The following is a 144,179-nucleotide window of genomic DNA, read 5'->3' on the forward strand; positions in this document are numbered from 1 at the left end:
AAATTTTTGGGCAGCATGCCCTCTGTATTTACCTATTTTTCCAGCCACTTATGGCTTCATTATATTCCTCAATCAACCCCAAAGTCATACGCAATATAAATTCATCACAACAGCCGTTCAATAGACTCAAAGTCATTCAAGTACAAAATTTAGCTAGGAAAATGACCGGAAATGAAAGTTAAGCCCTAAAACCCAAAAATAGTTTTGACATCATTTAGCGTATTGGACACAACTGGCCCTACGAGTATCAGATGGATGTATTCTATACACCGTTTTGAAGCTAACAGAAAGAGCTACAATATTGAAGAAGGCCACTCAGTCCAGTTTGTAGTGAAACTAAGTCAAAATTGCAATGTACCAAACCAGAACCGCATAAACAGGTTAGCAAACCGCATTCTGGTTAAACAACCATAATTCAGGCTACCAAAGTCCAATTCAAGTGATTCTAAAGCCATCTGAAAGCTAAGATACCAGGCTATATTTCTTAAGAAGACATCGACAACCAAATCAGTAGTATTCCCAATCAAATTAACCAATTACCAAAGCTGATTACCAAGTTCGGACAGAAACAGGGCAGCAGGGGTATTTCAGTCTTTTCATAGGCTACGTTGCTCCGATTGGCCTGAAATTTTGTAGGAATCTATAAAATATCATTCCCTACAACTTTCATGTTTTAACACAAGGCTAATTCGGCCTCTAACTATGAGTAACAGTACCGGACAGAATGGGTTGGATTGAAACCCTAATTTCCAGAATTTCCTTTCAATGCGGAAATTTTTCGCAATTAGCCACAACTTACACCCTCTAGCTCCATTTAAGATCATTTCCAGCCATCATACCAAGCCACACCATAATAATCATATGAAAACATAAAAATCATGATTAAATAGAAAAATTCAACAATTGCAACCAAAATCATGAACTAGCCCACAATTTCACCTCTTAAACTACCACAAGCCATCAATTAAACATCATTAGGTAGAAAAGAGAGGTTTCTTAGTTACTCACCTTAACAACCCAAGAACAAGAGCAACTTAGCACCTTAATCCTCCAAACAACTTCACTAATCACCTCACAACCACTCACTTAAGGGTTTTTATGGAGTAAATGCAAGATTAAACGGTTGGTTTGTTGGATTGAGCAAGTTTGGAGCAAGAGATTGGAGAGCTTTTCCTTTATTTTTTGGAGCAAGAGGTTCGGCCAAGGAAGCTTTAAAATGAGGATGATTTTTGGAAATTTTTACTTAAATTGGTAAAGCAAGAAAGTTGGTCAAAATTGACTAAGTTAAGAATTAACCTCCAAGTGACACTTGTCACTCCATTTAATACATCTCTATCCTTTTGTCTCTCCAATAATAATCCATCTAGATAACTTCTAATTATCTCTTAACACCTGCTAAAATAAACCCGGTATCCAACACTTAACTTAATTGGCCGAATTTTACCGAACTTTCCGCACTAGCGGGGTCCCACGTCCGGTATACACTCTTAATTTCTCAAAAACTAACCGATACTAGAACAATCATTTTAAAACTATATTTACTCATAAAATTTATTTTTAAAATTTTCGAATAAAGAAAATGTGGAAAAACGTGCAATTAAAAGAAATTAAAACCTAGAAATTAAGAAAATTACGGGTCCTCACACCACTTCCTTACCACCACATACCCTTGATATTTTTGCAAAATATCCCCCCTCATCCTTAGCCTTATAACCGAAACATGTGGCCCAAAATGCAAGGAAAAGAATGAGAAATTTGGATGGCTTTGGTGGTGCCAAGTGTCGGCCACCTATGGCCTTAACCAAACCTTCTTGTCTTGTCTTCTTATATCCCATTTCAGCTCATTTTTCTCCATTTTTTTTCTATTTTGGCTGAGCTTAAGAGAGAGAGAGAGAGAGAGCAAGAGAAACACCTTCAATCCATCTTGAGTTTGAACCATTTGAGTGAAAACAAGAAAAACTAAACCGATTAATCACTAGTTTGGAGCTTGGAAAGCTTAAGGAACCAAAGATTTCAAGGAGAGGTGAAGGATCATCCTTGCAAGCTTGTGTCTTGAGGTATAATGGCTGATCAACCATTCTTTCTCCATTAATCATGATTAAGTTGGGTATTAATGTTGGTATTGTGTTTGTGATGCTTGTTTCAAGTGATTTTGATGATTAGAGGAATGACTTTTGAGTTACGGTTTCTTGTGGGTTGGTGTTGTATGATGCATATATGTGGTATATGATCTTGTAAAGGTAGTAGTAGTGGTAGTTTCAAGGTGAAAATATGAATTATAGCTTGAAATAACAAAAATTCCAGATTTCTGGAAATCTTAGCTTCAGTTCTGTCCGGTTCTATTTTATCATGTTAGAGGCCGAACTAGGCTTAGAACAAAACATGAAAGTTGTAGAGAATAACATTTTATGGTTTCCTACAAAATTTCAACTCAATCAGAGTAACGTAGCCTGTGAAAAGAAGAAAATACCCTGACTGCCCTAGGAGTAAAGTTAGTGGACAGTTTCGACAGTACACCAAGTTGGTTGCATTTGTTCACCTGGATATGTACTGAACTATCTTTTGACCAAAACATGAAAGTTTTAGTACTTTGTCTTACCTTTTCAACGCCTCCAAGAACGCCTTAAACGGACTTTGGTAGCTTGAGATATGGCCATTTAAAGGTAGTGCAGTTAACTGGTCTATTAGTTGGAATTTGGTTCTGTGAATTGGGAATTTGACTGGGTTACACTGGAATTTGGACTAAGTGATGTTCATGAAAATTGTATCCCTTTGTCTTAGTTTCTAAACAGTATAAGTTGTACCTCAATCCGATAAGCGTAGCCTCGGTTGTGTCCGTTACGTAAAAACACGTCAAATCTGTCTTTTGTTAAACCTCATTTCCGCACTTGTTGTTAACCTGATTTTGTACTTGTATTACCTTGAGCCTATTGGATGGCTAATGAAATGAAATTATGTTGTGTGTAACTTTAGGTTTGATTGAGGAAAAGAATGAAGTCATAAATGGCTGGAAAATAGGTAAATACAAAGGGTGTGTGCCCAAATTTACGCTCGAGAACTAGGTAGATATGCTTGCAACTTGAGTAAGGTTTGAGAGTGAATACCACTTGAACCATCTAGGATATATGCACCTTCTTTTATCGAGGTATATAAGATAGAACTTGGCCGACCTTGTACCCTTGGAAAAATGAAATTTATGACTAATAGATATACTTTTCTCCATTTCGTCGACCTAAATGGTATTTCAGAGTATAATTGTTTCCAAGTTTCAAAGTCTTAAGAGCGAGCATGAATTTCTTAGAATTTGATAAGTATCTTGAATATTACTTAAACGAGTTGCATTTACTTGATTTTCTTGAAGCGAAACCCCTATGTTTCGAACTCTAGAAAGTTTTACATTCGTAAATGATATTTTATCGCAGATTTGGACTCCAAACAAGGAGTTGGACCTGAACGTGTTTTTTTGAGAGGCACTAGACTTTTGGTGAGTGCTTCCAAATATCTGGTTGAACTGGACACTTGTTTTAATACTTGATCCATGAAAATACATGATACGAGATTTGTTGATCGGGTAAGGGTGTACTTTATCGCACTTGCCCTAATATGATATCTACTTGTTTATTGTTGCAATTAACTTGATATACTTGTACTTGATTTGTAAGTGTGGAGCGGCAGCATGTACCACACTCTATCCGAGTGGGAGGTGCCTCTCATTCCCGTCTCCATACTTTTATTTTAATTCAATCGATTGGAGTGTTACCTCGTCGACTTTTTGGGGGCCCCAAACCCCATTGGCTAGTTAATCGAGTCGAGCCGGCAAGGGCTTGGTCGATTGGGTAACGAACCATGGGTCTTTCGTTTTGTCGAGTGGAGTGATATCACCTCGACTAATCGGTATACTCGAGTATTACCACCCGTGTTTATTGAGGATTTTGGGCCCAGTAGGGGGTGTGAATGGTGGACGGAGAGTAGTGTAAGTGGTGCTCTACTGGATTGGTTACTTACTTGAAGGTTGACGGAGTATCAACTATTACTTGATCAAGCTCTGGTGATGCAGAGGGGAATTTGGCTCCTGAGAGCCATCCGTATCCTTATACTTTGGAGTGATTATTGTTTCTTTTGAAAAACTTTTACACTCGCTCACTTTGAGATTTGCTACTTGAAGTATTATCGCTCACTTTTATGAACTATTCATGCTCATTACTTTGCTACGTGATACTTGCACTTTTAAATAAGGGTTAACTTGCTATTTGGAACCTCACTGGGCTTTTAGCTCATTCCACGCCATTTGTTTTTCTTACAGGGGGTACAAGCGAGGCGTGAGACGTGTACAGACTAGCGTAGTCTAGTTGTTTTGAATTTTGTAATTGTACTCGCGCTAGTCGCTCGATTAGGGTTGAATGTACTGAGAACTTAAATCTTTTGATGTATTTGGGATTGTATGGATGATTGAAATAGAAATGAATGTATTCGTATGTTCCAATCTTGGGAACCGCTATTTCGTTTATTATCAAGGTTGCACCTTATTTTCATTGATGCAAGTGAGTGAGTCCTGGCGAGAGCTGGGCAGGAGGTCCGCTAAACCCTAGGGTACGCCCAGGGGGAGGTGGGGCCATCACAACCATCCGGGTAAGGCTAACGTAGTAGCTGATGCCTTAAGCAGGAAGGCTCGAATATCTGGGTTAATAGTTAAGGAGTGGGAAATGTTAGAAGCTATTGGTGAATGGAACCCTAAAATGGAAGGTAAGAAGATCACCTCTGGAAATATCCGGGTGACATTCGCCTTATTGGATAGAATCAAGGAGGCCCAAACTACGGATCCGATGGTTCAGAAGTGGGTGGAAAAAGTGAAGAAAGGAGAAATTCTGATTTTACTCTAAGTCCTGAGGGAATTTTGAGATTTAGAAATCGCATTGTAGTGCCTGAGGATGAGAATTTGAGGAGAGAGATTCTGGATGAAGCCCATCGATCGAAATACACCATCCATTCGGGTAGTACTAAAATGTATCAGGATTTACGACGGTTATACTGGTGGGATAGAATGAAGAGAGGGATTGATCAATATGTACAAACCTGTCTAGTCTGCCAGCAGGTTAAGGCCGAACACCAAAAACCTTTTGGATTACTACAACCTCTTGAGATACCTGAATGGAAATGGGAGAACATTACCATGGACTTCGTTTCCGGATTGCCTAGAACCCAAAAAGGGCATGATGCCGTTTGGGTGATCGTCAATCGGTTAACCAAATCGGCTCACTTCGTACCTGTGAATATGAAGTATTCCATGGATAAGTTGGCTCGGGTGTATATGGAGGAGATTGTGAGATTACATGGGGTCCCTGTAAGTATAGTTTCCGACCGAGACCCTCGTTTTGTGTCAAGGTTTTGGCAAAAGTTTCAGGAGACCTTGGGAACTAAACTGAACCTAAGTACCACTTATCACCCTCAAACGGATGGGCAGTCGGAGCGAACGATTCAGATACTTGAAGATATGTTAAGAACGTGTGTTTTAGACTTCGGAGGTAGTTGGGGCCAACATATGACATTAGTGGAATTCACCTACAACAACAGCTACCATTCATCGATTCAAATGGCACCGTATGAGGCTCTTTATGGACGAAAGTGTCGATCTCTGTTATACTGGGATGAGGTAGGAGAAAAGAAGGTCTTGGACCCAACAGTTATCCCATGGATGGAGGATGCCCAAGAAAAGGTCAAGTTAATTCGTCAGAGACTCCAAACTGCTCAGAGTCACCAAAAGAGCTACGCGGACAACCGAAGAAAAGATTTGGAGTTTGAAGTTGGAGATCGTGTTTTCCTTAAAATTACACCCCTGCTAAGTGTTACGATGGGTAGAGGAAAGAAACTTCAACCAAGATTTGTAGGACCTTACACGATACTCCAACGAGTTGAGAAAGTTGCATACCGGCTTGAGTTACCGCCGAGCTTGTCCCGGATACACAATGTCTTCTACGTGTCAATGCTCAAGAAATACTACCCTGACGCAACTCATATTGTACAACCAGAGGAGATTGAGATAGATGAAACCCTTACCTACGAGGAGAGACCTGTACGTGTGCTAGATCGAAAGGTGAAGGAGTTGAGGAGTAAACAAATTCCTTTGGTGAAAATCCTGTGGAAGAACCACGGAGTCGAAGAGGCGACCTGGGAGATGGAAGACGATATGAAAACGAGATACCCTGAGCTATTTAATAATTCAGGTAAGAAATTTCGAGGACGAAATTCTTTTAAGGAGGAGAGAGTGTGAGAGCCCGAAATTTTCTTATTTTCTAGGCATTTATTTTAGTCTTTTGCGTATAATTTCCATATTTTCTTTCTTATATGAAAATTCTGGGAATTTTTATGAGGACGTATGATTTTTACATTTTTTTTCCCATATAGGTTATTTTCTGTGTTAATGGTGGTGTACAGTGGATGTGGGACCCACTAGTGCGATAAGTGCGATAAATGTGATTACTGTGGAGGATTTTGGATATATGGTATTATGAACTAATTCGAGGTTAGCCAGTTTAATTAGGTATTGCAAGACAAGGAAGTGATAAGCACCAAAGGTGCTAAGTGTCATGCCATGAATGGAAGTTGGACTTTTGACCATTTTCTTTACCTTTCCTAATAATCAATTTTGACTCAAATAACCCCTCATTTCCTTCCCCTTTGGCCGTGCACCTTGAAGACAAAGAAGAGAGAAACCTTCTTCAATTTTCTTTCCTTTCTTACTTGAATCTTGGAATCCAACCATTAATCTCCTAAATTTCTCCACACAAGTGAGTTGTTAAGTGAAGTTAAGGCCTTTGGTGGAGCTATTTGTGAAGAAGAACTACTAGTTATCTTGTTCTTGGAGTTGCTAAGGTGAGTTGATAAAATATTGTCCCTTTCATGGTTATAATGACCAATTAAGAGATTCTAGTGGTGAAGCATGTCATTTTATGGATAAAATCATGAATTATGGTTGAGTTGTCCAAATTTTCTATTTATTGAGGATTTTTCTGTTTTATATTGTATACCATAGCTAGCCATGGATTGCTGGTTATATATGAAGTAAATTGGAGCCTCTATATGCTTATTGTGGGTTATTGTGAAAATTTCCAGATTTTAGGGGGATTTTCGATTTTAGGGTTTCCAAATGACCCTGTTCTGCCTGGTTCTGTTCAGCTAGGTTAGAGACCGAATTATCCTTAGGTTAAAACATAAAAGTTGTAGGAAATGAAGTTTTATAGTCGCCTGCAAAATTTGAACCCAATCGGAGCAACGTAGCCTGTAAAAATACCGAAATACCCCTGCTACCCTGTTTCTGTCCGAACCTGATAATCAGCTTCTGTAATTGGCTAGTTTGACCGGGAATACTACTGATTTGGTGTCGATGTCTTCGTAAGAATTGGAGTCGTATGTGCTGAGATATGATTGAATGAATCAGGACTGCTCGTTGAATTTCACAGTAAGCTGTGAATTGGAAAATCTGGGGTTGTTTTGGTAAATTTGACCTAGATACATTGCAAACTGGACTGAGTGGCCTTCTTCAACATTGTAGCCCTTTCTCTTAGCTTTGAAACAGTGTAACTTGCACCCCAAACTGATAAGTGTAGCTCCAGTTGTGACCGTTCCGCTAAGTGACGTCAAAACTGTCTTTTGTTTTTCAACTTAAACTTCATTTCCGCACATGTCCCTTGCTTGGTTATGCACTTATACATTCTTTTGGCCCTTATTTTTGGTAGTGTGTGGATTTGCTTTGACTCGTATTCGAGTCTTAATTGGGATATTCTTGTTGTGTAGGTCGTGCCCGTGATCCGACGCCTACGCATGAAGCTAACTTGTGAATTTGCTTACTTACCTTGGTGAGTGTACCATTATATGATCTAATGCTTAAATGTTTGTGTATACTTGTTATGTGAACTTGAATGGCTTGAATGAGACGAGAGTGTACTTTATCGCTCTCGATCTCTTATTTGTATTACTGTTACTGTCAAATGTGAAATTGTCTACATGTGTGATTTGACATGGCTGAGGTCTTTGCCTGACAACTTAACTGTGCTATCTGAGCTCATACCCCATTGATCTTTAATCGAATCGAGCCAACAAGGGCTTGGGCGAATCGATAAGGGACCTTGGGTTCACTGCAGTCGAGTGGAGTGTTAACTCCTTGACCTTATGGTATACTCGAGTATTACCCTTTCTGTTACTATGAGGTGTTCGGGCCCGGTAAGGGGGTGATCGGTGGAAGAGATACGGAGTAAAGTGGGGATCTACGGGATGTTCTTCTCTTCAAAGGTTGACGGAGTGTCAACGGGTTGGAGATCAAGTGTGACAAGTGGAAAGTGGCTCTTGAGAGCCAATTGTATCCTTTTATGGACTTGTTTTGTTTATGAACTTTGGGATCATTATGTGATAAAATGTGTTTACTGGTGTGTATTGTTGGTACCTCACGAGCTTAAGCTCACCCTCGTTGCTTTGTTTTCCTTACAGGGATATGAATAACTGTTGGGGGACTATATTGTTTTGAAGCACGAGTTGAGCTAGTTTTCATATAGTTTGAATATATTCTTTTGTAAAGCTCCTCGATGGTTGGAAAAACCCTAAATGTACTATGATCTAAATATCTTCCTTTTGATTTGTAAATTACAAACGTATATGTATAACACTGTTAAACCCTGTTCATGTATCCTATTTGGTTTGGGAATGTTTCTCTGAGGTGTATGGTGACATCTACATTTGATTGGATTCTGGTTGAATAGTGACGTGGCGGTCACTATTAATTTGCGATTTCAATTTTCGTTTCCCATTTTGCGGGTTTTAAATCGCTTGGGCGCGCTAATATTTTCCGAAACATTTTAGATTATATACGACCGTCTTAGTAGTCCTGGCGAGAGTTGGGCAGGCAGTCCGCTAACCCCTTTGGTACGTCCTAGGGGAAGGTGAGACTGTCACACCAACAATGCTCCAAAAGTCAACTAGGAATAGTGACGCACGCGCGCGTTTCGTGCTTGTTTCCTCTCGGATTTGTTTCACTTGTGCACTAAATCTTTAATGCACTTCCATTGATACTATTTTTATTCACTCTTAATAGAATAAAAATAAAGGTCTAAATTCCCTAAATTAATCGCGCGCGCGAAAACGCGTACTTCCGATTTGTGCGCGATAGAGTGAAATTTCTAAGAAATTCTTATAACGATAGTATTACTAACTAATACTTGAGTACTTAAACATAAAAATACCTATTTCGAGAGTAATGTATGAGTCTTCAATCTCCAAGCTCACTGTACCATCAAATCGATTATTGCCTCGAAACGCGTGTTCACTATTCTCACTAGACGAGCTTCCAAAAATTAAATTTTGTAACAAGTCATTTTAAAAATATATGCAAGTCATAGTTCCATATAATTGGGCCTAAAAAGGTTGGAATAAAATATTCAGAGCAAATAGGCAATTAAATATTTAAATAAGCTAGTAATAGGAATTTAAAATAAGTAAATTTGCGAGTCCTCACACGAGTCTAGTATTAATTTCTCAAGTTTCCAATTTGTCGTGCGGTACGACTTTCGAGAAATTATCGACGTACGCATAATAAAAACTTTATTTAACTTAATCACATCTAATCTCTCAATTAACTCTTCTTAGTCCACTATTGCTCATCCTTAATTCTCCAAGGTAATTACACTCTCGAATCGAAGTTTATCTCGAAAAATGTATACTCATTATTCCTTACTAAACGAGCTTTCGAAAAATAAATTTTTTCTAACGAAACGTTTTAAAATACAAGGAAGACATTGTTCCATACAAATGGATTTAAAATGGTTGAAATAAATTATTACGGGTAAATGGATGAATAAATAATTAATTAAGCCGGTAAAATAACATTAAAATAAGTAAAATTTCGGGTCCTCACAAAGTTGCATGAATTTTTGACATTTATAATTCAAGTTATGATTTTTCTAAAGGAATGACATAAGTTAGGGTTTTTTTTGGTGTGTTTTTGGTGCATTTTGGTAGTGTGATTAATTGTGGAGGTGTGTGTACAAAATTTGGTGGTTAAGAGTGAGTTTTAGATAAGAAAAAGTGTGTGATTAGAAGTGATAATAATAAGTTAGTGAAACTGTGACAGCCCCACCTTCCCCTAAGGCGAACTAGAGGGTTCGGCGGGCCGCCTGCCCAGCTCTCGCCGGGACTCAGTCGTTCACTACATTCCTCAAATAGATTACAAGATAAATCTCAAATATTACATCAAATTCTCCAATAATTACATATCAAGAGCGAAGCGTCCACGCTTCCGCTGCGCCACTCTGATCCATGATCCCAATTCTTATACCAGAGGAATTCCACAACAATAAAATCACAACAAGCCTTCCTTCACCACGAGCCCTGTGGAGGAGAATAAAACATTTTTGGGGTGAGCTAGAAGCTCAGCGAGTAACCAGTAAAATCCGAAATCAAATATATTTCACAATGTTGCATTTCGATCATTTCGATGATGTCATGATTCAGAGATCAAATATCCGTTTATTGCTCTCGTGAGCCAGTGAAGTCATAGCACTTGAACACCCAACGCTCAAATAGAACATTTAACATTCACATTAACATTAACATTAAGAGGGAGCCCCTTTTTGAGCTCCGGAGCCATTTGCTCCAAGTAAACAGAGGTGGAGACGTTGGTGTCCAGCACAAGACTCCCCAAGAACTCATTGAAGCCAAAATCATATCATGAATTCACATGCAAGCACGCATGAAATGCAGTCGAGTAAATAATGCAAGAAACATTTCATAAGAAGCTTTAACAATAGTTTGGGGCCACTCACCTCCACGGCTCAGAAATCATCCAGCATATAACATTGCCTTGCTCAAATCCAAGTCTTAGATCACAAACTCAATGCAAACAAATCCCTTCAAAGTTCGGACAGCACTTCCCCTGAATTTGCTAACTTTTCCAGCCATCATGGCTTCATTATTTCCTCATTTCATCCCAAAGGTACACACACAACAACAAGTTCATCCAATAGCCATTCAGCAAGCTCCAAGTAGTACTAGTACAAGTCAAGCTAGGGAAAAGTCCGGAAATGAAAGTTAAGCTCAAAACCAGAAAAACAGTTTTGACGTCATTTTGCGGTAATGGTACCAAAGGCGCTACGATTGTCGGATGAAGGTGAAAGACCCACCGTTTCGAAGCTAAAATACAGGGATACAATATTACAGAAGGTCACTCAACCCAGTTTCGAGTGTAACCAGGTCAAAAATGCAAGATACCATACCAGAATGACAAAAACAGATTCACAGAACACATTCTAGCGGAAACATCATAAATCAGGCTACCTAAGTCCAAATCCAGAAATTCCAAAACCATCTGAAAGCTAAGAAACAGGGATACATTGCATCAGAAGGCCTCAACAACCAATTTGTGACGCCCCGAAAAAAAAATGAGTTTGAGAACCCGGAAATTTTCTAATTTTCTAGGGTTTATTTTTTAAACGCCCGCCTTTTCTACATTTTCTTGATTAGAAAAATTCCCCAGATAAAGTTTATGAGCAAAAATCATTTTCAAATGATTTTTCTAGTATCGGTTAGTTTTTGAGAAATTAAAAGCTTATTTTGGACGTGGGACCCGCAAGTGCGGTAAATGCATTATATTTTTTACAACTTGTTGGAATTTTGTATTAAGTGATATTATTTAACAAAGTGTTAAGATATTTGTATTGGAGAGACAAAAAGATAAGTTTTGAACCAAAAGGGTGACAAGTGTCATCTTCCTATTCAACCTTGACTTTGACCATTATTTCTTACCTTTACTAATACTCAATTTTGACCCAAAAAGCACCCAAATTTCTGCAAGCTTGGCCGACCCTCTCTAGCTAAGAAGAAAGAAAAACTCTCCAAGATTCTTGCTTCCATCTTGCTTGAGTGTAATCATCCAACCATTTGATCTTGTTTCTACTCCATAAAATCTCTCCATTTGGTACTAGAAAGTGATTTGGTGAAGTGTTTAAGGAAGCTAAGGTGTCCAACAACTCTCCCTCTCTTGTTTACTAGGTGAGTGGTGATTGAACTTCCTCCTACACTTAATGAAGCTTAAGTTGTGCTTAGGGGTAGCTAAAGTGCTGAATTTGTGGTTTATTTCTTGGTTTGAGATGAATTGGTGAAGTTTTTAATTTATTGATGATTTTGCTGGTTTAATTTGATCATGATGTTGTGGTTATCTATGATGGTTGGTAATGAAGGGTAATGACTCTAGTAGGTGTACATGATTGGTAATTGCAAGCAATTTTGGGTTTGGAAGGAATTTGAGAAAGTTAGGGTTTTCTATCCCCAATTCTGGCCGGTTTTATATCTCATGGTTATAGGCCGAATTGTCCTTTGGTTAAAACATAAAAGTTGTAGGTATTGATGTGTTTGATGTGCCTGTAAAATTTCAGGTCATTTAGAGTAGTGTAGAGTGAGAAATGTCGTTTTTACTGTTGCTGTTCTGGGTTCATCAGGATGGCCGAACTGCGCCTGTAATGGGTTGTTTTGACTGGAATTGTTTTGGATTTGGGTGTTGAGGTCTTCTGATGAAATGTAGCTTGATGTCCTATCTACCATATTCCTTTGGAATTTCTGCATTTGGACCTGTTTAGATTGAGTTGTACTGATTACAGCATAGTGTAATTTGTAAACCTGCAATTACGGTTCTGGTTTGTTATTTGGCATATTTGACTTAGTTGTGCTGGGATTTGGACTGAGTGACCTTCTACATTGTTGTATCCCTGGTTCTTAGCTTCGAAACGGTGGGTCTTGGACCTCCATCCGATACTCGTAGTACCTTTGGTGCCATTACCGCAAAAGGACGTCAAAACTATTTTTCTGGTTTTGAGCTTAACTTTCATTTCCGGACTTTTCCCTAGTTTGACTTGTACTAGTACTACTTGGAACTTGCTGAATGGCTATTGGATGAACTTGTTGTTGTGTGTATACCTTTGGGTTGGAATGAGAAAAATAATGAAGCCATGATGGCTGGAAAAGTTAGCAAATTTAGGGGAAGTGCTGTCCGAACTTTGAAGGGATTTGTTTGCATTGAGTTTGTGATCTAAGACTCGGATTTGAGCAAGGCAATGATATATGATGGATGGTTTCTGAGCCATGGAGGTGAGTGACCCGAAACTATTTCCAAAGTACTTGTGAAATGTTTCTTACATTATTTACTTTTGAACTGTTTCCAAAGCTACTTTTGAATTGTTTTCTTGCATATCATGCGTGCTTATATGAAAGTCTTCCTTGTTTGATATATTTTCTTGACTTCATGACTTGTATTATTGATTGATAACGTGTTACGTGCTTTGAATGATTTCCAAAACGAGCTTTCTAGGCGAGTGTGTATTTTATCGCACTCGACCTAAATCAATGTGAAACTTTCATGATAAATGATTAAATGCTACTTGCGCATGAATGTAAGCCTTTTGGGCTGAACTGGCCATTGCTTCTTGTTACCGGTCGTCTCGAGCCAGAAACGGACTCGGTCGGGCGATTAGGGACCTGGGTGAACGTTTGGTATACTCAAGTATTACCTTTGTAGGTTGGTGGAGGTTGGTGGAAAATGATGCAATTTCAAATGAAAAAAAAAGGAAATGACAGGAGAACGAACGTATCTTTTCATGAATGTTACTATCGCTTTCCATTGTACATGTTTCTTGAATTATTGATACTCCATATTTAATGTTTTGTAAATGTTGTAATTGTTTCTGGACTTATCATTTGATTTATGACATCATTGAAAAGAAATATTTTTAAACCGATTTGATTACTGATTTTCTGGTTACTCGCTGAGCTTCTAGCTCACCCCAAAAATGTTTTATTCCCCTCCACAGGGCTCAAAGCGAAGGAAGGCTTGTAGTACTTGTGCGCGTGATTGGATGGCCGTTATGTTGTACAGTTTGGATTTGGAATCATTTTATGTATAGTTGGGAATTGTTTCCGCTTCGCTTTTGACATGTAATTATTGGAGAATTTATTGTAATATTTGAGGTTTATTCTTGTAATGCATTTGAGGATTGTAGTGGTGAACGACTGAGTCCCGGCGAGAGCCGGGCAGGCGGCCCGCCGAACCCTCTGGTTCGCCTTAGGGGGAGGTGGGGTCGTCACACAATTCGAAAGAAATGCCAGCCAAAACAACCAATTACAGGCGCAATTCTTACATTCGGGTAAAACCAGAACAGCAAGGGTAATTTTGACTTTTCTCATTCTACACTACTCAGAGTTACCTAAAATTTTGCAGACACCTCTAAAATATCATTCCCTACAACTTTTATGTTTTAATCCAAGGCCAATTCGGCCTCTAACTAGGAGCTAAAAATTCGGGCAGAATGTTCCTTCACGAAACCTAATTTTCTGAAATTTCTTCCAAAACAGAAATTGATTGCAATTGTCCACTTTTCCCACCTTCTAGAATCATTATATACCATTTCCAATCATCATAGATAGCCACACAATCATGTTCATATTAAAACAGAAAAATCCCCAAAAATAATAAAACTTCATCAAGTCAACCACAATCAAGATATAATCCATCAAACCATCTCTTTAGCCATCACAAGTCACTAATTTAGCATAATCAAGAACAAAGAAAGGATTGCTAGACATGAACCTTGAAATATCAAGAAAGTTGATGGCTTAGTCCTTTGCCTTCGCTAATCACTCCACCACTACCTTCAATCTTCCTAAACAAGTGACTTTTGTGGAGGAATTTGAAAGTTTAACGGTTGATTCACAAGATTGAGCAAGAAATGGAGTTGGAGTTGAAGGCTTTCTTCTTGTATTTTTGCTCCAAGAGGTTCGGCCAAGACAAGCTTAAAATGGAGAGAAATTGGTCAATTTTTGAGGTTTAGTGAAGGTGATGCAAATTAGTCAAAGTCCAACTTTGAATAAGAAGGTGACACATGTCACCTTTTGGTTTAAAACTTATCTTTTTGTCTCTCCAATACAAATATCTTAACACTTTGTAAAATAATATCACTTAATACAAAATTCCAACAAGTTGTCAAAAATATAATGCATTTACCGCACTTGCGGGTCCCACGTTCAAAATACGCTTTTAATTTCTCAAAAACTCTAGAAAAATCATTTTCAAACTATCTTTGCTCATAAACTTTATCTGGGGAATTTTTCTAATACAGAAAATGTAGAAAAGTCAGGCGATTAAAAAAAATAAACCCTAGAAAATTAGAAAATTTTCGGGTTCTCACTCTCATTCTTTTCGGGGCGTCACAGAACCATAAGTAAAAACACAAGTACGTGTGAGTTAAGAAAAATAGGCTTGAACCGATGTGCACCGTTTGCTACTGAGTGAGTACACCTGTGAGAACCCGAAATTTTTCTTAATTTCTAGGCATTATTTTATTTCTTTGTACGTAATTTCTAGATTTTCTTTTAAATTTTCTAGATATTTTTATCAGTAAGTTTTTAAATCATTTTCCTAGTATAAGTTAGTTCATGTGATAATAATAGGGTATTTTGAATGTGGGACCCGTTAGTGCGTTAAGCGCGATAAAATTTTGATGACTAGGTAAAGTTTTGTACTGAGGGATATTATTTTACTAGGTGTTAGGAGGTAATTAGAGGTAAACTAGATAATTAAGCTTGGAGAGACAAGAGGATAGGTATAAAAATTAAAGGTGCCATGTGTCGCATTTTCATTCAAAGGTGGACTTTTGACCATGACCTTTTACCTTCTTAAAAGTAATTTTGACCCAAAAATCATCTTCATTTCCACTCCTTTGGCCGAGCTTCTTGAGAGGAAAGAAGAGAGAAAATCTTCAACTTTTCCTTTCCATTCCTTGCTAAATCTTGTGTTCCAACCATCCAAACCTCAAATTGCTCCATAAAAATCCCTTGCTAGGAGGAATCCAAGAAGGTGGTGCGGTGATTTTTGAAAGAGAAGCCCTAAGTTGCTAGTTTTCTTGAGTTTTGAGGTAAGTTGGATAAGAAAGTTCTCTCTTTGCTTTAATAATGGTTAATTAGTGGGTTGTAGTGGCTAAGTAAGTTATTTTGTGGAAGATTTTATGGTTTAAAGTAGAGTTTGATAAATTTTAGAATTTTTGGTGATTTTATATGATGATTATTGTTGAGACATGGAATGGTAGTTTGATATAGTGTAAAATGAAGCTCTTGTATGTTAGTTGTGGTTGTTTGCCGAAAATTTCCGCTTGTAGGGCAAATTTCGCTTTTAGGGTTTCAAAAAAATTAGGGTTTCCTATGGTTGGTTATTGAACTCTTGATTGATTGTGATTGAAGGGTATCGTGACCCTAAGAAAATGTATTCACTAACCTATAAGGTGTAGTTGCACTTGCGGTTGTTTTGGATGAAGTTTGGTGGTTGTTGGTAGGCTGGAAAAGTATGACATTTAGGGAAAATGCTGTCCAAAGTTTGAGGATATTGAGTTCCTTTGAATTTGAATCGAAATTGGGTAGAAATGAAATGTTTTGAGGTTGTTTCTGCTTTTAGCACCAAATGTTTCTTAAATTTCCCTTTCTAGTTATTTTTGGTCTTGCTTTAGTAGTTCCTTGAATAGGTATTCGACTCGTGTTCGGGTCTCAATTGTTATTTCTTACTTGTTTATAGGGCGTGCTGGTGATCCGAGGCATACGTCGGACGAAAACTTGTGAATTTGCTTATTTGATTCGGTGAGTGTACCATTATCTGGTTTAATGCTTAAATGATTGATATCCTTGAAAATGTGAACTTGGTTGGCTTGAATGAGACGAGAGTGTACTTCATCGCTCTCGTTCTCTTATCTGTATGACTTTTCTTGTTTAACTGTGAAACTGTATTTGTGTATGGCTGTGACACCCCAACTTTTAAGATGCTATTGTTTTACGGTTTCTTTAGTTAATTTTATTTTAAAACATTATTTTGTTTCAGGGAAAATACTAAAGTTATTTCTTTGGGTTTGATTTAAAACCTTATTTTGTTTTAAAAGACTAGAAACCCTAAAATTTTAATCAAAAACCCTAGTTTACTTGTGACTATGTTTAAATCCCTCATATTTGACTCAAAACCCTAATTTTATTCTATGGAATTGTAAAATTCAGCACATTTTTCTTAAAATTCCTTTTATTTGGAAATTATTCATTTATTATGGCCCTACTACTCAAGCACCCCATAATAAGTGCAAATGAACCTAGAAAGTAGGGTTTCACTTTTCGTTTTCAAGATTGGAGCAAATTAGGGTTTTCGCGATTTTTTTGCCGGATGATTTTTCGGTACGGAGCAAGGATCAAATTTGGTGATTAGAAGTGACTTTTAAGTGAGAAATAATATGTGATTAGGAGCAATGATACAAGGGTAGCAAATAGGAAGTAAAAACCCTAGTACATGTGTTTTTAAGAAAAACGGCGCGAACCGACGAGTACCGCGCACTACCGATTGAACGCACCACTTGACCACCACTTTCTTACCACATGGGCTCATTAATATTTGAGCCAGATACCCCCCTCATTTGCCAGCTAGCCTTGACCGAAAATGTGGACCAAATAGCAAGGAAAAGGAAAGAGAAAACTGAGAGGTGGTGGTGGCGACACTTGTCACCACCTAAGGGTTTCTTGACCAAGAGACTAGTCTTCCTACTTATCCCCAATTTTGTACCTTTCCTCTTCATATTTCTGTTCCTTCGCTGAGAGAGAGAGAGGAAAAAACACCAAGAGAATTTGCTCCATTTCTTCTTGATTTTGAGCTACAAAGTGAGAAAACAAAGAAAGTAAACCGATTAAAGTTATGTTTGAGTGTTAGTTTAGTGAAGTGTTGGTGAATTTTTGAAGGGGAAAGCTAGGGTTGCTCTTGGAAGGCACTAAGCAAGGTAAGGATGATGGTTTCCCCAAATTTTACTCTTAATCTTGTTCCAATTAGCTTAGCAACTCAAAATTGTGGTGTATAATGGTTGTTATCATGCCTTGGGTGTTGTTTTTCCTTGTGGGTACATGAGTTAGGGTTTGATAAATTGCTGCCCAAACTTGGTGTATGGTTAATATATGTGGTATCCTAGATTATTTAGGGGGTTTTGGTAGCAAGTGAAGCAAGAAATGAAGAGAGTATCATTGCAAAAAATTCCAGATTTCTGGAAAAATTTCACCCTGTTCTGTCCGGTTCTAGTTCGTATAGTTAGAGGCCGAATTAGGCTTTGAATAAAACATGAAAGTTGTATATAATGGTATTTTATAGTTTTCTACAAAATTTCAGCTCAATCGGAGCAATGTAGGACGTGAAAAGACCAAAATACCCTCGCTGCTCTAGGTTAAATTCCAGTGTTCCGCGTGGACAGTTCAGACTTTTTGGCTGTGTTTATTCACTATAATCCGTTCGGATTTAACCATTTTTCAAAACATGAAAGTTTTAGTACCCTGTCTTATCTTTTCAACGCCACAAATAACGCCTTAAACGGACCTTGGTAGACTGAGATATGGCCATTTGAATACAGCACGGTTGGTTAGCCAAATAGTTGGAACCAGGTTATATGAATTGGAAATTTGATTAGGTTACACTGAAAATTAGACTAAGTGCTCTTCAATAAAATTGTAGGCCTTCGTCTTAGCTTCGAAATGGTATAAGTTTCATTTCAATCCGATAAGTGTAGCCTCAGATGTGCCCGTTCCACAAAAACCCGTCAAAACTGTTTTTTATAAACGTTGTTTCCGCACTTGATATTAGCTTAATTGTTGTTCTCGTATTGTTTTGGAGCCTATGGAATGGCTATTGAAATGGAATTGTGTTATGGATAACTTTGGGTTGGATTGAGTAAAATATTGAAGCCATAAATGGCTGGAAAATGGGTAAACACAAGGGGCATGCCGCCGAATTTTCACGAGAAAGATAAACTAGTCTTCGGAGTCCTAGTTTTATATTTTGCAAATTTAACTTGGATACACTGTAAAATGGATTGAGTTATCTTCATGGAAGTTGTAACCTTTTGTCTAAGGTTCGAGACACTATCTAGTACATTTTGATCCGATAACCCTAGCTCCCGTTATGGACAAGATCGTGTAACCGTTTTGATTATTTTGACCGTTTTCAACTGTATTCGATCGTTTCAGTTATAAATTGCTGTTGTATGGCCGTTTCACTCATGTGTGTATATAATCCGCCCATACAGATCTTGAGGCTTTTGACGGTGACGGTCAAGCTCCGTGAATTGTATCATTTTTCGTACCAAGCTGTATCAAGTGAGTAATTGGGTGGTTATTGATGTGAAATTGTTAAAGTGCTTTGTACATGTTAAATGGGTACGTAGGCGAGGGTCTACTTTATCTCACTCGACCTAAGCCCATCCTTTGTTTTGATTTCCTATGTGAGAATACATGCTTTATGTTGAGTATCACCCTCTTGCTGTGTGCTGAGGAGGGGAATTACATGACTTGAGTATCACCCTTTTGTTGTGTGCTGATAGGGGTGATCTCGTGACTTGAATTAAATCCCATTTGCTGTGTGCTGTTTGGGGTAAGTATCTTGTTGTGCACTTGTTGAGAGATACCATCTATTGAGAGATCGGATATCTCAGGGCTTGGTTCCAGCCCGGTTCCAAGGGTTAGACGAACTATTCGAGCCAGCCGGGGCTTGGTCAAAGATAGTTCCATGCTAAACTTGGGATTTAGTTTCTTGTTATAGCTTTGACGAAAGCTAAGTTACTTTATTTAGCTCGAGCTGCTGTGTGCTGTTGACTGGCCAGCGGGGGTTGATAAGGTGAACGGGGAACGTTTAAGTGGAGTCTACGGACCATGAGTACTTGGTTGACGGAGTGTCAACAGGCATTCAAGTTCGGGGAATTGAACTGGCTTTGGAGCCACCCGTATCCTACACTTGTGATGTTACTTTTCTGTTATTGATGTGAAATATCCTGATTTACTTATTTAATTATGTGAGTTTTATTTTTCCCCCTGATTGCTAACTAAGCATATAGCTTACCCCATTCCATTTGTTTTCTGTGACGCCCCGAAAAAAATGAGTTTGAGAACCCGTATTTTTCTCATTTTCGAGGGTTTTATTTATTGAATGGCTTGTTTTCTGCGTTTTCTTTAGTAGGGAACTTTTCTAGATATTTTTAATGAGCAAATATAGTTTTCAAATGATTTTTCTAGTATCGGTTAGTTTTTGAGAAATTAAAAGCGTATTTTGGACGTGGGACCCGCTAGTGCGGTAAATGCATTATATTTTTAACCACTTGTTGGAATTTTGTATTTTCAAGATATTAAGTGATATTATTTTACAAAGTGTTAAGATATTTTTATTGGAGAGACAAAAGGATAGAGATGCATTAATTGAGGTGACAAGTGTCACCATTTCATTGGGTATGGCTTATGATAACTATTCATGGTTTTTGACTTTTGACCAAATTGGTTAAATATCTAAAAAATTAACCAAAAATCTCTTATTCTTGTCTTCCTCTTGGCCAACTTTCTTGAGCTTCAAAAGAGAGAAAAACTCTTCAAGTTTTGGCTTTCATCTTGCTTCAATCAAACCATCTAACCTTCTAAACTTGTTTCTATTCCAAAAAATTTCTCCCTTGGGTGCTAGTAAGTAGTTTAGTGAAGTTTGTTTGAAGACTTAAGGTGTCCAACATCTTCCTCTCTCTTGATTACTTGGTAAGTGGTATATGAACACCCTCCTATATTTAATGATGTTGAATTTATGCCTAATGGTGGCTTAAGTGAGGGATTATGTGTTTTATTTCTTGATTTGAAGTGAATTGGTTGAGTTTTTTATTTTATGAGGAATTTTCTGGTTTCATATGATCTTGATGGTGTGGCTGTTTTTGATGGTTGGTAATAAGGGGCTTTGACTCTAGTAGGTGTGAATTGTTGATAAATGCAATCAATTTTGAATTTGGAAGAATTTCTGGAAAATTAGGGTTCTTGGTTGAACATTCTGTCCGAAATTTTAGGTCATAGATAGAGGCCGAATTGGACTTTGCTAAAAACATGAAAGTTGTAGTTATTGATGAGTTTGAAGTGCCTGCAAAATTTCAGGGCATTTGGAGTAGTGTAGAGTGAGTTATGTCGTTTTTACTGTTGCTGTTTTTGGTGAACAGAATGTGCGAACTGCGATAGTAATTGTCTGTTTTGACTGGAATTGATTTGGATTTTGTTGTTGGTGTCTTCTGATGAAATTTAGCTTGATGTCTTAGCTTTCATATGCCTTTGGAATCAATGCATTTGGACCTGTATAGACTGAATTGGACTGATTACAGTTTTGTGGGATTTGGGAAACTGCAATTACGGTTCTGGGTTGGTTTTCTGCATTTTTGACCTATCTGTGCTAGGATTTGGACTGAGTGGCCTTCTACATTGTTGTAGCCCTGGTTCTTAGCTTCGAAATGGTGGTCTTACACCCTAATCCGATAATCGTAGTGCAATTTGTGCCATTACCGCAAAAGGACGTCAAAACTGTTTTCTGGTTTTGAGCAATTGTGGTTAATTGCTATGTGATTGGGTTTGATTGTAGGTTGGAAAATAAAGGAATTAAGGGAAAATGCTGTCCGATTTTTAATAGCGTTGGTTACCTTAAGTTTCATGTGAAAGGCTTGGACTTGAATGATGGAATTGGCTATATTGGACGAGGATTGTGAGCCGTGGAGGTGAGTGACCTTAAACTACTTGCAACGTTACTTTAAAATGTTTCTTGCATCGTTTCTTTGATTGCATATCCTGTGTGCCGGCATATAAGTTCTTGACATGTTTTGGCTCAAATGAGTACTTGGAATTCGTGTGCTAGACTCCGACGTTTCCTCCACCGTTTAATGTTCCTGTAGAGCACCAATGGGCTCAATGTTCAATGTTCAATGTTAATGTTCAATGTTAAATGATTGTTTGGAGCGTTGGACGTCTAAGTACCATGATTTCACTGGCTCGCGAGAGCAAAGAGCAATGAAAGTGCATTGATTACTGAATCATGACATTATTGAAATGAATGATTGTGAAACTGATTTGATAACTGATTTTCTTGGTTACTCACTGAGCTTATAGCTCACCCCAAAATGTTTTATTCCCCTCCACAGGGCTCAAGGCGAAGGAAGGGCTTGTAGTGTTTAATCCTGGATTATCTCATGTATGGATTGAACGTGGATTTCCTTTTGTGTAATCATTCATATTGGGATTGTATTGAACGTTTAGAATTGCTTGGATGTGTAATAAGCTAGTTTTGGACTTCCACCTGTATAATAGTTGTGATCAAGGATCAGAGTGGCGCTGCGGAAGCGTGGACGCTTCGCTTTTGATATGTAAAGTTTGGGAACCTTTGATGTATATTTGATATATATATCTTGAAATTCAATTGAGGTTTGTAGTGAACGACTGAGTCCCGGCGAGAGCCGGGCAGGCGGCCCGCCGAACCCTCTGGTTCGCCTTAGGGGGAGGTGGGGTCGTCACATTTTCCTTAGCAGGGGGCCGATGCGGGGGATCGCTCGGGAAGGTGTTTAGTGTTTCGATTTTAGATGAGTGAGCTTGTACTTGTTATAAGTTAACTGGCAAGATGTATATAGTTGTTGTGGTGGTTATAATTATCAACTTTTCTAGGGTTTACTTTCTGGTACTCGGGGTATGTATGATTTGATGTATATTTGAGATTTATATTGCAATTTGTTTGAGGTTTGTAGTGAGAGAGTGAGTCCCGGCGAGAGCTGGGCAGGCGACTCGCCGAACCCTGGGGTACGCCCTAGGGGGAGGTGGGGCCGTCACAATGGCTTAATGTCGTTTGGTACTATGACCAACGACTTACCTGTGATATTTGAGCTCATATCCCATTGGTTGTTATTCGAGTCAAGTCGGCAAGGGCCTGGGCGATTCGATAATCAACTATGGGTTTACTGTTAGTCGAGTGGAGTGTTATCCTCTCGACCCTGTGGTATATCGAGTATTGCCTCTCTGTTGCTGTGAGGTGTTCGGGCCTGGAAAGGGGAATGTTCGGTGGAAGGAATGTGGTGTAAAGTGGAATCTACGGTCTGGTTCTTTACTCCAAACGTTGACGGAGTGTCAACGGGTTTGAGATCAAATATGGCAAGTGGAAAGGGGCTCTTGAGAGCCGATCGTATCCATTTAAATTTTGGTTATTGTGATGAAATTTCTTATGTGTTCCTTGCCTAAGCATGATTATCCCGGTGTGTCTTGTTGGTACCTCACGAGCGTAAGCTCACCCTCGTTAATTTTGTTTTCTTTACAGGATCAACTTTTGGAAACCGTGATTTTGGAAGTGAGTTGAGCTAGTTGATATTCTTTTGTTCTTTTGTATAGCTCCTCGAAAGTTGGAACCCTAAATGTATCTCATTTCAATGACACTTTTGATTTGTAAACGTACCCACGTGTGTATATATAAAAGCGTTTCTTCATGTGGCATGGCATATATACTTGTGAATGTATGATCTCTAGTGGCACTAGAGAAAGTTATATGTTTTGGTAAGGTTTCGGACGTGTTCGGATTTTAAACAAAAGAAAGAAAAAAATTTTCTAGCGGGCACTGTTCACCAAATCTGGCCGAGAATCCGTCCAGTTTTTGGCCTGATATCTAGCCGGATATGCAGGGAAAATTTTTGAATTTTTTTAGTTTGCTACTGCCTCCAATCCGGCCAGGAATCCGGCCGGATTGTGACGTGGCAGTTACTGTTCACGTTCCGTTTCATTTTTGTTTTTTTGTTTTCACGGTTTTTGAGATGCTTGAGCATTGTAAAATCTTTTGGAATAATTTAACTTGTGCGTGTTCGGCTTAGTAGTCCTGACTAGAGCTGGGCGAGCAATTCGCTAACCCCTTTGGTATGCCTTAGGGGAATGTGGGGCTGTCACAGTTGGTATCAGAGTCTAGGTTTAGAAATAACCTGGGCGAACCATATTTTTTATCCTTAGAATCTTTGAAGTTGTGTTAGGGTGTGCTTAGGTGTTGTTATTTTGTCTAAGCTGTGAACTATGTGTATCTTTCTAGGTCATGGACGGATCTAGTGGGAGCAGAGGTGAGCCGTCACGGAGGCGGTTCCGCGTCATCGATTACCAAGAGAGGGCTGGAGGTCCGATCCGGCTTTGGTATACCGCTAGTAGGACTCGATGTTGTAGCCGTTGCCAGAACTATTCCTATGCCGGTCATGTGGTCGTAGCGGTGCTAGACGAAAGAAAGAGGCTTAGACGTGCCGTCGCTAGGGATCACACTGAGATGCTTAGACTGAAGGGCATCGTGAGGATGCAAGCCGATCGGATTGAGGAGCTCCAGGGGGACATAGCCATGGAGCAAGAGCAGACGAATGCTCTTAGGGAGCAGCTCCGAGTAGCCAACAACCGTCTTACAAATGTGGTTAGGGAAGTTAGGGATCGGTCTCGCGGCATCATTACCAAGTGTGAGACGCTAGTCCAGGGGGTGCTTGAGGCGAGTGTACAAGTGGAGGCTCCGGGTGTTGGGGCACCTGGAGAGGGGAACGCACCTAGTTCTAGCCACGGGGGAGAATCCGTGGGCTCAATTGGGAACTAGGTTAGAGCTTTTGAGTTGCGTTTTGATCCCATGAGGGGAATAGCTAGGGAAAGCTCTTAGTGAGCTATTTTTGGTATTTTGGGCCTAGCTTTGTATATTGTATATTTGGGTGACCCCGCTACTGTCATGGGATTACTTTTGTATGCTACTGTATGACTTGTTTGATACCTCTGTGTGTTATATGTATAAATGCTTCTGTTTGGTGCCTCTTTCTTGTTATTTGTTTACGTTTATATATTGCTTTAATATTATACTTGTGCTTCGACCCTAGATTGGATATTATCGAAGGAAGGTACTCGTAGTGGTTGGGGCAGTGGACGTGAAATTAGGCAACCTGCGACTGAAAGGGGTAGTCGTGAAACTATGCCCGAACCGAACCTTGAACCCAGAGTTGACCCCAATATTCAGGTAGCTGCGCTATTCAGCGGATGACCGATCTCTTAGCCCATGTCATGGAACAGCAGGGCCACAACTCTAATCTACTAGTTGGGATCCCCGAGAATCCTATAAAGAGTAAGGATCGAGCCCTCAAGAGGTTCCAAAAATTCTCTCCACCAAAGTTTCTAGGAGGGCCAGATCCTGATGTGGCCGAGAGCTGGTTGGAGAAGATGGTGGATATCTTTGCGGCCTTACATTACTCAGAGGAGAGACAGGTTACTTTCGCTGTCTTCCAACTAGAAGGGGCCGCCCGTTCTTGGTGGAATGTTACGAACCAAGTGGGAAAGAGAGCAGATGCCGAGAACGTGGGTGAACTTCATGAGGGAGTTCAACGTTAAATACTTTCCGCCCTTGGTCCAGGAAAAGAAGGAAGACGAGTTTATCCGACTTCACCAAGGAACCCAATCGGTGGTTGAGTACGAGAGCCAGTTTACCCGACTATCCAAATTTGCCCCTGAACTTATTATGACTGAACAAAGGAGGGTGTGACGCTTTACTCAGGGGCTCAATGTGGAAATTCTGAAAGACTTGGCCGTGGCCCAAATAAACACCTTCAGTGACATGGTGGAGAAAGCTTTACGAGCTGAGAATGCAAGGCTTCAAGTTAGGAACTTCCAGGTAAGGAAGCGGGGATTCTCTGGAAGTGGCTCTATCCAGGGGGATAAGAGTACCCCTCCCAAGTTTGGAAGGGGAGCCGGAGGAGGAAGGCTACCAGGAGCGGCGAGAGGGACTTCACCAAGAGATGGTCAAACTGGACGAGGCCAACAAAGGAGTGCCTCACAGGGGAGTTCCGCTACGGTTTCTCGTGGTCCGTGTGGATTCTGTGGGAAGCCAAACCACACAGAGGAAACTTGTTGGAGGAAGGAGAGGAAATGTGGGAGAACCCTTACTTTAAAACCAAAATTTTCCTTAACTACATGCTTTATTCTAAGATCTAGACCATTTATTATATGCCCTTACATTATATTCCTTATGTGTTATAACAATTTCCATACATTACATTTTATTCCTCTTATTTCAATTAAAACAATTTTCTTGAGATAATTATATTTTTCTACCACTTATATTTTACCAAGTGTCCTTATATTAGTGGTAGAGACTTTACATGTAGGACTAGAGGTGTTAAAGAATTATTGGTACATTTGGAAAGGTTAGTATATCATTAGTCAAAGATTAAGGGAGGATTGGACAAGTATGGGGACAAGTGTCAAAACCCTAGCCATGGATCTTGTTTGACCAAGAGTTAGTAGATAATTTAAACCATCTTGAAGCTTTCTTTCCCATAGCTTGGCCGAAATTCATGAAGCTAAGAGAGGAAGAGAGAAACTCCATTTTCCTTGCTTTCTAACCTTAGTGAATCAATAGCAAAAATCAAAAGAGTAAGATCTTGAGTGGGTTGAGAAACTTCCCTTCATTCCTAGTGGTTGATCCAAGTTGTGATATGGTCCCGATTATGTGAATAAGTGTAAAGGACTAAGTGCTCTTCTTGAGCGTAAGTTGTGAATTATGAAAGTGGTAAGCATAAAATCTTTACCATGCTACTTGAGGTAGATAGATGTGTACGTCGGGTAGGAATCTTGAACTTGGTTGATTTGCACTTGGGAGCATACGGCCTGAGTTGTGAATTCTCCTAATTTCGGATTCTTGTACCCGAGTACCAAAAGTGGAAAGCACTAGAATAAAGGTCTATATCTCTATTGAACTTGAGATAAATTTGGATGGTAAATGTCAAGGCGTGAAAGATTCTAGTATTGGACTTGAGATTGAACTGATCAAAGAGAGTGGATCAATAAGTGTCGTCATGGACTGGTTTCATTCATGTCTAGCTAGGGTTTCTATGGATGATGGCTAGTTTGTGGACGTTGTGAATGTTAAGGCTCTAGTATTGTAGCGTGTTTCATTTCTCTCGTACCTGTGTATCCTTATTTCGTGTTTCTATGATTTTGTTACGATTTGATTATGGTTACACATGCATTTCTTTTGAACTCATTTTAACTCTTGCTTGACTATTTATTTTCTATTTTCTACCCTTCTACAATACTGCATAGGAACTTGAATTGGATTATTATCGTGCCGAGATTGAGAGTTTTGGAATTAGGTATGGAGATTTTGAGAAAAAGGATTGAACAAGAATTCTCTATTTGTGGTTAATAATGAAGGAAGGCAATTCGATTAGAGAAGATAGCATATTGCCAGTGTACTATGTTTGATTTTAAGATCTAGTAGAAGTAGTAACCAAGTTTTGCAGTTATCACTTTCTCTTTCCATCAGATTCTTAAGTCTATATTACCCTGCACATTTTGATATCTTTGTTAAACTTCCTTAGCATATTAGTGTAGCCTTTACGTGGTAAGATTTTCTCTCTAGGTAAGTTGTGGTTGTACTATGAGTAAGAGAAAGTCACTTGAGAGTTGGAGGAAAATTCTATAGCATCAAGTTTTATGTGAGCAAACGTTAGAATTTCGAGGACGAAATTCTTTTAAGGGTGAGAGAGTGTGAGACCCCGAAAAATTCCTTGTCTTTATAACCCTTATGTGAACTCCCTTACCTTTGATTCGTGGTTGCTTTAATGGTTGAATTTGAGCCAAGGAAGTGAATTTTGTTAAGAAAGGGTTCATAATCTCAAGTTGTTAGAAAATCTAGAAATTTTTGCAGGAGGCTCTACGCAGCTTTGGAAAATTGGCTATAGCTTCGTATAGGAAAGTTGGAATTGAGTTTCGTTTGTTGCATTCAAAACTAGACTCATAGAGCTTCCTACGATACAAAATTTAGAGTTTGATTCAGCCTCTATAAATTCCAAAAAATTGGCAAAGTTGACTAAAAATTCTGCCCTGCACAAGTAAACATAGGAATGTTGTAGTAGCTTATGGCTCAATTTGGACTAACTTATGAGCATAATTTCTTTGAGGTGTCATCTAAAGATTATTAGAGTTTTAAATCTAGTTTTTAACAGGCCAAGTTGTATGAATGTTTGACATTTATAACTCAAGTTATGATTTTTCTAAAGGAATGGCATAAGTTAGGGTTTTTTTGTGCATACTAGGGTTTTTTTTTTGGTGTGTTTTTGGTGCATTTTGGTAGTGTGATTAATTGTGGAGGTATGTGTACAAAATTTGGTGGTTAAGAGCTAGTTTTAGATAAGAAAAAGTGTGTGATTAGAAGTGATAATAATAAACTAGTGAACCATAAGTAAAAACACAAGTACGTGTGAGTTAAGGAAAATAGGCATGAACCGACGTGCACCGTTTGCTATCGAGTGAGTGCACCACTTGACCACTACATTCTTACCCTAATTTTCTTGTTTTTATTTCACCTAATCCTCCCTAAATTACCCCTTAATCTAGCCATCTTTGTTGACAAAAGAAAAGGAAGAAAAGAAAAAAAAATGAGATTGCATCTTGTGGTGACACTTGTTGGAAATCTAAAGAACTTTGACTAAGTTAATTTCTTTTCTTCTTATCTTGTATTTTGGCCAATTTTGTTTCATTTCTTGTTAGCTTGGCCGAAATTTTAGATAGGGAAAAGAGAGGAGAGAAACCTTCCATGTCCACTGTGACGACTGGAAAATTTGCTTATATTTTTCTTAAAATTCTCTTTTATTTGGAATTTATTACCTTACAATAGCTTTACTACTCATTTACCCCCTTAAGAATTGCAATTCACCCTAGAATCAAGGGTTTTTCATTTAGGTTCATAGTTAGCGTAAATTCAAGTTTTTACGTATTTTAGTAATGTAATCAATAGGTATAGATTGTGTATAAATTTAGTGATTAAAGAGTGAGTTTTAGATGATATTAAGTGTGTGATTAGAAGTGATAATAATAAGTTAGTGAATTATAAGTTAAAACCCTAGTATACGCGAATTAAGGAAAAACGGTGTGAACCGGAGTGTACCGTTTGCTACCGAGTGAGTACACCACTTGAACACTACTTTATTACCTTAATCTCCTTGTTATTAATTGAACAAAATCAGACCTAAATATCTTCTTAATGCAGCCGAAATTTTGGACTAAAAACAAGAGAGAAAAGAAAAAAATTGACTTCCAATCAAAAGGTGACACTTGTCCAATTTTGACCCAAATGAATTCCTATCATCTTAACCTTTGTGAGAACCCGTAATTTGCATTTTCTTGGTTTTCGCATTTTTCACGGCTTGTTTTCTGCACTTTCTGTATCCGGAAAAGTTTCTAGATAAATGTTATGAGTAAATATAGTTTTTAGATGATTTTTCTAGTATTGGAGAATTTTTAGAAAATTAAGTATATAGAAAGGACGTGGGACCCACTAGTGCGGAAAGTTCGGACAAATTCGGCCAATAAGGTTAGATTCCGGATTCTGTGTAAAATTTATCGGGTGTTAAGAGATAAGTAGAATGTGTGAAGTGATTGATGTGAGAGGGAAAGAAAGATAAGAATGCATTAATGAGTGTGACAAGTGTCACAATATGATTGGTTGGACTTTATGGTTTACTATTCACATTTTTGACTTTTGACCAAAATTAGTTAATATCTCACAAAAATTGAAAAAACTTACCATTTCTTACCTTCTTGTGGCCGACTTTCTTGAGCTAAGAAGAAAGGAAATTCTTCAAGATTCTTGCTTCCATTTTGCTTGAATGTGATCATCCAACCATTTGATCTTGATTCCATTCCATAAAACCTTTCTATTTGGTGCTAGTAAGTAGTTTGGTGGAATTTGTTTGAAGAGCTAAGGTGTCCAACATCTCTCTATCTCTTAATGTCTTGGTAAGTGATGCTTGAACACCCTACTACACCTAATGATGTTTATGTTTGGCCTAGAAGTGGCTAAAGTGATGGATTATATGATTTATTTCTTTATTTGACTTGATTTGGTGAAGTTTTCAATTTTATGAGGAATTTTCTGGTTTCATATGATCTTGATGGTGTGGTTGTTTTTGATGGTTCGTAATAAGGGGCTTTGACTCTAGTAGGTGTGAATTGATGATAAATGCAATCAATTTTGGTTTTGGAATGAAATGTGAAAAGTTAGGGTTCATGAACCCCTAATCTGTCCGAAATTTTAGGTCATAGATAGAGGCCGAATTGGACTTTGCTCAAAACATGAAAGTTGTAAGTATTGATGAGTTTGAAGTGCCTGAAAAATGTCAGGGCATTTGGAGTAGTGTAGAGTGAGTTATGCCGTTTTTACTGTTGCTGTTTTTCGTGATCAGAATGTGCGAACTGCGATAGTAATTGTCTGTTTTGACTGGAATTGATGTGGATTTTGTTGATGGTGTCTTCTGATGAAATGTAGCTTGATGTCTTAGTTTTCATATGCCTTTGGAATCAATGAATTTGGACCTGTATAGACTGACTTGGACTGATTACAGTTTTGTGTGATTTGGGAACCTGCAATTACGGTTCTGGCTTGGTTTTCTGCATTTTTGACCTAGTTGTGCTAGGATTTGGACTGAGAGGCCTTCTTCATTGTTGTAGCCCTGTCTTTTAACTTCGAGATGGTGGGTCTTACACCCTCATCCGATAAGCGTAACGTATTTTGTGCCATTACCGCATACGGAGGCCAAAACTGTTTTTGTTGATTGATCAAATGAGTTATATTTTCTGAATTTCTGGTTTGCTATTATGCTTATATATATGTATATGAAACCCTATTGGGGTTGTGATTGGCATGGCTTTATGATTCGTTATCGAATCTCATTGTACTTGTTTGCATGTTTTAAGGCTTACTCTTATTCCGGTCATTTCCTAGCTAACTTTTGTACTTGTATTACTTGGAGCCTAGTGAACGGCTTTTGGGAAATGAGATGACTTTTGTGTGAGGTTTTGGGACTGATTTGAGGAAGTAATGAAGCCTTAATGGCTGGAAAAGTAAGAAATTTAGGGGAAATGCTGTCCGATTTCTAGGCCGTTTGGTTCTTTAAGTTGGATTTGCCTTTTGATGGAAATGAAGGGCTTTTGGGTTGCTGACCCTAGGTCTTCATGTTATCTTTTTGTTTCCAAGAAAATCATGTTCTTGCACCCTTGCATTAGTATTTATTTGGCAAGGCATACGACGTGTAGTCGAGCCTCACTTGTGCATTCCGTTTGCTCGATTTGGATATGAAACCTTCAATTGGTTTATTTTGATTATGTTAGGGTTTCTTGGCGATTAAGGCCAATCTGAAGTGAAAGTTGAGCCGGTGAGTGTACCACTGCCTGCTACCCCTTTATGTGAAATATCTGAATATTTGAATACTTGATTTATGACTATTGAAGCCAAGTACTGTTTTGATCAAATGGAGGCGAGGGTGTACTTTATCACACTCGTTCTCTGGTCTGTTCATATGCCAATTTTGAACGTGTATCTGAATCTGCTATCTGTATCTGTATCTGAATCTGTTATCTGTATCTGGATCTGTATCTGTTCTGACGTCGTTTGGAAGCTTGTGTCCAACGACCTTTCTGTGACTTATGAGCTCAAATCCTGTGGCTAAGTTATTCGAGTCGGGCCGGCAAGGGCTTGGACGATTAGATAACGAACCACGGTAGTCTGTTCGGGGATTTTGGGGTATTGAGACCCTTAATTCCGGTATACTCGAGTATTACCTTTTCTGTATCTGATACGGTGAGCGGGCCCGGTAAAGGGGTGTTTGGTGGACGGAATTCGGTGTAAAGAGGGGTCTACGGACACGTTGGTTCTATATACGTTGACGGAGAGTCAACTGGTTTGGATCAAGTACTGCGCTGGAAATTTGGCTCCTGAGAGCCACCTGTATCCTTCTGTTTTGAATCATTGGTTACTTTACTTTACATCTGACATGTGTATCTGATTTGTTAAAGGTGAAATGCCATGATTTTAATGCTATCTGTTCGGTACCTCATTGAGCGCAAGCTCACCCCTTTCTATTCCCTTTTGTTTTCCTTACAGGAAAATAAACACTTTTGGTCTGGATTTGACAAATGGCTGCCAAATTGAGCTAGTTAAACATATCCTTTGTATAGCTCATGTATTAAAACCCTAAGTGGACTTTTGAGGCGTTTTCTCTTTTGATTTGGCAAACCGTGTATATGTATGAACTTTTGAAAACTTATGTATGTCATTGTGGATTGTAATCGCTAAAGTTCAGATGTGAATGTTTGTTGGCTATTTCGGTTGGGTTCTGCCGGTCGGTCACTATTCATGGCCGACTCCGGATTTCATTTTTTTTATTTTGGGGTTATTTTACTATTTTGATTCGTTTACGCGCGTTTGTAAGTTCCGGATTGAAGTGGATAGCTCTAATCTGATCCGTAGTCCTGGCGAGAGCTGGGCAGGCAGTCCGCTAACCCCTTTGGTTCGCCTTAGGGGAAAGTGGGGCTGTTACAACCTTCTTGAAGCTTCATTTCAGCCTCCATTTCTGTACATTCCAGCCGTGAGTTTGAGAGAGAAAAGAGGGAAGAAACCATTTAATTTCCATCTTGATTTTTAGCTTAATTTGAGTGAAAATCCAAAATCTAAACCGATTAAACTCTCCCTTTAGTTCTTAAGAAGCTTTGTGTGGTGAAACTTTGGAAGGAAAGGTTGAGGTTTCTCTTGAAAGCATTATTAGCACGGTATGAAGGCTGTTTTTCCATTATCTTTCCCTTAATCTTGGTTAAGTTTGTATAGCAACTTAAATTCTTGACTAATGATAGCTATTTAAGTAGTTGTGATGATTATGGTGGATTTGTGAGTTAGGGTTTTGAATTGTTCAGTGGTATTTCTTCTTGTTTAGATCGAATATGATGTCTATAATCTTGTATAGGAAGTTGAAGTAGTGGTTTAAGCTAGAAATGTAAAGGTTAGACCTTGAATGCACTAAATTCCAGATTTAAGGAGTGAAACTGCCCTGTTCTGACCAGCTTTATTCGTGTATGTTAGAGGCCGAATTTGTGATACCTCAACTTTTAGGATCATCTTTTGTTTAGTCTCAAAGAGGATATTACGGTTTCTTTAGTTTATTTTTATTTGAAACCATTATTTTGTTTTAAAGAAGAAACTAAAGTTATTTCTTTGGGTTTGATTTAAAACCTTGTTTTATTTTAAAAGACTAGAATCTAATCAAAACCCTAGTTTCACTTCTGACTGACCGTTTTCTCAAATTTCTCATATTTTAACCGAAACCCTAAATTCAATTTATGGAATTGTAAAACCCCTCACGTTTTTCTTAAAAATGCCCTTTTATTTGGAAATTATTCATTTATTATGGCCCTACTACCCAATCACCCCACAATAAGTGTAAATGAATATAGAAGTAAGGGTTTTCGTTGTCCGTTTCCAAGTTAGAGCGAATTAGGGTTTTCACGTTTTTTCGTAGTGTGACTATTCGATACAGAGTGAGGATCAAATTTGGTAGGTAAGAGTGACTTTTGGATGAGGAAATATTATATGATTAGAAGTGATAATAATAAGTTAGTGATTCGAAGTTAAAAACCCTAGTATACGCGATTTAAGAAAATCGGCTCGAACCGACGGATATCGATCATTACCGATTGAACCCACCACTTCCTTACCACCACATACCCTTGATATTTTTGCAAAATATCTCCCCTCATCCTCAGCCATATAACCAAAATATGTGGCCAAAATGCAAGGAAAAGAAAACAAAATTTGGATGGATTTTGGTGGTGCCACTTGTCGGCTATCTATGGCTTCTTGCCTAACTCATTTTCCTCCATATTTATCATCAATAAACACACAAAATGTCCTCATTTTCTTCCTCCTAGCCGTGAATAAGAGAGAGAGAAAGAGCAAGAGAAAACAACTTCAATTTATCTTGATTTGCACTATTTGAGTGAAAACAAGAAAAACTAAACCGATTAATTACTAGTTTGGAAGCTTGGGAAGCTTAAGGAATCAAGAATTTCAAGGAGAGGTAAAGGATCATCCTAGCAAGGTCTTGTCTTGAGGTATAATGGCTTATCAACTATTCTTTCTCCATGAATCATGATTAAGTTGGGTATTAATGTTAGTATTGTGTGTGTGATACTTGTTTCAAGTGATTTTGATGATTAGATGGATGACTTTTGAGTTAGGGTTTCTTGTGAGTTATGTGACAACCCCACTTCCCTTAAGGGCGAACCCCACAAAACATAAAAGTTTTTGTACTATGTCTTAGCTTTCCAACGCCTCCAAGAACATCTTAATCGGACTTTGGTAGCTTGAGATATGGCCATTTTAAGGTAGTGCCGGTAACTGGTCTGTTAGTAGGCATTTGGTTCTGTGAATTGGAAATTTGACTGGGTTACACTAGAAATTGGACTAAGTGATCTTCATCAAAATTGTAGCCCTTTGTCTTAGCTTCAAAACAGTATAAGTTGTACCTCAATCCGATAAGCGTAGCCTCAGTTGTGTCCGTTACGCAAAAACACATCAAATCTGTCTTTTGCTAAACTTCATTTCCGCACATGTCGTTAGCTTGATTTTGTACCTGTATGACCTTGAGCCTATTGAACGGCTATTGAAATGAGATTTTTTTGTATGTAACTTTGGGTTTGTTTGAGGAAAATATTGAAGCCATAAATGGCTGGAAAATGGGTAAACACAAGGGGCATGCCGCCAAATTTTCACAAGAAAGATAAACTAGCCTTTGGAGTTCTAGTTCTGTATCTTGTAAATTTAACTTGGATGCACTGAAAAATGGGTCGAGGTATCTTCATGGAAGTTATAACCTTTTGTCTAAGGTTCGAGACACCATCTAGTACATTTTGATCCGATAACCACAGCTCCAGCTATGGGCAAAATCGTGTAACCCGTTTTGTACCATTTTCATTTTCACGGACGCGCACGTGCATTTCTCAACCGTTTTTGCCATTTTGAACCGTTTAGGTCTACTTTTGGTATTTTATTACCATTCCAGCCATTTCGGCCAGTTTCGACATTCTTTTGGCCTTAACGTCATTTTTGACCAATTTTGATTATTTTTTACCGTTTTCGACCGTATTCAATCGTTTAAGTTATAAACTGCTATTGTGTGGCCATTTCACTTATGTGTGTATATAATCTGTCAATACAGATTGTGAGGCTTTTGACGGTGACGGTCAAGCTCAGTGAATTGTATCATTTTTCGTGCCAAGCTTTACCAAGTGAGTAATTGGGTTGTTTATTGATGTGAAATTGTTAAAGTTCTTTGTATACGTTAAATGGGTACTTAGGCGAGGGTGTACTTTATCTCACTCGACCTAAGCCATCCTTTGTTTTGATTTCATATATGAGATTACATGTCTTATGTTGAGTATCACCCTCTTGCTGTGTGCTGATGGGGGTGGTTACATGATTTGAGTTGAGTATCACCCTTTTGCTGTGTGCTGATGGGGGTGATTACATGACTTGAATTAAACCCCATTTGTTGTGTGCTGTTTGGGGTAAGTACTTTGTTGCGTACTTTATTGAGAGATACCATCTATTGAGAGATCGGATATCTCAGGGCTTGGTTCCAGCCCGGTTCCAAGGGTTAGCCGAACTATTCGAGCTAGCTGGGGCTTGGTCGAACATAGTTCCATGCTAAACTTGGGATTTAGTTCCTTGTTAAAGTTTTGACGAAAGCTAAGTTATTTTGTTTCGCTCGAGCTGCTGTGTGCTGTTGACTGGCCAGCGGGGGTTGGTAAGGTGAACGGGAAAGTTTAAGTGGAGTCTACGGACCATGAGTACTTTGGTTGACGGAGTGTCAATAGGCGTTCAAGCTCGGGGAATTGAACTGGCTATGGAGCCACCCGTATCCTATCATTGTGATGTTACTTTTCTGTTGTTGATGTGAAATAACCTGATTACTTGTTATTTGGATGTGAGTTTACATTTATACCCCTGATTACTCACTAAGCATATAGCTTACCCTATTCCATTTGTTTTCCTTAGCAGGGGGCCGACGCGGGGATCGCTCGGGAAGGTGTTTAGTCTTTTGATTAAAGAATAGTTGAATTTGTACTTGTTATAAGTTGACTAGTAAGATGTATATAGTTGTCGTGGTGGTTGTAGTTATCAGCTTTTCTAGGGTTTACTTTCTGGTACCCGTGATATGTAATTCTTGGAGAATTGGATGTAATATTTGGAATTTATCTTGTATTTCATTTGAGGACTGTTGTGAGTGAGTGAGTCCTGGCGCGAGTTAGGCAGGCAACCCGCCGAACCCTTTGGTACGCCTTAGGGGGAGGTGGGGCCGTCACAGGTGGTATCAGAGCCTGCTTCGCGTGGTCTCTGCGCGGAGTGAGCTTAGGCCAATTGGTGAATAAGTATGAAGGACTAAGTGCTCGTTCGAGCATAAGATATGGATCATAAATGTTATAGGCCTCGAATCTTTCTCATGGTATCTGAGGACCAAAGATAGGTACGTCTGGTAGGAATTTCGAATGTAGATAGTTTACTCTTGGGACTGGCCAGCTCGAGATGTGAATTATCTTATTTTGGATTCTCGTGCCTGAGTACTCCAGAGTTGAGGCGCTGCTAAGTACTTGAGACTTGCATTTTAGGAACATGAACAGGCTTTGTCTGGCTAGAGTGAGTACAAGAGATCAACGGGCACCTTAGGAAGTGGAGTAAGAAACTGGACGGCGGGTAATTTTCACTGAGTGTGGGACGACAAGTCACGTTTTCTTTCATTTTGCCCTTGCATTGTCCCTACATGTCATTCACTTGTGGTATGTTAATGCCTACATATATAGTACTTACAGAACTTGACTTTGTCTAACTTGAAATATCCCTTGGTGTATATGGTACATTATATTATGTATATGTCTCCTTGTGTATTTGGTGTGTTATATCTTGTTGTTTTAGTCAATTTACTGTGTTACATACTAAATCACCTTTTAAAAAAAAAAAGAAAAAAATTTCGAGGATGAAATTCTTTGAAGGAGGGGAGATTGTCATACCCCAACTTTTAGGATCATCTTTTGTTTAGTCTCAAAGAGGATATTACGGTTTCTTTAGTTTATTTTTATTTGAAACCATTATTTTGTTTTAAAGAAGAAACTAAAGTTATTTCTTTGGGTTTGATTTAAAACCTTGTTTTATTTTAAAAGACTAGAAACCCTAAAAGTCTAATCAAAACCCTAGTTTCACTTGTGACTGACCGTTTTCTCAAATTTCTCATATTTTAATCGAAACCCTAAATTCAATTTATGGAATTGTAAAACCCCTCACGTTTTTCTTAAAAATGCCCTTTTATTTGGAAATTATCCATTTATTATGGCCCTACTACCCAATCACCCCACAATAAGTGTAAATGAATATAGAAATAAGGCTTTTCGTTGTCCGTTTCCAAGTTAGAGCGAATTAGGGTTTTCACGTTTTTTTGTAGTGTGACTATTCGATACGGAGTGAGGATCAAATTTGGTAGGTAAGAGTGACTTTTTGATGAGGAAATATTATATGACTAGAAGTGATAATAATAAGTTAGTGATTAGAAGTTAAAAACCCTAGTATACGCGATTTAAGAAAATCTCGAACCGACGGATATCGATCACTATCGATTGAACCCACCACTTAACCACCACTTCCTTACCACCACATACCCTTGATATTTTTGCAAAATATCCCCCCTCATCCTCATCCATATAACCCAAATATGTGGCCAAAATGCAAGGAAAAGAAAACAAAATTTGGATGGATTTTGGTGGTGCCACTTGTCGGCTATCTATGGCTTCTTGCCTAACTCATTTTCCTCCATATTTATCATCAATAAACACACAAAATGTCCTCATTTTATTCCTCCTAGCCGTGAATAAGAGAGAGAGAAAGAGCAAGAGAAAACAACTTCAATTTATCTTGATTTGCACCATTTGAGTGAAAACAAGAAAAACTAAACCGATTAATCACTAGTTTGGAAGCTTGGGAAGCTTAAGGAAACTAATGGGGTGAGCTAACGCCCAGTGAGGCCAAGAAAAGCATGCAAACACATAGTTCAAGTAACAATAACACTTGTACAAGAAATATAGATAGAAAGTTCAAGTAATTCACGATTAACAATAAAGCACACTCAATAAGGATATAGGAGCTCTCAGGAGCTAGATTCCACTTGCTTTACCGAGGCTCGATCCAATAACTCCACATGATGACACTCTGTCAACCGGACAGGTATCAAGTCCGTAGAACTCCACTTACTTCCCCCATCCTTCATTTCACCCTCTCAAATCCGTAACCAAACACTCACTGGGAGGGCAAACTACTTGAGTATGCCAAGCAAGATCTCAAAAGATTGAGCTTATGATTTTCTCATAGTTCACCCGGCTTCTCGACCAAGCCCATGCCGGCTCGAGTCACAAGGTTAGCCAATGAGTTTTAGGCGTCCCCAGATGTACAATTACACGTCACACAATTTGATTATCAATTCACTTCACACAATTCGATTGTCAACTCACTTCACACAATTCGATTGTCAACTCACTTCACACAATTCGATTATCAATTTAAGTAAAAGAGAACAAGTGCGATAAAGTACACACTCATCTCGACAATTCCAAAGCACGTAATGAGCAAGAAACAATTCAAGTATTCAGCAACAATTCATGCACTTGACATTCACCAATTCAAAAGTAAGTGAGCAAACATAGCCCTTCAGTTGTCCACACCGGGATTCCTTTCGAAACCCTCTTAAGCACCTGAAGAAACAATGGCCAACCATCACTCACATATACTCACGATCACTTAACATTCAAGGAAGAAAGTGCACTCGCTTAAAACTTAAGACAATGGCTTAAAAGGGCTTTAATCCCTCAAAAATCGAGATTCAAAAATGAGAATTTAAAGTCACAAGTTCGTGTCAAGTTAAAGGAGCTTTTCGCTAAATCATTGAAATAATGCTCAAAGAGAACTCAAAAGTCATTTTTAATTCAAGTCGTGGTAAGTAAATCTCAATTCCAAAAGAAAGTACAAATTTCACTTTTGGCATGAAAATCGAGAAAAAAGGTTGGTAGTTTTCATCTCCCAAAACTTGTAATCTCATGACCCAAAAGTTAGAATATAAAGGACGTTCACATTTTCAAACTAATGGAGATAAAATCATCCAAAACTCCACTCATTTCATAGAAATTGTCAAAGCTAAAGGTTTCAAGTTTTGGGTAGAAAACTAGAGAAATTCTCTAAGAATCACTCGAGTTAAAACGCTCCATTTTTAAAGTTCAAAGTCATGAAATCAAAGGCATAAGACTAGGAATTGAAGTTCATTTCTCAAGTATGAAAATGAGGCGCAATAACCAAGAAAGTTAACCACTAAGAAAATGCATCAAGAGAGGTTTATTCCTTCGGGAATCTAGTTTCAAAAATGAAGGTGTTAAAGTCACAAGAGAACTTGAATCATTCATGAAATTGAGTTTAAAACGAACCATCAATCCAAAAAGGAAGTTGGAAGTTCATTAAAGTGCACTTCTTAAGAAGTCAGAAATTTTCCATCTTTGCGTAATTGTACTAGAAAAATCGTATCCTGAGTTTCGAAAGTCCAAAAATGGAAAATTTTATATCATTGGAAACTAAATTCAAAGTACTAAAACTTCCATGAAGACACTTTTCCAATATTTTAACCAGAAACTATTCAAATTCAACTCAAAGTTGCGGCTTCACGAAGACAGGACAGAACCGGTCTTGGTTTTCCAGCAATGTTTGGAAATTCAGAAAAATTCACAGGAAGAGAATCAGCCTCTGAAATTTATAACACAACAAGAGTACTAAGTCAAGTTTAAAAAACAATAAGTAGAACTAAATTTGAAGTTTTGAGCAGCAAGATACAATAGTTTGAAAACAGCTGGTTTTCGCAACCTGTTCAGAAGATTTCCAGTCACCAAGCTTCTACACAGTTTTGAAATCAGGCCATATCTAAACCTATACAAGTCCAAATTGAGAATGGTTTATGGAATTAGAAAATAGATTCAAAATGCTACAATTCATTAGAAGACATCGTTATCAAAATCTTTTCACAAGTGAGACGAAATTGAGCCACAAGATACAGTTTCACAGTTGGTCTCGGACAGATGGGCAAAACAGGTCAGTCCACTTTGCCGATCTGCTACGGTTTACTCAAAACGAATTAGTAGGGGAATTTTATACCGTTAGAAAGCTCTTAATGTCTAGTTTTGAATGCCACAAATGGAACTCAATTTTGACTTTTGTACAAAGAGTTATGTTCAAACAAAGTACCCCTGTCCACTGTCCTGGTGACCGTTTTTCCAGATTTCTTCCTTTCACCAAAACTCAAGTTTTATGTAACCAATCGAAATGATTTTTGAAAGACAACTTCCACACACATATATCAATCAGTTTAGCAACCAAATAACCAACAAAATTTGAATTCAATGCAGGACAACAAGAACAGCAAATTCGGCTAGCTCCCTCTCACGGTTTTCCTCCAATTTCTCTCCACTATCAAACCAATATCAAGCTATAATTCACATAAACAACAACAATCAAGCAATATCCTCAAGTCAGCGTCCTCAAAGGCCACCTCAAGACCGCTAGCCTAGAATATAAAGCAAGATAAAAGCTTCCTCAAGTCCACTAGCCTAGAATCTTGATTAGGGTTTCAAACCCATGTAAACAAACCACCAATCTTGGTATAAATTGAAAGGTTAAAGAGGGACGAAGGGTCACCTTTCCAAGCACCTAACCCTAGTTGTAGGCAAGAGTTTTTACCAAAATTTCACCAAGAAACTCCACAAGCTTTCACCTTTCTTCTAGTTAGAGCCAAATTCCAAGAGGTTTGATGGTTGGATGAAGAACTTGAGCAAGATTAGAGCAAGAAGAATGAAGTTTTTCTTTCCCCTTTTGTCTTCCCTTGGCTAGCCGAAAATGAGAGAGAGTGTGAGGGAGGGTTTGTGTTGAATTTTGTGGAAGAAAAGTGTTGGAAAAGCTAACTTAAAGTTGTGCAAAGAAGTCAACTCTTAATAGTGCCTCAATAGGGCTTTGTACTACCACTTTCTCTCTTGTTTGTTACACTTATACACTACTCCTCCAAGGTAATTCCTCTAACACTGTAATTATTTATACTTACTAGTTTAGTATTAAATCCTCAAATCTCCAAGACCATTGTACTCTCGGACTAAACATTGTCTCGAAAAATGTGTATTCGCTATTCCTTAATAAACAAGCCGCAGAAAATTTAAATTTGCTAACGGGATGTTTTAAAAATATAAGTGACACTTTGTTCCATGTAAATGGATTTAAAATGATTGAAATAAATTATTCGGAGAAAACGGTTGAATAAATAATTAAATAAGCCAGTAAAATAAAATAAAAGTAAGTAAAATTTTGGGTCCTCACATCCTTCCCCGCTTAAAAGAATTTCGTTCTCGAAATTCATACCTTGATTCAGAAACAGTTCTGGACACTTCTTTTAGATCTCTTCTTCTACTTCCCAAGTTGCTTCCTCAATTCCATGTTTTCTCCAAAATCTACAATACAAGATCTCAACATGTCTTCTAGGGTTTCGGATTGTCTCTTTTTATTGCCTATCGGTCTACGGGTGGTATGTGGTACAAAAATTTAGCTTAGTCCCTAAGCTCTCTTGCATCTTTTGCCAAAATCGAGACACACCCTAGGGTCCCGATTCAATACTATACTCACCAATATCCCATGCAACCTTATAATCATCCAAAATTTCTTTTCCAGGATGGCAGTTAAGCATACAATCATAATTTTCCAAAATTTCCATCCATCTAAATTGCCTCAAATTCAACTCCTAACCCCTTTCCTCATTATTAGCCACAAACAAAGAATTCGTGCTCAAATCCAAGAACAAGGTGTAGAAATTGAATCACCGATAGGGGTTTAATTCCAACAACACACAGATATGTAATATCGCCAATCAAAACATCAAGCACCACATTCACTATCCCTACTGGTTATACCACATACATAGAAATCTTTCACTACACATAACTCAATAAGTACAGCTATTTCAAGTAAAACATCACTAATTGCTAACTTAACTACTACAGCAACTTTATCCTCAGGAAATTCATTTATCTTGGCCAGTTCCTCACTTGATGTCCAAGTTGGCCGCATCTGAAACATGCACTAGTTTTTGAACGACATACTCTTGTATGAATTTTATTACAGAATTCACACTTAGCGGCTACGCATTTCTTCTTGAAGGGTCCATTCTTTCTTTTCTCCTTCTCTTTATCCTTCATAGCGAGTTCATCTTCACTAATTGCTTTACGGCTCCTTTTAGCATCGTGAGAACTTCCTTCACCCCCTCTAACTTTATTACTAGGAAGGTTTGGAGGTGCTACTTGACTAGGTGGCTGCCCCAATTCAAACTTATCCCACACCTCGTCTGAGATCTCTTTGTATTTCCTTTCCAATTCCATGTTCTTGTGCAACAGCTCAATTTTCTCCGCATATTCCTATTTCTCTCATCCTTCCCAATAGTCAGCCAATTTCTTTAAGGTCAAATGATGTCCTATCCAGAAAATCAAAGGATCAAAATAAGTAACTAATCACACTTGAAAAGTATAGCCATATAACTCTTCCATCCTTCACATCTAATCCAAGAGCTAACTCTAATGGTACATAAAGATCGGTCATTTTTACTCTCCAATTCACAACGAATATTCATTCTTAGTCCTAAGAAAGATCCAAACTTAAGCTCTGCCTGATTTTAGATTCTCATGCGGCTTCAAAATGTATATACATATATATATATATAGATATTTGTGGAAAAGGGACAACAGGTAAGTGGATCTATATATGGTAATGGTCAAGTAGAAATTGAAAGTGTTTTTATTCAATTAAAACAAATAGATAATGAGTTCAAGTCACCTCATGAGTAACCAACGCAACACTTTAGGAGTTCAAACGTTCATAAAGATTGAAATGTTTCCACAAGACCAATCACAAGATACATGTAGAACAATTATCAAAAGTTCACAGGAGAGAACCTCATTAGGTACCCAACTAGGTCAATCTATTATAACATTGGTAGGTTTAATCTTCTCGTTCATTTCCGACTCCTATCCAGCACTAGAATCCCATTGAATTATATAAGACCATCGGTCAATCATTCCTTCTGTGATCCCTCATCTTTCTCAGGAGTGCAGGGTTGCCTAAACCCACGCCCACGACCCTTTCCTCGTCCTCGCCGAGTCATACTTAATACAAGTCTATAGGCGTAAGAAATAGAATAATTGGGCATAAAAAAATTCAATATATATACAAGTTGTAAAAACATTTAGAATTAAAACATGATTCTTTACATACACCAAAAGTCATAGTACAAGTCGGGAGTTCACAAAACACGCCAAATATGTCAAATACAAGTCATAAGCAACTAAGTGCCACAAAATATAGGAGTACATGCAGGCAAAACATAAAAGGTCTCACGGTGGGCACCACCCCTACTATCCTACACAGGATCAAAAGAAGGAAAATCGTAAGCCTAATTAAGGACAGAACTAGAAGAATCCACGATACCAAGCCACATCAATAGAATAATTATAAATTTCAAATGCCCTCCAAAAGCCTAAACTACTTTCTAACTTTTTAGCCTAAAACTTTCAATGAATACAAGTTTTCCTCATTAAATTCAAGGTGAAAGTTCCTATACAGGCTAAGGTACTAAGTCAAATCAAAAGAAATGCAAAAGATGTCTCATTTTCAAGCTCAAAATGGAGTCCAAAATTGTTCAAATGGTTCAACTTTTCTGCCGGAATTTCAGCAAGCAAAATAGTGGAGGAAACAAGGTTTCTAACCCTTAAACTCATCAGCTGGCCATTTAAAATTCATAATCTTGACTCACCTCCAACATAACTTGAAAATTAAAATCTTATAGTGTTTTGTAAGCAAAAATGGTGCCACAACATCAAGAAACTTTTGAAATCAAGGCTGCTTTAAATCCTCAACTCAAGAACAACTTAAAGAGATGGAATCGCCTTTAGAGTAGAGTCCACAAGATATTAGATCGTAGACGTATAAGGATTTAACTCCAACAAAATAAAACACTAGCATTCTACATCACTCTAATTAAACACAAACTCTTCAATATTACTCATTAAAACATCAAGCACCAAGGTCACATTGCAGTTAATACACAATCAAATCCCACAGTCCGGCATCCTAAACTTTTAGCCTAAGATACACTACAGAGATCTGAAACCTAAACTCTGATACCAACTATGACGCCTCCACTTCTCCCTAGGGCGAACCCAAGGGTATCGGCGGGACGCCTGCCTAGCTCTCGCCAGGACTCAATACAAGTCAAATTTAAATTTAAGGTAATCAACCAATAATAAAAGTCAATACAAAGAAAGTTCGCTTCCTTAAATAAACATTCAAGTCTTACATCACAAGTTACCAAAAAGGTACATCAAATTTCCTTAAAATTACAACCATCCAAAGTCGACTAATCGATTACATCCAAAATTCTACTCAAAAGGTAATCAAGTTGGCTTTCCCAAAAATCTTTCCATTCCAAGCTCCTGTCAAGGAAAACAAACTAATGGGCTGAGCTAACGCTCAGTGAGGCCAAGAAAAGCATGCAAACACATAGTTTAAGTAACAATAACACTTGTACAAGAAATATAGATAGAAAGTTCAAGTAATTCACAATTAACAATAAAGCACACTCAATAAGGATACAGGAGCTCTCAGGAGCTAGATTCCACTTGCTTTGCCGAGACTCGATCCAATACCTCTAAGTGATGACACTCCGTCAACCAGGTTGGTATCAAGTCCGTAGAATCCACTTACTTCCCTCATCCTTCATTTTACCCTCTCAGATCCGTAACCAAACACTCACTGGGAGAGAAATACTACTCGAGTATGCCAAGCAAGATCTCAAAAGATCGAGCTTATGATTTTCTCATGGTTCACTAGGCTTCTGGACCAAGCCCATGCCGCCTCGAGTCACAAGGTTAGCCAATGAGTTTTGGGCGTCCCCAGATGTACAATTACATTTCACACAATTCGATTATCAATTCACTTCACACAACTCGATTATCAATTTAAGTAAAAGAAAACGAGTGCGATAAAGTACACACTCGTCTCGACAATTCCAAAGCACGTAATGAGTAAGAAACAATTCAAATATTTAGCAACAATTCATGCACTTGACACTCACTAATTCAAAAGTAAGTGAGCAAACAAAGCCATTCAGTTGTCCACACCGGGATTCCTTTCGAAACCCTCTTGATCACCTGAAGAAATAATGACCAACCGTCACTCACATATACTCACGACCACTTAACATTCAAGGAAGAAAGTGCACTCGCTTAAAACTTAAGACAATGGCTTAAAAGAGCTTTAATCCCTCAAAAATCGAGATTTAAAAATGAGAATTTAAAGTCACAAGTTCGAGTCAAGTTAAAGGAGCTTTTCGGTAAATCATTGAAATAATGCTCAAAGAGAACTCAAAATTCATTTTTGATTCAAGTCGCTTTTCGCATTTTGCATCAAGAGAGGTTTATTGTGAGACTCCGTAATTTTCTCATTTTCTGGGTTTTATTCTATTTAATGGCATATTTTCTGCATTTTCTTTATTAGAAAAATTTCTAGATAATTTTTATGAGTAAATATTCTTTTTTAGATGATTTTCTAGTATCGGTTAGTTTTTGAGAAATTAAGAACGTATACCGGACGTGGGACCCGCTAGTGCGGAAAGTTCGGAAAAATTCGGCCAGTTAGGTTAAGTTTTGGATACCGGATTTATTTTACCAGGTGTTAAGAGATAATTGAAGGTTGTTATATGGATGAGAGTGGAGAGACAAAAGGATAGTCATGCATTAATTATAGTGACAAGTGTCACTTAGTGGTTAACCTTTGGACTTTGACCAATTTCTTACTTTACCAATTTAACCAAAAATAGACCAAAAACAACTTCATTTCTCTAGCTTGTTGACCGGTTCTTGTAAGGAGAAAAACCAAGAGAGAACCTTCAAATTTTCCTTCCATTTCTTGCTAAAATTTGGAGTTTCAACCTATAGAATCGCAAACCCTTCCATAAGAGTGTTATCTAAGGGAGAACAAAGGTCTTGGTGGAGTGATTCTTGTAAAAGAAACCCAAGGCTATCATCTTTCCTCAAGTTTCAAGGTAAATTCTCTAGACAATTTACATTTGCTCTTAATAATAGTCGATCAGTGGCTTGTGGGAGTTAAGGAGGTGATCTTGTGGGTGTTTTCATGACTTTTGGTGGTGTTAGACGAATTTTTGCTTTTATGCATAATTTTTCTGTTTTTATATGTTTAATGTTGATTAGCCATGCATGATGGGCTAGTATGGTTTAGAATGAAGCTTTGGTATGATAATTGTAAGGATTAGTGGAAAATTTCTGGTTTGAAGCAAAAATTCCAGATTAGGGTTCCAATTTTCACCATTCTGCCTGGCACTGTTGCACCTAGTTAGAGGCCGAATTGGCCTTAGCTCAAAACATGAAAGTTGTATAGAATGATTATTTATAGATACCTACAAAACTTCAGGTCAATCGGAGCAATGTAGCTTGTGAAAAGACTGAAATACCCCTGCTACCCTGTTTCTACCCGAATTTGATATTTGCGTCTGTAATTGGTTATTTGGTTGGGAATTCTTCTGATTTGGTTGTTGATGTCTTCTCATGAATTGTATCCTTGTATCTTAGCTTTCGGATGGCTTTGGAATCACTTGATTTGGACTTAGGTAGCCTGACTTATGATGTTTGAACCAGAATGCGGTTGGTGAACCTGTTTTTGCGGTTCTGGTTTAGTATAGTGAATTTTTGACCTGATTGCACAAGAAACTGGTCTGAGTACCCTTCTTCAACATTGTAGCCCTATCTCTTAGCTTGGAAATGGTGTATCTTTCACCTCCATCCGATAATCGTAGTGCCAATGGTGCCAAAACCGCAAAATGATGTCAAAACTATTTTTATGGTTAGAGCTTAACTTTCATTTCCGGACTTTTCCCTAGCTTGAATTGTACTTGTACTACTTGGAACTTACTGAACGGCTATTGAAATTAAATTTTTGTGTGTGTACCTTTGGGTTTGAATACGAAAAATAATGAAGCCATAAATGGCTGGAAATAGGAAAATACAAAGGGCGTGCTGCCCAAATTTTCGTTCAAGGGCTAAGCTTCTATTTGAACTTGTATATTTTCGTTTGGCAAATACTATGCCCGTTTTCCATCTTAAAACATGATACCTTTTCCATTTGAACCTTCAAATGTTTATTTACTACTTCATACCAAAATATCGAGTTACAAACCCTAAGGTTTTCTCAGTCAAGACATGTAGGCCATAATACCTACTCGAATGTATATCGATTTTGAACCACATACACGATTCTGAAAAATAATATTTCTGAGCCTATCTAGTTGGATTCCGACTTGACTTTGATTTTGTGAGGCCCCAGTCTGGTTGTAAGTTGATTATAGGGTTATTCATTATTTTGTGCGGTTAAATTAAGGTTGTAGGGCTAAGGAGAAACCCAAATCTCGGCTAAGATTGAAAACCCTAACTTTGCTTATGAGTAAACCTTAGTTTCGATATTATTCGGTGCTCTAGTGTGTGTTTTGGCCCAAGTAAAAATAGGATTTCGTTTGAGTTTACAAACCTTGGATTAGTAAACCTTTAGTGTTATAAATTATTAGAAAGCTAAAGTTGGGTTTAAAAACCCTAATTTTGCCCATATTCTATAAGTTATTGTTTAATTGTTTTATATATGGAGAAAGTAAGTTTAAGTATAAGTGATTAAAATAAGAAAGTGATTAGTGAAGTAATTAAGCATGATTACATGTTTTAGATTAGATTAAGTTATGACCTATGGAGTTAATTGAAAGATTATCAAATGTTTGAGGGAAAATGTATAAGAATGAGGAAGTTGGAGTGCAAGGGTTAAAAGTGCAATTGAGGAGCTTTTATGTGATTGGCTAAGTTTAATAAATATCTCCTATGGTCTTGACTATTTTTCCATTAAGACTTGTAGGCTAATCAAGACAAAACAAACAAGACAAACTTGGAGCAAGAGAGAGAGGTAGAGCCGAGAGAGAGAGCAAGTGAAGGTGAGACATTTTCTTCAAGAATCTGCAATTTTTAGCTTCCATCTTGAGTTTGAAGCTTGGAGTAACCACTTGGGTGTTGGATTATTGAAGCTTGATCATCTTCTTAACTCACTTGAAGGTATGTTATCTTCTTTACAAGAGAAATGTTGGGGTTTTACTTTCTAAGCTATGGAAATAATGTGGTATGTTGTGCTTATGGATTCTTATGGTGAATTTGATGTTATATGGAAGTTTTATGGTTAATTTTTGGTGATTTATGCTGCTGGAAATTTCGGTCAAGAGAGAGAAAAATTTGGGTTTCTTGCTTAAATGCTTACCTTAGTTGCTTTCATTGAGAATTGACTTGTAGTGATTGTGTTTGATAAATTGCCTCACTTGATTGGTTGGTTTCTAGCAAAAATCTGATTTGGGTTAAGAAACCCTAGACTCCATTAGGTTAGTGTAGTTTAGTCTATGGCTATTGAGTAGGGTTTGTGTGTTTGGATGGTTAGAATAAGTCCTATGGTGTAAGTGAAACTAGACTAAGGGTTATGGTTAGTATTTGGTGATCTTGGGCTATCTTGTGAAGAAACTTTAGACCACTCTTAGACTGATATAAGTATGGTTATTAGGGATCATTTTGGTTAGAAAATTCGCATAAGAGCCATAGAAACGAACCGTACGGTTGCAGCGCGCGAAACCGGTGAAACTGGAAAATCAGAGTAGTTCAGGATCCGAACTTCGGATTTATTTTTCGTGATGTTACGCACAGATTCAGAAGTTCCTCAAAACATGAAAGTTGTAGAATTATATGTCCTGAACATTCCTGAAAAATTTCAGGTCAATCGGATTAGCGTAGCCTGAGTTATAGATGAAATACTCGAGCCTGTTTTGAACACCAGATTCTGTGCGTTTTTCTAGTTTAGCTTCTGCCTGTGACTTTTCGGTTTTGATCCTGTACGATCTGGGTTTTGACTCCTTCTAAAGAAATGTAGATCTTGGTTTTGGCTTCGAAATGGTATAAAGTGCGTCGAAATTGGAGTTCCGTAGCTCCTGTTACGACCAAAACAAGATCGATCGTCAGAACTGCCTGGAATCAGGACAGTTCTGACGGGTACTTTGACACTCAAATTTCGTTATGTTCTGAGTGGATTAAGGTCTTGGCTAAAACATAAAAGTTTTAGCCTTTTGTCTCAGATTTCTAATGCCTTTGGAATTTCCTGATTTCGATTTGTGAGCTGGGAGTTATGGTCCAGCAAACATACTCTGTCCGTTACTCTGGGTGCAAATTCCTGGATCGGTTTTCTGCATTTTCGACCCATCTCTGTTCAGATCCGGAGTTAGGTGTCTTCATGAAAGTTATAGAATTTTCTCTTAGCTTCGTAACAGTACCTCATGTACCTTGATCCGACACTCGTAGCTTCGATTAGGCTCAAAACAGTTTTGATGGCAAAATGGCTAGGCCGCCATTTCCGTTTCCGTTTTGCCGTTTTCGCACTTGCATGTGCCAATTTTGCCGTTTTGCTTGTTTTAGGTATATTAGTAGCCGTTTATGATCTTATGTGACGCAATCTTCTATTTCAGACGGTGGTGAGCTAGGTGGTGCCGGTGGGGCCTACTAGCTACTCTTCGCGGCACAATTTTTGAAATTTGCTCTTTTGTTCGTTGTGTAAGTATTCAGGCCGCTCTTACGTGTTAGTTGCTTATGTGTTTCGATTTGTGTGAAATGGGTACTTAGGCGAGGGTGTACTTTATCGCACTCGACCTAAACCCTAATTTGCGTACCTAATTGTACATGACATATGTATACGAATCATTTTGGAACTAAACCCCTTGAGCTTGTGGCTCGGGGTAACTTTTGAATACATTTTGTGAAGTTTGTGAGTTTGGGGTCCGATCTGATGACCTAGATGGACTATTCAAGCCGGTTAGGGCTTGGTCGAAGTTAGTCCAACCTAGTTTGAGGTCACCAAGTTTGTGAATTCGGTTCACCGATTATGTGGACCAAGTTTGTGACCCGAGCTTGTGAACCAAGCTCAATTTCGTTCACTCAAGCAAGTTTGTGAGGTGTCTGGCCAGAGAGGGTGATAAGGTGTACGGTGGGAGTACAAGTGAAGTTCTACGGACCATTAGTTAAGGTCGACGGAGTGTCGGCAGGAGGTCACACATGGCAAACGATCTGGCTTTGGAGCCACCTGTATCCTTATTATGTGATGTTACCTTTCTGCTTTTGCTTTACTCTTACTGTGTAATTGTTGTTATGTGAAATTACGCTTTTATCCCTGTTTACTTACTAAGCATATGGCTTACCCCTTCCCTTTTGTTTTCCTTAGCAGGGGCCGACGCGGGGACTTTTGACTAGTTAGGTTGATTGTAATAGTTGGACTTATAGTATGTTTGTTTTTGTTTTAGTTTTGGTGGTTTGTATAAGGACCCTCCTTAGGGTCTACCTTTTGGTTTTGGTTGTAATGATAAGGATGTAATAGTGTGAGCAGGTACTTTTGGAGAATGTACTTATAACTCTTTTGGGATTGTATATAGTATGTATGGTACTCTTTTGGATTTTCTGGCTTTTATTGTTTTAAGTTTTGAGTCCTGGCGCGAGCTAGGCAGGCGGCCCGCCGATACCCTTGGGTTCGCCCTTGGGAGAAGTGGGGTCGTCACAGATTCAAGTGTTTTCCATTGGAACAGTTATAACCCTTTGAGTTTGGTTTATGACACCCTAGTTATTTCCGTCCACAGATCCAAATGGTTGTTTTTCACTTTAAAGTCACCTTTATCATTTTTACTCGTAACTAGTCGAGTTCCTTGATTCCACTTACTTGTTTTGCTAGATGAATTGTAATATTCTTTCCCGTTGAATCATAGGTTTTCTCGGTGACCGAGGGTAAGATCCGATAGGACATTTTGGATGTTATTTAGCATAATTCGGTGAGTGTTCCTTGTTTGTTGTATTTTCTTGACTTCATGACTTGTATTATTGTTTGATAACGTGTTAAGTGTTTTCAATGATTTCCAAAACGAGTTTTCTAGGCGAGTGTGTACTTTATCGCACTCGACCTAAATAAATGTGAAATTTTCAAAGATTGAATGATTGGAACGTACTTGTGCATGAATGTAAGCCTTTTGGCTGAACTGGGCCCTGCCCCTTGTTACCGATTGACTCGAGCCAGAAGCGGACTCGGTCGGGCGATTTGGTGACCTGGGTGAATGTGACGACCCCACCTCCCCCTAAGGCGAACCAGAGGGTTCGGTGGGCCGCGTGCCTGGCTCTCGCCGGGACTCAGTCGTTCACTACAGTCCTCAATTAAAAACAAGATACAATCTCAAATATAAATCAAAGGTCCCACAACTTTACATAGCAAAAGCGAAGCGTCCACGCTTCCACTGCGCCACTCTGATCCTTGATCACAATTAGTATACAGGAGGATGTCCAAAACTAGCCTATTACACATCCAATCAATTCTAAACATTCAATACAATCCCAATATGAACGATTTCTCAAAAGGAAATCCACGTTCACTCCATACATGATATAATCCATGATTAAGCAATACAAGCCCCTCCTTCGCCTTGAGCCCTGTGGAGGGGAATAAAACATTTTGGGGTGAGCTAGAAGCTCAGCGAGTAACCAAGAAAATCAGTTATCAAATCAGTTTCACAATCGTTCATTTCAATAATGTCATGCTTCAACAATCAATGCACTTTCACTTCTCTCATGAGCCAGTGAAATCATGGTACTTAGACGTCCAACGCTCCAAACAATCATTTAACATTGAACATTAACATTGAACGTTGAACATTGAGCCCATTGGTGCTCTACAGGAACATTAAACGGTGGAGGAAACGTCGGAGTCTAGCACACGAATTCCAAGTACTCATTTGAGCCAAAACATGTCAAGAACTTATATGCCGGCACACAGGATATGCAATCAAAGAAACGATGCAAGAAACATTTTAAAGTAACGTTGCAAGTAGTTTAAGGTCACTCACCTCCACGGCTCACAATCCTCGTCCAATATAGCCAATTCCATCATTCAAGTCCAAGCCTTTCACATGAAACTTAAGGTAACCAACGCTATTAAAAATCAGACAGCATTTCCCCATAAATTCATCCTTTCCATCCTACAATCAAACCCAATCACATAGCAATTAACCACAATTGCTCAAAACCAGAAAACAGTTTTGACGTCCTTTTGCGGTAATGGCACCAAAGGTATTACGAGTATCGGATGGAGGTCCAAGACCCACCGTTTCGAAGCTAAGAACCAGGGCTACAACAATGTAGAAGGTCACTCAGTCCAAATCCTAGCACAACTAGGTCAAATATGTAGAATACCAAACCAGAATCGTAATTGCAGGTTCCCAAATCACACAATGCTGTAATTCGTCCAACTCAGTCTACACAGGTCCAAATGCATTGATTCCAAAGGCATATGATAGCTAAGGCATCAACATACATTTCATCAGAAGACACCAACAACAAAATCCAAAGTAATTCCAGTCAAAACAGACGATTACAATCACAGTTCGCACATTCTGATCACCCAGAACAGCAACAGTAAAAATGACATATCTCACTCTACACTAATCCAAATGACCTGAAATTTTGCAGGCACTTCAAACTAATCAATACCTACAACTTGCATGTTTTGAGTAAAGTCCAATTCGGCCTCTAACCCTATGATCCAAAATCGGACAGAATTAGGGGTTTTGAAACCCTAACATTTCTCAATTCAATCCAAACCCAAAATTGGTTGCAATTTCCTATCATATGCACCTACTAGAGCCATAGCCCCTTATTACCAACCATCAAAAACAACCACACCATCATGATCATATGAAACCAGAAAATTCCTCAAAAATAAAAAAACTCAACCAATTCACTTCAAATCAAGAAATAAAACACATAATCCCTCACTTAAGCCACCATTAGGCATAAATTCAACATCATTAGATATAGGAGGGTGTTCATATACCACTTACCAAGTAATCAAGAGAGAGAAAGATGTTGGACACCTTAAGTCTTCAAACAAACTTCACTAAACTACTTCCTAGCACCCAAGGAAGGAATTTTATGGAGTAAAAACTAATTTAAGCAAGTAGTTTGGATGATTTGAGCTAGGAATTTGCCAAGATGTTGAAGAGTTTTGTCTTTCTTCTTGCTAGAGAGGTTCGGCCATCAAGGGGTGAAAAATGGTAAGTTTTTTGTGAATTTTGAAGATATTTAATCCATAAGTCAAAAGGTCAAAACCATGAATAGTGAATCATAAAGTCCACCCAATCGAAAAATGACACATGGCATCTCATTAAATGCAATTCTATCCTTTTGTCTCTCCAATAAAAATATCTTAACACATTGTAAACTAATATCACTTAATACAAAATTCCAACAAGTGGTCAAAAATATAATGCAGTTACCGCACTTGCGGGTCCCACGTCCAAAATACGCTTTTAATTTCTCAAAAACTAACCGATACTAGAAAAATCATTTGAAAACTATATTTGCTCATAAACTTGATCTGGGGAATTTTTCTAATCAAGAAAATGTAGAAAAGCGGCGATAAATAATCTCCACTGAAACTTTCTAATATTGCAACACTAGAGGTTTGCTAATCATTCAAACTTACTAACCTATGTCATGGCACACACTAGAATACCGAATATAAATTATAGCTTGAACCTTATAATCATAATACGTAAACTAGGATTTTCCAACTTAACTGAATTAGGGTTTCCTTCCTAGCCATAAAACCCTATTTTTCCAAACCAAATATCAAATAACCCTAATATCGACTTACGATCGGACTGGGGCCTCACAGTGAACGTTTGGTATACTCGAGTATTACCTTGTAGGTTGGTGGAGGTTGGTGGAGCCTGGCCAAAGTCCAGGAGAAGGTGAATGAAAAGAACGAACGAACGAACGAGGGTTTTATATATAAACGAAAAATACATTTTCAAATGAATGAAGGAAAGGGGAATGACAGGAGAATGAACGAATGAACGAATGAACGAACGAACGTATCCTTTTCATGTATAGTTTATTGTAAACGTTTCTTGATTTATCGTTTGATTTATGACTTGATTCTATGTTCGGAACCTCACTGAGTTTTTAGCTCATCCCTTTAGTTTTGTTTTCCTTAATAGGGGAAGGCGAGCAAGGGCTAGAACTCTGTACCGACTGGCTGGGTCTAGTTTTGGTTTTATTTTGGTTCTCGCCCTAGTGCTTGGCACGGACTGGTTGTATGGTGACTTGAGAACTTTTGTATTCTCTACGGTTGTACTTCTTTCTGAGCTAGCAATATATATAAGTTTTGTTTTAAGTTGTGGATCCTCGTTTTGCTCTTTCTTGTGGTTCTATTTCTGATTTGAGTGAGTGAACGACTGAGTCCCGGCGAGAGCTGGGCAGGCGGTCCGCTGAACCCTCTGGTTCGCCTAAGGGGGAAGTGGGGCTGTCACATTTATTCCATCGGGAATCCAGTTTCAGAAATGAAGGTGTTAAAGTCACAAGAGAACTTGTATCATTCATGAAATCGAGTTTAAAATGAACCATCAATCTAAAAAGGAAGTTGGAAGTTCATTAAAGTGCACTTCTTAAGAAGTTAGAAATTTTCCAACTTTGCCCGACCGTACTAGACAAATCGTATCTTGAGTTTGGAAGGTCCAAAAATGGAAACATTTATACTGTTGGAAACTAGATTCAAAGTACTAAAACTTTCATGAAGACACTTATCCAAAATTTTAACCAGAAACCATTCGAATTTATGCTCAAATTTGCTGCTTCATGAAAACAGAACAGAACTAGTCTTGGTTTTTTAGCAATGTTTGGAAATTTGGAAAAATTCACAGGAAGTGAATCAGCCTCTGAATTTATAACACAACAAGACTTCTGAGTCAAGTTTCAAACACAACAAGTAGAACTAAATTTGGAGTTTTGAGTAGCAAGATACAATAGTTTGAAAACAGCCGGTTTTCGCAACCTGTTCAGAAGATTTCCAGTTACCAAGCTTCTACACAGTTTTGAAATCAGGCCATATCTAACCCTATACAAGTCCAAATTGAGAATGGTTTTTGGCATTAGAAACTAGATTCAAAATTATACAATTCATCGGAAGACATCGTTATCAAAATCTTTTCACAAGTGAGACGAAATTGAGCCACAGGATACAGTTTCACAGTTGCTCTCGGACAGACGGGCAAACAGGTCAGTCCAGTTTGCTGATTCGTTATGGTTTATTCAAAACGAATTAGCAGGGAAATTTTATACCATTGGAAAGCTCTTCATGTCTAGTTTCGAATGCCACAAACGGTACTCAATTTTGACTTTTGTACAAAGAGTTATGTTCAAAAAAAAGTACCCCTGTCCACTGTCCTAGTGACTGTTTTTCCAGATTTATTCCTTTCACCAAAACTCAAGTTTTATGTAACCAATCGAAATGATTTTTGAAAGACAACTTCCACACACATAATACAACATATATCAATCAGTTTAGCAGCCAAATAAGCAACAAAATTCGAATTCAAAGCAGGACAACAAGAACAGCAAATTCGGCTAGCTCCCTCTCACGATTTTCCTCCAATTTCTCTCCACTATCAAACCAATATCAAGCTATAATTCACATAAATAAAAACAATCAAGCAATATCCTCAAGTCAGCTACCGAAGGCCACTTCAAGACCGCTAGCCTAGAATATAAATCAAGATAAAAGTTTCCTCAAGTCCACTAGCCCAGAATCTTGATTAGGGTTTCAAACCCATGTAAACTAACCACCAATCTAGGTATAAATTGAAATGTTAAAGAGGAATGAAGGGTCACCTTTCCAAGCACCTGACCCTAGTTGTAGGCAAGAGTTTCCACCAAAAGAAACTCCACAAGCTTTCACCTTTCTTCTAGTTAGAGTCAAATTCCAAGAGGTTTGATGGTTGGATGAAAAACTTGAGCAAGATTAGAGCAAGAAGAATGAAGTTTTTCTTTCCCCATTTTTCTTCCCTTGACAGGCCGAAAATGAGAGAGAGTGTGACAGCCCCACCGTTCCCTAAGGCGAACCAAAGAGGTTAGCGGACTGCCTGCCCAGCTCTCGCCATTACTAACGGTTCGGTATAGAGCGATCTATTGCGTTCCGGAACTTACGAACGCGCGTAAACAAGTCAAAATGTCAAAATAATAAAAAAAATGAAACCGAAGTCAGCTATGAATAGTAACCGACCCGTCAGAACCCAACCAAATATCAAGCCAACATTCACATCTTGAAATTTAGCATTTACAAGCCAAAGTGGCATACAAAAGTATTCAAAAGTAGATACATGTCTGGTTTGCCAAATCAAAAGAGAAACGGTCCCAAAAGTACATTTAGGGTTTCAATAAATGAGCTATACAAAAGATATGTCCAACTAGCTCAATTCGGCAACCAATTATCAATTGCAGTCCAAAAGTATTTATTTTCCTGTAAGGAAAACAAAAGGAATAGGGTGAGCTAATTGCCCAGTGAGATAATACTACTCAAGCAACCAAGTTCATAGATGCATCAAGCTTTTCAGTCCAATTCATCCAAAGTAAATTATGACACACATCAATAATGATGATAAAAGGATACGGGCGGCTCTCAAGAGCCCTTTTCCTCGTTTGCATTCTTGATCGGATCTCATTGACTCTCCGTCAATGTTTAAAAGTAACCAACCGTAGACTCCACTTTACTTCCATTCCTTCCACCCAACATACCCCTACCGGGCCCGAACTCCAAACACTTGCACTGTGGTATTACTCGAGTATACCGGAATCGAGAGTCTCTCATACTACAAGATTCCATATAACATTTCCCCAAGGCTCATTAATTGTCACGACCAAGCCCTCGCCGGCTCGATTCAATCAACTACCAATGGGGTTGAGCTCAATGATAACAATCATGGTCGTTGGATACTCCTCCAACCGACACCAAGTCAAGTACTTTCATTTCATGCAACATTTCATATAACATTCCAATAACATGATAAACAATAAGTGAGAGTGATAAAGTACGCTCTCACTTCAATCAATTAACATTCAACTCATCAAGTTCAAGTATCAAAGCTATATAGTAACACACAAGTGAGTAGTACACTCACCAAGCTTGCAAATGGTGTTTCATGCACTTCCGTCAAAAGAACGTCGTGAACCACCGTCACGCCCTAAAACATGCAAACAAGTACAATGAGACTCGATAACGAGTCATAAACCATTGCCAAATATTCCCAAAATAGGGTTCCATAAGCATATACAAGCATTAGGGGAAAACCAGAAAATCCGGAAATGGAATTAGCTTTAGCCCTGAAAAAAACAGTTTTTGACCTCATTTTACGGTAATGGTGCCAATCATACTAAGATTATCGGATGAAGGTGCAATACCCACCGTTTCGAAGCTAAGATATAGGGCTACAATGTTTCAAAAGGCAACTCTGTCCATTTTCGAGTGTAACAAGGTCAAAAATGCAATCTACTACACCAGAACCGTAAAAACGGATTCACAGAATGCATTCTAGTGTAAACATCATAATTCAGCCTACCTAAGTCCAAATCCAGAAATTCCAAAGCCATCCGAAAGATAAAGAACAGGGCTACATTTCATCAGAAGAGCTCAACAACCAATTCGGAAGCATTCCTGACCCAAATAACCAATTACAGAAGCAATTCCCAAATTCGGGTAAAACCAGGGCAGCAAGGGTAATTTCGACTTTTCTCAAGATAAGCTACTCTGATTGACCTGAAATTTTTCAGGCACCTCTAAAATATAATTCCCTACAACTTTTATGTTTTAAGCCAAGGACAATTCGGCCTCTAACTATGAGCTACAAAACCGAGCAGAATGTAATTTCATAAACCCTAACTTTCCAAAATTTCTTCCAAAACAGCAATTGCTTGCAATTATCCACTTTTTCCACCTCCTAGGTCCCTTACACACCATTTCCAATCATCATAAATAGCCACACAATCATATTCATATTAAAACAGAAAAATCCCCAATAATTACAAAACTTCATCAATTCAACCAAAAATCACAATATAATCCATAAAGTTGCATCTTATACCACCACTAAGCATAAATTAAGCATCATTAGAGGGAGGAGAGTGGTTCTTCATAACTCACCTTAGAAACAAGAGAGAGAGGGCAACAAGTCCTCTTAGCTTTCCAACAACTCCACCAAACCCACACAAACACTCACTTAAGGTTTTCTATGGAACAAAGGTAATATTAAGTGGTTGTTTTGATGATTTGGAGCAAGATGGAATCAAGAACTTGAAGAGTTTCCTTCTTTCTTCTTGAGAGAGAGGGCCGGCCAAGATGAAGAGAAAAATGGCAAATTTTTGGTGATTTTTGTGATTTATTTGGTCAATTGGACAAAAGGTGAATAGTGGTCTTACTTAAGACCAAATCCCATGGTGACACTTGCCACCTTCATTAATGCTTGCCTAACTTTTGTCTCTCTTATACCAATCCACTTAGCATCCTCTACTTATCTCTTAACACCCGGTAAATTAAATCCAGTATCCAAAACTTAACCTAGTTGGCCGAATTTTTCCGAACTTTTCGCACTAGTGGGTCCCACGTCCGGTATACGCTCTTAATTTCTCAAAAACTATTTGATACTAGAAAAATCATCTAAAAACTATATCTGCTCATAAAAATTATCTAGAAAATTTTTCGGATACAGAAAGTGCAGAAAACAAGCCATTGAATATAATAAAACCCTAAAATGGAAAAATTACGGGCTCTCACAGAGAGAGTGTGAGAACCTGAAAATTTTCACATTGTACGGGCATTATTTTATTTCTTTGCCTACATTTTTAGTACTTTCCTTTAAACTATTACATTTTCTATATATTTTATAAGTAAGTACAGTTTTTAAATCATTTTTCTGATATAAGTTAGTGTACGTTCAATTTGAAGTGCATTAGAGGCATGGGACCCGCTAGTGCGTTTAGTACGATAAAATTTTTGACGATTAATTGAATTTTTGTATTAAGAGATATTATTTTATAAGGTGCTAGGAAACAATTAGAGGTTAGCTAGATAGCTTAACCATTGGATGATAAGAGGATTAGATCAAACCCTAATAGGGCCAAGTGTCATGAAACCAATGGATGGTGGACTTTGACCACTATTCCACAACTTTACTAAATATCAAATTTGACTCAAAAATCATCTTCATTTGCTCCATCTTGGCCGAACCTCTTAAGGAAAGAAAAGAGAGAAACTCAAACTTTTATCTTCCACTTCTTGCTTATATCTTGAAATCCAACCGATTAAATCTTGAATTTGTCCACAAAAGTGACTTGCTAAGGGAGTTTCAAGGTATTGGTGGAGTTGTTTTGGAGGAGGAACCCCTAAGCTACTACCTTTCTTGAGGTGTCAAGTTATTTTCCTTGGAAATTCACTTTTGTTCCTAATAATGGTAAATTAGTAGTTTGCAGTGGCTAAATATGCTATTTTAAGGAAGATTTTGTGGTTTGAGGTAGAGTTAGTTAAATTTCAGATTTTATTGGTGATTTTTCTGATTTTATATGACAGTTGTGAGAACCCGTAAAACCCTAATTATTTTCCTAGGGTTTATTTTCCCTTAAATGCATGTTTTCTGCATTTTCTGGCTTAGACATATTTTCTTAGTGGATTTTATGAGCAATTATAGTTTTTAGATGATTTTTCTAGTATTGGCGAGTTTTTAGAAAATTAAGAGTAAATAGTGGACGTGGGACCCACTAGTGTGAAAAGTTCGGAAAAATTCGGCCAATAAGGTTAAGTTTCGGATACTGTGAAAAATTTATCGGGTGTTAAGAGATAAGTAGTGTGTGTGAAGTGATTGATGTGAGAGAGAAAAGAAAGATAAGAATGCCTTTAATGAGGTGACAAGTGTCATCTTCTCATTTGTTGGACTTTAAGAAACACTATTCACTTTCTTGACTTTTTTGACCAAAGGATTAAATATCAAAAAAATTGCACAAAATTCACCATTTTTCTCTCCTTGTGGCCGGTTCTCCTTGAGCTAAGAAGAAAGGAATTTCCACCAACTTTCAAGCTTCCATTTGCCTTAATCTCCTACAAACAAAAGCCTAGATTAGATTCTACTCCATAAAAACCTTTCTTCTAGTGCTAGTAAGTGTATTAGTGAAGTTTGTTTGAAGGTCTAAGGTGGTCAACCTCTCTACATCTCTTGATTTCTTGGTAAGTGATGCTTGAACACCCTACTACATCTAATGATGCTTATGTTTGGCTTAGAAGTGGCTAAAGTGATGGATTATATGATTTATTTCTTGGTTTGGCTTGATTTGGTGAAGTTTTTAATTTTATGATGAATTTTCTGGTTTAATATGAAATGGATGTTGTAGCCATCTTTGATGATTGGCAATGGACTATAATGACTCTCGTAGGTGTGAATTGTGGATAAATGCAACCAATTTGGATTTGAAGTGAATTGTGAAAAGTTAGGGTTCATAAACCCCTAATCTGTCCGAAATTTTAGGTCATAGATAGAGGCCGAATTGGACTTTCCTCAAAACATGAAAGTTGTAGGTATTGATGAGTATGAAGTGGCTACAAAATTTCAGGGCATTTGGAGTAGTATAGAGTGAGTTATGCCGTTTTTACTGTTGCTGTTTTTGGTGAACAGAATGTCCGAACTGCGATAGTAATTGTCTGTTTTGACTGGAATTGGTTTAGATTTTTAAGTTGGTGTCTTCTGATGATATGTAGCTGGATGTCTTAGGTACCATATACCTTTGGAATTTCGGCATTTGGACTTGTATAGACTGAGTTATAGTAATTACAGTTTTGTGTGATTTGCAAACCTGTTTTGGGAATTCTGGTATAGTATTTGGCATATTTGACCAAGTTGTGTTAGGAACTGGATTGCGTGACCTTCTACATTGTTGTAGCTCTATTTATTGGCTTCGATATGGTGGGTCTTACACCCCCATCCGATAATTGTAGTGAGAGTTGTGCCATTACCGCATTATGACGTCAAACCGGTTTTCTTATCAAGGCCTACATTAAAGCCCTTTCTTAATTTCTGGTTTGCTATCATGCTTGTATATGGTTGTAAAACCCTATTAGGGTTATGATTGGCATTGCTATATGGCTCGGTATCGAGTCTCATTGAATGTGTTACCTGTGTTAGGACGTGACGGTAGCTCACGACGTCTTGGTGACCACGGTGTATGAAACACCACTTTCTTGCTTGGTGAGTATACTACTCACTCACTTGTTATAATGTGGCTTTGTGCTATGTGTATTTGATGCCTTGAAGGCTTAATTGGTTGTTGGAAGTGATTGAGGTGAGGGTGTACTTGACCGCCCTCACCCCTTGTGATTTCCTTCATGGCTATTTACCGTTTTACTGAAATACTGCACTTGTTATATGAGATACTGAATTCCATGCATGGAAACTGAATTGGTGTAGTTTGGACGATTGTCCGACTGCTTTACTGTATTACTGACCTCAACCCCGTTCGGTAGTCAATTGAATCGAGCCGGCGAGGGTTTGGTCGTGAAGATTGAATTGCCACGGGGAGTGTACTGGGGAACCTTGTGTTAATGAGACCCTTGGTTCCGGTAAACTCGAGTATTACCAAAAACTACTGAATTGGAGTGCGGGCCCGGTTGGGGTATGTTGGGTGGAAGGAATGGAAGTATAGTGAGGTCTACGGTTTGGTACTCTTAACATTGACGGAGGGACAATGAGATTGGATCAAGTTGGCAAGCGTGGAATTGGGCTCTTGAGAGCCGACCGTATCCTTTTACCGTTTTGTTTTACTGCTTACTTGTGCACTTTAAATGAAAGTTCATCGTTATGTGACTTTGGTTGCTTATGTAGTAGTATACCACTGGGCTTTAGCTCATTCCGTGTTATTTGTTTTCCTTACAGGGATATAATTACTTTTGAGAATGGATTGGATAGTTAATTGCCAAGTTGAGCTTGTAAATGTCTTTTGTATAGCTCTTGAAATGAAGCCCTAATGTGTAACGGGTTCATTTCCTTTTGATAGGCAAACTGAATATGTACTTCCTTAATGAATGTTTATGGCATGCCACTTTGGTTAAATGTTGAAATTCAATGTATATATATATTTGGATGATGTTTGGTTGGATTTCGGAGTGACACGACTTTCAAACGGAAAATAAAAAAATTGGCGAAGATGTACAGTGGCGAATCCGGCCAGGAATCCGGCCAGAAACTGGCCGGATTGCAGGCCGGATTGCTTGAGAAAAATTGGAAATCCGGCCAGTTGCTCACTGGCCGGTATCCGGCCAGACAATCCGGCCGGAATCTTGGTCGGATTGCCGGCCGGATTGAGTGGGACTTTTGAAAATTTTTTGAGTTTGCTCTCGGCCTTGTATCCGGCCAGTTTCCTGCCGGATTCTGACGTGTCCTGCACTCTTCATTTTGGCTTCAATTTTCATTTTTTTTATTTTGTGTTTTTGACTTGTTTGCGCGCAATGGGATGTTCCGGAACGTTATAGATTGTCGTAAACTGTACCGTTAGTCCTGGCGAGTGCTGGGCAGGCAGTCCGCTAACCCCTTTGGTTCGCCTTAGGGGAAGGTGGGGCTGTCACAGGTGGTATCAGAGCCTAGGTTTGAATTAGCCTGGGTATAATAGAAGTGCTCGATTTGAGGATTCCATTGTTTATGCCTATTAAGTGTCATCATATTATTTCTTCCTTTGCTATAGGATGGATGCGAGTGGTGACCCGAGTGAACGTCCGGCAGGAGATCGTCCTCGTAGTACGCTGCCGCCAATTAAGTATCAACTTAGGCAGAAGGGGGCCGTGGTGCGTTGGAGCCCGGCCAGCCGCGTTCGACAGTGCGAGTGCCGTAGCAACTACGCCTATCCAAACACTCTAGTGTTGGCGGTGGCAAAGGAACGTGAGGAGTTTGCTAAGGATAATACTAAGCTGGAAGCTGCGGTTGCGACATTGGAAGCTGAGGTGACTCAGGCTAGGGCAACCAATGAGAAGCAAGCCTCGCGTATTAAAGAGTTAGAATATGATGTACTCGAGGTCGAGGGCAGAGTTGATGATCTCTGCGACCAACTGAGAGATGCACGCGAGCGCGTGACTAAGAGAGCTCGCAAGGTCAGGGGTCGTGCCGAGGCGATCCTTAATTTGTGCGACGACGGGCTCGAGGAATCTAGCGATGAGGCCTCGTGTGCTGGAGCCGAGGCTGGGGAGGAGTCTACCCCATCGCCTGGGTCTCAGACCCCGGCAACCGACTAAGTCTTGATATCTAGGCATCTTTTGGATGGTAGTGGTTTTGAATGTATATAGGGATAGGGATAGAGCCTTAGCTACCCGTTTTGGATGTAGAGTTACCTATGTGTAAATCTCTTTTGATAGGCCTATCCTCAGGTGGATCGTTTATGTACGTGCGTGCCTTGGCCGTACTCGACTGACTGATTGTATATATGTGTTTGGCTTGTATATCTATGTTGTGCTCATGTTTGCAATGTACAAATGTGTGTTAATGTGAAAGCTTTGCGTGTTACTTATATGTTTTGTTGCTACTTTTGGTTTAGTATACTTGCCTAGACCAAGTAACCTTATGGAAGGTACACGAAGTGGTAGGGGTCGTGGGCGTGGTGCTAGACAACCTACACCGGTTAGGGGTGCGGGGGAGACCTCGACTGGACCTGAGCCTGAACCCCAAGCCGACCCTAATGTTCAGATAGCTGCTGCTATGCAGCAAATGACCAATTTACTAGCACAAGTAGTACAACAGCAGGGCCAGAACCCAAACCCTAACCCTGGAAACCCCGGAAACCCTGGCCATCATGTCGAGAGCGAGGATAGAGCTCTCGAACGTTTCCAAAAGTTCGCTCCGCCGAAATTTGTTGGGGGACCCGATCCAGACGTTGCTGAGAAATGGCTTGAGAAAATGGTTGATATATTTGCCGCTTTACATTACCCAGACGAACGGCAGGTGACTTTTGCCGTGTTTCAACTTGAAGGGGCTGCCCGTTCCTGGTGGAACGTAATTAGACAGAAATTGGAACGGGAGCAGACACCTAGGACTTGGGTGAACTTCATCCGTGAATTTAATGCAAAGTTTTTCCCTCCTCTAGTCCAGGAGAGGAAGGAGGACGAGTTTATCCGGCTCCGGCAAGGGGCTCAGACTGTGGCAGAGTACGAGAGTCAGTTCACCCGCCTGTCTAAATTCGCGCCTGAGCTAATCATAACTGAGCAACGACGGGTTAGGCGCTTCATTCAGGGTTTGAACGTTGAGATCCAGAAAGACCTCGCGGCAGCTCAAATTACCACGTTTAGCGAGGCAATGGAAAAAAGCCAACGAGTTGAGAGTGCACGGCTGTAGGTCCGAAACTTCCAGGCTAAGAAGCGTGGTTTTCCTGGGAGTACGTCTGGACAAGGTGAGAAGAGCACTCCTTCTAAGTTTGGACGAGGATCGGGTGGCGGCCGACACTCTGGTTCAGGCAGAGGGACTCCATTTAGGGGTAGTCAAGCTGGGCGTGGACAAAGGGGCAATGTTCAGAGTGGCTCGGTTTCGGCACCTCGTGGTCCCTGTGGGCACTGTGGGAAAGCAAACCACACCGAGGATAACTGCTGGAGGAAGCAGGGTAAGTGTCTGCGGTGTGGAAGCGCGGACCACCAACTGGCTACTTGCCCGGTCCTGAAACAAGATGGAAAAGGAAGCCAACCACTGCCGAGGACCAATACAGGACCCGCCAAGGGAGATGGGTCCAAACCGAAAGTTCTAGCTAGGGTTTACTTCTTAGAGCCTCATCAGGTCCCAGAGTCTTCTGAGGTGGTGGAAGGTACGATCCCTATTTTCCACCGCTTTGCCAAAGTTTTAATTGATCCTGGTGCCACTCATTCGTTTGTTAACCCTGATTTCATGTGTGGCATCGATATAAAACCTGCTAGCTTACCATATGACTTAGAAGTTAATACACCTACGGGGAATCAACGGTTGGTGACTAGTATGGTTTATAAGGATTGCGAGGTATGGGTAGGAGAGAGGAGATTTTTAGGAGACCTGATTAGCTTGTCTATTAAGGGGTACGATGTGATTCTGGGTATGGACTGGTTAGCCAAATATAACGCCCAACTGGATTGTAAAACGAAAATAGTAGAATTTCGCATTCCTGGCGAGGCAACCTTAAGGTTGGATATAAGGGGTAGGTTAGCCTCATCTGCTCTCATTTCTGGCATTCGAGTTAGGAAACTGATAAGTAGAGGGGCGCAAGGATTTTTGGCCTTCTTAATTAATACCCCTACGGATAAGTTAAAGGTAGAAGATGTGGCCATAGTGAGGGACTTTCCGGATGTATTTCCTGATGAGTTAGTAGCCTTACCTCCGGAAAGGGAGATAGAATTCCGTATAGACTTGTTGCCTGGAACCGCACCTATCTCAAAAACCCCATACCGAATGGCGCCTGCAGAACTTAAAGAGCTTAAGTTACAGTTGCAAGATCTGTTGGAGCGGGGTTTCATACACGAGAGTGAGTCGCCTTGGGGAGCTCCTGTTCTATTTGTGAAGAAAAAGGATGGAACTTTGAGGATGTGTATTGACTATAGGGGGCTGAACAACGTTACGATCAAGAATAAATATCCACTGCCCCACATTGATGAGTTATTCGACCAGTTGCAAGGAGCAGTGGTCTTCTCGAAGTTAGACCTCCGACAGGGATACTACCAGTTGTTGATTAGGAAGGAGGACATTCCGAAAACTGCTTTTAATTCAGGATACGGGCACTACGAGTTCGCCGTTATGCTCTTTGGACTGACCAATGCTCCCGCCACCTTTATGGACCTAATGCATAGGGTTTTCAAACCCTATCTAGACCGATTTGTCGTTGTGTTCATTGATGACATTTTGGTCTACTCTAAGACACGCTTAAAGCATGAGGAGCATTTGAGAATGGTGTTGCAGACATTGAGGGAACATCAACTGTACGCTAAGTTTAGCAAATGCGAGTTCTGGTTGGAGAAAGTAGCGTTTTTAGGGCACGTGATCTCCCACGAAGGTATTTCGGTGGACCCGGCGAAGGTTGAGGCCGTGACAAATTGGAAGAGGCCAGAAACCCCCACGGAAATTCGTAGCTTTTTAGGGCTAGCTGGGTACTACCGCCGGTTTATTCAAGATTTTTCCAAACTAGCAGGACCCCTAACTGACTTGACAAAGAAGCATGGCCAGTTTATTTGGAACGGCCGTTGCGAAACAAGTTTCCAGGAATTAAAGAGAAGATTGACCACGGCTCCGGTACTGGTCTTGCCAAATGGAGTGGACGGGTTCGCGGTATATGCAGATGCGTCGCGAGAAGGCCTGGGGTGTGTTTTGATGCAGAATCGGAATGTAATTTCATTTGCCTCTAGGAAGTTAAAGCTTCACGAGCAGAATTACCCGACGCACGATCTGGAACTAGCCGCAGTTGTCTTTGCACTGAAAAAGAGGAGGCATTACCTATATGGGGTGACTTTCGAAGTGTATTCGGATCACAAAAGTCTTAGATACCTCTTTTCCCAGAAGGAACTAAACATGAGGCAACGAAGGTGGATGGAATTTCTGGAAGATTACGACTGTACAATCAATTACCATCCGGGAAAGGCAAATGTGGTAGCAAATGCCTTGAGTCGTAAGGTGCAAATAGCAGGGCTAATGATTAAGGAGTGGGATTTGCTAGAATCCGTGTGCGAGTGGAAACCCTGTCTAGGGAGCCATAAGGTGATATTTGGCAATGTTAGGGTTACCTCCACTCTATTGGAACGTATTAAAGAGGCACAAAAAGAAGATTTGATGGTACAGAAATGGAGAGAGAAAGTGGATAAGGGAGAAACTACGGACTTTAATTTGAGTCCTGAGGGTATTTTAAAATATCGGAACCGAATAGTGGTACCGAAGGTGGAGTCGTTGAAAATGGAGATTCTGGAGGAAGCTCATCGGTCCAAGTATACAATCCATCCGGGCAGCAGCAAGATGTATCAAGACCTAAAAGGAACTTATTGGTGGGACAACATGAAGAAGGAAATCGCTCAATACGTGCAGAAATGTCTCATTTGCCAGCAAGTGAAGGCAGAGCATCAAAAACCATCGGGTCTGTTACAACCCTTGGAGATACCCGAGTGGAAGTGGGAAAACATCACCATGGACTTCGTTTCAGGTTTACCGAGGACACAAAGAGGACACGATGCCGTTTGGGTGATCGTTGATCGATTAACCAAGTCGGCCCATTTCTTGCCGGTGAACATGAAGTATTCAATGGACAAGTTGGCTCGACTGTACATGGATGAGGTTGTAAGACTACACGGTGTTCCTGTGAGCATCGTTTCCGATCGGGATCCACGGTTTGTGTCACGATTTTGGCAAAAGTTCCAAGAAACCCTGGGGACGAAACTCAATTTGAGCACGACCTATCATCCTCAGACGGATGGCCAGTCAGAACGGACTATTCAAACTCTCGAGGACATGCTACGAACGTGCATTCTGGACTTTGGAGGCAATTGGGGTCAGCACATGACCTTAGTCGAATTTGCATATAACAATAGCTTTCATTCGTCGATTCAAATGGCTCCGTACGAAGCTCTCTACGGACGCAAGTGCCGGTCGCCGATTTACTGGGATGAAGTTGGCGAAAAGAAAGCTTTAGACCCGGCAACTATTCCATGGATGGAAGAGGCTCAAGAGAAAGTCAAGTTGATACGGCAACGACTTCAAACAGCTCAAAGTCGACAAAAGAGTTACGCGGATAATCGAAGAAAAGACTTGGAGTTTGAAGTTGGAGACCACGTATTTCTCAAAATCACACCCTTACGAAGTCTTACAACGGGTAAAGGAAAGAAACTTCAACCGCGGTACGTCGGACCCTACAAGATCCTTCAGAGGGTTGGAGCGGTCGCGTATCGATTGGAACTGCCATCCAGTCTATCTCGAATCCATGATGTATTTCACGTCTCGATGCTAAAGAGGTATCATCCAGACCCATCCCATATATTGCAACCGGAGGAGATTGAAGTGGACGAATCACTGGCCTATGAAGAGAAACCGGTCCAAGTACTCGATCGAAAAGTCAAAGAGCTCCGAAACAAGAAGATTCCGCTAGAGAAAGTGCTATGGAGAAACCACGGAGTTGAGGAAGCTACCTGGGAAGTGGAAGATGAAATGCGAAAGAAATACCCAAACCTTTTCGGGAGTTAAGGTGAGAAATCTCGAGGACGAAATTCTTTTAAGGGGGAGAGAGTGTGAGAACCCGTAAAACCCTAATTATTTTCCTAGGGTTTATTTTCCCTTAAATGCATGTTTTCTGCATTTTCTGGCTTAGACATATTTTCTTAGTGGATTTTATGAGCAATTATAGTTTTTAGATGATTTTTCTAGTATTGGCGAGTTTTTAGAAAATTAAGAGTAAATAGTGGACGTGGGACCCACTAGTGTGAAAAGTTCGGAAAAATTCGGCCAATAAGGTTAAGTTTCGGATACTGTGAAAAATTTATCGGGTGTTAAGAGATAAGTAGTGTGTGTGAAGTGATTGATGTGAGAGAGAAAAGAAAGATAAGAATGCCTTTAATGAGGTGACAAGTGTCATCTTCTCATTTGTTGGACTTTAAGAAACACTATTCACTTTCTTGACTTTTTTGACCAAAGGATTAAATATCAAAAAAATTGCACAAAATTCACCATTTTTCTCTCCTTGTGGCCGGTTCTCCTTGAGCTAAGAAGAAAGGAATTTCCACCAACTTTCAAGCTTCCATTTGCCTTAATCTCCTACAAACAAAAGCCTAGATTAGATTCTACTCCATAAAAACCTTTCTTCTAGTGCTAGTAAGTGTATTAGTGAAGTTTGTTTGAAGGTCTAAGGTGGTCAACCTCTCTACATCTCTTGATTTCTTGGTAAGTGATGCTTGAACACCCTACTACATCTAATGATGCTTATGTTTGGCTTAGAAGTGGCTAAAGTGATGGATTATATGATTTATTTCTTGGTTTGGCTTGATTTGGTGAAGTTTTTAATTTTATGATGAATTTTCTGGTTTAATATGAAATGGATGTTGTAGCCATCTTTGATGATTGGCAATGGACTATAATGACTCTCGTAGGTGTGAATTGTGGATAAATGCAACCAATTTGGATTTGAAGTGAATTGTGAAAAGTTAGGGTTCATAAACCCCTAATCTGTCCGAAATTTTAGGTCATAGATAGAGGCCGAATTGGACTTTCCTCAAAACATGAAAGTTGTAGGTATTGATAAGTATGAAGTGTCTACAAAATTTCAGGGTATTTGGAGTAGTATAGAGTGAGTTATGCCGTTTTTACTGTTGCTGTTTTTGGTGAACAGAATGTCCGAACTGCGATAGTAATTGTCTGTTTTGACAGGAATTGGTTTAGATTTTTAAGTTGGTGTCTTCTGATGATATGTAGCTGGATGTCTTAGGTACCATATGCCTTTGGAAGTTCGGCATTTGGACTTGTATAGACTGAGTTATAGTAATTACAGTTTTGTGTGATTTGCAAACCTGTTTTGGGAATTCTGGTATAGTATTTGGCATATTTGACCTAGTTGTGTTAGGAACTGGATTGAGTGACCTTCTACATTGTTGTAGCTCTATTTATTGGCTTCGATATGGTGGGTCTTACACCCCCATCCGATAATTGTAGTGAGAGTTGTGCCATTACCGCATTATGACGTCAAACCGGTTTTCTTATCAAGGCCTACATTAAAGCCCTTTCTTAATTTCTGGTTTGCTATCATGCTTGTATATGGTTGTAAAACCCTATTAGGGTTATGATTGGCATTGCTATATGGCTCGGTATCGAGTCTCATTGAATGTGTTACCTGTGTTAGGACGTGACGGTAGCTCACGACGTCTTGGTGACCACGGTGTATGAAACACCACTTTCTTGCTTGGTGAGTATACTACTCACTCACTTGTTATAATGTGGCTTTGTGCTATGTGTATTTGATGCCTTGAAGGCTTAATTGGTTGTTGGAAGTGATTGAGGTGAGGGTGTACTTGACCGCCCTCACCCCTTGTGATTTCCTTCATGGCTATTTACCGTTTTACTGAAATACTGCACTTGTTATATGAGATACTGAATTCCATGCATGGAAACTGAATTGGTGTAGTTTGGACGATTGTCCGACTGCTTTACTGTATTACTGAGCTCAACCCCGTTCGGTAGTCAATTGAATCGAGCCGGCGAGGGCTTGGTCGTGAAGATTGAATTGCCACGGGGACTGTACTGGGGAACCTTGTGGTAATGAGACCCTTGGTTCCGGTAAACTCGAGTATTACCAAAAACTACTGAATTGGAGTGCGGGCCCGGTTGGGGTATGTTGGGTGGAAGGAATGGAAGTATAGTGAGGTCTACGGTTTGGTACTCTTAACATTGACGGAGGGACAATGAGATTGGATCAAGTTGGCAAGCGTGGAATTGGGCTCTTGAGAGCCGACCGTATCCTTTTACCGTTTTGTTTTACTGCTTACTTGTGCACTTTAAATGAAAGTTCATCGTTATGTGACTTTGGTTGCTTATGTAGTAGTATACCACTGGGCTTTAGCTCATTCCGTGTTATTTGTTTTCCTTACAGGGATATAATTACTTTTGAGAATGGATTGGATAGTTAATTGCCAAGTTGAGCTTGTAAATGTCTTTTGTATAGCTCTTGAAATGAAGCCCTAATGTGTAACGGGTTCATTTCCTTTTGATAGGCAAACTGAATATGTACTTCCTTAATGAATGTTTATGGCATGCCACTTTGGTTAAATGTTGAAATTCAATGTATATATATATTTGGATGATGTTTGGTTGGATTTCGGAGTGACACGACTTTCAAACGGAAAAGAAAAAAATTGGCGAAGATGTACAGTGGCGAATCCGGCCAGGAATCCGGCCAGAAACTGGCCGGATTGCAGGCCGGATTGCTTGAGAAAAATTGGAAATCCGGCCAGTTACTCACTGGCCGGTATCCGGCCAGACAATCCGGGCGGAATCTTGGTCGGATTGCCGGCCGGATTGAGTGGGACTTTTGAAAAATTTTTGAGTTTGCTCTCGGCCTTGTATCCGGCCGAGAATCCGGCCGGAAATCCGGCCAGTTTCCGGCCGGATTCTGACGTGTCCTGCACTCTTCATTTTGGCTTCAATTTTCGTTTTTTTTTATTTTGTGTTTTTGACTTGTTTGCGCGCAATGGGATGTTCCGGAACGTTATAGATTGTCGTAAACTGTACCGTTAGTCCTGGCGAGAGCTGGGCAGGCAGTCCGCTAACCCCTTTGGTTCGCCTTAGGGGAAGGTGGGGCTGTCACAATAGTTATTGGTTGGCCATGAATGATGGCTTGATATGGTGTAAATTGAAGCTTTTATATGTTAGTTGTGGTTGTTTGCGGAAAATTTCAGTTTTGTGCGGAAATTTCAGTTTTAGGGTTCCAATCTGCCCTGTTCTGACTGGCTTTATTCGTGTATGTTAGAGGCTGAATCAGGCTTAGGTTAAAACATGAAAGTTGTAGTTCGATCTGAGCACTGTAGCATGTGAAATGACTGAAATACCCTTGACTGCCCATGAGCCCCGTTCCGCGGACAGATTTTTGTTTTCGTGGGGATTTCTATTTTTTTTACCATGAAAATGCATGATTTGGCTTTGGAGGTCTTCATAAGAAATGTAGGTATATGTTTTGTCTTCGAAACGCCATAAGATTCGTTTCAATCCGATAAGTGTAGCTTCAGTTGTGCTTATTGTGCCGAAAGGTGCTTTGGAGGTCTTCATAAGAAATGTAGGTATATGTTTTGGCTTCGAAACGCCATAAGATTCGTTTCAATCCGATAAGTGTAGCTTCGGTTGTGCTTATTGTACCGAAAGGTGTACTTTATAGTCTATGATGTGTATGTGGTTGATTTGAGATGAATTGGTGTTGCTTGTAGGATAGAAAAGAAAGGAAATGTAGGGGATATACTGTCCAAATTTTGGGAGTGTTGGATTTCTTCGAGTTTGGTTTGGTTTGGGATATATATAAGAAGGGCTTTTGGGGTTTTTCGAGCCCTAGGTCTTCATGTTACCTTTTCGTCCCAAAATCATGTTTTGCACACTTGCATGAGTAATTATTTGGCGAGGTCTATGACTTGTAGTCGAGCCTCATTTGTGCATTTTATTTACTGGATTTGTGGCTGTGGAAACCATAATTGTTTACCTTGGTTATTCTAGGGTTTCTTGGTGATTAGAGCCCTACTTTGGTTGAAACTTTTGAAGTATCCTTACTTTAACTGGTGAGTGTACCACTCCCCTAAATTATTGCTAAACTGGTTATCTGTACTTGTAAATTGCTATTTGAATGTCCTTACCGACTGTTTATTTTGTGCGAGACGAATGTACACTTTATCGCACTCGTTCTCTGGACTGTGTGACTTGTTTCCTGTATATACTTGAATCTGTTACCTGCGCCTGTTATAATGTCGTTTGGAAGTGCATCCAACGACCTTCCTATTAAATCTGAGCTCAACCTCATGGGGAGTCAATTGGATCGAGCCAGCAAGGGCCTGGTCGAGAAAATTTGACAATCCATGGGTGCCTGTTCCTGGGAAATCTTTGGGTATTGGAGACTCTAGATTTCCGGTATACTCGAGTATTACCATTCCTGTTCTTGTTTGGCGTTCGGGCCCGGTAAGAGGGATGTTTGGTGATCGGGATTTTGGCGTAAGTGGGGTCTACGGACATGTGTGTTTCATTAAACGTTGACGGAGGGTCAATGAGGTTGGATCAAGTATTGCAACGGGGATTTGGCTCCTGAGAGCCACTTGTATCCTTTAAATTGTGGTGTTCGTTCCTTTCTCTTATTTGATGTGTATATGTGCCTTAAAAGTGTTTTCTCATGATTTCTACTGGTTATACTTTTGGTACCTCATTGAGCTTCTAGCTCACCCCGTTACGTTATCCTTGTTTCCTTACAGGGGACCATCTTTTGGACCAATGATCATTTTGAAGAATGAAATGAGCTAATATAAATACTCTTTTGTATAGCTCCTCGGGAGTTGGAAAACCCTAAATGTACCTTGATCCAAATATTTCCCTTTTGATTTGTAAATTACAAATGTATGTATATAAAACTGTTTAATCATGTTCATGCATTATATTTGGTTTGAAAATGTTTATTTTCTAGAGTTATATAACGTTATCTATATTCGATTGGGTTCCGGCTGGATTGTGACGGGGCAGTCACTGTTCATCCGCGGCTTGTTTTCGTTCCTCGTTTCGTTTCTTTTAACGGTTGTTGTAGTGCTCGAGCACTATATTATCCTTCGGAACAAGTTTTTCAGGATGTGATTAACTAGTAGTCCTGGCGGCACTTCCATTTCGTTTTGATTTTTTTTTTTACGTGGGACCGTTGTACCAAAGATTGATTATATCTCTTAGTTCGGCTCAACTGGGTTCTAAATGTTTATCTTCTCGAAGTTCCTTTGAGCGGTTGGTAGGGTTTACGTTTGTTCCCAATCCGTAGTCCCGGCGAGAGTTGGGCAGGCGGTCCGCCGAACCCTTTGGTTCGCCTTAGGGTGAGGTGGAGCTGTCACAGAGAGTGAGGGAGGGTTTGTGTTGAATTTTGTGGAAGAAAAGTGTTAGACAAGCTAACTTAAAGTTGTGCAAAGAAGTCAACTCTGAATAGCGCCTCAATAAGGTTTTGTACCACCACTTTCTCTCTTGTTTGTTACACTTATACACTAATCCTCCAAGGTAATTCCTCTAATACTGTAATTATTTATACTTACTAGTCTAGTATTAAATCCTCAAATCTCCAAGACCATTGTACTTTCGGACTAAATATTGTCTCGAAAAATGTGTATTCGCTATTCCTTAGTAAACGAGCCGCAGAAAATTTAATTTTGCTAATGGGATGTTTTAAATATATAAGTAAGACTTTGTTCCATGTAAATGGATTTAAAATGGTTGAAATAAATTATTCAGAGAAAACGGTTGAATAAATAATTAAATAAGCCAATAAAATAAAATAAAAGTAAGCAAAATTTCGGGTCCTCACATTTTCGACACTTGGCATCCCAAGATGGTTTTTTATTTTTTTTTCTTTTCTTCCTTTTCTTTGGTCAGAATGGTGGCTGACTTAAGGGTTAATTTAGGGGAAATTAAATGAAATAAAAACAAGGAGATTAGGGTAAGAAAGTATTGGTCAAGTGGTGTACTCAATCGGTAGTTCGGTTCAAGCCGATTTTCCTTAACTCGCGCGTACTAGTGTTGTAACTTATGATTCACTAACTTATTCTTAGTACTTCTAATCACACACTTTCTCTTATCTAAAACTCACTCTTAACCACCAAATTTAATACACACACCTCACTAATTAATCACACTACTAAAATACACCAAAACCCTAACTTACTCTAACTTGAAAAGTAAAAGTAAAACTCTTGGCTCAACTAATGAAATCACCATGAAATTTAGGGCTAGTAAGTAGTTAAATAATCAAGTAAAGAAGCATAGAAGGAAATATAAATTAATTTTTCAAAAAAATGGGAGAAAATTCTAAAGGAATTTTCGGGTCCTCACATTGGCCACTCTCGAAATCTGAAGTCAAATATTGTCCACAAAGAGCCAATCATACAAGAGTGCAAGCTGCATAACTTATATTTCTATATCAAAGGAAAAAGGCGTGAAAAGTATAGTAAGTCATATAGGCAAGGTGCACGCATAATTTGTAAAAGAAAATGATCAAAGCAGTTAAATTCAAAGCCAATATGTGCAACTAAAAACCATGTTTTGAATACTTGTTTAGAATGTTAGAAATCAGGTTTAGAACATTTGAGAAGTACATGTTAAGTTGGACCAAGGAAACAGAAAACAAGAGAAAGGCAACGAGAAACAATGAAGATGGCAGCTTCGCCATCCTTTGGTTTTTTTATTACAACTGAAGCTACACTTATCGTATTGAGGCAAATTTTATGGAGTTTCGAAGCTAAGACATAGACCTACATTTCTTATGAAGACATTAATACCCATTTCTCGCATTTTTAGGGTCAAAAATTGACAGTGAGAAACACATGAAAAATAGGTCAGGAAAATTAGAGTTTTTGCGCAATCAAGAGTGCTCTGGCTAAATCATAAGCTAAAATGGTCCAATTGATCTGAAATTTTGAGGTACAAAAATAAATTAAAACCCTATAACTTTTATGTTTTGTCCAAAAGCTGATTCAATCTAAAACATGGAGAAATTCGCAGCCCAAGTTGCTACTTCATCCAGTAAAAGACAGAACAGGTATGCAATTTCAGTCAATTTTAAAAATCATAAATATTCATAGGAATTGTGAAAATGGCTGAAATTTTCATGGTTGATAGTACTATGACTATAGTTTCAAAAGCAACAAGCAGAACTCAATTCTGACTTTTCTACAACAAGATATAGTAGATTTCCTAAGGCTGCCCAAGAGTTCCTAAGGACAAAATTTTCAGCAGCACCTCCTTTGTGTTTACTACTTTTTCCAGCCAATTCAAGGCTTCATTCTTACCACAAAACAGCCTCAACTCAAGCATATACATACCAAGCCAATAACTCACTAAATCAAGCAGATAACCATCACGTACTCAAGCTAGAAAATGAAACCCTAAGCTGAAATTTATGCATACAAGCTGGAATTTTCTTTAGATAAGTTAAACTAACACATAAAAGCTAGCTATTTCACATAGCAAAGCTACCAAACCATGGCCAACACTTAAACATCATATGTGGGCAGAAAATTACCATAAAAACTGAAAATTTCACATCACAACTTCAAACCATGAAATTTTCTCATGAAACTACCAAAATTGAAACCCTAATCTACTAGTATGGTAGTTTAAGAAGCAAAGAGGAAGTTCTTGGAAAAGTTACCTTTACCTTCAAGAAAGATAGAAGCTTAGTGCTTTTCCTCCAAAAATCTCTCCACTCAAGCCCTTTATCTTCCCTAGTGAACCACTTTTATGGAGTATTTTGCAAAATCTATGGTTGGAACTCAAGATTCAAGCAAGGAATGGAGGCTGAAAATGAACTTTGCTCTCTTGTTTTCCCTCCCCATATTTTCGGCCAAGAGGTAAGAAAGGAATGAAACGTCTTGGTCAATTTTGCTTCCAAGATGAAGACTAAAACTAGTCTTGGTCAAAGGTCCAACTTCCAACGGTTTCGCGACAAATGGTACCTTAGGGTTTATGCTCATCTATTTGTCTTCTAAAACTAATCTATTGAGCTAACCTCTAATTATCCCTTAGCACCTTATAACTAATATCCCTTTATACAAAACTTCACTTAGTTGTCAAAAATTTATCGTACTCACCGTGCTAGCGGGTCCCACGTCCATAGTGCGCTACGAACTTAACATGAACCAACTTATTCAATGAAAATGATTTAAAAACTTGAATTACTTATAAAAATATCGGGGAAATTAAGGCAATAATTTAAAGTAAAGAAAATGCATTTAAAGAAATAAATAAATATAACCAAATTTTTCGGGTTCTCACAACCACACCCGTTCTCGTCCACCAAATACAACGCACACATCTCACTAGTCGATCAAACTACCATGGTACTCTACAAAATTTAACATGTACTAAAATATAAAAAAAAAGTGAATGATAAAATGTGAGAACCCAAAAATTTTCTTATTTTCTTGGCTTTATTTTATTTATTTGCACGCATTTTCTATATTTTCTTTATTAGGAATGTGACAGCCACACCTCCCCCTAAGGCGAACCAAAGGGTTCGGCGGACCGCCTGCCCAGCTCTCGCCGGGGTTCAGTCGTACACTACAGTCCTCAAATAAATTGCAAGATAAATCTCAAATATACATCAAATGTTCCAACATTTATATATCAAAAGCGAAGCGGAAACTAATCACTTGCACTATCAACTAAAACCTCAAGAAATCAAAGCAATTCAATTTTCCCGAATAAGACAAAGATCCTCAGTTCTCATATAAATACAAGTACAATCGCAGTCTCAAATATTACACAAGATCGAACTAAAACTTCAACGGTACAGGAGATAATCCGACCATTCACATGGAGCACTTTAATATCAATGCTTCCGTCGCTTCAAGTCCTATGGAGGGAAATAAAATAATTTTGGGGTGAGCTAAAAGCTTAGCGAGTAACCAATAAAAGCAGTCATCAATCAGTTTCTCAATAATTCATTTCAATGATGTCATCAATCAGTAATCAAATATACGTTTATTGCTCTCGTGAGCCAGTGAACTCATTGCACTCAAACACCCAACGCTCAAAATGATCATTTAACACTCACTCAGTAATAGGGAGCCCGTTGGTGCTCCAGATGAACAGTAAACAGTGGTAGAGACGTTGGTGTTCAGCACAAGACTTCCCAAGGACTCATTGAAGCCAAATCATGTTATGAATTCACATGCAAGCACGCATGATATGCAATCGAGTAAATAATGCAAGAAACGGTTCATAAATAGCTTTGGAAATAGTTTGAGGTCACTCACCTCCACGGCTCAGGAACCATCCGTCAAATATCATTGCCTTACACAAATCCAAGCCTTAGATCACAAACGCAAAGCAATCAAGCCCTTTAAAAGTTTGGACAACATTTCCCCTTAATTTCTTTATTTGTCCAACCTACAAACATAAACCCATTCTCGTAACAATTAACCACAATTGCACCTACAGTTCGTAAACGATAAAACATATCCAATTAGGGCCACAATTCCCCTTCAATCAAGCCAATTAGAAGCTTAAAGCCAACCATTAGAAAACCCCAAATAAAACCCTAGAAACCGGAAATTCACACCACAAGCAGAAATTTTCCGTAAACAATTACAATTAATGCATACAAGCTCCATTTAACACTATCTCAATCCATCAATCCAAGCCAACTAATCATAATCATATAAAATCAGAAAAATATCCAATAAATCAGAAAATTACCATAAACTCCTTCAACCCATATAATACTCCACAATACAACACATTTAATCACCACAAACCACCAATTAACCAATATTAGAACAAAAGGGAACTTGTTTATCCAACTTACCTCAAATTCAAGAAAACTATCAACTTAGAGCTTCCCTTCCAAAATCAATCCATCAAAAGCTTTAAACCACCCTAGTGAGCCCTTGTGTGAAATATCTTCCAAAACCATCGGTGAAAACTCAAGATTTGAGTAGAAATTGAAGATGGAAAAATGAAGAGCTTTTCTTGTTTTTCTCTCAAGAGGCACGGATGAACCAGGGAAGAAATGAAGATATTTTGGGCCAAAAGTAGGATAAGTAAGAAAGAAACAGCCGGTCAAAGCCTCTGACTGACTGTGACACGTCACAATCCGGCCGGATTTCCAGCCGGATTCTTGGCCGGATTCAAGGCAGTGGCTAAACTCATTTTTTTTTCAGAACTCTAAGGCAATCCGGCCAGGTATCCGGCCAGAAACTGGCTGGATTTCCGGCCGGATTTGGCCCCTTTCACTTTTTGCAAAATTCTTTCTTCTTTTCCAAATTCAAAAGCTGCGCTCCTTCGCTCGTCCAACCAAGATCTATGTAAAATGAAAACCCTCCTTCTTTCGGGGCGTCACAAGGAAAATATTCTAGATAATTTTTATGAGTGAATATTGTTTTTAAATCATTTTCTAGTATAAGTTCGTTCATGAGATTTTAAGAATGTATATTGGACGTGGGACCCGCTAGTGCGTTAAGTGTGAATTATTCGGCTAATTAGGTTAAGTTTTGTATACCGGGATTAATTTACTAGGTGTTAAAAGGTAATTAGAGGTTACCTAGATAGATTAATATTGGAGAGACTTGGAGATAAGTTTAAAACCAAAAAGGTGCCATGTGTCACTTATGATTCCACCTTGAACTTTGACCATCTTTCCCCAACTTTACTAAATAACCAAAATTGACCCAAAAATTATCATTTTCTTCATCCTCTTGGCCGAAACTTCTAAGGAGAGAAAAGAAGAGAAAACTCCGACTACTTCATCCATTTCTTGCACCAATCTTGTGATCCAACCATAGAACTTCAACTTTACTCCATAAAAATCCTTGGTCAAGTAGTATTATAGAAGGTGGTGGAACTGTTTTGGAAGAAAGAAACCTAAGCTACTACCTTTCTTGAGGTATCAAGGTATGGTGTGTACAAATTCATAGTTTGTTCTTAATAATGGTTTATTAGTGGCTTTTGTGGCTAAATATGTTGATTGTAGTAGGTTTGATGGTTGGAAGTGGAGTTTTGATGGATTTTTGATTTATTATTGATTTTTCTGTTTTTATATAGTAATTATTGTTTAGTCATGGATTGATGGTTTGTTATAGTGTAAAATGGAGCTGGTATATGTTGGATATGATTGGTTGCGGAAAATTTCTGGTTTGGTGCGGAAATTCCAGTTTATGGTTTCAACTAACCCTGTTCTGCCCGGTTCTGTTCGGCCATGATGGAGGCCGAATAAGCCTTAGGTTAAAACATGAAAGTGGTAGGAAATGATGTTTTATAGCTTCCTGTAAAATTTCAGTCCAATCCGAGCACTGTAGCATATGAAAAGACAAAAATACCCCTGACTGCCATAGGTAGAGTTCGGTGGACAGTGTTGACATTTCACCAATTTGACCGCGTCTGTTCACCCTGATCCGTACTGAATTAGCATTTGCCCAAAACACGGAAGTTGTAGTGCTATGTCTTAGATTTCCAATGGCCCTAAAAACGCCTCAATTGGACTTCGATAGCCTGAGTTGTTGTCATTTAAGCATCGTGTGGTTAACTAGTCTGATTGTGAGTCTCATTGTGTTTTCTTGAATGTTTTAGGGCATGCCGGTGACCCAAGACGCTTGTTGGGCGGAAATTTGTGAAATCTCTTTGCTGGATTTGTGACAACCCGTAATTTGTCATTTTCTAGGTTTTAGGATTTTTCATGGCTTGTTTTCTGCATTTTCGTGATTAGAAACATTTCGAGATAATTTTAAGGAGCAGATATAGTTTTTAGATGATTTTTCTAGTATCAAATAGATTTTGAGAAATTAAGAGCGTATACCGGACGTGGGACCCACTAGTGCGAGAAGTTCGGAAAAATTCGGCCAACTAGGTTAAGTTTTGAATACTGGAATTAATTTACCGGGTGTTAAGAGATAAGTAGAGGGTGCTAAGTGGATTGGTATAAGAGAGACAAGTTAGGTAAGTATTTAATAAAAGGTGACAAGTGTCACCATTTGAGTGGGTTTACCTTTAAGACCACTATTCATGGTCTTACCAATTGACTAAATAAATCAAAAAAACAACCAAAATTTCTCCATTTTGCTCTTCATTGTGGCCGGCTCTTTCTCTCAAAAAGAAAGGAAGAAACTCTTCAAGTTTTGCTTCCATTTAGCTCAAATCCATCCAACCAACCATTGAAACTTGCAATTTCTCCATAAAACCTCTTCAATTAGTGTTAGTGAGTTGATTTGTGGAGCTATTTGGAAAGCTAAGAGGACCTATTGCTCTCTCTCTCTTGTTTCTAAGGTGAGTTGTGAAGAACTACTCTCCTCCCTTAATTGATGCTTAAATCATGCTTAGTGGTAGTATGAGATGCAAGTTTATGGATTATTTCTTGATTTGTGGTTGTAGTGATGAAGTTTTATTATTTTTGGGGATTTTTCTGTTTTAATATGAGCATGATTGTGTGGCTATCTATGATGATTGGAAATGGTATATAATGACTCTTAGAGGTGGAAAAAGTGGTTAATTGCAAACAATTGCTGAATTGGAAGAAATTTTGGAAAGTTAGGTTTTGGTTAGGGAACATTCTGCCTGAATTTTTAGCTCCTAGTTAGAGGCCGAATTGTCCTTGTCTTAAAACATTAAAGTTGTAGGGAATGACATTTTAGAGGTGCCTACAAAATTTCAGGTCAATCAGAGTAGCGTAGAATGAGAAAAGTCGAAATTACCCTTGCTGTTCTGGTTTTACCCGAATGTAAGAATTGCTCCTGTAATTGGTTGTTTTGGCTCGAATTGCTTCCGAATTGGTTGTTGAGGTCTTCTGATGAAATGTATCCATGTTTCTTAGCTTTCATCTGGTTTTGGAATTTCTGTATTTGGACTTGGATAGCCTGATTTATGATGTTTCCGCTAGAATGCGTTTTATGAATCTGTTTTTGTGATTCTGGTGTAGTATCTTGCATTTTTTACCTGGTTACACTCGAAACTGGGTTGAGTGACCTTCTGTAATATTGTAGCCCTATCGCTTAGCTTCGAAATGGTGGGTCTTGTACCTTCATCTGGTAATCATAGTGCCTTGGGTGCCATTACCGTAAAAAGAGGTCAAAAACTATTTTTTTTTTCAGGGCAAAGCTAATTCTATTTCCGGATTTTCTGGTTTCCTCTATTGCTTGTGTATGTTTAGGGAACCCTGTTTTGGTAGTATGTAGAATTGGTTTATGACTTGTAATTGAGTCTTATTGTGTTTATTTGAATAGTTTAGGGCTTGACTTTCATATCCGGTCATTTCCTAGCTAAATTTTGTACTTGAATGCCATTAAGCCTAGTGAACGGCTTTTGGGAATGAGATTATTTTAATACAAACTGTTGGGACTGATTTGAGGAAATAATGAAGCCTTGATGGCTGGAAAATAGGTAAACACAAGGGATATGCTGCCGAAATTTTTCTTGAAGGCTAGTTGGATTTACTTGTGATTTGAACGAAGGGCTTTTGGGTTGTTTGAGCCTAGGTCTTCATGTTACCTTTTCGTTAACAAAAATCATGTTTTGCACCCTTGCTTTAGTAATTATTTGGCGAGGCATACGACTGGTAGTCGAGCCTCACATGTGCATTCTGTATACTCGATTTTGAAAGTGGAACCTTCAATTGTTTTCCTTGGATTATTTTAGGGTTTCTTGGTAATTAAAGCTCTCTTTTGGGAGGTATCTGCACTGACCCTGGTGAGTGTACTACTCACTTGTGTGTTACTATATGGCTTTGAAACGTGAACTTGATGAGTTAAATGTTTATTGTACCATTGATATTGATTGAAGTGAGGGTGTACTTTATCACTCTCACCTATTTCTCATGTTATTGGAATGTTACAAGAAATGTTACATGAAATGAAAAGTACTTGACTTGGTGGCGTTTGGACGAGTATCCAACGACCATGCTTGTTACCATTGAGCTCAACCCCATTGGTAATTGATTGAATCGAGCCGGCAAGGGCTTGGTCGTGACAATTAATGAGCCTTGGGTAAAGTTATAAGGAATCTTGTAGTATGAGAGACTCTCGATTCCGGTATACTTGAGTAATACCACAGTACAAGTGTTTGGAGTTCGGGCCCGGTAGGGGGATGTTAGGTGGAAGGAGTGGGAGTTAAGTGAAGTCTACGGTTGGTTACTTTTAAACATTGACGGAGAGTCAATGAGAAGATGATCTGATCAAGAATGCAAACGAGGAAAAGGGCTCTTGAGAGCCATCCGTATCATTTTATCAGCATTATTGATGTGTGTTTTATTTACCTTTGATGACTTGGAATGAAAAGCTTGATACATCTATGAACTCGGTTGCTTGAGTGGTACTATCTCACTGGGCAATTAGCTCACCCCGTTCCTTTTGTTTTCCTTACAGGAATCTGACTGCTTATGGAATGACTTTTGATAATTGGTTGTCGAATGAACTAAATGAATATCCCTTTTGTATAGTTTATGAGTTGAAACCCTACATGTGCCTTTGGGGCCGTTTTCACTTTTATTATGGCAACCGTACATGTATTAATTTTTGAGTACCTTTCATATTCCATTTTGGTTTGGAAATGCTGAATTTGATGTTGTATATGTATCTTTGATGTATGGTTGGGTTCTGACGGGTCGGTTACTATTCATGGCCGACTCCGGATTTCATTTTTTTTTTATTTCATTTTTTTCTTTTGGGTTATTTTGCCATTGTGACTTGTTTACGCGCGTTATAAGTTCCGAAACGCGATAGACCGCTCTAAACTGCACCGTTAGTCCTGGCGAGAGCTGGACAGGCAGTCCGCTAACCCTTTGGTTCGCCTTAGGGGAAGGTGGGGCTGTCACATGATTGGTGAGTGTACTACTCACATGATTGTTACTTCATGGCTTTGTTATACTTGAAATCTATGATTGAAATGCTTGTGTTTACTGATGATATTGGTTGAAACGAGGGTGTACTTTATCACTCTCGTACTCTATGGCTTATGTGACTGTTTACTGTATCAATTGAATTTCTTTTGAATGTACTTGAACTGGTGTCATTGGACGTGTATCCAACGACCTTTATTGTTAACTCTGAGCTCAACCCCATTGGTGGTCAATTGAATCAAGCCAGCAAGGGCATGGTCGAGGAAATTGACAAGCCATGGGGACTGTTTTGTGGAATCATTGAGTATAAGACTCTTGATTCCGGTATACTCAAGTATTACCATTTTTGAACTGGTTCGAGTTCGAGCCCGGTAAGGGGTATGTGAGGTGGACGGAAATTGGAGAAAAGTGGAGTCTACGGTATTGGTTACTCTGTATTGGTTACAATTCAAATACGTTCATCAAGTGAGCACAACTAACACCACACAATAAATTAGAGAAAAGGATACGGACGGCTCTCAAGAGCCTTTTCCACTTTTGCCATAATTGATCTCACCTCATTGACGTGGCAGTCACTATTCATTTGCGGTTCCATTTTTTTTTCTTTTTTTCATTTTCCGTTTTGTGATTTTGAATCGTGTAAGCGCGCTATTTTATTCCAGAACGTTTTAGATTGTGTATAACTATCTTAGTAGTCCTGACGAGAGCTGAGCAGGCAGTCCGCTAACCCTTTTGATACGCTTTAGGGGAAGGTAGGGCTGTCACATAAAAATCTTAACTTAACCTTTAAAATTACCATGAAATTAAGGCAAGAAAATAAGCAAGTAAAGTAAATTAAAAGGAAATATAAATTAATTTTTTCCAAAAAAGGGAAAAATTCAAAATAATTTTCTGGTTCTCACAACTTCTTCCTCAGTATCATAAAAGTACAGGTGGATACCACAGATTTATTGCCAGAAGAATATAGATTATCCAAGTAATGATACACTTGCCCTAGTACAAGAAAGGTATAAACACCCTTTTTGTTCTTTGTCAACTCTCGATGATACTTACAAGCCAAAGAACTGAATGCCATGTTATTATTATAAGTTCTAATAATCCTGCTAAATTCGGCACTCTCTTCATCAGTTCCAGTCAATAAATGATAAAAATCATATGGCAGAGAAGGAATAACAAGACATACTTCTCCCTGTGAACAGTCGAAACCAACAGGTTCTAAATAGAATCTCTTAGCACCACAATATTGACAATCTGGGACTTTTGGAAGGATATGGGAAGATTTTGGGATTTTTTTCCAACTTAGAAAGACTAGACTTTGGAGTTCTAACTTTTGTTCTTGAAAGTACAATGAGGCATTTTATACTAGTGCAACCAACTTATTGATATATAAAATAGAGGAATATACTATAATAGACATGAAGCAAACTGGACTGAAATACTACCTTTGTTTTTTAGTTTAGGATTTTCTAAATGATGTGATATAGATAGAGGTAGCAGTATTACAGATTCAGAAAAAGTAACAAGTGAAGAAACACCTTCTAGATATATGTTCCAGAGAATTGATGCTTAAAGTGAGAAAGATTTAGAGAATTGATGCTTAAAGAATAAATACGAGCGTAGGAAGCAATAGTGTACTGAGGAGGAAGTATTCAGAGTATAGAAGTAGAGTATGAATGAATATATATAGTTATAGATAATTCTACTAAAACAAATAAAGTAAAATATGATTACTGTGAAAAAATAAGCAGAATGATATTTTTAAGTTATGAAAAATTAAACGTATTCAATCAGTTTGTTTAATATAGTTGATAAATCTTTATATAATATTATAGGAAAGATAATAGTGAAATAGAAGAATCTATGAATTATGTCATTATAAGAATTGTCGCGCCCCACTTTTTGAATCGTGTGTGATGATGTGATGTGTGGTGTGTTGTGGTGTGGTGTGTGGTGTGCAATGTGAAAAGTAAAAGGCCATGGGACTTATAATGCGACGATTTGGCCAAGTGAAGTTCAAAAGGGTTTTTTGTATCAAAAATGGAGTCGCCACTTGGTATAGAGTTAGGGTGTACCAAGTCACCCAAAAATGATTTTTGTTTTTTTGAATAAAAAGTAAATAAACCCTTTTTGAGAACTTTTGGGTCTGCGTAACCAAAAGAGGGATCGGGGGTCACATTTGACGAAGGGGAAGGCAAGGATAAAAATCCAAGGCACCCCTTCGACCTAGCCAAGGCTAGTTGCGTGACTTAAACCATTTTTCCTAATTTTTCTACCCAAGGTATGTATCGCGTATTGGATATGTCTATATGAATGCAAAAACCTAGACCTAGGGGGATTGGGGGAAATTTCTCTCCAAAGGTTGAGTGGTACCAATCACATTAATTGTGAAGCCTAATAATGATCCTTTTGGAGAGGTCACACCTAAACCTAAATGACGTGAAAAATGAGTGGAATGCATGCTATGTGAAAGTGTGAGCTTGTGTGAAGTGAGAAAAATGATAAAAGTAATAAGATAAGAGTGAAGGTGTGCAAATGTAGATGAAAGTACTCGTGTGCGAGTGAAGATAAAATGCTCGTGTGCAAGTGAAGATAAAAAGGGTTCGTGTGCAAGTGGAGACAAAAAGGTGTTCGTGTGCAAGTGAAGGTGATAAAAAGGTGCATGTGTGCAAATGAGACAAAAGTGAAAGTGTAATGATAGAGTGGATTGAGAATGCATGAGCCTAGGGAATGCAAGCAAGATGGGTACGGGGAGACCTAAGTCGTGACTCAATTTACCCTTTTATAGAGAGGATACAAGCGTGCTAAGGCTTAGAAAAAGCCACACTCGTCTATATCCCATATTTAAGGGGACTCTCAAGCAAATGAACCCTATAACTAGCATGAAATGCAAAAATCCTAAAATGAGGGAAAAGGGGCTCGAGGAGTATGCCAAATGATAAAACTAAGAAAAATGCATGACATGTAGTGAACATGCAAATATGCACTAACAAAAAGGGATGGCCTAATGAGCCACAACTAGCATTGGACTAGTGTGGTGACGTACATTCATCCATTCCATTCATTCATGGTTATGAAAGCAGGTAGACATGCCAAAACGCTCGTAAACACATAGCACGTAGCACTTAGCATGCTCGACTAGATGCAAGAGCCTACTAAAGCAATTTAACATGTAACAACAAAAGCAAGCAACCAAGGGGAAGGGGAAATGGACCAGATGCTCTACGAGCCCTATCTATTACAAGCCAAGAGGTGTACACATACCCCATAAAAGCATAAAGGGAAAGGGGAAATGGACCAGATGCTCTCCGAGCACTATCTATTACAAGCCAAGAGGTGTACACATACCCCATAAAACTTAAATGAAAGTAAAAGCAAGTAAATGCACGCAAGGAGGTAAGGAAAGCGGAGTAGGCATGCATATTCACATAACACGTAGAAGCACGTAGGGTCAAATGAAGTGCAAATAGAAGGGTAGAGTGTACCTCCCTTGAAATTGGGCCTCAATGAAGTGAAATCACTTATTTATCCTCCAAAATAAAAGAAATGGTCAAGGTACCAATTTATTTGGGAAAATTAAAGGAAATAAGCAATCACAAGCTGGCTTGGTCATAAAAACCCCAAAGTCATGAATTAAGTGCAATTGAAACAAAGCAGGTATTCAATTGAAGCTAACAAGCAACGAAATTGTAAAATTAAAAGCTATCAAGGACCAAATTGAGAGAATGATGCAATTGATTGGGCCATAGTGGAACAAGGGGTGACTCAGGGGGTTAAAGTGTAATTTTCAGAAGTTATTTTCATGCAAAAACCATGCAATCACGTAGGGGAAAAGAAGACAAGTTTCTGCAAAGTTTTCGGTCAACAATTTTGCTGCAATGTTCCCTCTTGTTTGTGCAGCCGCAGATCATGAGACATTTAGACGAAAACATGCAATTCTATCCTTAATTAGTTACACCAGATTCAGCTAACAAGGTGACCAAAAAAAGAAAACTAGCTTGTATGGGCTGTTATGGGAAGAAAAGAAAGCAGCAAATGATGAAGACGAAATGCAGCAAAAGAAAGGATGACACTTGCGGCTTCCTGTTGCAACCTTGCGGCTTCACTCATACACACAAAAAAAATGCACCAAGCTCATAGGTTTATCAACCCAAAACCAGTAAATGTCTCAAACGTTTAGTTAGCATAACCTGAACAAAGTTTTTGATTTTTGCACGCAAGCAAACAAATGCCAAAGACCTCTTTACTTCTTCAATTTCTGCTGCTACTTCCGCAGCTTATAGCAACCCAGAAAAATAAAATGCAGAGGCAAACATTCAGCAAAATTGTTCAACCAAAGAAATCCAGCACTAGTCAAATATCCTCAAACATGGATCTACTCTCTTTTATACAGAGTTATGCTGGACAGAAAGCCAAGGAAAGAAAGCTTCGAGCTTTGGGCAACCGAAAAAGAAAATCCATGCTGCTGCGACAAGCCAACTTCAAGCTTGTTGCAGCAAGCTTTTATGCACAAAATCTGCAACCAGATGAGAACCCATGCAACCGTGTGACCAAGAGTTTACATTATTAGACATTTAGACACAAAACATCCTAGAAACAGGCGACAAGTTTTATCAAAAAAAAAACTTTACTAGCCTTAAGCATGGAATTCACAGATGCGCGTATAAAAAAAACTAGGAAATCAAAAATCTGCAATTCCCTTTTCGGCCAAGATACAAGACAGGCAAGATATTGACTCATTACCAAGCTCCACTTTTGTCAATACCCCAACAAAACCATCTAGCTAGATTCAAGCAAGACTAGAACCAGTAACAACGCAGAGCAAGGGTTGTGCAAAACAAAACCAGAAGCAAGGGTTGTGCAAATCTGACAAACGGAAGAGAATCTGCAATTTTCTGGGCTCACCTCGGTGAAGATCTGCAGGCGATGATGATGGTGGCAGCTGGGTGAATTGGAAACCTCTGCTACCATTGCTGCTCAAGTCATCCACGGAAGAGGAGCGGATGAAGAAACAGTTGATGAGAGGCTCTGGAAGCGCTGATGGTAGGCGGCTTGGTGAAGGTGGCGATAGAAGCCCCGGCTGCTTTGATGGCTACGGTGGTTGCGAGAGTTGAAATGACGGACCGCAGAGGCGGCGGAGGCGGGTTGGTTTCTTGATGGCGCTGCAGCAGTAACTGCAATTCTTCTGACCCGACCTTCCCTTGCTATCCTACTCTCCTCTGACTTCTCAAGCTCCGCCGCAGCTCTTGCTTTCTAACCCTTCGCTCTCGCCTCTCTTGTTTCTTTTTTCCGTCCTCCCTCACTTAGTTCTCCCTCTCGGTTTTTGCTCTCCAGCTGCTAACTCCAAAACCTCTCTATCTCTCCCTTTTCGGTTGCGGCTGCTCCTCTATCGTCTACTCTCCCCTCAACCCGTTTGCTAGCTCTCCCCACGATGAAGCTCCCTCTCCCTTGCTCTCTCTCTTTTAGCTTTTCTGGTTCTCCGCCGCCTCCTAAACCCTCAGTCTCTCTTGCTCTCCCTTTTCCTTCCGCTCGCTCCTCTTTTTTAGCTTCCTTATCCGTCAACTTCTCATCTCCCCCCCAAAAACCCCCTTGCGGCTGCTTCTTGTTTTTCTATTTATATGGGGCCAAAACAACCCTAAGCTCCAGCCACTTCCTCTGTATTTGCAGCCAAGGACTGCCCGAAGTCCTTTCTTGCAAGCTGCGAAAAACGCAGCTTGCAGTCGCGTTTCTTTTTTTTTTTTTTTTTTTTTTTTTTTTTTTTAACAACTTGATAATTACAGAAATGATAAAATAAAATAATAATAATAACAAATTGACAAAAACCAGGTAATAATAATAGTAATAATAATGAAAATAATTTAAAAACTAAACAACTAAAAACAACAAAAATGGCCATCTTTTCACATTTTCTTTTTCATTTTCATTCACTTTCTTTTTCTCAAAATAACTTAATAAAAATAACTAAAGTGCCCAAAGATTGAATTTAAAGAAATAAACATATTTTTGTGAACAAATTTTCCTTTTTCTTTTTTCTCTTTTTTTTATTTTTCCAATCCAACTAAAGCCTATTTTCCCTTTTTTTAATTTTCTTTTCTCCCTTTTTTTGTGATTTTCCATTTTCATTTCTCTTTCAAGAAAGCTTTGAATAAAAACAAAATGACTAAAACATATTTTTGATGTCTTCCTTTTCTTTTTTCTAAAAACTCTACGCTAACTTTAAACTTAAAAGCTAAAACCAAAAATTAAAACTAAAAGTAAACAACGAATGCAAGCAATCTAAAAATGAAAATCATGAAATAGATGCCACATAAAATTATTCAAAATTTGGTGTCTACAGTTTGCCCCTCTTTGTCTGAGTTTTGAAAAAACTTGAGGCAAAGAAGTAGACACCAAATACTTACCTGTGTTATTGGGCTGCAAAAGATTCCAACGATCAGGAATTCTAATATGGGACTGACCCGAACATGAAAAATAAAACGGGACTGATCCGAGCAGGAATTTAAAACGGGACTGACCCGAACAGGAATTTAAAACGGGACTGACCCGAACAGGATTTTGAAATCGGGACTGACCCGAACAGGAATTTAAGATTAGGATAGACCCGGACAGAAATGTAAAATTGGGATAGACCCACGGGATAGACCCGAACAGAAATATAAAATTGGGATTGACTAGAGATAGGAAATTCAAATCACGGGACTGGCCCGAACAAGCTTTGAATTGTAGGACTGACCCGCATAAGCTTTGAATTGTGGGACTGACCCGGAAATGCTTTCGATCGTGGGGCTGACCCGAAAATGCTTTTGATCGTGGGACTGACCCGAAAATGATTTTGATCGTGGGACTAACCCGAAAATGCTTTTGATCGCGGGACTGACCCGAAAATGCTTTTAATCGCGGGACTGACCCGAAAATGCTTTTGATCGTGGGACTGACCCGAAAAGGCTTTTGATCATGGGACTGACCCGAAAATGCCTTTGATCATGGGACTGACCCGAAAATGATTTTGATCATGGGATTGACCCGAAAATGCTTTTAATCGCGGGACTGACCCGAAAAGGCTTTGAATCGCGGGACTGACCCGAAAATGCTTTTGATCATGGGACTGACCCGAAAATGCTTTTGATTGTGGGACTGACCCGAAAATGCTTTTAACCGCGGGACTGACCCGAACATGATTTTAATCGCGGGACTGACCCGAAAATGATTTTAATCGCGGGACTGACCCGAAAATGATTTTAATCGCGGGACTGACTCGAAAATGCTTTTGATCGTGGGACTGACCCGAAAATGATTTTAATCGTGGGACTGACCCGAAAATGATTTTAATCGTGGACTGACCCGACAGGCTTTGAATCGCGGACTGACCCGAAAATGCTTTGAATCGCGGACTGAGCTTTTGAATCGCGGGACTGACCCGAAAATGCTTTTGCTCGTGGGACTGACCGAAAATGCTTGTGATCGTGGGACTGACCCGAAAATGCTTTTGATCGTGGACTGACCCGAAATGCTTTGAACTGACCGAAAATGCTTTTAATCGCGGGGACTGACCCAAAATGCTTTTAAATCGCGGGACTGACCCGAAAATGATTTTAATCGCGGGACTGACCGAAAATGCTTTTTGATCGTGGGACTGACCCGAAAATGATTTAATCGTGGACTGACCCGAAAATGATTTTAATCGTGGGACTGACCCGAAAGGCTTTGAATCGCGGGACTGACCCGAAAATGCTTTTGAATCGCGGGACTGACCCGAAAAAAGCTTTTGAATCGGCGGGACTGACCCGAAAATGCTTTTGCTCGTGGGACTGACCGAAAATGCTTGTGATCGTGGGACTGACCCGAAATGCTTTTGATCGTTGATCATGGGACTGACCCGAAAATGCTTTTGATCGTGGGACTGACCCGAATAAGATTTTGATCATGGGACTGACCCGAAAATGCTTTTGATCATGGGACTGACCCGAAAATGTTTTTGATCGTGGGACTGACCCGGAAATGCTTTTGATCATGGGACTGACCCGGAAATGCTTTTGATCATGGGACTGACCCGAAAATGTTTTTTGATAAAATTTTGTCATGATAAAGTGAGGTTGGCGGCACGACATCCAGGCCCAACGTGATAAAGTGAATGGTCAGCGGGATAAGACCCAGTCCTACCATCCAATTGGTCAAGAACTTGAATTTGATTTGTCAGGAATCAAGAAATTTGATTTTCCAAGTAACAAAAATTTGAATTTGATTTTTGATTTTTGACTTTTGAATTTTCTGATTTTTCGAGAGAATTTTTCAAAAAATAATTTGCCCCAGTGTAGGGCCTTCTCTTTCCCTTCTTTCTTCTCTTTCTTCGGCGTCGGCCTTCCACATCGCCAGATGCTCTTTCGTCGATTTCAACTATGAATACCTGCACAGGGGGCTTTCATGCATTCAAATTTTCATGAAAAGGGCAGCGTGATTGACTTGAAAAAATACATTATTTGATTCTTGGACGAAATCCTCAATTGGATTACACAAATATTTGCCCCTGTGTGGGCTTATTTTGTGAAATCTCATAAACAAAAATTTGCCCCAGTATGGGCTCACTTGACTTCAAAAAATTTTGCTTGGATGACGCTTCATTTGTTTGAACAAAGTAAGCATAGCATGTGAAGAAAATTGAAATGTCTTGCTTAAACTCATATAGCAAAATTCATGATGAATATTTCCAAGATAACACCAAATTCAAGAAGATTTCTCCCTCACTTTTAGCATCGGTGCTTTGGGTAGTGGGTCACCACTTCTTGTTGGCTCATCTGTCAGGACCAATCAAGTGACTATATTTTTGATTTGGAAATGGCTAAAGGAAGATGGGAGGTCAAGATTTGTCTCATTTTGTGATGATTCGATATCACGTCTTCATGAAAGCAAAATAGTTTGTCACCCTTATATGCCAAGAAAACTGAGTCAACATACAAGCTTGACAGGCTTGCAACAAAATGGGTAGAAACGATAGCTAAACCGGTGAAAACTGGTTATACTCCCATGATCACAAATGATTGATGGATTTCTTACGAGCATAATCCTCACTTTGGATTGTCATGAAAGAATAAGTCAACGATGGACTTTATTAGCTTGTAATTTGGCTTGAAACGAGAGTTAAAAGATAAGTCGTTCAAGGACATTGCACCGAAGATCGCATTTTCCTCAAAAATTTCCCTCATTTTGGATTTCAAGATTTTGGATTTTGACTTTTCCCTCATCATTCACCAGGGACTTTCAGCATCAAATCTTTTTGCATTTTTCTTTTGCATTCGCTCGCTTTTTCCCCTTTTTTTTTCTCTCTTTTTTTCAAAATTGCCCTCGCGGGGTTTCATATGAAGAGCAGTGTCAACCTCACACCCAATCAATTCAGAAATACAGCTAAAATTTCCGGCATCAGAGATTTCCTTGACAAGGCCATTGCAAAGAACAGAAGTCAGGACTTTTGGCTTTTGTAATGGGGTCAGGCGGGGTGTTTAGGCAAGTTAAGGCTTGAAGGCAGATTTCAAAAGCAGTTTGAAAAATCTGAGATCGCATTGTTACCAACCCTATTTTAGGGTTAAACCAGAATTTGCCCCAATTTATGCTCAATTGAGGCTTTTCACTTTCATTTTCTTTTCTTTTGCCTTTTCGGCTTTTTGCCATTCTTTGAAATTTGCCCCAGTTTATTTTTGAACTGAGGTTCTCTTTTCTTCTTTTGCTTTTGATTTTGTTGCTTTTCACTTTTTGAAATTTTCTTTTTCAACACAAACTTGCCCCCAGTGTGGGGTTTGCGATTCTCAGGGGTTGCCAAACGAAATAATTTATTCTGAAGGCTCAAAAAGGATAGCTAGGGATAGAATGTTTGATTGGAAAAGAAGATGGCCTGACTTGTATTCCGTTCCTTACAATAACTCCGAAAGGAAACTTTCGTTAATGGGAAATTTTTGGCATGTATCTGAATTAACTGATTGAGGAAGACCCTTGTTCATCCATATTTGTGAAACGTTGGCGATCCACGCGGACAAATCTCTTCCCTTTCTTTTTCCAAAATTGAATCCCCGATAAATTCAAACTTCTCCAATTTGTGATTCCCTCTTTTCTTTCCTTTTGGCATTTTTGCTTTTCTCTTTTCTCTCTCTTTTTTTTTCAAAATTTCCCAATCTCCTTCCCCAATGTGGGGTGCGATCATATGTGCACTCGAAAAGAACCACCAATTTAGCTCAAACGAGGATGCAAGGGATGATCAGTGTTTAGATTGTAGAAATGATGGCCAAAGTATCATTCTTACGCTTCATGACAATCAAAGTAACGAAATGCTCATTGAAAATCCATTCCCTTTTTTGATATTTGAAAATTTTTCAATGAAGGGTAGTGATCACTAAGGCACTTATTTGAAACGAAATTATTCTTTCAAAGGCTCAAATGGGGAAGCAAATGATAAAGTGTGTATAGGTAGTGAAACGAATGCTCGAAGTTTCATTCCAAATTTTCAGAACAAACAAGAATAATGCACAATTTTGCTTTCACTTAGATGTGATTGAACCAGATTAGACACCTTGAACATTTTCAAGCAAAAGTTGCCCCAATTTATCAGTCAATGTGACTGACTTTATTTCGGGATTAAGTGAAGGAGAAAGGTATCTCATGGGCCTTCTGAATGATCTCTTTCAAATTTTTTTTGAGCACTCTTATTGTGTAACTCGGATCAGCAATCTAGTGTACACAAGGATTTTTGAAAGCGTACACTTGTGAATTTTCAGGTTGGAGGTTGAAAAAATCTCAATTTGGTCTTATTTCTTAAAATTCATCACGGAATCTCCAATGAGCAAAAGAATGAAATGTACATGAATATACACAAAACAATATTTGTCCAAAACTTTATTACTAACAAGATTAAAACAAAGTTTGTCGTTCAATTATAACACAATGAGAAGAGAGAAACCTGTACAGAGCTCCACATATACACTTTTCATCTCATTTTCTTTTGGAACAAAATGTATTAACAAATCAAATAGACAGAATTTTCCTTTGAAAAATAATTACAAAATCTCTCAGAGGCTTTAGCGTAGAGCTTTCAGATAGATCATTTATGTTTTCATTGTAGGATCTGCCCAAGAATCACACAATACTTGCAAGTTTGACACTTTATTAGATCAGAAGTGTCATCAGATATAGAAAAACATTTTCACCTTATTGAAACATTTTTATGAATGCAGGGGAGGGGGAAAAACAAAAGAAAAAAAAATACCCTGAGTTAGTAAATAAGAATATAAAATCGGTATGCATGTCCTATGGGAGAACCCTTTTTGTGCCAAGGGTAGGCCTAGCATGAAGATGCAATCCTCCAGAGCAGGCACTATACAATACCTGATGGATCCGATCAGCTTATGGAGTGAAAAATAATTTGAAAAATTTGGCCCTTTGGAATGAGAAGGGACGTTTGTCAAAATGAGGACTTTATCCGAAGGGATTGATCACTTTTGATCGATACAAGAACTTGCAAAAACGCACGGGTTTGACCTTGACGAACTTGTTATCGAAAAGATTGGAATTCGTTGACAAAATTTTTCTCAGTGTAACACGGGTAAAAACCCCAATTGATCAAATGGCTGGATGCTATGGCTGGTTTTTTCAAAAAAAAAAAAAATCGACTAGATTTCCCAATTTGGAATTCGACATTGAAACTCTAATTGGTCAAACGGGTTGAATGAAATTTATTTAAAATCGACCACATTACCCTAAAAAGGGAAACGGGTCAAATGAGTTGAGTAAAATTTAAAAACTTACTCAAAATTGACCGAATCATCCCTAAAAAGGAACTTGATCGAATGAAATTGAAAATTTTATTCAAAAATGGATCGGATCATCCTAAAAAGGAACTTGATCAAGTGAATTGAATGAAATCGAGAATTTATTCAAAATTGACCAGATCGCCCTAAAAGGGTAAATTGGTCAAATGAATGAAATTGAATTAGTGATTTATTCAAAAATTGGCCGAATGACCCTAAAAAGGGTAAATTGGTCAAATGAATTGACGATTTATTCAAAATCGACCGGATGACCCTAAAAATGGTAAATTGGTCAAATGAATGAAATTGAATGAACTGGCAAAATGGATTGGTTGAATTGTCCGGCCATTGGTTATTTCAAAATTATTGAGGTGCATTAGTCTATGACCTTCTAAAAATCAAATTTTGGCCTCAATTTATTTATCGTCTCAATAGGAGGAATCATTTGTGAATTTCTTCAAATTAATGTCCTTCACGCAAGGGATTTTTACCAATTTTTGATAAAATGGCCAAAAAGTGATTATTAGATGCTCATATTCCAAGGATCACTCTATGAAAATGATCGGATCCTACCTTACCTTGTGCACTACCCCTTTGGATGGTACAAAATGTAAACGTGCAAGTCTCACTGGATTAAGTATCCGAGACACAAGGTGGCTTATTCCTAAACACTGGATTCCCTATGTGGCATTCCCTTTCTAGGGTTTATGCATGATGCCATTTTATTAAAGCAGTAAAGATGCAATTTGAAATGCAATATGACCTAGGGGACCCTTTATCACGCCAAAGTAGGCTTAGAATGCTATGCAATTATTAATCTATGAATGCAATATCCCAAAATCCTTAAACGTGCAATAACCTATCTATGAGGGTAGGTTCTAAAAGAAGGTCATGCCAGACCTCTTATTTGCTAGGGTTTGTGAATGCAATGGGGACACAAAACCAAGAAAAGTTAGTTCAGCCAGATAAATACACATAACACATTGTGGCAACGAAATCAGCACAAAGAAATAAAGCGATAAAAGGGAGAAAGGGGTTGGACCCCTCCCCTCGTGAATAGTGTCCCTAATAGGGTAAGGTTGACTCTACCCTAGGCAAGCTAAAATGGATGCATGAGGTTAGGGTTCACTAATGCATCTAGACTCGATAAGTCATAGGTCCCCGAGCCTTCAGACTTGGAAACCAAGGGTCATCACTCCCAAGGTTCCTTGTCGGTGGCTCGAGCGATTCCCCAGACGTTGCTACGCACACGTCGTGTTACGGCTACCCGTCTGGGCGAATCTAAAAAAATCCTCAACCTTCGACTAAAAACTAATAGGTTATCAACCTAAAGTTTAAAGCGGAAGATCGAGTGACCCCTCGGATCATGCTACGCACACGTCGTGATACGATCACATGTCCAAGTGGGTCGCCTAAAATCCTAATAGGGTGGAGTGGCGTGACAAGCCACTAAAAGAAAAATAAATGAGGGGTAAAAATAATTAAAGCGTATGCGCGTATGCCAGTGCTCGTTTGGAGGGGAGAGATCAAGAACCAACGCGAGGCTCTAAGGTACATCCCCCACCCAAATGCAATGCAAAGCGCGAGATAAAACGAGTAAAATATACATCCAAACAACCAATCATACATACGTGAGTGGGGAGTAGTTTGGTACGTGCGCGAGGCAAAAAGTCCTAAAAAGGAAAAATGCAACCCTAATATCCAAACGCTATGCATAAAAAAGGGTAGAAAAGGGAAAAGAATGGCCAAATCAAATGCTCGGACCCACTTAGGAAGTCCCCAGTGGAGTCGCCAACTGTCGCGCCCCACTTTTTGAATCGTGTGTGATGATGTGATGTGTGGTGTGTTGTGGTGTGGTGTGTGGTGTGCAATGTGAAAAGTAAAAGGCCATGGGACTTATAATGCGACGATTTGGCCAAGTGAAGTTCAAAAGGGTTTTTTGTATCAAAAATGGAGTCGCCACTTGGTATAGAGTTAGGGTGTACCAAGTCACCCAAAAATGATTTTTGTTTTTTTGAATAAAAAGTAAATAAACCCTTTTTGAGAACTTTTGGGTCTGCGTAACCAAAAGAGGGATCGGGGGTCACATTTGACGAAGGGGAAGGCAAGGATAAAAATCCAAGGCACCCCTTCGACCTAGCCAAGGCTAGTTGCGTGACTTAAACCATTTTTCCTAATTTTTCTACCCAAGGTATGTATCGCGTATTGGATATGTCTATATGAATGCAAAAACCTAGACCTAGGGGGATTGGGGGAAATTTCTCTCCAAAGGTTGAGTGGTACCAATCACATTAATTGTGAAGCCCAATAATGATCCTTTTGGAGAGGTCACACCTAAACCTAAATGACGTGAAAAATGAGTGGAATGCATGCTATGTGAAAGTGTGAGCTTGTGTGAAGTGAGAAAAATGATAAAAGTAATAAGATAAGAGTGAAGGTGTGCAAATGTAGATGAAAGTACTCGTGTGCGAGTGAAGATAAAATGCTCGTGTGCAAGTGAAGATAAAAAGGGTTCGTGTGCAAGTGGAGACAAAAAGGTGTTCGTGTGCAAGTGAAGGTGATAAAAAGGTGCATGTGTGCAAATGAGACAAAAGTGAAAGTGTAATGATAGAGTGGATTGAGAATGCATGAGCCTAGGGAATGCAAGCAAGATGGGTACGGGGAGACCTAAGTCGTGACTCAATTTACCCTTTTATAGAGAGGATACAAGCGTGCTAAGGCTTAGAAAAAGCCACACTCGTCTATATCCCATATTTAAGGGGACTCTCAAGCAAATGAACCCTATAACTAGCATGAAATGCAAAAATCCTAAAATGAGGGAAAAGGGGCTCGAGGAGTATGCCAAATGATAAAACTAAGAAAAATGCATGACATGTAGTGAACATGCAAATATGCACTAACAAAAAGGGATGGCCTAATGAGCCACAACTAGCATTGGACTAGTGTGGTGACGTACATTCATCCATTCCATTCATTCATGGTTATGAAAGCAGGTAGACATGCCAAAACGCTCGTAAACACATAGCACGTAGCACTTAGCATGCTCGACTAGATGCAAGAGCCTACTAAAGCAATTTAACATGTAACAACAAAAGCAAGCAACCAAGGGGAAGGGGAAATGGACCAGATGCTCTACGAGCCCTATCTATTACAAGCCAAGAGGTGTACACATACCCCATAAAAGCATAAAGGGAAAGGGGAAATGGACCAGATGCTCTCCGAGCACTATCTATTACAAGCCAAGAGGTGTACACATACCCCATAAAACTTAAATGAAAGTAAAAGCAAGTAAATGCACGCAAGGAGGTAAGGAAAGCGGAGTAGGCATGCATATTCACATAACACGTAGAAGCACGTAGGGTCAAATGAAGTGCAAATAGAAGGGTAGAGTGTACCTCCCTTGAAATTGGGCCTCAATGAAGTGAAATCACTTATTTATCCTCCAAAATAAAAGAAATGGTCAAGGTACCAATTTATTTGGGAAAATTAAAGGAAATAAGCAATCACAAGCTGGCTTGGTCATAAAAACCCCAAAGTCATGAATTAAGTGCAATTGAAACAAAGCAGGTATTCAATTGAAGCTAACAAGCAACGAAATTGTAAAATTAAAAGCTATCAAGGACCAAATTGAGAGAATGATGCAATTGATTGGGCCATAGTGGAACAAGGGGTGACTCAGGGGGTTAAAGTGTAATTTTCAGAAGTTATTTTCATGCAAAAACCATGCAATCACGTAGGGGAAAAGAAGACAAGTTTCTGCAAAGTTTTCGGTCAACAATTTTGCTGCAATGTTCCCTCTTGTTTGTGCAGCCGCAGATCATGAGACATTTAGACGAAAACATGCAATTCTATCCTTAATTAGTTACACCAGATTCAGCTAACAAGGTGACCAAAAAAAGAAAACTAGCTTGTATGGGCTGTTATGGGAAGAAAAGAAAGCAGCAAATGATGAAGACGAAATGCAGCAAAAGAAAGGATGACACTTGCGGCTTCCTGTTGCAACCTTGCGGCTTCACTCATACACACAAAAAAAATGCACCAAGCTCATAGGTTTATCAACCCAAAACCAGTAAATGTCTCAAACGTTTAGTTAGCATAACCTGAACAAAGTTTTTGATTTTTGCACGCAAGCAAACAAATGCCAAAGACCTCTTTACTTCTTCAATTTCTGCTGCTACTTCCGCAGCTTATAGCAACCCAGAAAAATAAAATGCAGAGGCAAACATTCAGCAAAATTGTTCAACCAAAGAAATCCAGCACTAGTCAAATATCCTCAAACATGGATCTACTCTCTTTTATACAGAGTTATGCTGGACAGAAAGCCAAGGAAAGAAAGCTTCGAGCTTTGGGCAACCGAAAAAGAAAATCCATGCTGCTGCGACAAGCCAACTTCAAGCTTGTTGCAGCAAGCTTTTATGCACAAAATCTGCAACCAGATGAGAACCCATGCAACCGTGTGACCAAGAGTTTACATTATTAGACATTTAGACACAAAACATCCTAGAAACAGGCGACAAGTTTTATCAAAAAAAAAACTTTACTAGCCTTAAGCATGGAATTCACAGATGCGCGTATAAAAAAAACTAGGAAATCAAAAATCTGCAATTCCCTTTTCGGCCAAGATACAAGACAGGCAAGATATTGACTCATTACCAAGCTCCACTTTTGTCAATACCCCAACAAAACCATCTAGCTAGATTCAAGCAAGACTAGAACCAGTAACAACGCAGAGCAAGGGTTGTGCAAAACAAAACCAGAAGCAAGGGTTGTGCAAATCTGACAAACGGAAGAGAATCTGCAATTTTCTGGGCTCACCTCGGTGAAGATCTGCAGGCGATGATGATGGTGGCAGCTGGGTGAATTGGAAACCTCTGCTACCATTGCTGCTCAAGTCATCCACGGAAGAGGAGCGGATGAAGAAACAGTTGATGAGAGGCTCTGGAAGCGCTGATGGTAGGCGGCTTGGTGAAGGTGGCGATAGAAGCCCCGGCTGCTTTGATGGCTACGGTGGTTGCGAGAGTTGAAATGACGGACCGCAGAGGCGGCGGAGGCGGGTTGGTTTCTTGATGGCGCTGCAGCAGTAACTGCAATTCTTCTGACCCGACCTTCCCTTGCTATCCTACTCTCCTCTGACTTCTCAAGCTCCGCCGCAGCTCTTGCTTTCTAACCCTTCGCTCTCGCCTCTCTTGTTTCTTTTTTCCGTCCTCCCTCACTTAGTTCTCCCTCTCGGTTTTTGCTCTCCAGCTGCTAACTCCAAAACCTCTCTATCTCTCCCTTTTCGGTTGCGGCTGCTCCTCTATCGTCTACTCTCCCCTCAACCCGTTTGCTAGCTCTCCCCACGATGAAGCTCCCTCTCCCTTGCTCTCTCTCTTTTAGCTTTTCTGGTTCTCCGCCGCCTCCTAAACCCTCAGTCTCTCTTGCTCTCCCTTTTCCTTCCGCTCGCTCCTCTTTTTTAGCTTCCTTATCCGTCAACTTCTCATCTCCCCCCCAAAAACCCCCTTGCGGCTGCTTCTTGTTTTTCTATTTATATGGGGCCAAAACAACCCTAAGCTCCAGCCACTTCCTCTGTATTTGCAGCCAAGGACTGCCCGAAGTCCTTTCTTGCAAGCTGCGAAAAACGCAGCTTGCAGTCGCGTTTCTTTTTTTTTTTTTTTTTTTTTTTTTTTTTTTTTTTTTGATAATACAGAAATGATAAAATAAAATAATAATAATAACAAATTGACAAAAACCAGGTAATAATAATAGTAATAATAATGAAAATAATTTAAAAACTAAACAACTAAAAACAACAAAAATGGCCATCTTTTCACATTTTCTTTTTCATTTTCATTCACTTTCTTTTTCTCAAAATAACTTAATAAAAATAACTAAAGTGCCCAAAGATTGAATTTAAAGAAATAAACATATTTTTGTGAACAAATTTTCCTTTTTCTTTTTTCTCTTTTTTTTATTTTTCCAATCCAACTAAAGCCTATTTTCCCTTTTTTTAATTTTCTTTTCTCCCTTTTTTTGTGATTTTCCATTTTCATTTCTCTTTCAAGAAAGCTTTGAATAAAAACAAAATGACTAAAACATATTTTTGATGTCTTCCTTTTCTTTTTTCTAAAAACTCTACGCTAACTTTAAACTTAAAAGCTAAAACCAAAAATTAAAACTAAAAGTAAACAACGAATGCAAGCAATCTAAAAATGAAAATCATGAAATAGATGCCACATAAAATTATTCAAAATTTGGTGTCTACAAGAATTTGTTTTATCAAAAATCTAAAACTGTATTAATTAGATAGCAGAATAATATATAGTGTATAATCCTTAACTACAAATAAATCTGGTATTCAAAAGAACTAAATTTTGAGAAGGTCAAACACGGCTATTGAAGGATAATTGTATTTGGTGGAATGTCAAAGTAGTTTAAAAAAGGCTAACCAATTATAACTCTATTTCATGAAGTATGAAGGCAAAGTGAAATAAAAGTTGTGTCTTTTGTTAAATCTTAAAAATAGTTAATGAATGATAATATGTAGAAAATACTGTTACTGGATATTCAAAAGATATATGCAGAATAATGATATGGCATCAATGACATGCAGAGTAAATAAGGCAATAGTATAAGTTTAGCTGAATTAATGGGAAGAGATTTCATAGTAAGGGTCAAATGGTGATGCAAACTCGACCCCGCAAGAATCTGTCTTGAAAAATCAAGTTGCTCAAGCAGTGGAAGGATCTATCTTGATCAGGCTATGGACATAAAAGAATGGATTCTAAATAATCAAGAACCGCTCGAGATTGATAAGAAGGGTAGAATGATGCCACAATTCAACGTGATCTTGAATTGATAAGTCAATTGAAAACTCAAAAATCCTCTCAAGTATTCAAGTATTCAAGAAAAGATCTCTTAGACAAGAGATTTGCTAAACACAAAGTATTTTGCTGGAATTTTCTTTAATTCATCGTGACTTGAAAATAACTTTTGGAACAAGGCTTATTTATAGCCTTTACATGACTCAAAAATCCTAATCCAATTAGAACTTACTAAACTAACCCTAACTCGACTAGAATTAGGAAACTAACATGATTTAAGGTTCAACTATAGTCATACGACCTAGCCTTTTAGTTAACCAAACTAATGACTCAAGTTAACTCCAAATTAACACTAATTAACCAACTAACAATTGCTAGAAAATAATGACAAATGACATAGTTAAACAAATGACATTAAAGAACAACTAAGCCTTCAAGGAAGGGATGGTTGGTTTTGCTAATCTTCAACGAGCCTCTATGAATCAACCTCCTTCATGATTTGAACATCAATCATGAACCTTGTGTTCATATCATTCCCCTCCTCTTGAAAGCAATTTGTCCACAAATTGACAGATTGGAGAAAATGCAGCACTTCAGGCAACACCTTCATGCGAGCATACCATGTTGCATAGGAGCTTATGCAATTGTAAGAAGATCACGAGCAAAGTCTTCAACCAAGGAATGTACCAATGCACACGACATTGGTTACAATGCCATTTTGCTCTTAGTCTCTCACGGACAATCTCTACAAACGCACAAATCAACCCTTTGTCATGGATTGTTACATTTGGACCTACAAAAGAAATCACACAATTAGTACTTGTAGGTATAAAACTACTTGAAATCTCACCATTTGTATTCACTAGAAAAGGATCTTCATAGCAATGTTCAAAGAGACTAGAAAAACTCCTAATCTGGTTGTGCAATGTAGTAAAATCCATTACTAGTTGATGTTTATGTGGCACGTCTTTACAACTTTACACAACTTGCATGGATGTAACTAAATAAGAATGGACAACTTTTGAATCTACAAATGAGACAACAAAGTTAGTGCTCAAAGAACCAGAAAATGGACAAAGAAAGATTGGAACTTCATTATCGAAATTATAAGTAAGTACGGAACAAAACTCAAGTGTAGTTACTCCCTTTGACAAGGCAATTGGCTGATCAACAAGGAAACTGTGAGAACCCGTATTTTCCCTAATAATTTTCCTAGGGTTTCTCCCCTTTAATTGCATGTTTTCTGTATTTTCTGGCTTAGGAAAATTTTCTTGGTGGGTTTTTTTGAGTAATTATAGTTTTTTAGATGATTTTTCTAGTATTGGATAGTGTTTGAAAAATTACGGATATATAACGGACGTGGGCCCCACTAGTGCGAAAAGTTCGGAAAAATTCGGCCAATAAGGTTAAGTTTCAGATACTGGTTGAACTTTACCGGGTGTTAAGAGATAAGTAGAGGATGTGATGTGATTGATGTGAGAGGAAACAAAAGGATAGAAATGCTTTAAATGAAGTGACAAGTGTCACTTTAAGAGTGGATGACAACTATTCATTTTTTTGACTTAATTGATCCATTGATTAAATATCTCAAAATTACCACAAAAATCACCATTTCTTCACCATTGTGGCCGGCCCTCTCTAGCAAGGAAGAAAGAAAAACTCTTCAAAGAAAAACTCTCCATCTAGTGCAAATCATCCAAACCAAGTGCTTAAATTTGTTTCTACTCCATAAAATCCCTCCATTTGGTGCTAGTAAGTGATTTTGTGGAAGTGTCCAAGGAAGCTAAGGTGTCCTACAACTCTCCCTCTCTTGTGTTCTAGGTAAGTGGTGATTGAACTTCCTCCTACACCTAATGAAGCTTAAGTTGTGCTTAGTGGTAGCTAAAGTGCTGAAATTTGTGGTTTATTTCTTGGTTTGAGATGAATTGGTGAAGTTTTCCATTTATTGATGAATTTTCTGGTTTCATGTGATCATGATGTTGTGGCTATCTATGATGGTTGGAAATGATGGTTAATGACTATAGTAGGTGTACATGATTGGTAATTACAAGCAATTTTGGGTTTGGAAAGAATTTGAGAAAGTTAGGGTTTTATATCCCCAATTCTGTCCGGTTTTGTATCTCATGGTTATAGGCCGAATTGGCCTTGTATTAAAACATGAAAGTTGTAGGTATTGATGTTTTTGAGGTGTCTGTAAAATTTCAGGTTCATCGGAGTTGTGTAGAGTGAGAAAAGTCGATTTTACTGTTTCTGTTCTGGGTTCTTCAGGATGGCCGAACTGCGCCTGTAAACGGCTGTTTTGACTGGAATTTCTTTGGATTTGGTTGTTTTGGTCTTCTGATGAAATGTAGCTTGATGTCTTAGCTACCGCATGCCTTTAGAATCAATGAATTTGGACTTGTACAGACTGAGTTGGACTAATTACAGCATAGTGTAATTTGTAAACCTGTAATTAAGGTTCTGGTTTGGTATTTTGCATATTTGACCTAGTTGTGCTAGGATTTGGACTGAGTGGCCTTCTACATTGTTGTAGCCCTGTCTTTTAGCTTCGAGATGGTGGGTCTTTCACCCTCATCCGATAAGCGTAGCGCAATTTGTGCCATTACCGCATAATGAGGACAAAACTGTTTTTGTTGTTAGGGCCAAGTTAGTTACATTTCCTGATTTTCTGGTTTGCTTTAATGCTTATATATGCATATGAAACCCTATTGGGGTTGTGATTGGCATGGGTTTATGACTCGTTATCGAGTCTCATTGTATTTGTTTGTATGTTTTAGGACGTGACGGGGGTTCACGACGTCCTTTTAACGACGGTGCATGAAACATCACCTACTTGATTGGTGAGTATACTACTCACTTGAATGTTACAATGTGGCTTTGCTATATGTGATTTTGATGCCTTGAAGGCTTATTTGGCTATTGGAATGGATTGAGGTGAGGGTGTACTTGACCGCCCTCACCCCTTGTGATACCGTTAATGACTGTTTACCGCTTCACTGATATACTGCACTTGCTATATGAGATATTGAATTCACTTCATGAAAAACTGATTTGGTGTCGTTTGGACGAGTATCCAACGGCCTTACTGTACTACTGAGCTCAACCCCGTTGGTAGTCAATTGAATCGAGCCGGCGAGGGCTTGGTCGTGACAATTGACATGCCACGGGGACTGTACTGGGGAATCTTGTAGTAATGAGACTCTTGATTCCGGTAAACTCGAGTATTACCAAAAGCTACTGATTGGAGTGCGGGCCCGGTTGGGGTATGGTTGGTGGAAGGGATGGGAGTGAAGTGGGTTCTACGGTTGGTACTCATAAACGTTGACGGAGAGTCAATGAGATTGGATCAAGAATGTAAGCGTGGAAATGGGCTCTTGAGAGCCGTCCGTATCCTTTTACCGACTTGTTTATTCTTTAATTGTGTACTTGAAATGAAAGGTTATGCTATATGCTCTTTGTTGCTTATGTGATAGTTGCTCACTGAGCTTTAGCTCACTCCGTTCCATTTGTTTTCCTTACAGGAAAAATGACTATTTTGGAAAAGGTTGTGCTAGTTGGTTGTCAAGTTGAGCTCACGTAAATGTATATTTTGAATAGCTCCTTGAGGGTGAAAACCCTAAGTGTTTTGTTTCAACCAATGGTTGGTTTATATTGGGCTAATTGCACATGTATGAACTTGTTGGATATTTTGGTACCGCTTTGGCTTGTAAATGTTAAATTTCGATGTAGATATGTTCGATTGATGTTTGGTTGAACTTCGGATTCTGACATGGCCGGTACTGTTCATCAGCGGCTTTAATGCGGAGGGGCTCAAGGCTGCTCAAACTTCTAGTGCTCAAGTCATGCAAATACCCAGTGGTCCAATTACAAGAGCACGTGCTAGGAGAATTCAAGAATCACTTCAAGCTCTTGTTTGCACGATTCAAGAACGAGTTGGTGATGACTTGAGGTCCATTGAAGGGTTACATAATGGAGAAGCTACTCTATACACTTTCCTTCAAACGGAAGACCCAAGTGAAGACTAGTCCACAAAGTTCTAGCTTGCTAAGTGCTAGATTGCTAATTAGGGTTTTCGTTACCATTATTAGTTTTTGTTAGCATTAATAATTTTGGTCAATTTCCACTTCACTTTGGCCGAATTTTAGAATGTTATTTTAGCCAATTAGTTGTTAGATATTTTACCCTTAATGAAGGGCGAGGTCGTCCATTGGACCTTCTAGGGTTTGAGTCATGTAAGGCTATATATAGCCTAGGTTTTCATTCATTAGGGACAGAATTCAGATTTTATAAAATATTCGTGAGTTTATTCACTCTCTCTTGCCTCAAGAGAATTTCCTTTGAATACTTGAGAATTAATCTCAAGTTGTTCAACGAACTTATCAATCAAGTAGTCTCCTTGATTGTGGCGTTCTTCTATCTATACTTTTGGTTCACTAAAGTGGCTAGTCGTGGGTTAAGGAATCTCCTTAGTTCGTGGCTCGTGATTCTAGAAGGGTCAAAGTTCCGCAAAACATCCCAACTTGGTGTTCGTCTAGATCCGTCTCACATCAGTTGGTAATCAGAGCTAGTCGACAACCACCAGGTTATATCCTTCTTTTCTTTTGTGTTTCGAGTCACATACTCTTGTTCCAAATCAGTTTGTGTGTCAATTCAAAAAAAAAGTACTGTAGCATCGTACTGTTCATCGCTACTGTTCACCGCGCCGTACTGTAGCGATACTGTTCATCGCTCTGTAGCGACACTGTTCATCCCGAAAAAAATTTTTTTTTTTTTTCCCATAACTTGTGTTTCTTTCTTATTTTGGTGTCTTGTTATATTGTTCTTGAAGTTTTGTGTTGGTTTAGAAGAAAAAAAAAAAATATCCAGCCGCTAGGGTTTTGTGCCGTCGTTGTGTTTCCTTGGGCGCAAGTTTCGTACCAAATCTGTTCCAGCTTTAGTTTATTCCCCAAGTTGTTTTTCATTAATCTCCTAAACTGATTTTTGTGGTTAAACTTGTTTGGGGGTTGGAATCTTGAAGAGGGACTGCTATAATCTAGGGTTCTTGAGTTTCTTGAACTAATCTTGAAGTCTTGAATTTTTAATAGTTATTGGGGGACTGAAGGAGAACTTTGGGTTGACATTACATTCTGGAATTTTACCCACAAGTAGCCGAGTAATTGTGTGTTCTTAGAGTCAAAAAAAAAAAGGAAAAAAGAAAAGAAAAGAAAAGGCATTCGGATAGCAAACAACAAAGAAGGAAGCCGCACATTTATTTGCCAAATTCTGTCTTGTTGCAATTGTTCCCACAAACCAGAAAATTACATCAAGAAAAGAATACTTAAAAATTCTGACCAACCTCCTCTTGAAGGTCTCCAACACTTGGCCTCTTGATTGTTTGAATCACCCTTTCAGATTTTTGACCATCTTGATTCGTGAAGACCTGTACCTCTCTTCGCACAAAAAGCTTCTTGTACGCTCTTGCATCCATACAGGGCCTCCTTGGTTTAGGGATAAAATTCTGGGGAGTTTCTTGGGCAAGCCGCTTAGGAAATTCTTGTGTAACATCGCTTGCATTACCTTGTGACGCCATTGCTTAGGACCAACAGCCCAATCTGTCCGTGTGTGGTGTGGTGTAGTGCGAAGGGGAGGGGCCGAATTGCTTGTTCTTTGAGGGGGAGTAAGGAACGAAAATTTGGGAGCAAGGAGAGGGGAGTATAGCCGAGTTTTATGGAAGGTTTTTAGAAGCAAAATTCTGGAAAATTTTAGAGGTTAGGAAGTTACCAAATCTGGAAAATTTTTCAGGAAGTTCTAGCCGACTATGAGAGGGATTTAAGAAGAGGGAATTCTGGAATTTTCTGAGATTAGTTTCGGTTGGAATAGGAAACTACCAAATTCTGTTTTGCACTTGGTTGACCAGCCGACTTTAGGAAAGGAACAAGGAGAAGGAAATCTGGAAAATTTTTGGAAATAATTCTGTTTTGGTATAGCTGATTTTGAGGAAGGTTAAGGGGTACAAAATCTGGAATTTTTTGGGAACCAATCCTATTTCCATTTAGCCGACCTTAAGGAACTTTCCAAAAAGTACAACACCTAATTTGTTTTCCAGAAAAATCAATTAGGAAAATTAAGGAAACACTTGGGAAACTCCATCATTGTATTTGGACATTCTTCGTTTCATTCCTTATCATTTCATTCTTCATTTCATTCCGTTTCTACTTTTGTTCCTTGTTACTTTAGTACAATTGGGAGCTATTTTGATTAAAGTGTGATTGAACTTCCTTGAGAAAATTTCTGATTTCTTCAAAGGAAACAAACAAGTGGTTTGAGAAGTGAATTGGTGAGATCATTAGAGTGACATAAACACTTGAGTGAAAACACGAGAGGAGTGAAACACTTCAGGGAGCAAGTGAGGCATTTTCTACTAACAATTTGTCAAGTTTTGCAGGTTTCACCATGTCTCAGGAACATGAAATTACCATTGCTCAGTTATCACTTAAAATGGATAATATGTGGAAGGAAATGCAGAGGAGATTTGACCAAAGGTTGGAAACAATCCATGAGCAAATTGATCAACTAAGTTCGTCTAGGGCTTCTTCTAGGAAATCTAGGGGAAAATCCACCCTGGAGGAATCTAGTGACTCCAATGCTGATTCGGAACATGAGGCATACGAGCAAAGAAGACCAAAGCGAAACCCAAGAGCAAACGGTGATGCCATCAAGGGGATTAAGATGCAGATTCCTCCTTTCCAAGGCAAATCTGATCCGGATACGTACCTTGAATGGGAGAGTCGAGTGGAGCTAGTATTCGGTTGTAATGACTACACCGATGCACAAAAGTTGAGACTTGCCGTAGTAGAATTCAACGACTATGCCATAGTTTGGTGGGAACAAGTGGTTACAAGCAGGAGAAGGTGTGGAGACCCACCTATAACCACTTGGACTGAGCTCAAGAGAATGATGAAGAAGCGATTTGTACCAAGTCACTACCATAGAGACTTGTACCAAAAACTTCAAACCTTGACACAAGGTCAACGCTCAGTTGAGGACTACTACAAGGACATGGAAATCTCCATGTTAAGAGCTGATATTCAAGAAGATAGAGAGGCTACAATGGCAAGATTTCTCAATGGTCTGAGGGTTGAAATAGCCGATCAACTGGAGCTTCAATACTATGTGGAGATTGAAGATATGGTGGAGAAGGCTATCAAGATTGAGCAAAGGCTCAAGAGGAGGGGTACAACCAGAAATTATAACCCTCATCCACAAGCATTTACTCGACCATTCCAGCCTAGAAGGGAAGAGAGAGGTTCGAATACTTGGACCACTCCAAAGCCGAAGCAAGATCAAGGGTCAAGCTCGCGGCCACCTTTTACTAAAACCGACTCCAAGGTTGTTTCAAAACCGACAATTGAAACTTCAAAACCTAGGAATCGTGACACCAAATGTTGGAGGTGTCAAGGAGTTGGGCATATTGCAAGTCAATGTCCAAACCCAAGGACCATGCTTGTCCTACCAAATGGAGACATTGTCACTGATGATGAAGAGGAGGATTACAAGGACATGCCTCCCTTGGTTGAAGAGGAAGATGAGATAGAGGAAGTTCCAACTCAAGACAAAGTTGGATTGGTAGCAAGAAGGGCCCTAGCTACGCAAGCTAGTAAGGATGAGCTTCAACGTGACAACATCTTTTACACTAGGTGCCATGTGACCAACAAGGTATGCAGCTTGGTGATTGACCCCGGAAGTTGCACTAATGTTGCTAGTGCATTGATGGTGGAGAAACTAAGCTTGCCAACTAGTGAGCACCCCCGTCCCTACAAGCTTCAGTGGTTAAACAACAGTGGAGAGGTACGTGTTCTTAAACAAGTTCTGGTTACTTTTCGCATTGGTAGGTATGCAGATGATGTTATGTGTGATGTAGTACCAATGCAAGCTGCACATATACTCTTAGGGCGTCCTTGGCAATTTGACAAAAGAGTCACTTTTGATGGTTTCTTGAACAAGTACTCTTTCATGCATAATTGTAAAAAGATTACACTTGCACCTCTTACACCTCAACAAGTGCATGAGGATCAAGTTAGTCTCCAAAAAGAGTATGACTTACATACTACCGCCAAGAAGGACAACACCAAAGCCAAGAAATTGGCATTGGCCGACCCTTCTTCAAGCAAATTGGATCCCTCTCATTCGGCCTTTGAGCCCACACGGGAGAGAAAATCCAGCATGCTTGCCAAGGTAAAAGATGTGAGAAAGGCCTTGCACTCTAACCAGGTTTTATTTATTTTATTTTGTAAGGGGTCTTTATTCACTAATGCTCCTGATGCTTCTTTGCCTAGTAGTATTACTAACATTTTACAGGAGTATCAAGACGTCTTTCCTGAGGATATACCTACTGGTTTGCCTCCATTAAGGGGAATTGAACATCAAATTGATTTCATTCCTGGATCTTCCCTTCCAAACAAGGCACCATATAGAACCAATCCTGAGGAAACCAAGGAGCAACAACGACAAGTGGAGGAATTGCTTAGTAAGGGTTGGATTCAAGAGAGTTTAAGCCCTTGTGCTGTACCAGTTCTACTTGTTCCAAAGAAAGATGGAGGATGGAGAATGTGCACTGATTGTAGGGCAATTAATGCCATCACGGTAAAGTACCGCCATCCCATACCTCGTTTGGATGACATGCTTGATGAATTACATGGGGCTATCATTTTTACTAAGATTGATTTGAAGAGTGGTTACCATCAAATTCGCATGAAAGAAGGAGATGAATGGAAAACTGCATTTAAAACAAAACATGGACTTTTTGAGTGGTTGGTCATGCCTTTTGGGCTAACCAATGCACCAAGTACTTTTATGAGACTCATGAATCATGTTTTACGATCTTTCATTGGTAAATTTGTGGTTGTTTACTTTGATGACATTTTGATCTATAGTAAGACTCTAGATGAGCATGTTGTGCATTTGCAAATGGTCCTCGATGCACTTCGCAAGGCAAGCCTCTACGCTAACCTTAAGAAGTGTACATTTTGCACAAACCAATTGGTTTTTCTAGGCTATGTTGTTAGTGAGCAGGGAATTCATGTTGATCAAGAAAAGGTGAAGGCTATTAATGAATGGCCAACCCCTACCAATGTAAGTGAGGTGAGAAGTTTTCATGGCTTGGCAAGCTTCTATAGGCGTTTTGTCAAGGATTTTAGCACAATTGCTGCACCACTTACATCAATTATCAAGAAAGATGTGCAATTTCATTGGGGAGAGGAACAAGCTAAGTCTTTCCAATTACTTAAACACAAGCTCACACATGCACCTGTTCTTAGTTTACCTAATTTTGACAAAGCTTTTGAAGTAGAGTGTGATGCTTCTGGTATAGGTATTGGAGCTGTTCTACTCCAAGAGGGTCGCCCGGTTGCCTACTTTAGCGAAAAATTGAATGGAGCTGCTCTCAACTACTCCACCTATGATAAGGAGCTAATGGCCTTGGTACGGGCTCTCCAAACATGGCAACATTACCTACGCCCTCGTGAGTTTGTCTTGCACACCGACCATGAGTCGCTCAAGCATATCAAATCCCAAGACAAGTTGAGTAAGCGACATGCACGATGGATTACATTCATTGACAGTTTTACCTTTGTGATCAAATACAAGGCAGGTAAGACGAATGTAGTGGCTGATGCACTCTCGAGAAGGCATACCCTTATCATTACATTAGATGCTAAGTTGCTTGGGTTTGAATTCCTTAAAGAATTTTATGCAACTGACTCAGATTTTGGTGAGATTTTTAACTCTTTGCCACGACACTCTCGTGAGCATTATTTCATCTTTCAGGGGTTCTTATACTACAAAGACAAGCTTTGCATTCCCAGGAGCTCCATGCGCACGCTTCTAGTCAGGGAAGCTCATGGAGGTGGTTTAATGGGGCATTTTGGCATTGCCAAGACCTTGATGATTCTCCAAGAGCATTTCTTCTGGCCCCGCATGAGGAGTGACGTGGAAAGGCACATTGAAAGGTGTGTGACTTGTCACCAGGCAAAATCAAAGGTACACCCTTATGGTCTCTATACACCTTTGCCTATTCCACATGCACCATGGGTTGATCTGTCGATGGATTTTGTGCTTGGTCTACCTAGGACTAGAAAAGGACATGATTCAATCTATGTGGTAGTTGACCGTTTCTCCAAAATGGCTCATTTTATTCCTTGTCTCAAAACAGATGACGCTAAGCATGTTGCAGATTTATTCTTTCGTGAGATAGTTAGATTGCATGGCATGCCTCGCACTATTGTTTCTGATAGGGACGCCAAATTCCTTAGCTATTTTTGGAAAACTTTGTGGTGTAAACTAGGTACTAAATTACTATTTTCTACTTCTAGCCACCCACAAACTGATGGTCAAACCGAAGTGGTTAATAGGACCTTATCCACCCTATTGCGTGCCATTATTAAAAAGAACATTAAATCTTGGGAAGACTGCTTACCACATGTGGAATTTGCATACAATCGTACTGTTCATTCTGCTACACATTATTCGCCGTTTGAAATTGTGTATGGTTTTAACCCTCTCACACCTTTGGATTTAACTCCTTTACCTGTTCATGAGAGAGTTAACTTGGATGGTAAGAACAAAGCTGCATATGTACGTGAGCTACACACTAAGGTGCGAGCCAACATCGAGAAGCGTACCCTTCAATACATCCAAAGTGCCAACAAGGGGCGCCGCAAGATGGTCTTTGAGCCTGGCGATTGGGTATGGATACACATGCGCAAAGAGAGGTTCCCGGTCAAACGGCGTAGTAAGCTACTTCCACGGGGAGATGGTCCATTCCAAGTCCTGGAGCGTATAAATGACAATGCTTACAAACTTGAACTTCCAGGTGAGTATGGGGTACATGCTACTTTTAATGTATCTGACTTGAGTCCTTTTCATGCAGACGATGAGTTTGATTTGAGGACAAATCGCCTTCAAGAGGAGGGGACTAATGCGGAGGGGCTCAAGGCTGCTCAAACTTCTAGTGCTCAAGTCATGCAAATACCCAGTGGTCCAATTACAAGAGCACGTGCTAGGAGAATTCAAGAATCACTTCAAGCTCTTGTTTGCACGATTCAAGAACGAGTTGGTGATGACTTGAGGTCCATTGAAGGGTTACATAATGGAGAAGCTACTCTATACACTTTCCTTCAAACGGAAGACCCAAGTGAAGACTAGTCCACAAAGTTCTAGCTTGCTAAGTGCTAGATTGCTAATTAGGGTTTTCGTTACCATTATTAGTTTTTGTTAGCATTAATAATTTCGGTCAATTTCCACTTCACTTTGGCCGAATTTTAGAATGTTATTTTAGCCAATTAGTTGTTAGATATTTTACCCTTAATGAAGGGCGAGGTCGTCCATTGGACCTTCTAGGGTTTGAGTCATGTAAGGCTATATATAGCCTAGGTTTTCATTCATTAGGGACAGAATTCAGATTTTATAAAATATTCGTGAGTTTATTCACTCTCTCTTGCCTCAAGAGAATTTCCTTTGAATACTTGAGAATTAATCTCAAGTTGTTCAACGAACTTATCAATCAAGTAGTCTCCTTGATTGTGGCGTTCTTCTATCTATACTTTTGGTTCACTAAAGTGGCTAGTCGTGGGTTAAGGAATCTCCTTAGTTCGTGGCTCGTGATTCTAGAAGGGTCAAAGTTCCGCAAAACATCCCAACTTGGTGTTCGTCTAGATCCGTCTCACATCAGGCTTCGATTTTCATTTTTTTTATTTTGGTTCTTGTGGCTTGTTCGAGCGCGCTTTTACTTTCCCGAAACGTTTTAGATCGCGTGTAACTGCTCGTTAGTCCTGGCGAGAGCTGGGCAGGCAGTCCGCTAACCCCTTTGGTTCGCCTTAGGGGAAGGTGGGGCTGTTACAAGTGGTATCAGAGCCACTTCGCGTGGTCTCTGCGCGGAGTGAGACTGGGCCAAGTGGTGTTGTGGTCCTAATTTCATGAATATGTCTAAGTGCTCGTTTGAGCATAAGTTATGAACCGGGCATGTGATAAGTGTACGAATCATTATCATGGGACTCGAGGAAGTTAGGTATGTATGTTGGGTAGGAATCTTTAATAAGGATGGTTTACTCTTGGGACCGGCCGGCTCGAGTTGTGAATTATCTTAGATGGGATTCTTGCGCCCGGATACGAAAGATATGAGGGCCTAGGTTAGAAAGGATTTGGTAAACTAGAAAGGCCATTCCTCGGTGGATCGTTTATGTTTGTACCTGACTTAACTGGTTGTATATATGTGTGTGGCTTAATTTTGACCGGCTTGTATATATATGTTTTGATCTTGTTTGGAATGTATAAATGTGTGTTACTATAAAAGTTTTGAGTGTTACTCACATGCATCGTGCTTATTTTGGTTTAGTATTATTGCCTAGACCAAGTAAAACTCATGAAAGGTACACGGAGTGGTCGGGGACGTGGGCGCAGAACTAGACAACCCACACCGGTTAGGGGTACGGGAGAAACCTCTACTGGACCCAATCTGGAACCGCAAGTAAACCCTAATGTGCAAATCGCTGCTGCTATGCAGCAAATGACAGACTTGCTGGCACAAGTGGTGCAGCAACAGGGCCAAAACCCAAACCCTAACCCTGGAAACCCTGGTAACCATATCGAGAGCGAAGACAGAGCTCTCGAACGATTCCAAAAGTTCGCTCCGCCAAAGTTTGTTGGGGGACCCGACCCAGACGTTGCCGAAAGATGGCTTGAAAAGAGAGTGGATATATTTGCAGCCTTACACTACCCTGACGAACGGCAGGTGACTTTTGCCGTGTTCCAGCTTGAGGGGGCAGCCCATTCCTGGTGGAACGTAATTCGGCAGAAGTGGGAACGAGAACAGATACCTTGGACTTGGGTGAACTTCATCAGAGAGTTCAATGCGAATTTTTTCCCTCCTTTAGTTCAGGAGAGAAAGGAAGACGAGTTCATTCGAATCCGCCAAAGAGCTCAAACTGTGGCGGAATATGAGAGCCAATTCACCCGCCTATCCAAATTTGCGCCCGAACTCATCATGACCGAGCAACGAAGAATACGGCGATTTGTCCAGGGCCTGAACGTAGAAATCCAGAAGGACCTCGCGGCAGCCCAAATTAACGCCTTCAGCAAAGCAGTGGAGAAGGCATAACGAGTAGAGAATGCTAGGCTCCAGGTGAAAAACTTTCAGGCGAAAAAGAGGGGATTTCCTGGAAGTAGTTCGGGGCAGGGGGATGAAAGTACCCCTCCCAAGTTTGGGCGGGGAACGGGAGGAGTAAGGATGCCGGGAGTGTCACAAGAGAGCCCATCAAGAGGAGGCTCGACTTCTGCAGCACGCGGACCCTGCGGGTATTGCGGAAAATTGAACCACTCGGAGGACAATTGCTGGAAGAAAGGAGGAAAATGCTTGCTCTGTGGGAGTGCCGAACATCAAATTGCTAACTGTCCAGCTCGCCTGCGCGAGCGGCAAGGGACTCTGCCGCCAACTACGACCAACCCTACCCAGCCGAAGGGGGACAATGATGGATCGAAAGTGTCCTCTCGGGTGTACTCCTTAGAACAACATCAAGTCTTTGACCTATTAGAGGACGTGGAAGGTAATAATTTACTGAACCTGGCCAGTGAAGGGGTACAGATCTGTTAGCTAAGTATAATGCTCAATTTAATCCCGGAGTAGTCAATGATAAGGAATTTCGAGGACGAAATTCTTTTAAGGGGGAGAGAGTGTGAGAACCCGTATTTTCCTTAATAATTTTGCTAGGGTTTTTCCCCTTTAATTGCATGTTTTCTGCATTTTCTGGCTTAGGAAAATTTTCTTGGTGGGTTTTTTTGAGTAATTATAGTTTTTTAGATGATTTTTCTAGTATTGGATAGTGTTTGAAAAATTACGGATATATAACGGACGTGGGCCCCACTAGTGCGAAAAGTTCGGAAAAATTCGGCCAATAAGGTTAAGTTTCGGATACTGGTTGAACTTTACCGGGTGTTAAGAGATAAGTAGAGGATGTGATGTGATTGATGTGAGAGGAAACAAAAGGATAGAAATGCTTTAAATGAAGTGACAAGTGTCACTTTAAGAGTGGATGACAACTATTCATTTTTTTGACTTAATTGATGTGACGACCCCACTTCTCTCAAGGGCGAACCCAAGGGTATCGGCGGGCCGCCTGCCTAGCTCGCGCCAGGACTCAAAACTTAAAGCAATAAAAGCCAGAAAATCCAAAAGAGTACTATACATACTATATACAATCCCAAAAGAGTTATAATTACATTCTCCAAAAGTACCTGCTCTTACTATCACATCCGTATAATTACAACCAAAACCAAAAGGGAGACCCTAAGAAGGGTCCTAATACAAACCACCAGAATAAAAACAAACATCCTAAAAGTTCAACTATTACAAGCCAATCTACTAAACTAGTGTATGAGCCCCAAACGTACCCGCGTCGGCCCCTGCTAAGGAAAACAAACGGAATGGGGTAAGCTAAAAGCTTAGTAAGTAAACAGGGGCAAAAGTGTAAATTTCACGTAGCAACATTTACACAGTAAGAGTAAAGCAAAAGCAGAAAAGTAACATCACATAATAAGGATACGGGTGGCTCCAAAGCCAATTCATTTGCCATGCTTGATCTCCTGTCGACACTCCGTCGACCATAAATAAGGTCCGTAGAACTTCACTTGTACACCCACCGACACCTTATCACCCTCACTGGCCAGTCACCTCACAAACTTGCCCAGGCGAACGAAATCACAAACTTGAGCTTTAATCATAAGCTCGGGTCACAAACTTGGTGACCTCAAACCAAGTTGGACTGGCTTCGACCAAGCCCTAACCGGCTCGAATAGTCCATCTAGGTATTGAGTTCAACCGCAAACTCACAAAATTCACAAAAGTATTCAAAAGTCACCCCGAGCCACAAGCTCAAGGGTTTTTGTTCCAAAATTTCTCACATACATATGTCATGTACAAATTGGTGCGTAAATTAGGGTCTAGATCGAGTGCGATAAAGTACACCCTCGCCTAGGTACCCTTTTTACACATAACGAAACACATAAACAACTAACACATAAGAGCGGCCTGAATACTTACTCAAAATACCAAAAGTAGTATAAAGGCGGAATTCACTTTGTGTGTTGGCTAGTAGTGGGCCCCACCGGCACCGCCTAGCTCACCACTGTCTGAAATCGAAGATTATGTCACAATATATCATAAACGGCAACTAACGTACTTAAAACAAGCAAAACGGCAAAATTGGCACGCGCAAGTGCGGGAACGGCAAAACGGCCGCACACGTCCGCGCAGAACGGCAAACGGAAATGGCCAAGCCGGCCTTCTCAAACCGTTTTGGTCAAAATTTAGGCTAGGAATATCGGATCAAGGTACATGAGGTACCGTTACGAAGCTAAGAGGAAGGGGTACAATGTTCATGAAGACATCGCAACCCAGATCTCAATGGGTATAGGTGAAAATTGCGTGAAACAGTTCCAGCTGTTTCATTGCGAGTTACCAAACAGGCCCTGTTTGCAAGGCCGTAACTCACGGCTCAGAAATCGAAATTAAGAAATTCCAAAGGCATTAGGAAGCTGAGACATAAGGCTAAAACTTTCATGTTTTGGCCAAGGCCTGAATCTATTCAGAACAAAACAAAATTCGAGTGCCAAAGTACCCGTCAGAACTGTCCAAATACAAGGCAGTTCTGACGAGCGATATTGTTTTGATCATAACCGGAGCTACGGAACTCGGTTTTCGACGTACTTTATACCGTTTCGAAGCTGAGATCAAGATCTAAACTTCTTATGAAGGAGTCGGCACCCAGATCGAACTCTATAAAAATCGAAAAGTCATGGGCAGAAACAAAATCAGAAAACGCGTAGAACCAGAGGGTCAAAACAGGCTTGAGCATTTCGTCGATAACTCAGGCTACGCTAATCCGATTGACCTGAAATTTTGCAGGCATACTCAGGACTCAAGGGGCTACGACTTTCATGTTTTACGAAACTTCTGAATCAGCACGGAACATTAAGAAAAATGGAGCTCAAGTTCAGGTTCTGGGTTGCCCTGTTTACCCATTTTGCCGGTTTCAAATGTCGCAAACATATGGTTCGTTTTCATGGTTCTTATGCAGGTTTTTCAACCACTTTTGTACCAAATAAACACACATATACTAACATCTAAATGGCCTACAAATGGTCCGAAATTCCCCTCCCAAGTCAATACCAAATTTAACAATCATCAACCACAATCCCTAACCAAATTTCATTTGCACCAATGAACTTAATCCAACCTCTCACTAACCAAACTCTATCTCACTAACCATAAGCTAAGCTAAATTAGCCTAATAGAGTTTAGGGTTTCTTAACCCAAATCCGATTTTTGCAAGTAACCAACCAAATCAAGTGAGGCAATTCATCAAACATAACCACTACAAGTCCATTTCTCAACTAAACAAGTAAGGAAAGCATTACATTAAAAAGCCCTAATTCTCTTTCTCTTGACCGAAATTTCCAGCAGCATAAATCACCAAAAATTAACCAAAGTACTCCATAAAAACAAGTGATAGGCATAAGAGGTACCACAATCAAGCACAACTAAGGTCCTATGCCAAAATAACCACTAGTTCATCAAACAATAATCAACTTAAGTCTTCAAATAGACTTTCTTACCTTTGATTCAAGCTTTGTAGATGATCACCCACAACAATCAAGTGATCAAGTTGTTTCTCCAAGATCCAAACTCAAGATTGAAGAGCAAAAATGATGCACCAAAGCAAGCTTTCCTTTTCTTTTTTTCTTTCTCTTCTCACGGCTCTCACTCTCTCTTATTCTCTTAGTTTTTGTTTTGTTTTATTTCTCTTGTCTCTCTTATAGTTGTAAGACAACATATAGTCAAAGCTTTGGGAGATATTTCTTATAGCTAACCAATCACAAAAATGCTTTATTTGTTGTTTTCACCCTTGCACTTCAACTTTCTCTTTCATATACATTTTCCCTCAAACATTTGATAACCTTTCAATTTACTCCATAAGTCATAACTTAATCTAATCTAAAACATATAATCACGCTGAATTATTTCACTAATCACTTTCTCATCTTAATCACTTACACTTAAGCATACTTTATCCCACATAAAAGTAATTAAACAATAACCTTTTTGTCAAGGGCAAAATTAGGTTTAAACCCACTTAAATTTGCTCACTTAGGGTTTCTAACCTTCTTAAACTTAATTAATCTATACCAAATGGATTAAATCCTATTCTTACCCACACTAAGACACACATTAACCTTACTAACTTTAATCACCACTCGAACTTGTAACCAATACATAACTAGGGTTTAAATCTTAAATCCCTACTTAGGGTTTTCGAAATACTCCCGAAACCAAACGTTACCGCCCAACTAATGAATATATTAACATAGAACGGACTGGGGCCTCACAATTGATCCATTGATTAAATATCTCAAAATTACCACAAAAATCACCATTTCTTCACCATTGTGGCCGGCCCTCTCTAGCAAGGAAGAAAGAAAAACTCTTCAAAGAAAAACTCTCCATCTAGTGCAAATCATCCAAACCAAGTGCTTAAATTTGTTTCTACTCCATAAAATCCCTCCATTTGGTGCTAGTAAGTGATTTTGTGGAAGTGTCCAAGGAAGCTAAGGTGTCCTAATACTCTCCCTCTCTTGTGTTCTAGGTAAGTGGTGATTGAACTTCCTCCTACACCTAATGAAGCTTAAGTTGTGCTTAGTGGTAGCTAAAGTGCTGAAATTTGTGGTTTATTTCTTGGTTTGAGATGAATTGGTGAAGTTTTCCATTTATTGATGAATTTTCTGGTTTCATGTGATCATGATGTTGTGGCTATCTATGATGGTTGGAAATGATGGTTAATGACTATAGTAGGTGTACATGATTGGTAATTGTAAGCAATTTTGGGTTTGGAAAGAATTTGAGAAAGTTAGGGTTTTATATCCCCAATTCTGTCCGGTTTTGTATCTCATGGTTATAGGCTGAATTGGCCTTGTATTAAAACATGAAAGTTGTAGGTATTGATGTTTTTGAGGTGTCTGTAAAATTTCAGGTTCATCGGAGTTGTGTAGAGTGAGAAAAGTCGATTTTACTGTTTCTGTTCTGGGTTCTTCAGGATGGCCGAACTGCGCCTGTAAACGGCTGTTTTGACTGGAATTTCTTTGGATTTGGTTGTTTTGGTCTTCTGATGAAATGTAGCTTGATGTCTTAGCTACCGCATGCCTTTGGAATCAATGAATTTGGACTTGTACAGACTGAGTTGGACTAATTACAGCATAGTGTAATTTGTAAACCTGCAATTAAGGTTCTGGTTTGGTATTTTGCATATTTGACCTAGTTGTGCTAGGATTTGGACTGAGTGGCCTTCTACATTGTTGTAGCCCTGTCTTTTAGCTTCGAGATGGTGGGTCTTTCACCCTCATCCGATAAGCGTAGCGCAATTTGTGCCATTACCGCATAATGAGGACAAAACTGTTTTTGTTGTTAGGGCCAAGTTAGTTACATTTCCTGATTTTCTGGTTTGCTTTAATGCTTATATATGCATATGAAACCCTATTGGGGTTGTGATTGGCATGGGTTTATGACTCGTTATCGAGTCTCATTGTATTTGTTTGTATGTTTTAGGACGTGACGGGGGTTCACGACGTCCTTTTAACGACGGTGCATGAAACATCACCTACTTGATTGGTGAGTATACTACTCACTTGAATGTTACAATGTGGCTTTGCTATATGTGATTTTGATGCCTTGAAGGCTTATTTGGCTATTGGAATGGATTGAGGTGAGGGTGTACTTGACCGCCCTCACCCCTTGTGATACCGTTAATGACTGTTTACCGCTTCACTGATATACTGCACTTGCTATATGAGATATTGAATTCACTTCATGAAAAACTGATTTGGTGTCGTTTGGACGAGTATCCAACGGCCTTACTGTACTACTGAGCTCAACCCCGTTGGTAGTCAATTGAATCGAGCCGGCGAGGGCTTGGTCGTGACAATTGACATGCCACGGGGACTGTACTGGGGAATCTTGTAGTAATGAGACTCTTGATTCCGGTAAACTCGAGTATTACCAAAAGCTACTGATTGGAGTGCGGGCCCGATTGGGGTATGGTTGGTGGAAGGGATGGGAGTGAAGTGGGTTCTACGGTTGGTACTCATAAACGTTGACGGAGAGTCAATGAGATTGGATCAAGAATGTAAGCGTGGAAATGGGCTCTTGAGAGCCGTCCGTATCCTTTTACCGACTTGTTTATTCTTTAATTGTGTACTTGAAATGAAAGGTTATGCTATATGCTCTTTGTTGCTTATGTGATAGTTGCTCACTGAGCTTTAGCTCACTCCGTTCCATTTGTTTTCCTTACAGGAAAAATGACTATTTTGGAAAAGGTTGTGCTAGTTGGTTGTCAAGTTGAGCTCACGTAAATGTATATTTTGAATAGCTCCTTGAGGGTGAAAACCCTAAGTGTTTTGTTTCAACCAATGGTTGGTTTATATTGGGCTAATTGCACATGTATGAACTTGTTGGATATTTTGGTACCGCTTTGGCTTGTAAATGTTAAATTTCGATGTAGATATGTTGGATTGATGTTTGGTTGAACTCCGGATTCTGACATGGCCGGTACTGTTCATCAGCGGCTTCGATTTTCATTTTTTTTATTTTGGTTCTTGTGGCTTGTTCGAGCGCGCTTTTACTTTCCCGAAACGTTTTAGATCGCGTGTAACTGCTCGTTAGTCCTGGCGAGAGCTGGGCAGGCAGTCCGCTAACCCCTTTGGTTCTCCTTAGGGGAAGGTATGTGACGCCCCGAAAAGTATGAGTGTGAGAACCCGAAAATTTTCCAATTTTCTAGGGTTTATTTTTTAAACGCCCGCCTTATCTACATTTTCTTGATTGGAAAATTCCCCAGGTAAAGTTTATGAGCAAAAATAGTTTTAAAATGATTTTTCTAGTATCGGTTAGTTTTTGAGTAATTAAAAGCGTATTTTGGACGTGGGACCCGCAAGTGCGGTAAATGCATTATATTTTTGACAACTTGTTGAAATTTTGTATTAAGTGATATTAGTTTACAATGTGTTAAGATATTTGTATTGGAGAGACAAAAAGATAAGTTTTAAACCTAAAGGTGACAAGTGTCACCATTGTATTGGAAATAGCTTATGACTTACTATTCATTTTCTTGACTTTTGACCAATTGCTTAAATATCTCAAAAATCACACAAAATTCATTCTTGTCTTCAACCTCTTGGCTGATTCTCTCTCTAGCAAAGAAGGAAGAAAAACCTCTTCAAAGTTTGGCAATTATCTAGCTCAAATCCTCCAAAACACTTGCTTGATCTAGTTTCTACTCCATAAAATCCCTCCATTTGGTGCTAGTGAGTGATTTGGTGAAGTTTTTTGGAAAAGCTAAGGTGTCCTACAACTCTCCCTCTCTTGTTTACTAGGTGAGTGGTATATGAACTTTCCCCTACACTTAATGAAGCTTGAGTTGTGCTTAGTGGAAGCTAAAGTGTTGAATTTTGTGATTTAATTCTTGTTTTTGGATGAAATGGTGAAGTTTACAATTTATTGGTGAATTTTCTGGTTTAATGTGATCATGATGTTGTGGCCTTGTATGATGATTTTAAATGTTATGTAATGAAGCTAGAAGGTGGAAAAAGTGGACAATTGCAACCAATTTTGGGTTTGGAAGAAATTCTGGAAAATTAGGGTTCTTGAAGCTACATTCTGTCCGAAATTTTAGGTCATATATAGAGGCCGAATTGGCCTTTGCTCAAAACATGAAAGTTGTAGGTATTGATGAGTTTGAAGTGCCTGCAAAATTTCAGGTCATTTTGATTAGTGTAGAGTGAGATATGTCGTTTTTACTATTGCTGTTCTGGGTGATCAGAATGTGCGAACTGTGATTGTAATCGTCTGTTTTGACTGGAATTGCTTTGGATTTGGTTGTTGAGGTCTTCTGATGAAATGTAGCTTGATGTCTTAGATATCATATGCCTTTGGAATCAATGCATTTGGACCTGTGTAGACTGAGTTGGACGAATTACAGCATTGTGTGATTTGGGAACCTGCAATTACGGTTCTGGGTTTGTTTTCTGCATTTTTGACCCAGTGGTGCTAGGATTTGGACTGAGTGGCCTTCTACATTGTTGTAGCCCTGGTTCTTAGCTTCGAAACGGTGGGTCTTGGACCTCCATCCGATACTCGTAATACCTTTGGTGCCATTACCGCAAAAGGATGTCAAAACTGTTTTCTGGTTTTGAGCAATTGTGGTTAATTGCTTTGTGCTTGGGTTTGATTGTAGGATGGAAAGGATGAATTTATGGGGAAATGCTGTCCGATTTTTAATAGCGTTGGTTACCTTAAGTTTCATGTGAAAGGCTTGGACTTGAATGATGGAAGCCGTGGAGGTGAGTGACCTTAAACTACTTGCAACGTTACTTTAAAATGTTTCTTGCATCGTTTCTTTGATTGCATATCCTGTGTGCCGGCATATAAGTTCTTGACATGTTTTGGCTCAAATGAGTACTTGGAATTCGTGTGCTAGACTCCGATGTTTCCTCCACCGTTTAATGTTCCTGTAGAGCACCAATGGGCTCAATGTTCAATGTTCAATGTTAATGTTCCATGTTAAATGATTGTTTGGAGCGTTGGACGTCTAAGTACCATGATTTCACTGGCTCATGAGAGAAGTGAAAGTGCATTGATTGTTGAAGCATGACATTATTGAAATGAACGATTGTGAAACTGATTTGATAACTGAATTTCTTGGTTACTCGCTGAGCTTCTAGCTCACCCCAAAATGTTTTATTCCCCTCCACAGGGCTCAAGGCGAAGGAGTGGCTTGTAGTGTTTAATCCTGGATTATTTCATGTATGGATTGAATTTGGTTTTCCTTTTGTGTAATCATTCATATTGGGATTGTATTGAACGTTTAGAATTGATTGGATGTGTAATAGTCAAGATTTGGACTTCCTCCTGTATAATAATTGTGATCAAGGATCAGAGTGGCAGTGGAAGCGCGGACGCTTCGCTTTTGATATGTAAATGTTGGAATATTTGATTTATAATTGAGATTTTATTTGAGGACTGTAGTGAACGACTGAGTCCCGGCGAGAGCCGGGCAGGCGGCCCGCCGAACCCTCTGGTTCGCCTTAGGGGGAGGTGGGGTCGTCACAAGGCGGGGCTGTTACAGAAACTATCCCTAACTTGAAGTTTGAACACATGTTGATAGCAAAACGAAGCAACACTCAAGACTCCAACTCCATGAAAGTTCTTTAACTCTTCAATTGATGTAGGAATGGAACAATGTAAGACCAAAGTGATTGCACTTTGCTTAACCCACACAAAATAAGAAACACTAAACAAAGCAAAGTTAATATAGTAACTACAAAAGTTCTTCTCACATCCTTAGACTTTACAATAGATGTCAGCTTTCTCTCTTATTTTTCTACTAGAGTTGAATCACCTATGGAATTTTCCTCACTCAACTCTCTTGAATGCTCACTCGGTCTTTCTTTGACAATCTCCTCAGATTTTACCTCAAGTACATTCTCAAGTTTTACCCCACACTCAATTTTATCTTCCCAATTTTTAGCTTCAATGACAATTTTTTCAAATTCAACTCTTTTAATCTGCTCTTTCTTTTGTTTTCCTTGAAGAAGTCGTTGGTAAGTATCCCTTACATTACCACATATTTCATCTATGGATGATGTTTTGGCATACTTGGACTTGGAAGACGCTGATGTAGTAGGCTTCTTTTCCCTTTTGAATGATCTTCTCTCCTTTGGTTCAGCATATGTTGACCAATTACGAGAACTTCTAAGCTCCACAATTTGATTATGGTCATGAGACTTCTCAAACAAACAAGCTGATTTGGTGGAGGATGAGCTCTTTTTAGATGTTCAACGCAAACTCCTTTGCTTCTCTTCATACTCATCACATGTACGCTTATATTGTTCATATGCACACAAAGCATTGTAACGATCCATCTTCTCCTTGAGGGTTAGAAACTCATGGTTTGACACTTTATCATGGCTAGATTCCATGGAACCCCTCCTCTTGAGAGTTTCATTATCGATTCTATCAAACCTTTTATTCATGAGTTGGATTGCTTTGTTTAACTTCCTTTCCACTTTCCCCAATATGGATTCCAACATATGTGTAGGATCAAAGTGGTGTGAACTACCTTTGGTATTCATCTTTGACCTACAAAAATGGTTAGCAAAACAAAGGAAAAGTGTCATCACAACACACCCTCACATGTATGCACTCACACTTGTGTATCAATCAAGTGTTCAAGACACTCTAATAAGCTCACCAAGTAAATCTCTTGGTCATTGATCTCCTCACTTGAAGAAATAAAAAAATTCTCAAGTATTTCAATGACTTATCCAACAACTCATGAGGAAGTGATGTAGATAAGATTTGGTGCACTTGAGTTGAGATTGGATCACAAAAGGACTAATTTGGACAATTCAAAAGTGCTAAAACAAGGCCAGAAATTTCTAGGTTTGGTTCGTGGAGAATGGAACTCGAAGACCCTAACAAAATCTAGTGGAACCCGACCAGATTTAACACACAATTTGGTGAGGTTTTTGGACCAGATTTAACACACAAAGACAGTGACTTATTGCTAGAAATAGACACCAAAAACCTGATTTGATTTGGTGTTTAATTCAACCAAGAAAGACACAATACAAAGAGGACTCAAATTAGGAAATTAGTAAACCTATGACACAAATTAGGAAACTATTTGACTCTTTTTAAACCTAGACTGATTTGGACTATTTTTGGACTATTTATACTCGAATAAAACTGAAAAAATTGACTCAAAACATGACAAAGTGTTGCTGGAGAGATTACAAATGAAATTTTGAACAACAAATGACTTGGTAGAATTTTTTTTGGACACTAGAAATACTCTACTCGATGGTATTTGATGGCTGTAATTTAGAAGCTTGATTCGAATTGTGACGCCCCGAATGAAGGAGGGTTTTCATTTTATATATATTTTTGTTGGACGAGCAGAGTAGCACAGCTTTTCAACTCGGAAAAAGAAAAGAAAAAAATTTTGAAAAAAAAGACAGGGGCCAAATCCGGCCAGTTATTGGCCGGATTGTTTGAAGGTTTTGAAAAAAAATTGGTTTAGCTACTGCCTTGAATCCGGCCGGATTGTGACGGGTCACAGCCGGTCAGAAGCTTTGACCGGCTGTTTCCTTCATAAATATCTTGTTTTGATTTCTTTTTGTCCTCATTTTTGCTCCTGCTCAACCAAGGCTCTTGAGAGAAAGAAAGAAAGAACTCTTCAATTTTCTAGTTTCAATTTCTACCCAAAATCTTGAGTTTTAACCGATGGTTTTGGAAAATATTTCATACAAGGGCTCACTATGGTGGTTTAAAGCTTTTGATGGATTGATTTTGGAAGGGAAGCTCTAAGTTGATATCTTTCTTGAATTTGAGGTAAGTTGGATAAACAAGTTCCCTTTTGTTCTAATATTGGTTAATTGGTGGTTTGTGGTGATTAAATATGTTGTATTATGGAGTATTTCATGGGTTGAAGGAAATTATGGTGAATTTCTGATTTATTAGGGGATTTTCTGATTTTATATTATAATCATTGATTGGTCTTGTATTGATGGATTGTTATGGTGTTAAATGGATCCTTTATACGTTAATTGCAGTTGTTGCGGAAAATTTCCGCTTGTGGTGTGAATTTCCGGTTTCTAGGGTTTAATTTAGGAGTTTTCTAATGGTTGGCTTTTGAGCTTTTAATTGGCCTTGATTGAAGGATTGTGGCCTAATCAGATATGTTTTATGGTTTTTGAATCGTATAGGTGATTGTGGTTAATTGGTATGAGAATGGGTTTATGTTTGTAGGTTGGACAAATGAAGAAATTAAGGGAAAGTGTTGTCCGAATTTTTAAAGGGCTTGATTGCTTTGCGTTTGAGATCTAAGGCTTGGATTTGAGTAAGGCAATGATAATTGTCGGATGGTTCCTGAGCCGTGGAGGTAAGTGACCCCAAACTATTGCTAAAACTTCTTGTGAAATGTTTCTTGCATTATTTACTCGACTGCATCTCATGCGTGCTTGTATGTGAATTCATGATATGATTTTGGCTTCAATGAGTTCTTGGGGAATCTTGTGCTGAACACCAACGTCTCCACCTCTGTTCACTTGGAGCAAATGGCTCCGGAGCTCAAAAAGGGGCTCCCTCTTACTGTTTACTGTTACTGGATCTTTTGAGCGTTGGGTGTTCAAGTGCTATGATTTCACTGGCTCACGAGAGCAATAACCGTATATTTGACTACTGAATCATGACATCATTGAAATGAACGATTGTAAAGCTTATTTGATTTCTGGATTTTACTGGTTACTCGCTGAGCTTTTAGTTCACCCCCAAAACTATTTTATTTCCCCTCCACAGGGCTTGAAGCGACTGAAGCATTGAGATTAAAGTGCTCCATGTGAATGGGTGGATTATCTCCTGTACCGTTGAAGTTTTAGTTCGACCTTGTGTAATAGTTGAAACTGCAATTGTACTTGTATTTATATAAGAACTGAGAACCTTCGTCCTATTCGAGAAACTTGTGCATCTCTTGAGGTTTTAGTTGATAGTGCAAGTGATTAGTTTCCGCTTCGCTTTTGATATGTAAATTGGAACATTTGATGTATATTTGAGATTTATCTTGCAATTTATTTGAGGACTGTAGTGGTCGACTGAGTCCTGGCGAGAGCTGGGCAGGCGGCGCGTCGAACCCTCTGGTTCGCCTAAGGGGAAGGTGGGGCCGTCACAGTTGGTAACAGAGCTTAGGCTTCAGATCTCTGTAGTGTATCCTAGGCTTGAAGTTCAGGATGCCGGACTGTGGGTATGGCTTGCAATATAAGTGATTTCTTGTAAGAATAAAAATCGGATAAGTGGGATTAAAGTGACTCTTAGCGCTTGCTTGGAATGTTTGAGTGACTTTGGAGGATTTTGGATCTGATTGGTACAAGATGGAATGTCGAGGATGACATTCTTTTAAGGAGGGGAGATTGTGACTCCCCGAATGAAGGAGGGTTTTCATTTTATATATATTTTTGTTGGACGAGCGGAGTAGCACAGCTTTTCATCTCGGAAAAAGAAAAGAAAAAAATTTTGAAAAAAAAGGCAGGGGCCAAATCCGGCCAGTTATTGGCCGGATTGTTTGAAGGTTTTGAAAAAAAATTGGTTTAGCTACTGCCTTGAATCCGGCCAAGAATCTCCGGCCGGATTCCGGCCGGATTGTGACGTGTCACAGCCGGTCAGAAGCTTTGACCGGCTGTTTCCTTCTTAAATATCTTGTTTTGATTGCTTTTTGTCCTCATTTTTGCTCCTGCTCAACCGAGGCTCTTGAGAGATAGAAAGAAAGAACTCTTCAATTTTCTAGTTTCAATTTCTACCCAAAATCTTGAGTTTTAACCGATGGTTTTGGAAATTATTTCATACAAGGGCTCACTATGGTGGTTTAAAGCTTTTGATGGATTGATTTTGGAAGGGAAGCTCTAAGTTGATATCTTTCTTGAATTTGAGGTAAGTTGGATAAACAAGTTCCCTTTTGTTCTAATATTGGTTAATTGGTGGTTTGTGGTGATTAAATATGTTGTATTATGGAGTATTTCATGGGTTGAAGGAAATTATGGTGAATTTCTGATTTATTAGGGGATTTTCTGATTTTATATTATAATCATGGATTGGTCTTGTATTGATGGATTGTTATGGTGTTAAATGGATCCTTTATACGTTAATTGCAGTTGTTGCGGAAAATTTCCGCTTGTGGTGTGAATTTCCGGTTTCTAGGGTTTAATTTAGGAGTTTTCTAATGGTTGGCTTTTGAGCTTTTAATTGGCCTTGATTGAAGGATTGTGGCCTAATCAGATATGTTTTATGGTTTTTGAATCGTATAGGTGATTGTGGTTAATTGGTATGAGAATGGGTTTATGTTTGTAGGTTGGACAAATGAAGAAATTAAGGGGAAGTGCTGTCCGAATTTTTAAAGGGCTAAATTGCTTTGCGTTTGTGATCTAAGGCTTGGATTTGAGTAAGGCAATGATAATTGTCGGATGGTTCCTGAGCCGTGGAGGTGAGTGACCCCAAACTATTGCTAAAACTTCTTGTGAAATGTTTCTTGCATTATTTACTCGACTGCATCTCATGCGTGCTTGTATGTGAATTCATGATATGATTTTGGCTTCAAAGAGTTCTTGGGGAATCTTGTGCTGAACACCAACGTCTCCACCTCTGTTCACTTGGAGCAAATGGCTCCGGAGCTCAAAAAGGGGCTCCCTCTTACTGTTTACTGTTACTGGATCTTTTGAGCGTTGGGTGTTCAAGTGCTATGATTTCACTGGCTCACGAGAGCAATAACCGTATATTTGACTACTGAATCATGACATCATTGAAATGAACGATTGTAAAGCTTATTTGATTTCTGGATTTTACTGGTTACTCGCTGAGCTTTTAGCTCACACCCAAAACTATTTTATTTCCCCTCCACAGGGCTTGAAGCGACTGAAGCATTGAGATTAAAGTGCTCCATGTGAATGGGTGGATTATCTCCTGTACCGTTGAAGTTTTAGTTCGACCTTGTGTAATAGTTGAAACTGCAATTGTACTTGTATTTATATAAGAACTGAGAACCTTCGTCCTATTTGAGAAACTTGTGCATCTCTTGAGGTTTTAGTTGATAGTGCAAGTGATTAGTTTCCGCTTCGCTTTTGATATGTAAATTGGAACATTTGATGTATATTTGAGATTTATCTTGTAATTTATTTGGGGACTGTAGTGGTCGACTGAGTCCCGGCGAGAGCTGGGCAAGCGGCCCGCCGAACCCTCTGGTTCGCCTAAGGGGAAGGTGGGGCCATCACACGAATGACCTTTGGATTCACTTTAGGAAAGTAAGATGCTATTTTTAAGAGCTTTCCTAAGTGTATTTTTGGATTTTTGCAGCTAGAAAATATAAACCATGTCCAACAATAATTTTCCATATGCTCATCAATTGGTTCATTGACGTGATTTAGGATTTCAAGTCATAAATTCCTAATTATCAATCCAAATAAGCCACTAATCACTTAAGTTTATGAAGCCTACCAAAACCCTAGATTCTACCTATTTATGAAAGCCTACCGAAACCCTAGATTCTACCTGTCACTAATAGGTGTCTTTCATTGGCATGGTGGCTGGTGGATGGTGATTCGGCCCTTCCAGCAAGAAGTTTTGCGACGGTGGTGTCGTCTAACACCTCTAGAGTGGGATTTGATCTGGGTGTAAGTACTGCACATTGGGGAGAACCAGCCCTTCGCATGTCTAAGCAGGACATCTTGAAACTTGCACAGCCTTTCCATAATGCTTTGGTGGGCAGATTTTCGTATAGTAGGCCTCCTATGGATGTGATTAGGAAAATTTTCCTTTCATTGAGGCTAAAGAGTGAATGTGCAGTTGGGTTATTGGATTATAATCACGTATTGATTCGGCTGACGGTAGAGGAAGATTATACACAATTGTTTGTACGTAGAATGTGGTATATCCAAAGTGCACCAATGGTGACCTCCAAGTGGTCCATGGATTTTAGGGCTAAGAAAGAGGTATCGATCACACCTGTTTGGATGAGTTTTTTGGAGTTGCCAGTGGCTTTCTTTGGAAAGAATCAACTGATGAAGTTGGCGGCAACTTTGGGACGATTTCAAAGGAAGTGCTGTCCATTTTATTTCTTGAAGTTCAAGCAAGTGAAATCGGAACTTGAGCGGTGATTCTTGGTTGAATTGAACTTAGGTTGTTTAGGGTATTCAAGTTTCCCTTAGTAGGAGTATATAAGCTGAATTTTTGCCAAAACTCATATACTTTATAAGGCGAAAGTAGCGATCACTTTAAACACGATTTCCTAGTTTCTTACACCAAGTTGCGAACTTAAAAGTTTTAATCGTTTCCTTATCGAAACCAAAAGATTGAGCATGAATTTTCTAGGGTTTAATAAATAAAATTTGTACTACTTAAACGAGTTCTATTTACTTGGTTTCCTTTAAGCGAAACTTCTATATTTTGAAACCCTAATTGATTTCAAGATGTAAATGATATTTTATCACATATTTCAAGATGCTTCCAAGTGCATGATTGAACTTGATACTTCACTGAAATGTTTTACTAATACGATTGGATAATATTTGATTTGTTTGGTCGGGCAAGAGTGTACTTTATTGCACTTTCCCTAATGTGACTTATTACCGTACACTAGTTGCAATTGGCTTGATATATTATGTATGACTTGAACACTGTTTGGAATTCCAAAAACCCTGTGGCTAGTTAATCGACTCGAGCCGGCAAGGGCCTGGTCGATTAGATAACGAACCCTGGGTCTCCTGTTCTGTCGAGTGGAGTGTTATCTTCTCGATTAATTGGTATGCTCGAGTAGTATCACCACTGTTTATATTGGAGTTCAGACCCGGTAGGGGGATTGAATGGTGGATGGAGATTGGAGTTAAGTGGTGCACTACTGGACTGGTTACTCTACTTGAAAGTTGACGGAGTGTTAACTACGACTTGGTGAAGCTATGGCCGAGTTAATTCACAAGAGCTGTTGTTTCCTTTTACTTGGAAATGTTGGATATCTAATGATTTGCTATTTGAAGTGTTATTACTCATTTTTATGAACTCTTATGCTCGCTATTTTGATATTTCAAGTTTTATACAGTAGTCAACTTGCTACTTGATTTTTTCATGATGTTTGGAACCTCACTGAGTTTTGGTTCACCCTATTAGTTTTGTTTTCCTTACAGGAGGTACGAGCGAGGGCGTGAGGTTGGTACAGGCTAGCGTCATCTAGTTTTTGAATTTTTATGATTGTACTAGCGCTAGTGCTCGATTAGGGTTGAAAATTATCTGGAACTTAAATCTTTTGTTGTATTTGGGAAATGTATGAACAATTGAGATAGACTTGACCATAAATGTACATTCTAAGTTTGGAACTGTTGTTTCATTTCCTTTTGAAGTTATAACTTGTTTCCTTGATATGAGTGAGTGAGTTCTGGCGAGAGGTGGGCAGGCGGTCCGCTAAATCTTGAGGTACACCCGAGGTGGAGGTGGGGTCGTCACACAGATGTTCATTGGGATCGAAGTGATTGAAACAAAAATGTTGAAAATGTAATTTTAGTTTATTACTCAGATTTGTTGTATCTATGGTATGTTTGATGATGTATCTTCTGCACATTTTATAAATAAACATTTTTATAAGAAAATTTTGAATGGGTTACAGTGGACCACCCATTTCGACCTAATTATAATTCATTACAAGCCTAAACTAAATTATTAGCAGATGGGTTTGAGTGAGGAACTTAATTGGGTTAAAATTGATAGCTATACCCTTATGGGTTATTGACAATATAAGTAAGATTAAAACTCGATTTCAAAAAAATAGGGAATCCCTTCCACTAGTATAATTTTAAATATATGATCTTATAATAGGATTAATTTCAAGTTATATCAGATAATTCTAGTGTTAGTTTCAAAATAGTTAGTTTACTTCATTGTGCTTTTAGATATTTATGTCTTAACACTATGAGGCAACGATTTTATGCAAACATATTAGAACAAATCATTCAAAAAACAGATACACCAATTTTGTCTTTTTTTTCCAATGTATTCCATCTCCTTAATTTTCTACCTTTAAAAGTTGTCTATACCTTCATAACATAAAAACTTGTAAAAATACTTGACAAATAAAGCTAGATTAAAACAAGAATCTCATTCAAGGAAATTTTTGCAATACCATTAAAAGACCATACAATTAATTCAATGTATCTATGTGACGACCCGCGATATTTTTATAGTCCATGGTTGTATGCACGCGACACGAGTGAGTGAGTCCTGCCGAGAGCTGGGCAGGTGGTCCGCCGAACCCTTTGGTACGCCCTAGGGTAAGGTGGGGTCGTCACAGGTGGTATCAGAGCCTAGATTGTGAATTGATCTGGATAGATTGAGTGCTTGACACGATAGGCTAGGGCTTTATTCTCGAGTTTAGTCTTTAGCCTTGTTTTCTATGTCTCCTGTACTTACTTTGCAATGTTATTTGCAAACATAGGTAATGGCGGGTACTGATGCGTCTGGGGGTGCTGGGCCGTCTCAGCCCGTGCCTACTGATATACCTACTGATGCTCCTACTGATATGCCTACTGATGCTCCTACTGACGAGCCACATCTGGAGGGGCCCGTCTGTCGCGTGATTACATATCAGGAGAGCCCCGGTGGGCCAGTGCAGCGGTGGTCCCCAGCGCGCAAGATCCGACGACCTGTTAGGATTTAGGACTGAGGAGATTTTTGTGGGATAGTTAGGAACATAGTAGAATGACACGTTTCCTTTTGTTTTTGACCTTGACGTGTCATGGTGGATGTAAATAGGGCTTCTTTTGTTCTATGTTCCTTGGCTGGTATAGCCTTTGACTTGCCTAGGTTGGCATGTATATATGACTTGTTTGCTATGTATATAAAGTACTTGTTTATTATGTGTTTTATTGCCTTTATTTAGCCTTTTGCAACGTGTTATACGAGCTATACGAGCTATACCTTACCTTGTTTATATGTTTATAGTTGCCTAAATCCAAAACATGGAGGGTAGAAGAAGTCAAACCAGGGGGACTAACCGAGGACGCGGTCCTAGTCGAGGCCGTGGGGGTAGACAGGCACAGGAACCGGTGCCAGAACCGAGAGAAGAGAGAGAGGCAACGATTGAGCCACAACCTGAACCCCAAGCTGTAGGGGGAGATCAAGTGGCAACTGCCATTCAACAGATGACCAATATTTTGGCTCGTTTAGTGGAACAACAAGGTCAAGCCCCTGTAAATCAACCTAGGGACCCCGAGATGGGGCAGGATAGGGCCTTAGAGAGATTCCAGAAGTTCTCTCCACCCAAGTTCTTAGGAGGACCAGACCCGGACGGAGCCGAGAAATGGCTGGAGGCCATGATTAACATCTTTGCCGCCTTAAACGCTACAGAGGAGAGGCAAGTACAATTCGCTGTTTTCCAGTTCGAGGGGCCAGCTAGAGCTTGGTGGAATGTAGTGAGGGCCAAATGGGAAAGAGAGGGAACTGCATGGACCTGGTTAAACTTTGTACGGGAGTTTAACGAGAAATACCTTCCACCTATCGTCCAGGAGAAGAGAGAGGACAATTTCATTAAACTCCGTCAGGGGATATTGAGTGTGGCTGAGTATGAGACTCAGTTTACAAGGTTGTCCAAATTTGCTCCTGAACTGATAGCTACGGAGCAAAGGAAAGTACGGAGGTTTGTGCAAGGGCTGAATGTGAAATTACAAGAAGCCTTAGCGGCAGCCCAAATTAATACGTTTACGGAAGTTCTGGAGAAGGCCCAAAGGATAGAGACTGCTAGGGCACACGTGAGGAATTTTCACGCTAAACGGAAAGGGGCACCTAGTAGAGGCCAAGGGTCAGTGCGGAGTGATCGGAACATACCACCTGCTAAATCCGGTCGTGGGGCTGGAGGTGGATGATTTTCGAGCACATCTAGGGGAGGTGCTCCGAGAGGAGGTGCCCAGAGGGGAGGCCAAAGTGGTAGGGGACAAGGTAGGGGTTTTTCGCCGGGAGGCCAAACCTCCACTCCCCGGGTAACGTGTGGATATTGTGGAAAACCAAACCACACAGAGGATGAGTGCTGGAGAAAGGCTCGGAAGTGCTTAAGATGTGGAAGTGTAGAACACCAGATAGTCAACTGCCCATTGATCAGTGATACTCAGTCGACTGGTAGGTCAAACCCAAAGCCGACCAATGTTGGAGGGACCAGGTCAAGGGTACCGGCCAGAGTATATTCGCTGGATCAACAATCCGTGCCTGCACCAACGGAGGTAGTGGAAGGTACGATCCCTGTTTTTCACCGGTTAGCCAAAATTTTGATAGACCCCTGTGTTACTCATTCTTTTGTTAACCCTACATTTATGCTTGGAATTGACATGAAAGTTGAAAGGCTGCCTTATGACTTAGAAGTAAGAACGCCTACGGGTAATCAAATTTTAATTGCAAATGAGGTGTACAGAAATTGTGATATTTGGGTTGGCGAACGGAAATTAGTGGTCGACCTCATTAGCCTAGCCATTAAGGGGTACGATGTCATTCTAGGTATAGATTGGCTAGCTCATTACCATGCTCGGGTAGATTGTAGGATGAAAGTGGTAGAGTTTTGCATACCAGGTAAGGCAACTTTGAAGTTAGACGTGAGGGGTATGTTAGCCTCATCTGCGCTCATTTCGGGAATAAGGGCTAGGAAATTGCTTAGTCGTGGGGCACGTGGTTACTTAGATTTTCTAATTAATACTCCGGGAGAAAAGATTATGTTGGAGGACATGCCGGTGATCAGTGAATACCCGGACGTATTTCCGGAGGAGTTGGGGTCATTGCCACCTGAAAGGGAGATTGAATTTAAGGTTGATTTAGTACCCGGAACTACCCCCATCTCTAAAACCCCTTATCGTATGGCGCCTGCTGAGCTTAAGAAATTAAAGGTGCAATTACAGGACTTGCTAGAACGGGGGTTCATACATGAGAGCGAGTCGCCGTGGGGAGCTCCAGTATTATTTGTTAAAAAGAAAGACGGGAGTTTAAGGCTATGCATCGATTATCGAGGGCTGAATGCAGTAACTGTTAAGAATAAATATCCCCTACCTCACATTAATGAGTTGTTCGATCAGTTACAAGGGGCGGTGGTGTTTTGTAAATTGGATTTGCGACAAGGGTATTATCAGTTGAGAATCAGAAAGGAGGATGTGCCAAAAATGGCGTTTAACACTCGATATGGGCATTTTGAATTTGCGGTAATGTCTTTTGGCTTAACCAATGCCCCAACAGCGTTCATGGATTTAATGCATCGAGTGTTCAAACCTTACTTGGATAGATTTGTAGTGGTGTTCATTGATGATATCCTAGTATATTCGAAATCAAGGGAGGAGCATGAACAACACTTGCGGATAGTACTGCGAACCCTAAGAGAACACCAATTGTTCGCTAAATTCAGCAAGTGTGAATTTTGGCTGGAAAAAGTGGCATTCCTAGGTCATGTAATTTCGAAAGATGGGCTTGCTGTAGACCCGGCGAAAGTGCAAGCTATGGCCAAATGGAAGCGGCCAGAAAATCCCACAGAGGTGCGAAGTTTTCTAGGTTTAGCAGGGTACTACCGCCGATTTATAAAGAACTTCTCGAGAATTACGGGACCCTTGACTAACTTGACCAAGAAACAAGGAAAGTATATTTGGGATGTTAAGTGCGAGAGTAGTTTCCAAGAGTTTAAGAAACAATTGACTATGGCTCCAGTTTTAGCTTTGCCCAGTGGGAACGATAGCTATACAGTTTATACCGATGCTTCAAAAGAAGGGCTAGGGTGCGTGTTGATGCAAAATAGGAATGTGATTGCCTATGCGTCTCGAAAGTTAAAACCTCATGAGCAAAATTATCCGACCCATGACTTGGAGCTTGCAGCTGTAGTGTTCGCCTTGAAAAAATGGCGACATTATCTCTATGGTGTGACTTTCGAGGTCTATACGGATCATAAGAGCCTTAAGTATCTGTTTTCTCAAAAGGAGCTAAATCTAAGACAACGTCGGTGGGTAGAGTTCTTGGAAGATTATGATTGTACAATCAACTACCATCCTGGAAAGACCAACGTTGTAGCAGATGCTTTAAGTCGAAAGACTCAATTAGCAAGTTCTATGGTGAGAGAGTGGAGCCTGTTGGAAGATGTATGTGAGTGGAAACCTCGTCTGGAACCGAAGAAGGTGATTTTTGGAAATATTGAGGTGAAGTCGACACTAATGGATCGGATCAAGGAGGGCCAAGTGAAGGACCCAATGGTACAAAAGTGGGTGGAAAAGGTGAAGAAAGGGGAGTTGCCTAACTTTAACCTAGGTTCTGATGGAATCTTAAAGTTCCGAAATCGTGTCGTTGTACCTAGGGAGGAGGAGCTTAAGAGGTAAAAGCGGAGCATCAAAAACCGTCAGGTCTGTTACAGCCTTTAGAGATCCCTAAATGGAAATGGGAGCACATAACGATGGATTTTGTATCAGGGTTGCCACGAACACAAAAGGGGCATGACGCAATTTGGGTAATAGTGGATCTATTATGTGACGCCCCGAAAAGTATGAGTGTGAGAACCCGGAAATGTTCTAATTTTCTAGGGTTATTTTATTTAATCGTCCGCCTTTTCTACATTTTCTTGATTAGAAAAATTCCCCAGATAAAGTTTGTGAGCAAAGATAGTTTTAAAATGATTTTTCTAGTATCGGTTAGTTTTTGAGAAATTAAGAGCGTATTTTGAACGTGGGACCCGCAAGAGCGGTAAATGCATTATATTTTTGACAACTTGTTGGATTTTTGTATTAAGTGATATTATTTTACAAAGTGTTAAGATATTTGTATTGGAGAGACAAAAGGATAGAGTTGCATTAATGGAGTGACATGTGTCACACAACCTTTGGTTGGACTTTGTTGGCAACTATTCACACTTTTGACTTTTGACCAAATTGAGTAAATATCTTGAAAAATTGCTCAAAAATCACCATTTTCTTCTCCTTCATGGCCGATTCTTCCTTGAGCAAAGAAGAAAGAAATTCTTCAACTTTCTAGTTTCCATTTCACTCAATCTTCCAAAACCAACCACATAACTTAGATTCTACTCCATAAAATTCCTCCCTTGGGTGCTAGTAAGTAGTTTAGTGAAGTTTGTTTGAAAACTTAAGGTGTCCAACATCTTCCTCTCTCTTGATTACTTGGTAAGTGGTATATGAACACCCTCCTACACCTAATGATGTTTATGTTATGCTTAGAAGTAGCTTGAGTGATGGTATATGTGATTTATTTCTTGGTTTGAAGTGATTTGGTTGAGTTTTTTATTTTTTTAGGAATTTTCTGGTTTCATATGATCTTGATGGTGTGGTTGTTTTTGATGGTTGGTAATAAGGGGCTTTGACTCTAGTGGGTGTGAATTGTTGATAAATGCAATCAATTTTGGGTTTGGAATGAAATGTGAAAAGTTAGGGTTCATGAACCCCTAATCTGTCCGAAATTTTAGGTCATAGATAGAGGCCGAATTGGCCTTAGCTCAAAACATGAAAGTTGTAGGTATTGATGATTTTGAATTTCCTGCAAAATTTCAGGGAATTTGGAGTCTTATAGAGTGAGTTATGCCGTTTTTACTGTTGCTGTTTTTGGTGAACAGAATGTCCGAACTGCGATAGTAATTGCCTGTTTTGACTGGAATTGGTTTGGATTGTGTTGTTGAGGTCTTCTGATGAAATGTATCTTGATGTCCTAGCTATCATATGCCTTTGGAATTTCTGCATTCGGACCTGTATAGACTGAGTTGTACTGATTACAGCAGAGTGTAATTTGTAAACCTGCAATTACGGTTCTGGTTTGGTATTTGGCATATATGACTTAGTTGTGCTGGGATTTGGACTGAGTGACCTTCTACATTGTTGTAGCCCTGGTTCTTAGCTTCGAAATGGTGGGTCTTGCACCTTCATCCGACCATCGTAGCGCCTTTGGTGCCATTACCGCAAAATGACGTCAAAACCTGTTTTTCTGGTTTTGAACTTAACTTTCATTTCCGGACTTTTCCCTAGCTTGAATTGTACTCGTACTACTTGGAGCTTATTGAACAGTTATTGAATGAACTTATTTGTGTGACTTTGGGACTGGCTGAGGAAATAATGAAGCCTTGATGGCTGGGAAAGTAAGCAAATTTAGGGGAAGTGTTGCCCGATTATCTAGGCCGTTTGGTTCTTTTAAGTTGGATTTTCCTTTTGGTAGAAATAAAAGGGCTTTTGGGTTGTTTGCGCCTAGGTCTCCATGTTACCTTTTCGTTTCCAAGAAAAGCATGTTTTCCACCCTTGCATTAGTATTTATTTGGCGAGGCATACGACTAGTAGTCGAGCCTCACATGTGCATTCTGTTTACTCGATTCTGGAAGTAAAACCTTCAATTGGATTATTTTGATTATTTTAGGATTTCTTGGCGATTAAGGCCAATCTGAAGTGAAAACTTTTGAAGCTGAGCCGGTGAGTGTTCCACTACCTGCTACCCATTATGTGAAATATCTGAATATCTGAATACTTGATTTATGACTATTGAAGCCAAATACTGTTTTGATAAAATGGAGGCGAGGGTGTACTTTATCACACTCGTTCTTCTATCTGATCATATGCCAATTTTTAGTGCCCATCTGAATCTGCTATCTGAATCTGCTATTCTGTATCTGTATCTGAATCTGTTATCTGTGTCTGCATCTGTTCGGATTTCTATGACCTATGAGCTCAATCCTGTGGCTAAGTTATTCGAGTCGGGCCGGCAAGGGCCTGGACGATTAGATAACGAACCACGGTAGTCTGTTCGGGGATTTTGAGTATTGAGACCCTTGATTCCGGGTATACTCGAGTATTACCATTTTGTTCGTTTGAGGTGAGCGGGCCCGGTAAAGGGGTGTTTGGTGGACGGAATTCGGTGTAAAGAGGAGTCTACGGACGTTTTGGTTCTATATACGTTGACGGAGAGTCAACCGGTTTGGATCAAGTACTGCGCTGGAAATTTGGCTCCTGAGAGCCACCCGTATCCTTCTGATTTGAATCATTGGTTCCTTTGCTTTACATCTGGCATGTGTATCTGATTTGTTAAATGTGAAATGCCATGATTTTTCTGCTATATGTTTGGTACCTCATTGAGCGCAAGCTCACCCCTTTCTATTCCTTTTGTTTTCCTTACAGGAAAATAAACCCTTTTGGTCTGGATTTGACAAATGGCTGCCAAATTGAGCTAGTTGAACATTGTATAGCTCATGTAGTAAAACCCTAAGAGTACTTTTGGGGCGTTTTCTCTTTTGATTTGGCAAACCGTGTATATGTATTAACTTTTGAAAACTTTTGTATGTCATTTTGGATTGTAATCGCTAAAGTTCAGATGTGAATGTTTGCGTGCTCTTTCGGTTGGGTTCTGACGGGTCGGTTACTATCATGGCCGACTCCGGATTTCATTTTCTTATTTTGGGTTATGTTGCCATTTTGACTTGGTTGCGCGCATTGGTAAGTTCCGGAACATATTAGATTGACGTAAACGGATCCGTAGTCCTGGCGAGAGCTGGGTAGGCAGTCCGCTAACCCCTTTGGTTCGCCTTAGGGGAAGGTGGGGCTGTCACATATTAACTAAGACTGCACATTTCCTGCCAATAAATATGAAATATTCTTTGGAGAAACTTGCTAAACTTTATATGGATGAAGTGGTGAGACTACACGGGGTACCAGTAAGTATTGTATCCGATAGAGACCCTAGATTTGTATCCCGATTCTGGCAGAAATTGCAAGAGGCTCTAGGAACAAAGTTAAACTATAGTACAGCGTATCACCCGCAAACTGATGGACAATCTGAGAGAACCATTCAAACTCTTGAGGATATGCTGAGAGCCTGTATTGTGGACTTTGGAGGAGGTTGGAGTCAATACTTAACCTTGGTTGAATTTGCATATAACAATAGTTATCATTCCTCTATTCAAATGGCCCCATATGAAGCCTTGTATGGACGACTATGTCGATCCCCAACCCATTGGGATGAAGTAGGAGAGAGAAAAATTATAGATCCGACCACAATACCATGGGTTGAGGAAGCCTATGAAAGGGTAAAGGTGATCCGCCAGAGACTTCAAACAGCCCAAAGCCGACAGAAAAGTTATGCCGATCATCGGAGGAAGGATTTGGAGTTTGAGATAGGGGATAAAGTGTTTCTTCGGATTACACCATTGAAGGGAAAGATTAGAGCAGGAAAAGGGAAAAAGTTGCAACCACGATATATAGGACCTTTCAATGTACTCCAGCGAATAGGAAATGTGGCTTACAGACTTGAGTTACCAGCTAGTTTGTCTAGGATCCATGACATTTTTCATGTTTCTTTGCTTAAGAAATACCATCCGGATTCGGCTCACATTTTGCCATCCGAAGATGTTGAACTAGACGAGTCCTTAACCTTTGAAGAACGACCTATACAAATATTGGATCGGAAGGTGAAGGACCTGAGAAACAAGCAGATTTCTTTAATAAAGGTTCTATGGAAGCATCATGAAGTGGAAGAAGCAACTTGGGAGCTAGAAAAGGACATGCAAGAAAAATATCCCGACCTGTTCAGGACGAAAGGTATGAATTTCGAGGTTGAAATTCTTTTAAGGGGGAGAGAGTGTGAGGACTCGCAAATTTCTTATATTTTTCTAAAAAATATCCTTTTATTTGGAAATTATTCATTTATTATAGCCCTACTACCCAATCATTCCATAATAAGTGCAAATGAACCTAGAAAGCAAGGTTTCACTTTTTGTTTTCAAGATTGGAGCAAGTTAGGGTTTTCACGTTTTTCCGTAGTGTAATTATCCGGTATGGTGCGAGGATCAAATTTGGTGCTTAAGAGTGACTTTTAGGTGAGAAATAATATGTGATTAGAAGCAATGATAAAAAGTTAGTGAATAGGAAGTAAAAACCCTAGTACGCGTGAATTAAGGAAAAACGGTGCGAACCGACGGATACCGTGCACTACCGATTGAACACACCACTTGATCACCACTTTCTTACCATACAAGCTCATTAATATTTGAGTAAAATATCTCCTTAATTTCCAGCTAGCCTTGACCGAATTTTGGGGCTGAAATTGCAAGAAAGAAAAAGAAAATTTTGCTTGGTAATTGGTAGTGACAAGTGTCACACCATTAAGGGTCTTGACCAAGACCAATTGTCCAACCTTCTTATCACCTTGGAGCTGCATTTCTTCTTCATTTTTTCTGCTGTTTGGCCAAGAGAGAGGGAGAGAAAAACCCAAGTGAGAGCTGCCATTTTTATCTTGAGTTTGTGAGTGTTAAGTGAGGAACTAAAATTCTAAACCGATTAAAGGGTGAGTTGTGAGCTTGAGAAGCTAGGGGAACCAAGAATTCCAAGAGGAGGTGAAGTATCACTCTTACAAGCTTCATTTGTTGAGGTATAAGGCTAAACCATGGCTTTGGTTCTTTTATTTTGGTTTAAGTTGTTATATAATACTTGTTTTGGTTGGATTAGTGGTGATACAAGTTGTTATGATGATTTAAAGGTGATTTATGTGAGTTAGGGTTTGAGGTATTTGCTGCCTATCCTTGCTATATGGATGATATATGTTGTATTTAAGCTAATATAAGTGGTTGTGGTGATGATTGGAGCAAGAAATCAAGAAAGGTTGCATTGAATCCCAAAATTCCAGATTTCTGGAAAGTTTCAGCTCTATTCTGTCCGATTTTATTGCACCATGTTAGAGGCCGAATTAGGCTTGGCATAAAACATGAAAGTTTTATAGAATGATATTTTATAGGTACCTACAAAATTTCAGCTCAATCGGAGTAGCGTATCCTGTGAAAAGACCAAAATACCCTCGCTGCTCTAGGCTATTTCCAGCGATCCGTTTTGGACAGTTCATCCAATTGACTGTGTTTATTCACTATGATCCGTGCTGATTTAGCCATTTTACAAAACATGAAAGTTTTGGTACTCTGTCTTAGATTTTAAACGCCTCAAAGAACACATTAAACGGACTTTGGTAGCCTGAGATATGGCCATTTAAATGTAGTACGGTTACTTAGCCGATTAGTTGGAACCTGGTTCTGTGAACTGGGAATTTGATTAGGTTACACTGGAAATTTGACCAAGTGATCTTCATGAAAGTTGTAGGACTTCGTCTTAGCTTCGAAATGGTATAATTTACACACCAATCCAATAAGCGTAGCCTCAGATGTGTTCTTTCCGTAAAAACCCATCAAATCTGTCTTTTGTAAACTTCATTTCCGCATTTGTTATTAGTTGATTTATGTCCTTGTATTGTCTTGAGCCTATGGAATGGCTATTGAAATGCATTTGTGTTGTGTATAAACTTGGGCTTGAATGAGAAAAATAATGAAGCCAAAATGGCTGGAAAATTAGGTAAACACAAAGGGCATGCTGCCCAAATTTACGCTCGAGGACTATAGAAACACTTGCGACTTGGGTAGAGTTGATATGAATATCACTTGGGCCATCTAGGACTTTGGCTACCTTGGTTATCGAGGGTTATACGTTAAGACCTAGCCAAACTTGTACCCTTGAGGAAAAGACATAATAACCAATGTAAATCCGTTTTCCTTGCACTTTCGACTTAAAAGCTATTTCCAAGTATAATTGATACCAAAATTTACCATTTGAAAAGTGAACGAGTGATTTACGGATATTTTCCAAACGAATTTCAATTTCTTGATTATTATTGAACGAAACGTCTAAGTTTCGAACCTTACATGATTTTCCAAGTTCTTAAGCAACTTTTTATCGCAGATATGGACTCCAAGCCAGGAGTATCATCTGGACGAGACCACTAAAAACACTATACTTGTTTTGGTGAATGCTTTCAAATATCGAATTGCGTTTGATACTTGTATTTGATACGTGATCAATGTGATTACATGTTATGTACGTGAAATTTTAGGGCAAGAGTGTACTTTATCGCACTTGCCCTAATCAAACTTGTTATTATTCCATGATTTCATTTGAAATGATATACTTGCATACAAATTTTGTCTTGTCTGGAATTCCAGAAACCCTGTGGCTAGTTAATCGAGTCGAGCCGGCAAGGGTCTGGTCGATTAGATAACGAACCCTGGGTAACTAGTAATGTCGAGTGGAGTGTAATCTCCTCGACTAATCGGTATACTCAAGTATTACTACCCGTGTTTTGTGTGGCGTGCGGGCCCGGGTAAGGGGGTTGATTGGTGGACGGAGACTGGCGTGAAGTGGGGTTTTCTTTCTGGGCTAGTTATTACTTGAAAGTTGACGGAGTGTCAACTACCAATCGATCAAGCTGGGATGGAGCCGAGGCATGAGCCACTGTATCCTTACATGTGAATATGATCTATATATTCTTGTTTACCTGAAATGTCATCTCCTCGATTGGACTTGTTTGCTCGCTATTTCACTATTACATGATTATTACTTTGTTTGATGGCTAATTTGATATTTGGAACTTCACTGAGTTTTGGCTCACCCCCGTTAGTTTTGTTTTCCTTACAGGGGTACGAGGGAAGCATGGGATATGTAAAGACTAGTGTAGTCTAGTTGTTTTGATTTTGACTTGCACTCGCGCTATTACTCGAATAGAACGTTTAGTATCTAAATTGTGTACACTTTGAACCAGTTTGGGTATATTGAGACTTTGTATCTTAATTGTGTATCAATATAAATTATAAGTTGGAATCGCGATATTTTTATAGTCCATGGTTGTATGCACGTGATACGAGTGAGTGAGTCCTGGCGAGAGTTGGGCAGGCGGTCCGCCGAACCCTTTGGTACGCCCTAGGGTAAGGTGGGGTCGTCACAATCTATCCTATCAATTTGATGTATCTAATCAACAACCTATATGAAACTTATTATGATAAGGGTATAATACTCTAAGGACCTAACAAAGGTCTCCCTCATTAGTATGCTTCTTTCATAACGAATGATTTGGTATCAACATCTTTAGATTTCAAGTTTTATTTCAGCAAGTTTTAGTTTGGCGAAGTTGTGATTGAATTTCTATGGATTGATTTTATGGATTTTCATGATTTAATATGAAGTATTTGAAGCAAACATCTTTAATTATGATGCGGACCTTCACTTTGGTTCTAGAAAAATTGTGAGAAAAGGGAATAAGTTAATGAAAAGAGCTCTTTGGTGAAAGTTTCAGTAT

The sequence above is a fragment of the Coffea eugenioides genome, chromosome 1 (assembly GCF_003713205.1).
Source record: "Coffea eugenioides isolate CCC68of chromosome 1, Ceug_1.0, whole genome shotgun sequence".
Lineage (NCBI taxonomy): Eukaryota > Viridiplantae > Streptophyta > Magnoliopsida > Gentianales > Rubiaceae > Coffea > Coffea eugenioides.